Here is a 128,608-nt window from a genome sequence, read left to right as displayed (position 1 = left end):
GGTAAATATTTTTGTAAATTTCGTTACATTATACATATTCATTGTAATATAATAATTGTAAAATAATCGTTAACACACTGTAAATATGTTCCACAGCCCTGAAGATGGCCTAATCCGTAAATCGAAAGCTCGGCATAATAAAGTTTGTCATGACTGAAAATGGCATTAATTTTTCATCCTATATAATCGAATTGGTTTTATCTTGTTCTCCATTGGGTTAGAGTTTATTTACAATGAATCTATTAAAAAAAAAAAAAAATGTGGCTATGTCATGGACACGGCCGTGTTTTATACGTGAATACGTTTACGTAACGGGTTATATTTTTTACATAAAATATTTTTATTTATGTATTTAAGATGAAACAATGTGTCTTCATAATCGAACACAATCTATGCCTACACAGTCCGTTGACGATGTAGAAGCGATTTCATCATCCACTTGCATAATTTCAACCGCCCCAGCTGCAGATGTACTCACACCGTCGTTGATCCGCTCGGCCGCATTCATTCTTTTACGTTCCCGGCACAGCTTGACTCGGTCATATGGTGTTTTATTATTACCATTTGATTGTTCTTGAGAAGCCCTTTCCAAACGTATACGATCTCTTATTTGGTTTTGGCTTTTCGACGCGAATAGGCCGACATTATATATTTTTGATAATATTTTTTTATTCTAACATCATATTATATTCACTGTAACTATTTTACACTAATGTTTTATATCCAATCGATAGATTGTGACGACAGCTGACGATTAAAACTTAAACGAACATCGTAGCTTCTCCGAGTTAAAAGTTATACCATTTGCAAATCTCGATAAGCAGCAAAATGATCTCAAAATGGCGGCGCTTCCCCCTCCACCACGCGCGATGCGTCACAGTCCTCGCTTATCGTAATGAATTCTTTGATCCTTTAGCTATCCAGTGGTCTAATTTAATTTTGTATGTAGACGATAGATTCGAAACTATAATGCCAAACTGTATCCCCCGATTTTATTATCATTAGGTTTTTTGGATTGCCTCCATATGATACCAAATTTAAAGACGTATTCACGTCAAAAAAAGCAAATGTATTATTTTAGAAATAAAACATTTTGAAATTTTATGCAATACTTTTGCCCAGCAGTTTATTTCCATCATAACTCCTCTTCCATATAATAATAATAATAATAATAAGTTTATTTAAACAAATAATAATTGTACAAGTACATAAGAATATCTTATCTAAAAAAAAAAAAGCCAGAAAACTTAATTCGGCAAGGTATCCGTCTGCCGGGGTTTGGTAAATATAAACATTTCTTCATATCAAGTGAAAAAATATGATAAAATAGATAAATAAAAAATAAAAATATATCTTTAGAACCAAATTACAAAAATATTTTCCAACAAAAGAAAAGTTAATTAAAGAAAATTGAATTTTTATAATAAAACAAAGTAATAGACAGCTGTTAGTGAAGTAGCTGAATAAATTGCAGGCATGCAGCTAAGTAAAACTCCATAGAAATACATTAATGAGTAAGCTAAGAGACAAAATAGATAATTCTAGCCAAAGAATAAGCATAATAATAATAAGAATCACTTTTCAAATTTAATAACTAATTGTAGTTCTGTAATTAAAAATGTAGGAGAGAAATATATATATATTTATATTTTTTTAATATACTTCATTAGATGAATTCATTATTTATTAGTTTTCTATATTCCCATGCTGCTGTCACATATCTGATTAAGTGAGACCATTCTGGACCATTCAGTACATTGAGAAAGAAATCATATGACAGAAATCTGTCCCCAAATACCGACAGTCTGTATGGGGCCAAAATAGGGCATTGTGCGACGAAGTGGAACGTATCTTCCTTTACTCTGTAATTGCAGAGAGTACATTCTTCCTGGACATCCAGGCTATAAGGCTTGTGGTTGAGGTTCAGCAGTTCCCCCCTTAACTTAAAGACCCAACGTATGTCCGATATACGATTTTCCGTTTCAGTTTTATCAACCAAATTTGCACATTTAACCTGATGATTGAGTAGCTTATAAATAGTATATCGGCGCGATGCCTGAGCTCTTTCTCTCTGCTTCAAAGCAAAAGTTTCCTTCAGCCTGGAGATAATAGATTGAAATTTTAAATGGAGGGCTCCTCTTTCCAAATTGCCAAAACTCAAAGAAGTTGCGGTCTTCCTCTTCCATATATTTTATATAATTTAGAGCATCGAGAACCTCAAAAGGCACATCTACATAAAATTCCGAATCAAATGTCACCTCATTCATGAAAATCGGTTCACGCGTTTAGGCGGTACGTTGTTTACAAAAAAAAAAAGCATTTAAAAATGCCGTTTTTGCTCAATTTCAACTTTTTTTCGAAATCTATTGGATCAGGTTAGTGCGAAATCAGAAAGATCAATTGGTTTATATCCATTTTGTTGTCTTCAAGCAATTATTCCTCTTGAAACGGAATACAATGTACTCTATTATTAGAATGTTAATTGAAATCATCTCGCATTGCCCGTTAATAAAATCAGTTTGTCAGTTTAGTGTTGCATAATTCTAAATAAATTTTTTTCTCGAAATATTTTTAATATAAGAGCTACGAATTCCAATTATAAGAAATATTTCAAGTCCAGAGAAAATTGTTGAATGGAAATAACAATTATGAGAAAAACATTTTTAAAAGGACGAATTGACAGATAGAAAAAAGTAAGACGTTTTCTTACGTTAACCCGATGGATCTCAATTTATGACTGCAAACGAATTATCACCAAAGACGAATATTGCTTGGCTTGAACAATTCGCCTGGTCGGATCTAGAATCATTAACTGTCAATGTAAAAGATAATTTACAATGTTAAAACAATTTTTCTTAAATTGTGTTATGACTTCAAAGAATGTGTTTCTGTACTGTTTTAAATGAACTTGTTTAACAACCAACTTTTTTTTTAAATGTACTCAAAAATTGGAATGTACATAATATGTATATCGTAAGTTATTCTAGGTAATTTTATGTTACGATGGAAATATGTGGCAGAATTTTTGTTTATTTAGTCATAATTTAGTATATAAACGCTGTCAGCAGCGCTAAATGTTCAGTACCGCTAGAGCAAAAGATTTTTGAATAGTTTAAAGGCCTGCAAGATAAGCCATTAATCAGATTGCCTCCTTCATATTTTGAATTGCCAAAAAAAAAGATTAAAAATGCAAATTTGGTATTTGTCAGTTATAATTATTGCTTTGTTTCTGTGGACTACATTTCGGTTTACTGAAAGTAGGGCTTTTCCAAATAAACCTGACAATGAAGTACTTAAACCTAATGTTGGAAGTGATGTTTTAAAAAAATTAGTGTTAAAAAAATCAGTTTACAATTCAACTTATCCCATAACTAAATCTGAAGCCGTCGGTGATGAAATTGTCTTCAAAATTGCAATTATATCTGATATGGATAAATTGAGTAAATTGAGTAAATCTGACACATGGAAGAGTCTGTATAAGACAGGCACCTTAACCTGGGATAAGGATAAAAAGGTTACTATTAACTGGGATAAAGAAGAAAGAACATTAGAATCTAAATATAGTTACTCTGGAAGAGGTATGGAGCTTTCTGAATTGGTTACTTTCAATGGAAAATTATTTTCTCCCGATGATCGAACAGGAATAGTTTATTTAATTGAGAATGACAATTTCTATCCATGGGTGGTGCTGTTGGATGGCCCCGGAAAAATCAATAAAGGTAATCGATAAAATTATTTCTTTAAGATTTTTCTTCGTTACCTGGTTTTTCCCATTTCTTTTCTTTGGAATTGCGGATCAAGTTAAAAGATTATTGATGATTTTTTTAAATAAATATAATGAAAAGGCTGACTAAAGTGATAATGACATTTTTTTCCAAATTGCAAGTATTAGATTTTTTTATTTATTAATTTAAGGTTTCAAATCAGAGTGGGCTACCGTGAAAGAGGAACATCTTTATGTTGGTAGTTCAGGAATGGAGTGGATAACATCAGATGGGAAAATTGACAATCTCAATGCGATGTGGGTGAAAAAAGTTAACAGATACGGAAAAATATCAAATATAAACTGGGAAAAAAATTATGAAGCCTTAAGAGAGGCTCTAAATGCTCCTTACCCAGGTATTTTTTCCATGATTTTAAAATATTGCATATTTTTTGCTTTATATTTTACAAACAAATGTTTTGTTTTACTTTAGGATATATTTGGAATGAGGCTGCAGCTTGGAGTGATATTCACGGTAAGTGGTTTTTTCTGCCAAGAAAGATGTCTCAATCTGCTTATAACTCCTCAGCCGATGAAAAAATGGGAACCAATAAACTTTTGTCCACAAAGGACTTCAAAGAAATCACGGTATTATTAATAATATATTGTATTATGAAATCTTTTCACAGATTCAAGTAGGTAATAATTTTTTTTTTTTTTTGTATGTGTATATCTCAAATTAATTTGTAAACTTGGATTATAATTTTTTCAATCATAACAAAAAAAACAGTTCTTAATGATCGTGCAATATTAATTTGTAATAATTAATATTAATTTAATTACTATTGTATGGAACTTAAGCAACAGGATCTTAGGTCATTAAGAAGAAATGAATCTTTAATAAGATTTTTTATTTTTTATAATGATGAAATGAATAGTTTTTTTTTTTTTTTGTTAGAAGAATTGATTACAGAGTGGAATAAATAGTTAAGGTTATTAATTTTAATGGTGTAAATAAACTGTTGCAGGTAATTGACGTCGGACAGAAGAACCCAGAACGTGGTTTTAGCAGTTTCAAGTTTTTACCAACGTCGGAAGATAAAATTATAGTTGCATTAAAATCAGTTGAAGTTGGTAAAACAACTCAAACTTTTATCCTCGCATTTACAATCAAAGGCGACATTTTACTAGAAGAAACAAAAATTGGAGACGAAAAATATGAAGGTTTTGAATTTATATAAAATTGTTTTAGAGTTTGAACTTGATTGATACATACAAAATAGTAATGAACTATAGTCAAAAGTTTTTAATTCTCACTTATTCAAAATGTCTGAGACAGAATTACAGAATCGTAAGAATAGAAAAATTATAAATCAAAAATTTTTAATGTTATAATAAAAGAAATACTGATACCATTGCTATGAAACTTACGACCAGCAGTAAAATGACGCTGTACTTTGTCGGACCAGATGCAGGTTTCAAGGGGATATATCTTATAATATCCTCTGATTTTAGGTTTTTGAGATATTTTGTTCTTATCTAGCCTGCATTGTCGTACATTTCAGAAGTTAAAGAGAAAATCATAAAAACCGTTGTTAAAAAAAATCCCTGAAAAGTGAGAAATCCATTTAGTTGAGTACTTTCACTTTCGGAATTTGCAGCAAAATCGTAAATTAGCAATTATTTTACTCCTCCTTAATAATAAGTAATAAGACATATACTTAAGACTTTTAACCCAGGATAGCTCTCCATCAGTTTTCCCGAACAAGTGTAATTTCCGAATTTTCCAGGAAAAAAAATGTAAGACATATGAGTTAATGTACATTCAAAGTTTTAAGATAATTGCTTCCGCCATTTCCGAGAAAATCTCGAAAAAGGAAAACCATTTCTGCATTGTATTTTTTCCGCTAATATATCGCTAAGTTACAGTCGGTTCCCTATGGGACTCATCAATGTATCAAGTATCCAAAGGATTTTTGTTTATTGAGATATTACGTACACATACCTACATATAGATCTTTTTTTTTATAACAACTTTTTTGGGCTCAAAACTAATATTACTTGTAAAAACTGAAAAAGCGAAAATTTGACATGGTCACAATAATTACCTTACCTAGGAGTTAATAACAAAACAGTCATTGATAGAGTAAAATGTTCTAAAAATCAACCAGTTTTGTTTCAAGGATTTATAATTATGCCATTCAGAATCAAAAATTTTTGAAATTTACTTATAATCACACGAAGCAAATAAATTAACATAAGCAAATAAAAGTTAAATAGTAAACAGATTTCTTTCAAAAACCAAATAAATGATTTATTTTTCCTATTTTTGTAAAAATTACTTATTATACTATATATTTGCAAATAATGTTTGTACATATGTTTGAGCAAATTGTAAATTTACATAGAATGTCGGGATATATTTACCTATACAGTAATCTATAAAAGTTTTAATTATGTATGTATATTGACTTTTGTTAAACAGCTATTTGTGTTTAAAATTATATGAAAAAAAAAACTATTATTCTATAAAAATTTTTTAGAGGAATACTTTACAGCTCCGCAGTATGTGCCCAATCCCACCTAAAAGCACTAAAGGAAATTATTAGTAATAAATTATTATTAATCTAACTTATCTGAATTAGCTCTGCGTCCTAGACATATCAGGCGACATATTGCCTGATGAGCCTCTTTTATCTCCTACCAGATTTCTTTTTATTTTTTAAGCGCAGGTTCTTCAGATGCCACGTAAGCAACTGGCAGTAAAGACGACAATCAATTTTGTTTTAAACAGTGGCATTTCTTAGTTTAGTGGTTTCCAAACTTTATGTAACGGCGTTCCACTTCTTATTAACATGAGAGAAATCTACCCCATTGGAACAAACCAGAACTGTCCCAAAACTATTTCTACTCAAAATATTATTTTTATGTAAGTTAAAGATTCACGTGCATAAACTGGAAATTGAAATTTAAATAAAAAAAATCTCAAAATATAAAAAACGTGAAGCACAATAAATATACCGAGTGTAAAGAAAATTGTTGGGAGCCTTTTAGGATAAAATTTCCCCTCAAAGCTAAACTGTTGATAGATTTTTAGTTATGCTATTAAAAGCTTAAATGTTAAAATAATGTTCAAATTATTTAAAACACAATGGGCAATTAATTTAATCAGAATAAGTCATGAAGATGTGAACGTTAGGGTCGCTATAGAGTAGTAGGCATTCTAGCCAACACTCTTAGAGGCCCTGAAATGACTAAACCGAAAGAGGGCGAAATCAAAAACAAAATAAGGCTGAAATTGGCAATAATTTCTCTAATTAATTTTAATCATCACAAGTGTTTAATGATAACTTTTATTTCCTTTTCTCTCTCAACGTTCCTTGTTTATTTTGTGGCCTAACGGGACCATCTATGTAATACTTAGTTTTTTCCCGAAATCTATTAGATCTGGGTTGTTGCAAAAAAAAATACAGTTATAAAGGAGGATTTTCCCTATATTTTAAAGAAAATTTGGGAATGTTACCTTTTACAGAAAAAAAGAAAAGAATTATCAAATTTGGGTGTTTTTCAACGTTATGTTTTTTCGTGCACTTTTTGATGATCAACCCTTAGACAACTGTCCTACCGGATAGTTTTAATAATTTTGAAACTTGTTTTTACTTGAATAAGATATCGCTGATAAAAGCTTCACGCTATTCTTGCAACTTCAACGCACACTCCACAGTTGTATCCCTCATTACCGGGCATCAGTTTCAGACAAGAATTGGTTTGCCTCATCTGTTTTGGAGGAGAACCATACAGCAATGCTTCTGGGCTACCAGTTCTTTTTTCATCTCAACTAGAGACTAGCCGCTTATCCTTCCCCAAAAATTAGCAGTGTACATTTTTAAATGAGGTAAGTGTACTTAGAGTGAAATAAAAACTACTTTATTCTGCTACAAGCCCAAATAGGAATAATAAACAACTAAAAAAATTATGAAACGAACAAAATTCAAGACACTTTTTAAAACCAATTCATCAAACATAAATACATCAAACTTACTGTTGACTGTGCGAATGTTTGATAATTATTCAGAATAGAGAGCATAATAAAGATAAATAAAAATTTAAAGTTTTATTACACATTTCATCATTATAAAATTTCAATTAATACATGCTCTTTCGAACGTTTCTTTAAGGCTGTACGAGCTAATGTATGAATGAAATGTACAAACGAATAAAGCACGACAAAGAATAGCCTAATGAATAGCTAATAGAATAGCCTAATATTTTGCGAGTGATACCACTGGGTAACTTCTCTCGTATACTTCATTGTTTCTGTTATTACTGTTATTCAAAGCGCCAACGCGCAGATTGTAGCAAAAATAAACGCAAAAAAAAAATTATTTCATTGAATAATATTTTTTCAGATTGAAAAAGCCGATACTGGAGCACTGCCGCAAAACTGTGTCATCAAATTACAAATAAATAAGATTAAATAAATTAAGATTAGAAACATCTATCAAAAGGATTTCATTATAATTCAATTAGAATTGTACAGTATTAAAATAGAATAAAGAATTTATAACACTTATCTAATACCATTTCTATAAACATAACCATAAAACATTTGGTCATACATTTGTAAATAATAAAAAATTGGAAAAAATAAGAAGCATAGTTTTTGTATGAAAAGTAACCAGAAATAGCATGCCAGTGCATTCTAGCGGCAATCAGTTAAACTAAGTTACAATATTAGCTTAAGCTTTCGCCGCTAGAATGCATGGGAATGCACTTTTTTAACTATTCGAAGACATCAATCAGATAGCATTCCATTACATCTGCCAAAAAATAAATTCTATTCAGTATCATCTCAGTGACATAGCAGGAGGGAAGGTCGCTCTTGTCGTCCGTCTCACCAAAAATAAATATGCCTGCCATCTCTCTTAAAGTGTCTCGGGAATGTGTTAAGTACAGTTGACGTTAAGAAGGGTAAGGCTAAATAGATACATGCAAACTATTCATTTTACTTGCAAAAATTTATGTATTTTATTATAAAAATATAACTTTTTCATGGTAAACTTTCCTTTTAATATCGCTCAATCTAAGTTGTGCAGTTATATTGCACCTAAATATTTTACGCCTCTAAACAAGAGAACTTTCTTTTAAATCATTAAAATACACTATGAGTCGCTTAGAAAAGTTCAGAAAGGAATGAAAAAAGTTTTTTTTTTATGCAATTACATTTATTTATTTATTTATTTTACAATTACATACATACAAATTATCTTTACAAAATGTATAAAGTATAGAAAGAAATGAAGTATTTACATTGAAATACCTTTACAGAAGGTATAGTAAGTGCCTAAACATTTAGCTATCTACCCTCAGGTAAGTTTGCTCCAAGGTTTTTAACTTCTCCAACTGTATCGTTACTAATGACTTTACTTTCTTCTGGAAAATCTTCTCTTAAAATTTCCAATTCTTCGGTTGTTATATGAAGTCCAAATTCTTTTTCAACTAATAGATCTTGAAATTGTGACAGATCTTCTGGCAGCATTTTAGCAGTTTCAAGTACATATATCTTTAAAAAACAAAACAAAAAAAAAAGATTAAAGATTGATCCTTTTTATTTTTATTTTTTTGCATAAAAATTAATTATATGCAATAAAATTTTGTTTATATTATTACCTCCATTACAAATTGATTTTTCCTCCTAACAGATTTTTTAATAAGTAATAACATACCTACAACATCCCGTCAGCAGCTAAGGTGGCCTATTTCAGCGAATATGTAGGTGGTACGTTTCAAATTTCAAGTAGAGTATTTGAAAACCTTATACTTCACTAAGGAGCGATTTCATATTCCGCCTTTCTCCTCCACCTGTGAATTGGATCTATCTAAAAAAAAAAAGAAAGCACCACTTTAATGATTTTCAACGAAATCTCTGAGATAAAGTGATAGTAAACAGAGTGAGAAAGAAATAAGAAAACTGAACTATATTTCTCGAAAGGTTTGCACACTTGTTTTTGTCGCTTAGGTTATGGAATAATTTATAAATTGTAAGATTACATTTAAATTAATATTAGTTGTTACGTAGTTGATAAAACATATTTTCTGTAAGATAGGGTCTTGAAAATTCTCTTGTACATACCACAAGAACCTATCACTTTTAATCATTATGTAACTATTCTTTAGGAAAGGATCAGAATAAAGTATTTCCAGTTTGATTTTCTTTAGTACCATTTCCCAGTTACCCAAAGTGAACTGAGTTCTCATGAAAAATATGAAGCAATAACCATATCTTTTCTGTCGTTAAAAGTTGTGATCACTAATTATTTATATAGTACATTTTTTACTGAGCGCATTTATATTTTTAAAATTAAAAGTAAAAACAAGGTAACAAGAGAATTACTTTGTGTCGTAAAGTTGGTAAATTGTACGTTTACTCTGCTCTCTGCACTTTATCATTCACTTTTAAATTCTTCATAAAATTTATTATATCCAAGAAGTATTTAAGACAATTTTGGCCTGCAACAGGAACATACGAGTATTACGTTTTTTTTTCATAGGAACAGATAAAAACAAAAAAAGGAGCAGTACTCTTTCTAACCTTTAGCCTAGAAATTGATTTAAATTCACTTTTTAATTAATAAACAGCATTAAAAAAATCCTACAGTTAAAGAGCAATAAATTTGTTTAATATAAATTTATTAAATGAATAAACAAAATTATCAAAAACAAATAATTATGTGTTAAATATTTAAATAAAATTAAATTAAAATCTAATGCAATCTGATTAGAGCTCCTACGCTGGTTTGTATCCTGATACAAAACTTGAAATTTTAACATTATTTAAGCGGTTTTGATTCAAAAAAGTATTTTTTCAGTTAGCAGAGCGCTCTGGTGGCGATTTGTGTAAACCTAAAACAATAACCTTCCCTTTTGATAATATTTAGTTGGTTCTTCATTTTTTGGAGTTGACTTTATTAGTTTTATTTTTTGAATAGGAAGCTTGGAAACAAACTTTAATTTTATACGTCAGGCGGATATTTTGGTCAAAAAGCTGCGACAATGACCAATTCTGTTAACACTGAAGAATAATATTTAATTATTATATAAATGGAAATTCTGGGACTGTCTTTAACTTAGCAGTTTTTTGGTGTCATCATGTAACAATGAAAATAGTGCAACACTACTCACTCACTTACAGAGGGGAGAAGTTTTCAATTGGCAACACTTCCTTAATCATATCCAGGATTATTTACTCCTCGCAGAAGAGAGAAAATTCACTGGCGTTTTAATCGCAAAGACAGGGCTTTCTCGAAAACATTATAAATGAAATTCATCAGGGAAAGATACGTCAACAATTTTTTATTATACATAGTCATGAAGAATCTCTTTTAAATACCCAGCAGAATATGACAGATGAAGCAAAAATTTCAAATTTAATTCCTTTTCACATTAACGTGAGTGATTCTTGTGGCTTTTACAAGAGAGTTTTCAAGAACCTGTCAAAGGGTAAGTATGTTTTTTCAAGTAAGCTATCAGGCTAGGAAAAAATATTAATCCAACTGAAGCCTGACCAGTTAAAATTATTACCGGTAGTGATGAAGATGGAATAATGCTGCTAAATGGTTTAATTATCGCAGTTATGTGGGGAAATTTATTCATATCCGTATCAAGAGACAGAACCCAAGCTCAAGAGAAGAGAGCCGAACTAAAATAATAGTTGCTTCTGGTGACTGTAATCAGGATTCGTTATATTTTGCGATATACCAACAGTTGTTAGTTAACTGCCGAACAACATCTGAAAGACAGATCATTTCATACTTTATCGCTTTATTATCAAAAACACATCACAGTTATCCCCACACTCATTAACTGATTCAGATTTCAAAATCTTTTTAGAAGAAGGGAATAAATTATTAATATCCTTACTAGTTCTATGAAAAAAAGAGAAGAAATTAAACGGTGAAATGTTTTGGGGTTCTTGTGGCTTTTTACAACAGGGATTTCAAGTACTGTCAAAGAGGAAATATGTTTTTTCAAGAAAGTATATAAAGTCAGAACTGCTCAATTTATATGTTTAAAATATGATTAAAAGAATGAATTCACTTTATTATTTATGTAATTAGATAGAAATGTTTTTCCAAAAATAGTTACAATTTGTCTAGGTTCTGTCATTCCATGTAAAACAAGTTGAGAAACATTACCTCATTTATTCTTTACCAGCAGCTAATTAGTGTAGTTACTAATATTTTGCATGTTAAAGATTCTAATTCTTAATTTTTAGAAAATAATGTCAAAATTTGGTGACCAAGTAAAATTTGCAGACTCTATTGCCATATTTTACTTGAAATGAACTACTACATTCCTACTGTACACGATATACTACCTTCCTCAAAAATGTTGAACAGTTTTCTTTTCACTCTTTTTTCTATTTTTTTTTTCTAGTTTTTGAACTAAATCAACTAAACGCGAGTGCCCATTTTCTGTACAGATTTTTCAATTTTCGGAGAATTTTCTCATTTTTTTTAAATTTGGTACTCTCATTAATACATGTAGAACAGTTACCAAGGAAAAAATCATTTAAAGGCATTTTTGGGATGGTGGTAAACAGACTTTCCACTTAAATGCAATATTCGTAATCTACAGACTACTTAGATTTACTAGGAATACAATTTAAAACAAAAATTCAAGGCTATTGCACTGGTCCGTTCTGTTGCTGCATTCGTAAGAGCTAAAAGAAAATAGTAGATGCTAACCCAGCAGTATTAGCTATTATTGTTTGGATTTTGTAGACTTTGTTGTTTTTACTGAAAGTAGGGATTTAAAAGAAAAATGTGAAAAAGAGGTTCAGTGATTGGGGGACTCTAGTGAAAAGAAGAACCAGTTATATCTATCTACCAGATTATGTTCTACACATCCTTTAACTCAGCTGAAGTTAGTAGCTATAAAATTGTTTTCAATTTTTTAATAAAATATTTGTAGCGAAAAATACAGATTTCTATCACGGCTTATAAGGTTGGATAGTTCAGGAGAAAAACAAATGAATAGTTCACTTCTATTCATAAATGTTTTCTATCTCTTCTAGCTTTGCCGATTTCATTCATGGAATAAATAGATGTATTCCGAAATTCTTGTTAAAGGGCTTATTCATTATTTCTTTATGAATCAGGTAAATAAGAGAACGAAATTAAAGCACCTTTTAACCTTTTTGTAATCTAAATATTTTAAGGTTTTTTAGGAAAGCGGAATTGGCTACGGTGAAAGTGATGTAATTGTAGGAAGGTTGGGAAATAAGTGGACATCACAAGAAAAGAAAAAGAAAAATTATTGTCTGATGTGAGTGAAAAAAAATGAGATTCGTTAAAATAAATTTAAATTGGATACTTTGAGCTGTAAGGAGGTACGTTTTTATAATCTTTATTAGCATTAATATTTTTATAATCTTTATTAGCATTAATATTTTTATAATCTTTATTAGCATGCAGATAGTTTACTTTTTAATGCAGATTTTTTTTTTTAATTAAGGTAAATAAACATTAAATAAAAAAGAATTATTGTTTAGACTTTAGGATACGTACCCCCCAAATCTAAAACGATTGTCTGGAATTGCTCACAATGTCATATCTAATTAACAATGGAAACATCTGCCGCTAGTCAATACTTTAAAACCCACCCAGGTTTTATACAATAATAGTTAAATTCTGGGATATCTTACTGTAGAAGAACACTATTGGTCTGAGAGTTTCGTTAGCTACTTTTCCATACCGGCGTCAGTCGCAGCATCGAAAGCGACGACGAAAAGTGCTAGGTGCTCCTGGATAGTACAGCAAAAGAGAGGTCGTTACGTCGAAATCGCATTTTGTATAATATAAATTCTAGGTCCTAAGAATGCCATCGGTAAATCATTGGAATATTTGTTCTCGTTGCCCAATCTGATTATATTTTCATAGTTTCCATTTCCATTTTATTAACTCTTGTAATTGTTTAAACTTTATTTAACGAGAAATTATCTGCATAAAATTGTCTCTAACGCTTCTATATAGTAATCATTAGATATTCGCTTTGTAATTAATGTTCTGTCCCTCTTAATGAATTAATATATACTGTTGCAGAAATCGTGAATTTATCGAATATTTTCATGGTCAATCGGAGAAATTTTGTGATGAAAGTATTCAGAATTATTAGAAAATTTGGTTTAGAATACGTCTTTCTAATTCTATGTGGGGTTACATTTTAGTAGATAGCACGTAATCAAAAGATCGTTACCCAGAATGGTGGTAGGTTTTTATACTTATATAATTATTCTAAAGCAATACATTCATGTCTTGCGTGAATAGTAGAAATAGATTAGAACAGGGAGTCGGTTCTTGATTTCGATGAAAAGTTGAATTACATAGTGCATTACAATGGAACTCTCATTAAACATTGAATGTTCTTTTTACCGAATGGATGGGGTTCTCTTCTCACTTTATAAAATAAAACGATTATGTATGATTAGGTACAAAAAAGTTATTTATGATTATAAATGATACCCCGATACTAAAGAATATTTAAAAAAAACAAAACCTCGTAGCACTTTTTAATTGTGTTTGGTGTATCTTGACGTCGAATTCCTTTTTTCAATTTAATAAACAAGAGGAAAGAAGGCCTCACCGATCCTGGTTGTACAAACGTTAAGGAAAAAAACTTACAGAACCCTTAGTCAGTCTTTTAATAGGGTAGTAATAGTAATTATCTCGCATTGCATGTTACTAAAATTAGTTGAATCAGTTTAGTTTTGCATAATGCAAAATAGTAATAAATATTTTTGCATAATTTTTATTATAAGATGTGTGAATTCGGAGGTGCAATATTAGTATTTCAAGTCCAGAGAAAATTGGTGAAGCTTCGATAAAATTAACAATTATGAAAAAAAACAACAAATTTTTCAAAGGACAAACAAACAAAACAAAGAACCTAATACCTTTTCTTAATGAGCCCGAAGGATCTCAATTTATAACTGCTCACACATTAATACCAAGGAAGAATATTGCTTGACTTGTTAATCCTGCTTGGTCGGACCTAAAATCAGTAGCTGTCAATACATCGTAAAAGGTTTAATAATAGCTTATATAAAATAATACAATTTTTCTATAATTGACTGCATCGTTTTAAATGTAGTTTTTAAACAACCAACAACTTTTTCGTTTTTATAACCACTCAAAAATAAGAGTTTTTTAAACATATAGTAATTCTAAATAATTTTATGTTATGATGGAAATGTACAGCACTATATTTTTGTTTGTTTAGTCATAATTTAGTATATAAACGCTACCAGCAGCACAAAATGTTCAGTATTTCAAGAGCAGGGAATTAGTGAATGGTTTAAAAACCTGTAGGAAAGTCATAATCAGATTGCGTACATTTTTTTGGTTGCAAAAAAAAAAAACGTTAAAAATGCAAACTTGGTACTTATCAGCTATAACTATTACTGCTTTGTTTCTGTGGACAACATTTCGATTTGTTGAAAGGGCTTTTAAAGATAACTCTGGAAATACACTACTTGAATCTGAAGTTGGTGATAACAGTTTGGAAAAAACATCAGTTTACAATTCAACTTATCCCATAACTAAATCTGAAGCCGACGGTGACAAAATTGTTTTCAAAATAGCAATTATATCTGATATGGATAAATTGAGTGCTACTGTATCTAACACATGGCGGAGTCTGTATAAGAAAGGCACCTTAACTTGGGATAAGACATCAGAAAAGGTTGATGTTGTCTGGGATGAAGAAGATAGAGACTTAAAATCTAAATATAGTTACTCTGGAAGAGGTATGGAGCTTTCTGAATTGGTTACTTTCAATGGAAAATTATTTTCTCCCGATGATCGAACAGGAATAGTTTATTTAATTGAGAATGGCAATTTCTATCCATGGGTGATGCTGTTGGATGGCCCCGGGAATATCAATAAAGGTAGTCGATAAAATTATTTCATTAAATATTTTTCTTTTTCTTTCTAGTTATTCCAATTTCTTTTGTTTGGAATTGCAGATAGGGTTAAAAGATTATTAATGAGTTTTTATTGTACATACAAATTAATGAAAATGGCTGACTATGAAATTTTTGCCAGAATGCAAGTATTAGATTTTTTATTTACTAATTTAAGGATTCAAATCAGAATGGGCTACCGTGAAAGATGAACATCTTTATGTTGGTAGTTCAGGAATGGAGTGGGTAACAAATGGGACTATTGACAATTACAATGCTATGTGGGTGAAAAGAGTTAACAGATACGGAAATAAAACAAATATAAACTGGCAAAATAATTATGAAGCCTTAAGAAAGAAACTAAAAGTTACTTACCCAGGTATTTTTCTGTTATCTTTAAATATTACAGATATTGTGTTTTATCTTGAGTTGGAATATTTTAAAGCTAATCAACAAAACAGCAAAACCCTTTGTTTTACTTTAGGATACATGTGGCATGAGGCAGTAGTTTGGAGTGATATTCATAAAAAATGGTTTTTTCTGCCAAGAAAAATGTCTCGAAAAGCTTACGATTCCAAAAAAGATGAAAAAAAGGGAACCAATAAACTTTTGATCACAAGTGACTTTAAAGATATAAAGGTATTAATAATACACTATATTATGTGATCTTTTCACAAATTGAAGTATTAATTTTCTTTATATATATATCTCAAAAATAATTATAAACTTGGAGTATAATTGTTTCAGTCATAACAAAAACTAGTTCTTAACAATATCTATTTAGGTAAATGTCCGCATCACATCACTCTCCGTCAGATAATTGTAATCTGTATCTCATTAATTAGTTTCAAATCATCAGGAATGTGCATCAGACCGAAGGCCTTATTATATTCGCTAGAACTTTTTATTATTTAGTAGTAGTAGACTTTATTTTAAAAATTCATTACAACAATAAAAATAAATATGCATTTTACAATTTAATAATAAAGTCTTTTTATTATTTAATATAATTGTTTAACAATTCTGAAATCAATTTTTACTACGAAATTTTACAATTCATAATTGTAATTGATTTTTTCTTCAAAATTAGCTTTTTATTAAGAACAATGAAATGAATAGATTTTTTGTTAGAAGAATTAATTACAGAGTGGAATAAATAGTTGAGGTTATTAATTTTAATGGTGTAAATAAACTGTTGCAGGTAATTATCGTCGGAGAGAAGAACCCAGAACATGGTTTTAGCAGTTTCAAGTTTATACCAAACACCGAGGATAAAGTTATAGTAGCATTAAAATCAGTTGAAGTTGGAAACTTAGCTGAAACTTACATACTCGCATTTACAATCGATGGCAAAACATTATTAGATGAAATGAAAGTTGGAGACATAAAATATGAAGGTATTGAATTTATATAATGAAATAGAGTTCGAACTTGATTCTTACATACACAAGAGTTATGATCTCAAAAGATTTTTTGTTTTTTGAGATATTTCGCTCACAGACATACACACAGATCCGTACACATCCATTCCACATACAGATCATTTTCTAATAACTACTTTTTCTAACTCAAAACTAATATTTCTTGTAAAAACTGAAAAAGCGAAAATTTGATATGGTCTCAATAATTTCCTCACCTAGGAGTTAATAATGAAACTAATTGATAAATTAAAAAGTTCTAAAATCAATCAGTTTTGTTTCAAGGTGCGATTCAGTATCAAAAATTTTTGAAATTTACTTATAATCACACGAAGCAAATAAATTAACATAAGCAAATAAAAGGTAAATAGTAAACAGATTTCTATCAAAAATCAAATAAATTATTTAAATTCCCATTTTTGTAAAAATTATTTATTATATTATATACCTACTATATATTTGGAAATGTCTGTACATATGTTTGAATTAATTGTAAATTTACATAGAATGTCGGGATTTATTTACCTACACAGTAATCTATAAAAGTTTTAATTATGTATGTATATCTACTTAACAAAAACTTACAGTTTAAAATGTTAAGTATAAGGATTGATTAAACGCCAAAATGCACACAAATCAGCAGGTAACCAACATTTCATTCATACTTCATTGATATTATTTAAGTAATTTTACTGCATTAACTTTTTATTAAATTTTTTAGAATTTATTAGATTTCACAGACCCTTATGCTGGCCATTTCATTCATTATATTTTTTTGATATAATAATAAAAGGTGAGTAATATCAACATAATTAGTTATAAAAATTTAAGTAATTTTACTGCATTAACTTTTCCTTCACATTTTTAGAATTTAATAAAAAGTTAATGCAGTAAAATTACTTAAATAATATCAATGAAGTATGAATGAAATGTTGGTTACCTGCTGATTTGTGTGCATTTTGGCGTTTAATCAACCCATATACTTAACATTTTAAACTGTAAGTTTTTGTTAAGGAGATTTTTGTACCTTTTGGATAGATTTTTCTTTTTGTCTATTATTTGGGTGGGGCAAACTCCCCTCCTTATGAGGCATAGCGTCGAAACTTTTAAAGTACAAGTCTGAACAAAATTTCGATTCGAATGACACTTCATTCATGAAAATCGGTTCACGTCTCGATAATTTGAAACGATTGCTATACTTCCTCTTAACAAGTGTAAGAGCAGAATGTCGTTTTAATGTTACGTAGGGAAGCCATAACCCTATGATCCTACCAAATTTTATCAAAATCGGGCCAAGATTTACAGAGAAATTAGAAATAATAATTTTGGAGGGGGCCAAACTTCGGAATTCGATTCGGAATTTTATGTAGATGTGCCTTTTGGGGGTCTCGACGCTGTACATCGAATGGGAGAGGAGTTAGCCCCCTTTATAGAAAGTTATTTGTGTTTAAAATTATATGAAAAAAAACGATTATTCTATAAAAATGTTTTAGAGGAATACTTTACAGCTCCGCAGTCTGTGCCCAAATTCCACCTAAAAGTACTAAAGGAAATTATTAGTATTAGTATTAATCTAACTTTATCTGAATTAGCTCTGCGTCCTAGACATATCAGGCGACATATTGCCTGATATGTCTCTTTTATCTCCTACCAGATTTATTTTTATTTTTTAAGAGCAGGTTCTTCAGATGCCACGTAAGCAACTGGCAGTAAAGACGCCAGTCAATTTTGTTTTAAACAGTGGCATTTCTTAGTTTAGTGGTTTCCAAACTATAAGTAACGGCGTCCCACTTCTTATTAAACATGATAGAAATCTACCCCATTGGAACAAACCAGAACTCTCCCAAAACTATTTCTACTAAAAATATTATTTTAGTGTAAGTTAAAGATATACGTGCATAAGCTGGGAATAAAAATTTAAATACAAAAAAATCCAAAATGTGAAAAACATGAAGCACAATGAAGCTAGTGTAAAGAAAATTGTTGGGAGCCTTTAAAATCTCAACAAATTATTTTCCTCAAAGATTAACTGTTGTTAGATTTTTAGTTATGCTATTTAAAGCTTAAATGTTAAAATAATGTTCAAATTATTTAAAACACAATGGGCAATTAATTTAATCAGAATAAGTCATGAAGATGTGAACGTTATGGTCGCTATAGAGTAGTAGGCATTCTAGCCAACACTCTTAGAGGCCCTGAAATGACTAAACCGAAAGAGGGCAAAACCAAAAACAAAATAAGGCTGAAATTGGCAATAATTTCTCTAATTAATTTTAATCATCACAAGTGTTTAATGATAACTTTTATTTCCTTCTCTCTCTCAACGTTCCTTGTTTATTTTGTGGCCTAACGAGGCATCTATGTAATGATGCCTTTTCCTTTCTTAGATTGTTACTTGTACAAACTGACAATGATACTATCATCATTGTCTGGTACACCAAACCTTGCAGATCTGACAGATACACTACCATTCCAAACAACGTTTTCACCAAAAATTTAACAAAAAAGTTATGACAATCAGTAATACATTCAAAGAAAGGAATAAAAAGATAATCACAACTACCTTAACCAGCAATGGTTATCCCAAAAGCCTTATCTATAGCCTCCCTAAATTAATAAATAGAAGACCGAACGCTAACTTATAAACAACGCTTCCCTCCGACTGTCAGGAATCTTCTTCGAAACATTACATTGTTTTCCCTTACATTAACACCTTGTCTGAAAAAATTAACAAACTACTTCACAGCTATAACATAATCCCTGCATGGAAATCGGGGAACACCATTAAACAATTTTTCACCAAAACAAAGAGCAAAATTCAAACAGACAAACTATCCAATATCATTTACAAAATAAATTGCCAAGACTTTCACAGTTGCTATGTAGGCCAGACTAGTCAGTATCTTAAGGAAAAGTTGTACCAGCATCAGTATGATTGCAAGACGAAAAAAGACGACAATTCTACCGCGCTACTAAGACACCGCATTGACAAACACAATTTTGACTTCCAGAATGTGACAGTACTCGATAAGGAGAAAAAAAACAATACAAACGAAATTTTCTAGGAAAAATGTGCCACATAGTGAAGCAAAACAACACTGTAAACTTTAGAACAGACACGTCGAATTTAGCCAACTTCTACAATTTGATCATTAAAAAATAAAAAGATATCCAACTTCTGTCCATAATTATTGCTGTGTTTTTAAATTTACTTCTAATCATTTGGTTCATTTGTTATTTAGTTCATAAGAGTTTTTGGTTTTTCATGTTTTGTTTTTAACGTTTTTGTATAAAAAGAAATTTCCCAATGTCTATTTTATTTACTCTTTTGTTGTATTTAGTCTATTGCATCCGTCCCATTGTCATTACCAAAATTCTCGTGTAAGTCCCGCTATATCTGTGTATATATACCTGTTCTCCAGTTCTGGCTCTTAGTTTCTGTAACTCAACCAACCCGCATAGCCACGTAAGTTTCAATAATTATAAAAAAAAATTATTGTATTTTATTTATTATTTTTTAATTTTTATATTACTGATTTTCTATATTTCTGATTCTCTAAAGTATTTTTGTATTTGTAATATCCAAGTCCTAAAGAAGACAATATATTTGTCGAAACGTTGGCAAAAAGACGAGTTGTTTTTATTTGACCGATTCCTCGCCAATCTTGAATCCTTAGTCATTTATGTAATACTTTTTTCCTATTAGATATGGGTTGTTGCAAAAAAATACACTTATAAACGAAAATTTTCCCTATATTTTAAAGAAAATTCGGGAATTTTATCTTTTACAGGAAAAGAGAAAAAAATTGTCAAAGTTGGGGATTTCGGGCATTTTTTGAGGATCAACCCTTATACAACTGTCCTACCGGACAGTAATAATAATTATTAATAATGTTGAAACTTGTTTTTACTTGATTAAGATATCGCTGATAAAAGCTTCTGGCTATTCTTGCAACTTCATCGCACACCCCACAGTTGTATCCACTATTACCTGTCATCAATTTCAGACAAGAATTGGCTTGCCTCATCTTTTTTGGAGGAGAACCATACAGCAATGCTTCTGGGCTACCAGTTCTTTTTTCATCTCAACTAGTTAGTAGCCGCTTATCCTTCCCCCAAAATTAGCAGTGTTGATTTTTAAATGAGGTAAGTGTACTTAGAGTGAAATAAAAAACTACTTTATTCTGCTACAAGCCCAAATAGGAATAATAAAAACACTTAATAAACAACTAAAAAAATTATGAAACGAACAAAATTTAAGACACTTTTTAAAACAAATTCATCAAACATACATACATCAAACTTACAGTTGACTGTGCGAATGTTTGATAATTATTCAGACTAGAGAGCATAATAAAGATTAATAAAAATTTAAAGTTTTACTACACATTTCATCATTAATTTAACAAAACAAAACTTGTGATAAATGAAAGGGCCATCATAAGGGTCTCTGACATCTAATAAATTCTAAACGATATTAATGAAAAACTGATGCTGCAAAAATACTGAAAATGATATCAATGGTTATAAAATTTCAATTAATACATGCTCTTTGGAACGTTTCTTTAAGGCTGTACGAGCTAATGTATGAATGAAATGTACAAACGAATAAAGCACGACAAAGAATAGCCTAATAAATAGCTAATAGAATAGCCTAATATTTTGCGAGTGTTACCACTGGGTAACTTCTCTCGTATGCTTCATTGTTTCTGTTATTACTGTTATTCATAGCGCCAACGCGCAGATTGTAGCAAAAATAAACGCCAAAAAAAATTATTTCATTGAATAATATTTTTTCAGATTGAAAAAGCCGATACTGGAGCACTGCCGCGAAACTGTGTCATCAAATTACAAATAAATAAGATTAAATAAATTAAGATTAGAAACATCTATCAAAATAATTTCGTTATAATTCAATTATAATTGTACAGTATTAAAATAGAATAAAGAATTTATAACACTAATCTAATACCACTTCTATAAACATAACCATAAAACCTTTGGTCATAGATTTGTAAATAATAAAAAATTGGAAAAAATAAAAAGCATACTTTTTTTTTGAAAAGTAACCAGAAATAACATGCCAATGCATTCTAGCGGCAATCAGTTGAACTACGGTACAATATTAGTTTATGCGTTCGCCGCTAGAAAGCATGAGAATGTACTTTTCTAACTGGTCGAAACCATCACAGGACTGCTAACGAATAAAATTTTCTCTATTCAGTACCATCTCAGTTACGAAGGAGGGAAGGTCGCTTTGTTGCTCGTCTCACCAAAAATATCTATTTTAATCTTCAATATGTCTGACTTCAATCTTGAATAAATCATTTAAAAAAACTAATTTTTTCATTGAAAAATAACGAGAAACACATTCCAGTGCATTCTAGCGGTGAACAGTTAAACTGCAATTAAAAGATTAGTTTAAGCTTTCGCCGCTAGAAAGCATGAGATTGTACTTTTCTCACTGATGGAAGCCATCAGAAATAATATAATTTAGCATATACGTTCAGCATACAAAAATAAATTCTATTCAGTACCATCTTAGTGACAGCGAAGGGAAGGTCGCCCTGCTGTCTCACCAAATATGTCTGCCATCGGTCTTAAAGTGTCATGGAAATGTATTAAGCACAGTTGACTGCAAGGGTAGATGAGCTTGGTTGTTGATCAATGGCAGAAAGGGTAACTTTAAAGGTGCTAATCATTAGCCCCACCCTCCGCGCCCAGCGGACCTAACTTTCTCATATAGAAGCCATGTCAAAATGTCCGCTATCGAAGCAACATTCATTTATTGCCTTTTTTTAATCAAATACAACCTATTTAAGCTTAATTCTTTTACCATTACTTAAAAACAACATAATACCACCTAGTTATGAATTTTGCTGATTAAAAAAATGTCATACAATCTAAATAAATTAAAAAAATATATGACTTTTAGACAAACTTTAGTTTGTAGAATGACTGCCATAGGGCAGCACCTGCTACTCCACAAGAACTTACTTTCGAGCTTACTATTTATAGTTAATTAATTAAATGTTATTCTACACATAGGAAGGCCAAAAGTAAAAATGAATGTTCCATTTATTAGTTACGCTTGAGAAATAAAAAATTATTGTAAATAAAATTGAAAATTAATGAATTATAAGAAGCAGTAAATAACATGCCAAGTAAAACACATACTGAAAATTTATGTATTTTATTATAAAGATTTAACTTTTTCACGGTAAACTGTCCTTTTAATATCGCCCAATCTAAGTTGAGCAGTTATATTGCACCTAAGTATTTTACGCCTCTAAACAAGAGAACTTTCTTTTAAATTATTAAAATATTCTATGAATCACTTAGAAAAGTTCAGAAAGCAATGAAAAATTTTGTTTTATATGCAATTACATTTATTTATTTTACAATTACATACATACAAATAAATAATATGTAAATGTTTTTCCAAAAATAGTTACAATTTGTCTGGGTTCTGTCATTCCATGTAAAACAAGTTGAGAAACATTACCTCATTTACTCTTTACCAGCAGCTAATTAGTGTAGTTACTAATATTTTGCATGTTAAAGATTCTAATTCTTAATTTTTAGAAAATAATGTGAATATTTGGTGACAAAATAACATTTGCAGATTCTATTACCATATTTTACTTGAAAAGAACTGTATCATATTTATATAAAATATATACTATATTAATTCCTCGAAAATGTTGAACAGTTTTCTTTTCTCTTTCTTTCTCTATTCTCCTAATCACCTCATGTATTCCAAGAATATCGTTAGAAATCATTAAACTTGTGCTTTCTTCTTTAGGTTGATCCAATCCACTGATAGAGAAGAAAGGAGGAGATGGGATCGCTCCTTAAGATTTCCAAATATTTCAACAATCTCTGGTAGCAAGATATCCATCTGGTGTTTTAAATTCTTCTTAAAATACATAGTTTAGCATAATCTATAAACTAGGGACGGTATGTTTCTTATCACAAGTATTGGTATGTCAAGATTAATGAGCCAACATAAGCTGTGCTGTTTAAGTAGAATAGAATAGATGAAAAAAGCGATGAATTATGTACGCTATGTAATAAGTTAAATAATTTATTAATTCCAAATTCCGGTTTATTGCAGTTTATCTTAAATGAACAATATCTGATCAAATTTTGCCATGTAATCTGGCAGCCTTACTACGCTATCTAATATATTACATGTTGTTCTATGAGTTGTTCTATAAATAATATTTTGTGACCATTTAGTGTTCTTAAGAGTTAATGTTATATCTCTTGATGAAATTAACTTTTTAATGCCGATAAATTTATACATTTAAATTGTAATTAACTACTTCAACAAATAAAAAAATTATTGTTAATCATACAAACAAAATAAAGACTAATTTAATTTTAGAGTTTTGTTCCAATTGTCATCCCACTTCATTTAAACTAATGTGAATCTGCTCCAATGTGGTGTCTGCTCTAGTGCTAGAATATTTGCAGTCCTCAGATGTGAGTACGTCGTCGTGAGTGTTTCAGTTTTTGAAAAAGCTAATATTTAGAATTTGTGATTGATTTGAATAAAGTACCTCGTGAATCACGGGAAACCGCGCGGGTTTTAATTATAATGTTGCTTAGCCCTACTGGTTGCTGTTTTACGTTTAAAAATAAAAAACTTTTATGCCTGACAAAATTTATCGTTATATCTAAATGGTACACCAAGGTACCACATACCTTGTGGTACATAACACAAGGTATGTTACATTATTTTACCCCTAGACTAAATCATTACGCCTGAGCCTAAAAATGGTCAGTGTACACTGACCAAAATAGTCAGAAACTGATCTACCATTCAAGATACAAAATCCTGTATTTTCTAAGAGTTCAGTGAATTTTTTGCTTCTTTTATTGACAAGTAAGTCAAGAGAATTCCTAGTTGGAGAAGTTATTAAAGTAGATAGTAAACAAAGAAATAATTTTATTTTGGCGATTTAAGCAATGCAAGAGAAATCAAATTATCATAAAAAGAGCATACAGATATTATGTTATAATTACAAACTTCGTCACCATTTTCAATATTAAAAAAACTGAAAATTGTTTCCTCCGAAATAAAACTCCAATCAATTCCGTAATTAATACTAGCATGCTCTTTATAAGTTGCAATTATTTTTTCATCGACTGCATCAACTACAACAGATCCGGAGTACATGCAGGAAGCACTTATTTTTAGGCACAACTTTGGTTCCCATTTCAATCTCCAAACCCCGCCACCTGTACTTATCTGGTTTCTGTGCTTTTTCATGTTTCTTACATCCCAAAATCGAATGTTTTCATCGTAACTGAAATGTAAATATGAAAATTAAACGCAAAATTAATAATACTTATTTAGATATAATACAAATAAATATATTTTTACCTTCCAGATATTAAACTATTCTCCTTTTTAAAATTCATATGCAAACTTGTGACGCCGGCTTCGTGTGATGTATTTGTAGACACAACCTGGCCTACACGAGTATCAAAACATTTTAATTTGCAGTCATCCCCACCTGAAATGAAAAATATTTTATTAAAAAAAACAACTTTTAGCGGCCACAGACCATCACGAATTTTTTATTTTACTTTTAGTGAGTTTTCGTATCATTATTATTAATACTCTTTTTCAGAAAAAAAATAATAAAGACAATATTAATTGAATGAAGTCTAGTATGTGAGGAGTTAAGTTCAATCAGATCCACCGCATCCATTTTAAGACGCTGTTTACAAAATTATGATTTATGATGGGCCTTCGTTTTAAGAGAAATATTGACTTCCGATTGGTCGTGGTTATTACGTAGTTTCCATTTATTGCATTATACTAACAAACCGTTTCTAGGCTTTGTCTAGTCTGCTAGTACTATTGAGACGATTCTTCCAAGATTGATGTACCTAGTACACTTTCACAAACAAATAAGTTAACTGTCTGAAATATTTTCTACGCAAATAGTTCTGCTAACAAGATAAATTGCAAATGCAGTTAAAATTGTATTACTCACTTTTGAAATGCTAATAACGGAAAATTTTTTCTCACTCAAAGAGCCAAAAATTGATGATTTTTGTACAATCTAATCACTTTTAGTAAATTTTATTACCTGAGAAAAACAAATTAACATTCCAATAATTAAATGCTACTATCCAAGCTTCAAAATCATGCAATTTCCAAGAATCATGTTTGTAAAATGATCCATCACTAAAAGAAACCATGGTCACATGACCTGAAGAGCTGCTCACGACTACTTTCACGACAGAATCTGTAATCCCCGTAGACCAATCAAGGGAAAGAAGTAATGTATCTTCATTAGATGTCAATTTAACTTTATGTACTTCTTGTAGAAGAGTTTCATCGCCATTTCCTGCAATAATTATGAATTTCTAAATACTAATTTGACAATAACGTTCAAATAAAATAAAGGGGAAAAATACTACTTACCGTCCAAGAGCAATATTCTAAGTTCACCAACAGCATTTACCAAAGCTAAGAAAACATTATTTTGTAATTTAACATGACACCATTTACAGTCTAAAATACCTGGCATTGACAACTTTTGTAGCACTTTTAAAAAACCATTAAATTTGTTGGAAAATTTAAATAAATATAAATACCCCACCCTCTTCTTCTCTGAAGTCATAACATTTTCTTCATTTTCAGAGAGCTGATAAGTTCCACATACAAATAAATCGTGAAAATTATTAATTGGGCACCACTCAATGCAATCAGCGTTCAATTCAGTTTTAAAAGTAGTTTTCTTCATTAAAGTTGCCATTTTCTGATGTCTCTAAAAAATATTCTACATTAGAAAAATATTTCTCAAAATGGTTTATATAATCATACAAATGTAAAGATTAATTACCGATTAATTAAATTATTAGATTCCAAAAGTCTATAGTAAATTAATCGCCTACTTTTTCAGGTAGCACTAACGTCCAACTACCAAATTAGGTGTCGTGGAAGAGGGCAGAAGTATATATTTTATTATTAACTTTTTACTGACCAATAAAAAGTACCTACACAGAAGATTCGAACAGAGGATCGCCACTTACAGATTCACGCTTCAAACGTTCACACCTGCCTCTTCCCAACAACGCGCAATGGCAATCCAATGAAAGACTCCTGTTGTAATTTTATAGGTAGTTGAAACTTTTCCAAAAGTCCATATAGAATTTTTTTGTCAATTACTTTTACTTCCTCTTATCTCTTAAAAAGAAGTATTGAGGTAAGCAGATTTTTGAATGAGTGTTTTCACAAGTACTCAAGTTCGAAATTTTGATTTTTAATAATTGGAGTAAATGTGTATGCGTATGGATGTCTCTGGTAACTCAAAACTGTAAGCCTCAAGAGTGTTCGACAATAAGTTTTTGAACTAGATCAACTAAACGCGAGTGCCCATTTACTGTACAGATTTTTCAATTTTCGGAGAATTTTCTCTTTTTTTTTAAATTTGGTACACTCATTAGTACATGTAGAACAGTTTCCAAGGAAAAATCATTTAAAGGCCTTTTTGGGATGGTGGTAAACAGACTTTCCACTTAAATGCAATATTCGTAAACTAGACTACTTAGAATTACTAGGAATAAAATTTAAAACAAAAATTCAAGGCTATTGCTATGGTACGTCCTTAATGCGAATGCGGCCGTCTTTTTCCATGTCGGGCTTTTTGTGGAATATTAAGCGAGAACGCACAGATGTCGTATTTATATGTAAAAGAGGCATGGTTGCAAAATCAATGGACCCTACTGAACCGATAAGGCCGCTATGAGTTAGTACGATAGAGAGAACTGATTATTTTAAACATAAGCAACAAACATTAATAAATCAGGCGACCAAGACGCTACTAGGAAGTAGCCGTCAAACCCAAATTAAACGATGGTTTAGGTATTTTAGAATACTCACTGCCCTGCTTGTTATAGTGGCTGTATTCAGAATTCAGAATTTTTAGTGATACCAGAAACACTTAATTTCCTAACTGAGGGCCAATAGCCCACTTGCTCTTTGTCTGCATTAAGATGCGAACATTCAGCACCTGAAACGCCGATTTTAGACAAAATTATACTGGATAAGAATCGAGAAACTAAGATTTTTCCCAATTAGTAAAGGAATTACTGAAATAAAATTTATAGAAAATATCATGGTTAACCACCATAATTTAGAAGATGCTCTTTTATTATCTCAAATACAAAAAATGCTAATTATTCACCTTTACAAAAATAATTTCACTCTATAGATAGTCTAAATAAGAGTTTAATGTAGATAAAAGAAAGATTTTCAAATATATTTTTTGATGGATTTCAAAAAAATTATATACTGCAATATCCGTAACCAGTATTTTTATTGCAGCACCTTAATTGCAGAGACAGCTTAATACTTTACACTGACACGAATGTACATTTGATTTTAATTCTACTTTAATACTACTTTCTCAAAGTTTCAAATTAAACTATTTTGTGCATGTAAAAACAAAACATGCCAATACCCTTATTTACAGCAAAAAAAAAAGAAAAGAAAAAAAAGAGAAATTGAATTAAAAACTCAAAATTACTAAATTCACACATCCAAAACAACAAACCAATAAACCATGACTAGAGCCCAATTTAAATTCCAGCAGAAATGTTACTTAAAACAAATAGACTTGATGAGCAACTTTTGTTTTCAATATTTATAACTTGAAGTGCGATACGATCAAATCAACCATCAAAATAATAAAAAGATATTTGCAAAAATCATGTAAAATAATTATTCCATTACCTAATATGCAAAGCGGATAACGTATACTTAGATATTTATTATTTTAGTAAAAAAAAACTGTATATTGAAGGAATACATTGTAAGATCTCAAGGTTGTTGGTCTTTTTTTTTTTTTTTTTGAGACCATAATACTAGCATTCAAATTTTGCCTACGAAAAAATAATAAAAAATAAAAAAAATCTTATTACTTTTGAGAGGAATTTAGGCTAAGCAATAACTGATAAATACAATTTATCAATTATGTTGATAAGAGTGACTTAAAAAGTTGTGCCCCTCAGCTATTGTATTTACTAAATATAATTATTTTTGCCATTTTTAATGCAAAATGATTAAATTAATAATTAATAATCCTGAAAGAAAGAGGATTTCAAATTGAAATCAGAAAAATGAAAAAAATTAACAGCGTTTAAAAATAATGTTTAAAATCTAAGGTAGATTTGATTACAAAATGTAACGTCAATTGCATCACGTTACGCTCGCATAATACTTGGAACGGAAGACTGAATAAATCACAACCTGGTATTAATTTGTATAAAAATAATTTTAATATGTACAGAAATCCTACTTTAATTAGATGACCAGTGCTTATCTGAAAAAGAGGTTTGAAACCTAGAAAATTCAAACGCATCCTATCACTCGGGCAACTATAATACACAATCTTATGAATTAAACTGCGTTAGAACGCAGCTACATTGAAAGAAAAAAATGTTAAAATACTTTGTCTTAAAAAATGCAATACGTAAAAATAAGTAATTTTTGTATTAAACAATAGGAACTTTTTGTTTATTTATTTTTTTCAATTTTTTCCTGAGCTTGTAAATGACTATTATATTATATAAATAATTCGCAATAAATTGACAGTGAATTGACTGGGGATGAGTTACTGGTCTGGACGACAACAATAACGGTTCACATATATACATTAATAATGTAAGCGCTTTACAATTAAATTAAAAAAAGACTATCACTGCCTCGCACTTTTCTCTGTTTCCATTAAACACTCGCGGACAAGTATTCTCGCGTGCACAATTCCACGTTTCAATCTTTCAGCTGAAGATTTACTACCAGCATACGTTGGTCTTATATCTTTACCCATTTCTTCTATCACAGCTAGTAATTGAGCGTATTTAGATTGACCTGGAGCAAATTGCGGACGTAGCGATGCCGGACTGCCATTTAACTCCGCTAAACCACCTACAGAATTATCTAAATTTGAGCATTCTTCTTCCATCATTATTTTGCTTAATCAAACTTCCGAGATGTTACTTAATTTTGGCATAAAGTCTTCAGGACATAATGAACACATTGAAACGAACCTTTCTTTAGTGACTAGAAAATGTTATTCATCCAGTGTTGACTTCTCCGGAAACATCGTTAAAAACAAGAAACATTTAACTTTACCATACTGTTTGTAATCAACGTACGTTAATCATAACCTCATTTCAGTAGTGATAAGGTGTCTCCAACAAAGAGTTAAAAAATGTACTAAAAAACGCAGTGTTGCCCACAACTTACCTTTTTTGCAAAACTTTCATGAAACAAATATTTCGAAATTCCAAATTTTGGCTTCAATAAAGCGCAACCAAAAACTACTTCATTTTCAAAAGGAGGCTGAGACAAAGACTAGAGAAGTTATTAAAATTGCAATAGCAAACATTCTTTTCATTAAACAAATTATAAATAAAACCAAACTTTTTTTACATAAACGATTATAAATCCAATGAAGTTCAAAACAACAAGGGAATTATTTATATATCATTTTCGTAACGTAACAATAATAATTTTACCTAAAATAAAGAACTGAAGGTTCAGTTAAACTTCCTTTCCATGAAAAAGACAGGTATAATTATATTCGCAAAGGTTTCAATCCTTCGTAAAATAAAATTGTTTGACTTAAAGAATTTTAAATAAAATTAACCTCTAATAATGAAAAATTGATACTTAACCTAGACCTTAATTACATGAAATTTCGAAATTTTAATAACATATTTAATTAAAAATTCGGAGTAAATACGTTTAATATTATCATTGACATTTAAGTATTCATTTTAAAGTAGAAGAAGCATTACTTAAAATATATCTCATAAATAAATTCTTACAATTTTGCACTGAAATAATTGCCTCATTTTCAAAATATAAGAACTACGGTTGATAGGAAATTCATTCAAGCCACTGTGAACTTCTTAATGAATATTTGGACTCGTGGACGGGGGCGACTATAACGTATTTAATCATGGAATAAAATCCAAGACATAGACCGGGAATCGGACCTACCACCACAATTCATAATGGATTTGTTTTTTCTAATAGCAAACTACTGATAGTTTTTGATGAAAGTGCCAATTAACAGTTTCTGGCCTATCGGACGTTATATCCTGAATTTTGACCAAAGCATGCACTAGGATACTTCAGATTTTTTTCACTTTCGCAGTATTAAGCCTTACAGTTTGAATACAATTAATAGAAGAATTCAAGTTCACATTTATTATCATTACTGGATAATCTTCTATGAGCCCAAACGTTAGTGGAAAACAGATCACTGCTACAAGTTCTTTAAAAAAATTCACCTCTACCGATAACCACCCGATTGAAATTTTAGATTTCCCTGAAAATACAGAAAAACAATGAGTGATAAACTCATCTGAGATAAAAGATAAATTATAGCCGATTTCAGTATTTTTTGTTTTTTCCTTCGTCCTAGAGGTTGGTTCACTTTTAGGGCTTGTGCAGTCTAATTAACATTGCACATTATGTTTATTATATGCTTTAATTTAACTTTATTTACAAGGCGTTATCCTGTAAAGGCCCATTGTTTTAAAGATGACATAGCACATAGGTCAAAACAAATAAAAATCTCAGAAATTGGGAAGAATTCTTTTCCTTGAGAAAAAGATCTCTACAAGAACGCAGTATGAATTTATATTAAAAAGAAAGACGTTTCACGATTACATAACCCCAGATGAAATATGATATTACAAAAACAAACCTTTGAAAAGGCATGAGTGAATTGGTTAGTAAAACGTAATTGATATCAACAAAAACGAAAAAATTACTATTTACAGTGATCCTTTATTTCTTTTTTCAGTTCTTAGTTCTCAAATAATTTTATTAACTCGGTAAGTAGGATAATTTGAGCAGATCTTCCCTTCTTTTGATTATAAGTTCTATCCTCTAAATAGAACACAAATAAAAAGTTAATTAATTAAATTCGTTCTTTTCCTCTCATCAGTTTAATATTCTTCAAGAAATACTAGCATATGTCAAATAAAAAGTACCATACTTTGTTGGATCTGCAATAAATGTTGCAATAATGTTGATCAGCAATAATATTGGATTATATACGTCGAGCATGCTTGTTTCTTTTGATTCAGATAGGTTTGCATTATCTTTCTAAACAAACCTAAAACCTAAACTCTAACGAATTATATATGTATGAAAATACAATTTTGGCCTAAACTAAAAGAAAAAAAAAGCATGTTACAAGATAAAAATCTTGGATATTTATTTCCATTAATATTGTTACTGGAGTGACATGAGCACGGATCTAAGCTCTCCTGAACCACATCCCAGCAACAAAAGACCCTGATGAACCTCCTAAATTAGATAATTGAATCATTAATCCTAGTATTGCAAAAGAGCACACCTACCAAAACACTTAATTGAAGTGAAAGAACACTTATGGGAGCCGTCAGCAAAGAGAGGCCATGTAGGGTTCTTAGATAATTATCCTCACTTATTAAGCTGCAATGAACAACCAAAATGGCTTATATTTTAGAAAACAAGATGACATAAAAGAATTCTTTAAAATATTTGTAATTTTGAAAAAACTTCTGGTAGTCTGATTTCGCTGAAAAGCTTATTTGGTATCCGTAAAGGGTTCCAAGTATCAAATTTAGATTCGGCTGCTTTTATTTTAGACTTGTTCATCACACAACTCATTCACACACATACAGAGACACAAAAGAGAGAGTGAGAGATCATTCGTAGAAACTACTGCACGATCGAGTACCTTCTCTTTCTAGAAGTGAATTTTAACTAATACTGTTGCCTTTATTCATTGTAGAATGTTTTTGGTATGCCTGATCGGTTTTGTTTACATCCGTCAACAGAAGCAATCATTGGTGTAGAGAATTTGACTTCTGTCTCATTTACTTATTTACTTCTGATTCATGTACTCGTTTACTTCTGACTCATTTACACTTACGAACATAACCCATACACAGTACAAGAGAGAGGAGCATCAACTGAAAACCATTTTTTGGACTTAAGGACGTCAAAACGGCTAAATGAAATTTGACACTTCGCAAGATTTCCTCCAATATTTCTAAGGATAAGGGAGCAAGAGAGAGAAAAATCAGAAATCAGGATAAAAATCAGCACTTCAGGTCTGTGAAATAGGTTTTAAATTTAATAAAATATCAAAAGAAAGTAGTAGGAAATTGAAAAACATTAAAATAAAAAGAAAACTGTTAATTCACACTTCAGAATTTCAAAATCACAGCTGTTAAAATTTACAATTAAACAATAACATTATAGGTACTAACAATCTATAAAAAAAATTTTTATACTCTATGAAAAAAAATGTTTACATCTAAACCATGATAAAAACTTAAAACAGTAGTAGGTACTTACCACAATAACCAAAATAATAAAATTAAATGCATTTTTTGAAATCTACAAAGCTTATGAATTCAATTATCACAATACTCTGGTAAGGAAATCAGATTGTAATAATAAAACGCTACAGCATCATCAAAAACTACAGCGTAAAGAAAGGGAATTCCATCTTGATAAGTTGATTTTAACAAATCTATTTCCATAATAGAAGGCAGGGCATCTGTTGAACTAAAACAAAAATAATATTTCATAAATAAGGTAAAGATATTTTAGATATTTAATTTATAAGCCAAATTAAATTGTTGCCAACTAAACTAGGTAATTGATAAAATTAATCACACTAAAGGTTAATCTTTCGATTAAAATATTTATAAATGAAACTGCGCGTCATTTAGTAGAGGATTGTTGCGCTTCTACTTGTACCAGATCCCTAGTCATCGATGAAGTGAAGATTTCTATTCCTGAGACTGTCGCGTTTGGTAAATTAAACGAACTCTCCTATGATCGTTCAATGCACGGAGATACTGAACCGCCTTGTCTCCTAGTTTACCCGCCCATAGGATCGCTAGCTCACGGTCGTATGTTATCATCCAGCTACTCTTGGTTGCATTTTCAATTTTTGAGGGGAGGATTAGCTAGAGAATAGCGGGTGGTATCAGCCCATGTTCCTTTCGTAGATTTGCACTATTGTATATAGATCTATATCTATCTAAGGGAACACGTTCTAGTATAATATCCATGTTTACGTTAGCTACAAATAAGAGGAAAGAGATTTGGCATTTCTTAGTAAAAACTAGAGTTTGTCAATCTAAGAGGTGATATGAATGCGAGCAAGCTCTTCAGCATATTACTACAATGAAAAAGTAGTGTTAATTTACGAGAGGAGATTACATGTTAAGTAGTATAGCAAGTGAAATAATAAAGCCAAATACAGGGTCATAGTCCACCTGCTGAACCCTTAGGTTCTTGGTTTTTCGTTCATTAGCTCTGGTATTGAATAGGGTTGATGATAAAAAGGGAACGTTCTTCAGTGCACTGAAGAAGTCCCTGGACGCCTATGACCTCAGTTGTTGTGGCATCTTAATTAAAAAAAGAAGAAGAATCTGAGTTCTTTATAATTGACATAGCGATGAAACATTAGGTATCACCTGAAAGTAAATCTTGCAAACATTTTCTGAAATTGGTCTAAGAGAGAGCATGAAAGTATTTTGAGTATTCATGTTAAAGTAGAGTCTCCATTTGAGTAGTAATCTCAAAATGTGGTAACATTGAATCCAATATTCTCCAGAAAGACTATGAAGAACGTGCTGCTGTTTAAGTAGTTATAGTTATGTAAACCAACTCTTATTTGAATAATTTACGGTCACGAAGCCTATATATTCATCGTTATGTAAACCTTTTAAAAACTAAGCGACCTAAATATTATCATAAAAATTATGTGAAAGCTACTGAAACCGTAGTTAGTTTCTGAATAAAAGTAATATTTATTAAGATTAAACATAAATAAATAAATGTATGCATATAAACTTACTTAACGACAATAATTCTAAATTTCGGAAGCATTTTCAATGACTTTTTGAAATGATCAGTTGGCAAATAAGCATCAAAGGAAATTTTCAAGTTTTGTTTTTTTTCTTTTTGTTCATCAAATTCAATGGATTCAAATATTTGCAAACTCTTCAAAAGTGACGCTGAAAAAAAAAAAAAATACAGAAAAAAACTGAAGAATTTATTTGTTAGGAAAAATCTGCAATTATCTATTCTATTGTGATGCCGGATGTAATTTTTATTTTTTAAAAAAAAAAATGGTGAAAATAAAAACTTTCTATTTTAGAAATAGAATAATTAGTCACCATAAGAAATATTAGATATCAAGTTAAATACTGAATTTTATATTATTATGCCTTTCAATATTTTAATAAACTAAAGAAGCTGAATCAGGATCTAAGAAATTACTAAAAAGCAAATTAACTCCAATTTTTACCTATATCCTTGCTATGATCCGGTTTGGTGAGGGCAACAATATTTTCACCATTTCTCATTTCCTCATCCAAGGACATTCCTCCCTGATCGGATATTTCTTTGTATTGTTGCCAACTTGTAGGTTGCTCAATATCTTTTAGCTTATTTTCTGGAACATACGCTTGAAATTCAGCAACAGTCGATTCTACTATTACATCAACTGTTTCACTATCATTGGATTCTTCAATAATTCGTGGTGATTCACTAGAAATAATATCCATACAGCTTTGAGGTGATTCACAAGTCTGGGTTTCTAATTTTTCACTATTTATATTTAGCAATTCAATATCTTTTACTTCAGATTCAACTATTTTCTCATTTTTTATTTCTGATTCTTCTACATTTCGTAAATCAGTTTGTTCTTTTTTAAGTTCCACATCTGCTGAAAATCTTCTCTGAGGATTCTCTACAACATCGAATAGTGATGACTCTTGTTTGCACTCTATTAAAATGTCTGGCTTTTGTTCAATGTCGTTTTGTTCACTATCGTAATCGTGTTCTATAATATCGGAACTTTCCTTTCCTGATATTTTGCTAGGTACGCCAGGTTCATTTTTAATAACTTTCTCTTCACATAAATCAATGATTTCAATAGAATTGCTGAATTTACCTTTTTTTACAGGAGTTTCATGATGTTTTACACCTCTTTTTCCTCTCTGCTCTCCAACGGCTTCGTCTTCTGAATCAATCAAAACCACTTCATGAACATTATTCGAATTACTGGCCTTATTATTATTATATCTAGACAAATGTTTATGATGCGATGAAAACGACCTATTATTCCTGTTTCCTCGAAACCTAAAATTTCTTCTTCCATAAGGATTTCTAGCTAAGTATTGATTTCTTGGATTGTTATAGAAACTGTTACTAAAAAAATTATTACTATTAAACAAGTTATTACTGAAAAATCGTGGCTGATAACTTGGATTAGAAAATTGTGCAGAATTATTAAAAGATGGAGTATGAGTATCGTTAACTAGAGGCGGACTTGGTTGCGCTTGAGTACCATTTACGACAGACATTAAAGATGAAGCAGCTTGTATCATACTAAGAGCCATTGCCCTCATTTCACATGCCTGCATAAGTACATTATCTCCGAAAAATGTGTTGTTTGTTTGATTTAACGAAAAATTCGGGTTATAAAACTGCTGAGACCGACGATTTGGTGCGTAAAAATATTCATTATGCTGTATTGTTTGTTCTTGTCTCATATTTAAATTTACTCTATATTGTGAATGTCTTGGTACAATCCCTTTTGGTAAACAAATTGCTTTGGGCGTTTTAATAAAAGATATTCCACTTTCTGCGTTTGGCATTTCATCTAAAATATCTTTTCTAGATTTCTGTTCAACAATTCGTAAACTTTCATTTTGTCCGTTGCCATTTTCCAATTTTACTTCAACAGACTGATCTTCACTTAAATCCACAAAAACTGGTTCCGTTGGCAACATACACCTACCAAGAGCTTTATACCATTTTCGTGATTCTAAACGTACCGATTTCACTAAAATAACATCATCGTCTGATTCACTATCCAAAGAATCACTCTTTTCCATTTTAATATCTTTTTGTACATTTTTATCCTCTAACTCTTCATCAATTATGATCAAACATTCTGAGATCTTACTTTTACATTGTTTTTTATTTTTAGCCTGCTTTGCTGGAGTGCAGCTTTCTTCTCGTTTATTCTGAGGTACAATCTTATGAGCAATATCTTCAATCTCAATAACTTCTATATTATCTTCAATTATGCATACATCCTCAGAATCACTGATACGTTTTGAACGACAGGACTCAATTGGAATGGCATCTTTGTTAATGCTAGTTTTTTGGATAGGTTTCCCTGAAATTCCTGCAGTAACATTGGGGGTTCCTGCTAAGATTTCTGGATTGCTAACATCTACCGGAAATTGTTTTTCGGTATTTGTACGTTCACCAGGAATACTGCGCTTGTGGGTTTCTAAAACTTGATCTAAATGAACTTGTTTTTCATATCTTGTTACTGTGATATCTTCAGCGTGCCGAATTAGTTTATAACCTCTTCTGCTCAGATAAGAATACACTCTATATTCTGATAAGGTAACATTATTTGATTCATTCAAGAGAAGAGCATACGCATGTTCAACACTTACAGGTACTCCATCGTGAAACAACTCTAAAACATTCTACGAAAGTACATACGATTATTATAAATTTAACGTCAGAATTTAAAAAAAAAATAATTTAACTAAAATAACTGCCAGATAATTTAAACAGACTTGCAAGATTGAATCTAAAAATTGGAAATTTAAAACTTTAACTAGTAACCTACTATTTCCAACAGATACAATGCTTCTTCTGGAAGTAGCCAAAGTTCATTATCTTGATGATGTCCCACGACTTCCCAGTGTTTTCCAATTTGTTTTAAAACTTTAGCTTTCTTTCGATCTACATGCCATTCCGCTTTTGCCAAATTGCTCCTAAAACAATACAAAATAAGAGAAGACTATTTATGTGGGTGGTACAGATTACTGATAGTTAGTTAAATATGATAAAATATTTAAAAATTAATTTAATGCATTTTTAAAATAAATTTTCAAAATTTAAGTGTAGTTTAGTTTTTGTAATTAATTAGAAAGTCACTAAGTTAGTTGATTCTCTCCGTCATGGCAATTCGTCAATTTTTCAATTTAACCGCTTACGGATTTTCACAAATATTCGTTATCAAAAGCGAACAGAATTTTCACTTAGATCATTGTATTGGGCTATATTTTTGTTAATTCATTTTTGACTCAGAAAAGTAATGGATTTATTATGGGATATCTGAAAATTTCAAGCTGACAAAACAATAATCTGTTCAACTCAAGAAGTTACAATTTTCCCTATTTGAGAACGATTCCTTTAGATATTATTAGAAAACTAATTAATGCAATGTCTTACTTACTGCTTTTCAATTCTTTCTACCCCAATCATCAAATATTTATCTTCTAGAGAAACCTGAATTTGTTTTTGTTCTAACCAAGAGTTATTTGGGCAATACTCCTTCCATCCTGAAGTAGGTAATTCCTTAGGACCATTTAACTTTTGATGTATTAAGTCGCTTCCGCTAATCAAAAAATCTTAATATAACGATAGCAAGGCAAACTCAAAAAACTACACGTTAAGTTACATACCATAAAAGTTTCGTTACGCAATCCATTTTCTTAGTGATTTAATTCAAAATTCTATCATTATGGATTGTTAAGGCAGATGAAATGAGAAGTTGTATCAGAACTATCAGTTTTCACTTTACTGTTCGTATATAACCAACACCAAAACATGAAACCTCCCAGAACCTAAAGTTGTTTTAAAAATATCAATACAAATTGTTTCAACAGAAATTATTCTTTAAAAATATGAGACATAATCAGTTGGAATTAATTCATAATTTAAAACTTATATTAGCTCGTTTCTATAGTTACCATGGTTACTTGTTGAAATATTGGCTTTTTTGGCCTATTTAACTTTTAAAGCATTAAGTATGCATTGAGATTAATCTGTTTTGTTTTTCAAAATTATTTTTTGGATAGCCAAATTCTATTTGCAGAATTGTGATGATAATCCAATCCCCCGAAAGTAGTGTTACGTAAGCTTCATAATAGTCAGGATGACCTTGGTCAGATCATCTATCTATATTCTTCAAATAGCAGATAAAAAGAAGACATTCAGAGTTTCTGTTTCAGTACTTATTACTTGTGGCATTTCAGTGTGTAAAGTCTCTTAGCATAAGCAAAATTTTATGCGTAAAAAAAGCGATTTACTAAGACGCTTATGACTATGGTGGCGGTCTTCGTTGGGATAATCATTAGTAATGATGGGGATCTTAACCTATGCTCAATATTCATTAAGTAAAAGATAAATTAAGCTATTGAGAAGAAAGTGATGTATGATAAGGAGAATCTAAAATCAAATCCTGAACACTTCATTTTGCCTCAAATATTTTTCTAGATAAACTCCGCAATGAGACATTGATTGTCCGGAGTTGTTGCCCAGCCTGCCATTTCACATACTTTTCACCATCTCAGTATCAATTTGCATTACCTTCAACACACTTTGAAGGGAAAGGTGACTCACATTTACAGCGCTAAGATTAATGCAATTCCAGCGGAAGAAATTGTATTCACCAAGAAATTATTACAAAAACTAGATAAAAAATCTAAAATTATAATTCGCCTTTATTTTATTGGATTCTTTGCATGTTTAACCTGTAAAAAGGCTTGTAATTCTTTTATAGTTAAGTTGATTGTAACTTTTTTTTCTTACTTGGCCGTTGTCAATTCAACTTATCAATAAATAAATACAAGAAAACAACAAATAAATATTTACATATATATAAAAAAAAACTGATTTATTTGGACATTATTTTCACTTATTTCTCTACAGTAGCTGGATCGAGCAGCTATAAATTTACTCTATAAAATATAGAATTGATATGTCAGGATCCAACTTCTAAAATTCATCTTACACGTAATGCAATGGTCAATGTTGTACACAATTTAAAAGAGAGATTCTGAGATCACTTCAGCTTTAAGCACTAAGTAAAAAATTATTAATTAAAAAAATAAAATACAATTTTTAAAACAAAGAAAAGATAAAAGATTCAAAGCAAAATTAATCTTTTTGTTTGATTTTTAAAGCTACAAATCGCAGAAGAATAAAAGTAACTAAATTGTTTTGCCTTAATTAAATATAAATTGTACTATAAAAAGTTAAAAGTAGCTTTTTTTCTTCAATCACTAGTTATAGAACTCCAAAATTACTTTTAAACAATAATAATAAAAGTGTTGAGCATTTAATTTTCTGGGTATCTAAACTCGATTATTACTCCCGATAGGACGGTATCACAAGAAATATATATATTATTTATATATACATATATACTTCACCATTTGTACTATGGCCAACCAAAATTTATTCCAGTCAACTGGTAAAACTTTATATTGAACGGTCGATAGAACTCACGAAGCCTTTCAATTACTTCTGGTTTTATATAAGGATGATTTCTTCCTTTTGTTTTGCCTAAACAGTGCGGCGTTGAACGTCCTTCAGATTTCATTAAACATGGAAAACCTTTTGTTGCATTAAAATAAAAATGTTTTTCCGTTATTACACGTTTCAATCCAAGAAAATCCTGTAACAAAACACTCATTCAGAGAGAAAAAAAAACATATTTCTTAAAAGTAAAACAAAACTTACTTGTACTTTGGCCATTTCAGACGCTGGATCAGCAATTAACCGTTCTCCACTAACGAAGTGCATCTGAGCAAGAGGAAATTGTCTAAGCCACTTAGAGAGGTGGCGAGCATAAACACCAATACGAACTGGTCCCCAAGTTGTATCAACAACGTTATATCCTGTTCCTCCTACAAATGCTAAGCATTCAAAATTTTGCAATCCATTTCTATTTTTCTTTTTGCTGTAAATAAAAAAGGGCAATGATGCATCCGTAAGCAAAAATCTGGTATTTGAGTTTTCAATTTTCTCATTCTAAAGGTCTCTAGATTTAAACATTTTCCTTCAAATATAAGTCTTCCTTATATGGTAGATTTGGTACATAAAACATACATGATAAAACGTTCTAATGAGAATGCTGAATTCCCTAAATTATTATTACTTTTATTGTTAAAACAAGCACACCAAAAAAAAAAAAGAGAAAGACCTACAAAAACTATTCAAAATATACAACTTACTAAAAAAATTAATTCAAATTAGTGTTCTCAAATCAAATTTTTTTCACAATTACAATTAAAACAAAGAAAGAATAAGTCCATGTCTGTACACAAATAAAAATCTTACATTCCATAGTTACTGCTAAAACCAATTAAATGACAAAAAAATCCAATATATCCTCTTAAATAAACCTTAAACCACTTGAATAAATTTTGCCCAAAATAGTTTCAAACTCAAGTAAAACCCCTTTGGCGAATGCCTGGTAACTTTACCAGAAAAAAAAATTATTTCTGTAGAATTAAGTTTCGGAATTTCAATCTATTTGCGGTTAACAAATTCTCTTTCGAATAGGAATTGAATACATTTCACATAAATATCATTGCGTACGGAACCATAGAATACAGAACGGCATTTTATAAAAGTGTCTTTCACCTCTCAATAAGCACCTTGCTTAATCAAGTTTCCTAGAAAACAATTCAAACAAAAATAGTAGACCTCGATGGCAGTAGTCTGCAAACAAATGAAATGAAAATCTTTAGAATAAAAAAAATAAATAAAAAATGGAATGCTATCCTATTCCCACTACCCCTCTTCCAAAGTTCACTTTAAAATAATTTTCTTAGGAAATATGTTTCAAAAATTGAAGACTTCCATGTGCGCAATAAGCACAAGTGTAAACCATTTTCTGAAAATCGCAAACAAACTGAAATATCGATTAAGTGAAGTGGCTTTTCCGGTTATCTGATTCTGATTTTGTAATTGATTATTCTAGGAAAATTCATTTTAGGTCTTCTGCTATGAAACAAGGTATCGTTTCGGTATAATGTGCCTAGTAAAACCTAGTTACTGTTAGTGAGAATTAAATGTTCCTGAATTCGGAATTTGAAAAACTCAGAATTTTAGGATGAGAAAAAGCGTGAGTTTCCACACTAGATTTTTTATTTATGGAGCACATTAGAAAAATTTTAAAGAATAACTTTTTGGCTCTTAAGCGCGCTCAAACCGATTAGAAAACTCAAAACAGAAATTGTGCACTTCTGGAATACTATCTCTTCAAAAGCTAAAACACAGTAAAAAGACTACACAGATGTCCAAAGCATAATGAAAGAAATAAGCGAAACACACCTTGCTGCTTGAGTATAATCTGAAATAGCCCTTGTAACAGGATCTCTAACTACAACTAGTAATTTGGTTTTTGGATTCATTTGCTTAACTCTTGAAGGTACTTCTTTAGTTACAAAATAACTTGGAGTCTTTTCCATTGTAACTTGACCTTCCAAAGTAGGTGGCATTTTTTTTCTAAAAAAAAATATAGTATATATTAAAACCAGTGAAAAATACGTGAAGTAAAATAATTAAAAAGTAAAGAACATATAAAATCGATAGGTAATGCAGCTATAAACCTGAAATATAATTTATACCTACCTGTAACACTCTCCAACTTATTTGATTAATGAATAAAGTTAAGGAAAATTTATGACAGAGAAAACAGTGCTGCAACAGTTTACATCAACGAATCCAGGATCTTAATCGGGCTCAAGCCCTACAAGTGTACAGATGAAGTGTGATGGCAGACTCCCAAAAGGATAGCAGTTAATATTAAAATTAAAATGTGAAAAAGCAAAGCCAAAAATGTATGAAAAGATATACAACCAAGTATGTATATGAATAAGAAGGGAGTGAGAATTTATCAGGATAAGTACGGTCAAGGAGACGTTTCATAATTTACAATAGGGTTAAATTATCTGGCAAGATAATTTTAAAAGAAAGAAAAGTTTAAAGTTTATAAGAAAAATTAAAAATAATTTCCAACATTAACGCAAGAAAGCCTTCGTATTTTCCATTCGATATCAACAATGACAAGAAACTAGCAGTAAGAAAGCAAAACAACTAATGTGTTGTTTGAAAGCAAAAAAACTTGTTCTTTCAGTATACATATCTACACTGAGCAGTGTGTACAATTCAAGAAAAAGCAAAGTGTATAGTTAACGGCATTTGAGTTGCAGCACCTAATAAGAATCAGGAGAGCAAGATAAGAATAAAACGGTACGGTCAATTAAAAAAAAAAAGAAGCTCGAATCTAAACGGCTGCCAGAAACTAGGAATCATAGGCTTCAGAGAAAGCGATAAAGAAACGTCTTAATTATACATGGGGTCACTTGAAAAAAACAGTAGTAACACAATAAAAATATTAATATAGAAATAAATTACAACCCAGAAATAACCTGCGAGAATTCAATTATTTTACTGTTAACTGCACAAAGGTGGTAGCGGAAAAAGAAGACAAATTAAATAATACTTCTCAATTTATAATACTATTTTAAAGTACTAACCTGTACCAATTAAATCCTTTTGTATAATACCTATCAAAAAAATGCACTTCAGATCCAGCAGCTCTAACGTCTGGATGTAATCGTAGAAATTCTAAAAGGGCTCTGGTCCCAGACTTTTTAACCCCTATAACGAGGGCATCAGGGAGTCTTCTTACTGGTTTTAAGCTGTGCTTTCCGAGAAGCAGATATTTAGAACTCGTGTCCTATCGGAAAGAAGGTAAAATGAAGAAAATACAATAATAACCAATACCTTATTGCATTCCGAATTTAAAAGGCAAGAATATTAATATAAAAAGTTTATATACAGATAGGTAGATTACAATTACCTCATATGTTTCTACCTTACTTTGTTCTATTCCTACCCAACTAATAAGAGGTATTAATCTGACAAGAGGATCATAATGCTTAGAGGTAACGTTATCGACAATTTCTTTGGTTTCACTGTGATATATTTCTTCCTGAAAATTTAGAAAAAAGGAATTTTTTTTTTTTACTTAATTTTGTTACATTATTAGAAAATTTTAGTACGTACTTTGCTCAAAACACCATGTACTTTCAAAATAAGACATTTGTTTGACAAAACAGAATATAGCATTAATGAACAGGCCACAATTACAACTGCACAACATTTTTTATTTGTAAAACGTGGAAAAAACTTTCCACCCCACAGCATTGCCCATGAAGCATATTATAAATCCCAAAACATACGTAGTAAACTAAACTTTTGCAATAAAATCAACCTCATTCCAATCTTAAATACTTCCGCATAAAATACTACTTTCAACATTTTCCCATTTGGCAATAACGTTCGGACCTATACTATCTTTCAGTTTTTATTTAAGTACTTATATCAGCTTCATACAACTCCGCAATATTCATAACCCTCTCATTACTGAATAATGAATACTGATATGCATGTAATCATAATAAAGAGTTGATACAATCGAATGTCTTAACATCGATTTTATCTGTAATATGACTCAGTAATTTTACCTTTTGCTTTGAGTAACTAAAAAAAGTTTCATTTTTAAGAACTTTCAGTTTCAATATGTGCAAAAAAAAATAAATAAACATCTCGTATTATTTTTCAGTGGTTGTTCCGTTTAAGGATTTTGAAAGTGTTAGGTACCACCTTGCGTAGTAATTACAAAGTTCAATTCCCACTAGTTTCATTCTAACTCGATCTTCTTGCTTCCTTTACGAAAAATCGATACTCATCAAATGTAATGTGTTGGTGCTGCTGTACCACATAAGAAGTTGAGTTGATTTGTTGCGCTTACTCAAGTAGATACCGCTGAAGCTTCATACCGTGGTAATGGTGAGTGATTTCAGTGGGCTCAACAAGAAACAGGCAAGAGAAGGTGCCATCTTAATTCTTGCGCCCAATCATAGAGATTTATAAAGAATGCTTATCCTAAAGACTCTTTCGAGAACAACAAAAATTTTTAGCGCCATTTCTGGACCCAATCTAAAGCTGTTGACAAGTTGATTCAGCATGTCCAATGTCTGTAAAGAAACGGTAATTTACAAAGGAAAACACAAGTAATATAATGCTCCGTTTTCCAGTAGTTTTAGACAATCTTGGATTCTCAGACGAGGAAGAGACGAAACCTTCCAACACAGGCTTATAGGACCCACAACATTGTGGTAAAAAGACCAACGATCACTTTATCAGGGATAGTTGTTTGTTGATACATGCAATATAAGAATATTGCCCCTGTGGGGGAGGTCGTGGTCCTAATCACAAACTCTGCAGCCCAAAATCAGCCCATTATAGTTCTATTAGGAGGCATCTTTTTTATTTCGAAGTCAAGAAATTTCTCACTGACCAAATTGGACCATTCTATGAAAGTAAATTAAGATTAATATTGTTCATTCGTTAACTTTCACTAAGATCTCGCAATCTGAACTTGTAAAATAAAGAAAGATTTTGTTACTCTGAAGTTAGAGGCAGCTACAAATAGGTGTCAGAGAGGAAAAGAGACTTCTGTTTTCATTCCTTCAGCTTCAATCGAGGTATTCTAGAAAAGATTTCAGCTGACGAATTTCAATTGGATACTGAATGAATGCTGGTTCACTTTACCCGAACGCGTTCACACATCACGTACTGTGCAGACTTGTATATGCGAATTTTGTTAAATAGGAATATCTTCAGAAACGCCAAGATCCCTGAAGAAGCCGCAATCTACTACGAAAATTGAAAAAATCTAAAAATAATATTTTCTTTTGTAGTACCAAAAATAAAATAGAAATGTATTCATGTGAATTCTGAAATTAGATGTTAATTCAAACATGGGCCCAGATAACAACTCCTATTTTTAAATATAAATTAAAAAATATAAACCCCTTTTTTTCCACTGAAACTTGTTTGCAAAAACACGGTAAGTTAAAACGATTGAAGAGACCAAGAGAGCTAAGCTTTTGATGTTAACTACTTTAATTCATTGATTGGAGGAAGTTGAGTTTTGCACCATTAACGAATGACGGATCTCTAGTGAATTATAAGCATTTGATATCAACACAATGTGACAGGGAAAAAATACTTTTACTTTGCTGTTATAAGTTCAGCGTTTACAAAAGATTATATATTTCCACTTATTATAACAAAATTTTAATATAACACAAGTATGTTCTTATTATTCAACTGAATGAAACTATATTATCTTACATTGATAACAAGAAAAACCTACTTCCAATGTGCTAAGAAGTTGTAACTTGCGCCAAAGGTCCTTCCAAGTATAAAGCAAGGGCACTGGCTTTCTCTTTGAGCATTCCAAATCCTACGTTGCTTTTCGCACATAAACAAAGAAGAATGTTTGATACTTGAATTATTACAACCTTTCCTTCCTAAAAAGGGAGTAAAAACTTGAAAAATAAAAAGAAAACAAATAAACGAGTACATGAAAGAAACTTACCGAACACTCCATTAATACCATTTGCAATTTATCTTCTTTTAGGGCAGTTCTTCCAGTTCTTTCATAGGCTGACCAAATGTTACTAGCGATAGCAGCAGTAACTGTTGCATCTCTATTTCCATAACCACTATAGGCCAAAAGTGCTCCTTCCTGATTTAACAATCTTGAAATAAAATATATTTTTCTTTAAATCTTAAAACTTATAGTTTAAAGACAGAAAATTAATACAAACTAATTTTCTTACAACGTATTTTCCACATTAGCAGTATTTGCTTGACTAAGAATTTCGGCCAGAATTCTTGGTCTCAACATTATTTTTGTTTTATTTTAACTTTAATGTTTGCTTGCCAACTTTCTTTTATATTACAGCTCTTCAACACACGTAAAAAATCCTAACATTTTTTTACTAATTAAATAACAAAAACACTAGACTAAAAATAATAAACTACAGGAAAATTACCTTCCTTCAGATAACCTGCCTCATACTCTATTCCAAAAATAAACCAGATTGTTTTGGAGATATTAGTTGAAACCGAAACGATTTTAAAGTCGTGGTTTTTTGAACTGTGGTTCCGAAATTCTAAATGAAACAAAATACATATAGGTATAGTTCGTTTTTTTTTTAAAGTTACCATTACTTATTAAAGCTAATATTACTTTCATTTTACTCGAATTTTCTTTTTTAAAGTTTAAAAATGGACTTGAAGAATTCTTAAAAAAATAAGTCATGGATCAATACTTTTTATAAGCAATCATAATTAAGTATTTATTAAACGTATTATGCGCGTCTTAATGCAAATCTTAGGCATATATTTCTATTTTATTTTTATTTATTTTGATTTTCTTATCTTAAAGTAACTGCTAGGATTAATGGGGTTACTCAGATTTGTATTTAGTAAATAACCTACATAGTTAATTTTTCTATATTGTGCCTAACTCATGTTATGAGCTGTGTTACTCAAAAAATATAAAATTTGATTTTGATTAATGGGGTTACACTGGGCTAGTATATAATCAAATGTTGATAAGACATTCGAAAATACGCATGAAACTTGCCAGGATGCTCCCGAAATTGATGGTACAAGTGATGAAATTCACCAAGTTCATTTCTAGACTTATTTATGTCATGTACACTGCAGCTCCTACTACTAAGCTGCTGCAAATACCAAAGTTTCAACGAAGAATTTTCATATAAAAATAGTTCCTCCATCTTGTTTTGTCAAAAGGAGAACGCGACTAAGCTCGTCACTATGTGCATGCGAATCTTTGCTCGCTGCTCGTCGCTCTCTTTGATTTGAAGCAGCTATCATCGCCGCTCCACTATGTTTCAAGCCTAGGTGGGAATAATTTCGTTGCTCTGCTTCCTTCCATGATAACTGACTTGTTGAAATGAACCGAGCTTATAACCATAAGCAGAGAAAAAACATTTCATTTGTTTTTAAAATTTCACTTTTTGGATAAGAAACAAAAACCATTCCTATTTGTTTTGCGCAACAACGGTGAAACAGTCCCGCGTCAAACCAGAACATTGAAATGATGGGCAAACACATCACAAACATTGCTTACCAATCTGGACTAGCCTTAAATGAATTTTTAATTTGATGAAAAATCGATCAGGAAATTTTAATACCTCTTAATTCTAAAAAGAAATTAAGAAAAACACTTAATGTAGCTGGAAATCGTCCACGAACTCAACTAAATATTTTAAATCGGTTCTGAAAATTGAAAGTAAATATTACTTTGTTGTAGTTTCAGCGCACTTTTTATAAGGATCGGCCATCATGTCAAGATGAGATTTATTTCAATGTGCCTGAATTAAGCTGGCTCGTTAGTGGTTTTGCAGTATCCATTTTTTATTTTTACAGCTGATAAAATTAAGGTTTCCGGCTCGTTCTTATTACTCATTAAATAATGACCTTTGGGTTTGATTGTATAAATTACATTATTGATTTTAAATTTAATAACATAAGGGCCACCCAATTTAAGAATTATTTCAGAAATAATTCTTATAACGTGAAAAGAAATGAATTTATCTAAATATTGTTGAAAAACATTTTGTAAATTCCAAAATATATTTACAATAATGTTACTTTATTTAAATCATTTAAGTGCAAATGTTCCTTGTTTAATTATAGAAATATTAGGTTTGTGATATAAGCATTCTAAATTTAGGAATGGGTATGAAATCCAATTATCATTTGTGTTTTCTGGTTTTTGGAAAATATTCCATGAAAGACAATTTTAATCCTGTTAAATCAGCTATTATATTTTCTCGCACAGACAGATAATCTTATTACTTTACTTATCAACTTTATTGTATATTATTAATTAATATAATTTTTATACATTGTAGGAAAAAAGTTTCTATATTTTTATGATTTTTTTATGTCCGCCATTATTGATTATTTTTTGTATGCCACCAACCAGCAACTCGCGTACCACAGGTTGGGAAACGCTGATTTAAATAAATCAGCTTACGTATTTATTTCATTAAAACTTTTTATTTTTGTACATCTAAGCTTATTGGCGTCCAGACCTTTTCTCAGTGCCCTGCCCATTTCCGGACAGTCGCCAGACAGTGAGCTGTAAGAAGCTCCTAGGAAGAAAAAATCTAAGGGCCAGCAATTGGATTTGGACCAATGATCTCCGCGTCGGAATCCAGTATTCGCCATCCACTCAGTTAATCCCTTCCCCGAATATTATTACTATTGTTTTTAGTACTACATTCCGACTTATTAGTTTAGTTATTAATAAGCCAGTCTAAATTTATACATTATCATTTTATTTATTTTTTACTAAATACCTTATATAATACCAAACTACTGTACTGTTAACATTTTCTTTTTTTTATTCCATTAAATAAAAATAATGGAATAATTTTAAATACTTTATCTAATATTTTGTAAACCACCACATCTTGCCTTTTCTAGTATACTGTACACTTACATACTCAGATCCTAACATAAATCACATCAGAAAAACCACCATAATAAAGATTAAAATAACTAAAGTAGGTGAAAGAAAATGTTTTATTTCAATACCCATACATTAAAAACAAATTTTTGTAGGATACATAATACTATCCTCAATCAGTTGAAAAGAAAAGAAGTAAAAATAATGCACAATAATCAAGAAAAAGAAATATTTACATCCTCGCATTCGTTTCACTCAGTAGAAAGAAATCTAAAGACTCCAAAGATTGACTTTCTTCAAGACTGTTACCATATATAATGTTTAAAGAAAAATGATTAGAATTAATGTTTGTATTTCTCTAGCAAATGTTGAGTTTTTTTTTCTTTTTTTTACATTCATTTAATAATTTTGTGTACTAAATGTACACCACTTTTTTCTCTTTTTTTTTGTTAAAAAAAAGAAAATAACAAAAGCCTTATTAAAATTCTCGTCTATGGTATTTGTCAGGATCGAAATACGAGGTTACCACCACTCTGTTATTGAACTTTCTTCCGGTAAGTGCTTGCTGTGCTTTTTGGCAGTCAATTATCGAATTGAACTCTACAAACACCTGTAAATTCAAAATAAGTGTTATATGTGGATCTAGCTATAGTAAAGTAAGTAAAGTAACAGCCCATTTATTCAGGCGGTGCTTAACGACCAACCAACTACCAATTAGGAATAGTAAGTAAAGTAATTGCCTATTTTTTCAAGGCGGGCTTTTCGTCCAACTACCAATTAGGTGTCGTGGACGGAGGCGACTAGTAAACATACTTTACTGTAAAATTCTTTTATTAACCATTAAATAAAATCCAAGGCCTAAGACCGGGAATCGAACCCAGTACCACAATACATATTAGCTTTACAGGTCTCGCCTCTAACCCCTCAGCTACCGTGGCGTCTCAATTAGGAATAGTACATTATCAGTTGTTCCTTTAGAAGAAAATCCCAATACTTTACTCCCTCTCAAAGAAACTCTACTAAAATCGATTATCTTGAAATAAATTAGTATTTACTAAATCTCAGTTGGAACCCGATGGAAGTATCCAATCGAAATATGAAGTTTGGTCTACCTGCATTTTGAAACTAACAAAAAGATTTTTTTGGGAGGTGGGAATCTGGGACTTTTAAAACTCTATTTGAAAAAATTATTTTTTATTCAAGGAATGTGAGAAAGCATAAAAAAATGTAAATAATAAAAAGGATTCTTTTGGAACCTATGCTAGGAGGCAAAGTCTAATGATCTTAAAGTTTCATAATGGCAATATGGAAGTATCTACTAAAACCACCAAATCAGAAAAAAAAAAAAAAATCCTGAATTAAATTTAAAACAATAAAATGTATTTAAGTATACCTTTCCACAACCTGGCACTTCAACTCCTTCTATTGGCCTAGGTATTTCTAGAGATCTTACAATTCCATACTTGTTACATTCTTCCCTGATATCCTCCAAAATATCTTCATATTCTTCCTCATCCCTCAGTTCTTCAGGTGTAACCATATTTAACAAACACAATACCTAACAAGGTAAACGGAGAATTATTAAAAAATACTTTTAATATATTTTTTAAAAAATATACAAATAAGACTAACTACGAAAAAAGATATATTAAAAGAGATCAACAAAGCAAATAAAAATTAGTTTACCTCAGTGGCAGGCCCGGAAACAGACACAAGATTAAGTCCAGGAACTTGTATGGTGACGGGTAATTGCTGTCCAAGAATAGTGTTTTTAGCACCAACACTGGCTCTTTGAACAATTAATTTTTTATCGCCCAGCTGCATACCATTTAAGCCTGCTATTGCCTGAAAAGAATAAACAATATTTTTTAAGGAAATCAATATTCGCACCAAATCTGTTTGTACAGTAAACACTCATGAGGCAGATATGAGGTTTTTCTCAGAGAATAAAAATAAAGGCTAAACCTTTGAACGATTTGGATCTTAAAATGCCTTTTCTGTACTCATTTGTTGTATACAAGAAAGAATTAATGAGTAAAAATTGGTCAGCGGGAAGATTTTAAAACAAAATGCCTAAATGCGATTTCTAGAATATAGAATTTTATTTTATTTAAGTGCGTAATCAGGAAGAATAGCAAATTTGCGTGATTGTACGTACATTCACTTTGAAGTACTCAAAATGTCCACAACTTTAGAAAATAAATTTTAAAAAAACCGTATGAGTGAGAGTATCACATAAACTTACATATAATAGTAATAATCTAGGTGAGCTCAGCTTTTTACTTTCTCTTAACAATAATGACAGACATGGTCAAAAAAGATCGATAGTTTCAGTTACTGAAACTACAAGTACATCGATGTCTCAATTTTTAGCTGACTACTATCTATCACGACTACGATTGTAGTCTGGCTGTAAATGACTGTCACAATGAGGATCTGCAAAAGCTGCAATAGAGGATGTTAGGTGCGAAGATCGTGTTCTCGAAACTCATGGATGAATTTAAAATCAACTTCCAGGCGAAAATTCAACAGGAAAATTCGTTTTGAATTAGGAGATCGTCACCTCCTAACTGACAGTAATGTCATCATTCAAGAAAGTCTTAGGACATGGAAAGCTACAAAGTATTGAAAGATGCACCCCATTAGAAACCACTCATGCTCTAAGATTTTTCAAATATAATTTCGGGAGCACGCTTTTTCAGGAATCAGTAAGTGGGCGCAGTATATCAACAGTGCGTTGTACCTTTCATAAAAACCTATTTCACATTCTTATCATCCCATCGATTGGGATCTGTCAAAGTGATGCAGTACTTTAATGATAAGCTCTTGCTAAAATGTTCCCCACTTTTACAGAAAAAGACTCCTACGATATTATTAACATTCATTAATTTAAACATCTGTTTCAAGATATTTACTTTATTTTAAAATATTTTTCAGAAAATTGGAATAGTCATTCAAGGCATTCCTCGAGGATATGAATCAATCAATCAATCAAAGAAACTATTGGTAAAAATTCCAAGCTATAAGAAAATTTTCGACTGGGCGCTGTTTAACAAAGAAAGCTCTTTGGTTGCATCATATATCTTGCTGCTTCTTCCTTCTAAATTTAGTTCAAAAATGTTTAGCCTTAACCTTCAACTAACAATTATTCGGTTTAGATTTTTTTTTTTTTACTTTGGGCTCGTTAATTCTGATATAACAGTGCATCCCCGTATTTAAAGAGTGTTCTCTCATTATAGACAACTGGCCATCACCGGGCCGTGAACTACGCTTAGAATATTATTTTTGTGGAAGTTAACAATTAAAAATTACTAAAATTATATGTAACTTAATAACACACAAAAATTAATTTCAAAATCATTTTTCGTTTTACTGCGGTAAGTGGTTGGGAAATAATTTTTTTAGAGCAAAAAAAGTGTTCACTGAGAAATTAATAAAAAAGTTTTGTGATTGTCACCTTTTAAGGAGTTTTACTTTCATGAATAATAATTCATTTTATTTTTCAAAATCCCTTTTCTGGTTCAAATACATTTGCTCTTATTTTAATTTAAACTAAACATATATATAAAACTCACATTTCACAGAATCCATGTACGAACAGGATATTTGTAAAAATAGGACTTTTTGAAAAGTATTAAATATATCTGAATACGTACTAAAAATCAGTTGGGATTTCCTGCCAAAAAGGAAGTCATTGAGGAGCGGGAACGAAGGATTCAGGTAAATGAAGAGTTTTAGTAGGATCCTTTTGATGTTAGTTACTTGTAAATTTTATTGTACACTTTTTTTTTTGCTTACCTGATCAGTCATGATTATGTCAGCGTACTCGCAGAAAGCGTATCCTTTACTTAAACCTGTAGCAGAATCCTTCACCAAATTGAATGCTCGTAATTGACCAAAGGACATCAATAGCTCCTTGACCTAACGAAATGCTGCCTTTAGCATGTTTTATTATTTAAGGCTTAAAAAAGCCAAACTTTTTTTAAAAATAATTATAAGAAAAATGATTTATTACTTTTTTATTAAAATAAAAACTGATTCATTTATTTTTATTTAGTTTTGAAATTTTGAAAATTAAATTTTAATGTCTTTTTATGGTTTTTTGATTAACTCACCCATCTTTTACTCCTTGAAGGACTTAGAAAAATGAAATAAAATTTTAAAAAGATGCAAACATATACTTACCTTAATTAGATGGCAGCCAATTTTGCTACTCAGTCGCTTCTCAATATGGTAAGGATAAATACTGCAAGGTGCGATTATTAAACCTTAAACAACTGGTTGCAATCCGATGAATTTGTGTGAATGAAATTGGATGGGAAAATATAAACAAGAAATCAGTTTTTAAAGATCAGTTCACATAGTTTCAAAGGAATGGGTAACACGTTTTTTGCCCCCATAAATTATATTCAAGTGTGAATGAAAAATAGAGTTAGGTTTACGAATCTCAGCGATAAGAGGAACAGCTAAATACAAGATATGGATAGTGTACTTAACTTTAAAATTCAAAAGTAAATTTTTATACTTTAAATCTATCTTCAATGAATAAATGAATAATAAATCAATTTCCTGTCTAATGCCTTAAGATAGGGTCTCTTACAGAAAAATATCTCAAAAATTTCTTGCTGAATGACGCAAAACTATATTACTTCTCTTCTCAGTGAGATGTCTAGAGCAATCTGGATACAAAGAATGAAGATATATAACCGAAAAAAATAACAACAGCAGTTAAATAAAAATAAAAAGTAATGTAATTGAGGCCTATCCCAAATATTAAAAAGATTCAACAGACTTATATGTTACTTGCACAGAATTTAATCTTTTTTTTTTTTTTTTTTTTTTAAAAAAATCCTGTCGGCATGAGCTAGATGAAAACCGAAAATTTTTCTACAATTTTTAAACTATTTTATGATGTGTATTCTTAGTTTGACTGCTCTTTCCCCAGAAACCATTAATTTTGATAAACATAACATTAACAACTATCACATTGAAGCAACGTCACAACCAATCATTCTTGGAAAAGTCTGCAACTCAATCAAAACTAAACCAATTTTAAGGAAAACATTTCAACATAATTTGATCAATCAAATCAACCAGTTAACGTACAAAGTTTAGTGAAATTCGAGTAAATCAAGATTCCGGATTACCCTTATATATTTGTCTATGTAGTAAATAACAGCCGAAAAAATATTGTATTTTTAATCAGCGTGTGCAGGATCAAATCGCTTGAAAAATAGAATACTGAATGGAACGTTTAAAAAAACGATTTTATTTGAAATTAGTTTAAAAGCTCAAATATTCAAATATTGATGCACGATGTGCTTTTTGCCCAAACCAACATAAACCTTCAGAAAGTCACCAAATAGCAAGAAAAAACAGCTAAAAAAATATAAAAACCAACTATTTTTAACAACGAAATTTTGTAAAAATAAATAAATAAAAACAAAAAACACAATCATCGGTTGCACACAATTGGTAAAATGTTTTATAAAACGAAAAAATAAAAAATAAAAAAGTTAAAATGAAAAATAAAAACAAAGAATGCAGACTGAATAGCAAATGTATGGTCCCTGTAAATGAGGATAGACTCAATGTAAAATTGCATGAGACTTGCCTCGTGTTGGCTTCTGCTGTACTACACAGTGGACCCCATATATTACCCACGAAACCTTGCTATAACGCAAAAATACACGTAAGTCAGTCAACTTTTTATAACATAATAATTACTTTGTTAATTTATTTAAACTAAATCATTAAAAAAAAATTGTATATTTAAGAAATCAATGGGATTTTTTTAATTTGCAATCTTTTTGAATAAAAATAAAACATGCATTTTTTTTTTTTTAAATAGCAATTTGCGGGCCAATTTTAAATAAGCCACTGATATTTAAAAATTATTATACTATTCTTTTGCAATAATAAATATATTTTAAAAAAAATTATAACAATTAAATTGGATTATTCCTGAAACAAAAATATATTTTTTTTTCTAAATTGTATAAGCAGGCACCTGCTCCTTCAAGTTGACTGCACCTAATCTGAAATAAAGAGAACCCTGGAAAGAAAAACAAACTGCACGGTTTCCGGGAAGCTTGTTATGATGGAGCTAAATAGGGGGAATAAGAAAAAAAAAATAAAAAAAAAGGTTCTAAGGGGAGGAAATCCTACACTTGAAAAAGAAATAAATAAACTTCAATGATCAACAAAACGTCAAGACGGAGCGAAGACCGGAAATAAATGAAAATGATGGCACTTATCCTTCAGCAAACCTGTAAACCTGTGGAAAAAATGTGCGATGTTTTCTTCTCCTCAACTGTCAGCTACGATCTTTCGGTTCACTTGTCTTTCTGGATGTTTTCCTTTTGGAATCACTAAAATTTGTTCTGCTTCTTCATCTTCTTCATCATTCAAAAAGACTAATATTTTCTTTGTTGGAAAACATACCTTGAAGAGATATTCAGTGGACAAATGTACGTTTTATCGTTTATTGTTTTAACCACTAATTAATAATTTTTTTTATTTAATCTTACTAAAAATGGCCACTGTATGTCTCTCTTTTGTTTACAAAATATTTGTATGCATATAATTATAAAATATATAGGTATAAAAACAACTTACCTGGTCTTCGTTCAAATAATTTGGAAGTCCTCCAATAAAAATTTTGTGAGGTGAATCGGGTACTACAGTGCTTATCACACCTGAAAAATAATATCTGTATTTAAATATACTAAAATTGAAAAACAGATTTAATAAAATCACATCAAGTAAAATATTAAACAACTGAATAAAAAGACATCTAATACTTGTAAATATTATACAGGTGATGAATTTTTTTTTTTTTTTTGGGTATGTTCGACAGTGATGGTATTAGCCCCAACCGTCACTATTACAGCAAAACAATAAAATATCACTTTTAGAAGAGTACTTAACTTCACCCTTCCCTATCAACCACGCTTAAATGCACTTTCCTGGAAAAATTATTCAAATAATAGTAAAAGACCATACCTAGATAGTGTGAACACAAATTTTAAAGAAAATCATTGCATCTTTTACAAAAAACTAAAAATATTTAGTACAAAGGAACTTCCGATTGGTAAGATATCTTAAGATAAAGGAAGTATAAAGGTTTACATTCTATCGCACTATCTCCGTTACCATTCACGGGGGGAGGGGGGAGCAGAACGATAAATAAAACCTACTTACTATCAGCATCATTAATTACTTTAAATGATAACTTGAAGGCAAATTATTACATCCAATTTTAACAGTAGCAAACACGACATTTGCTAACTTATTTATGGTAAAATTTTATACACACATTACAGTACCAACGAAAATAGTGCGACCTGAAATTTCTTACTTTTAATCTGAAACTGACTCAAAAACACAAATTGCTTCTTTTATTTACATTTATATGATAAAGCAAATAGAATCACTTTCCTAACATTGTCATTGCGAACCTTAACCATCTTTCCTATGCTCGTGAACATAAGGAGCAGAACTCCCATTCGGATACTTCAAGAACCCGTTGAACCATTTCTTAACGACAACATGCAGTAGAAACTGCATACTTTCCACGCCATCCTGAAGTCGGCTGGGACATGACGAAACTAAGGAGGCGATTGGTTAATCACAAGAGGGCGTATCTGCGGACACGTAGTATCTGCGGAGCAGGGATATTCCTCATTGCAATTTTCTCAAGTAATAAATAATTTAAGTTAAAATTTCTACTAAACGTAAGAAAGAGTACTTTCTTTTTTTACTTTTCTTTATTTCATACTTGAATTTTTAAAATAGATCTATGAAGATCGCAGTGCACCTTTGGAGATATACCAAATATGCATTTATATAATATATCGAAATATACATTTCGATAATATATTTTAGATTTGAGTTTCTTCAGAATAAATGTTTGTGGTCCCATGCATGGAAAAGATGAAATTAACCAATGGGTATATGAGGGGTTACTTGCACTAAATGTAGTAGTTCAAACATGATATTTGGTTTATGTGCCATCAGGGGAGATGTGATAAGGTTTTGGAAAATATCTGCCAAAAGTAATGTGAATTATTAATAATAATAAAGTAAGAGAATGCCACGTGAATCCACGCTTCTTGAAAAATTTCTAGATTCAAATTCATTTATCGGTGAATAATATTCAGAATTAATTAACTCAAAGCAACAATGCAGCACTGTATTTTGTTTCTAAACATAAAATAGTAATACCTATTTCCAAAAGCTACTTTTTAAAAAAACATAATAATCTAGTATGAATCAACAATACGTATGTATTAGCGTTTGAAATAAAGATAGGAAAATTTCTTTTGTCTTGTAATAGAACTCAAGATTTGACCCCACTACACATCGCAGATGTCATTAAGTGTGGGTTGCTTAAAGCTTATCATAGATCGGTCATAATTTTTAATACTTTCTACTCGGCTTACATATTAGTCTACTAAGGTAAATAATCCAACGTACTTTTACACCTTAATGAATTTGTATAATCTAATAAAAGCAGTTTAAAATTAATGAAATGTACACATTACCTAGATCTTATGGCGTAAAGGTATTTTTTTTTTTTTTTTTTTTAAGTTGCGGTGTATGTTGACATATCTGAGGTCATAGACGCTAGGAGATTCATTTCAGGGCACTATCACCTAACCGTTAATGTTCTCTCGTCCCCACTTCCATCGCCGGATTTTGAACTGAAAGAAGCTCTTAGGAAGAGAAAATCTAAGGATAGGAGGCTAAATTCGAACCCGAGAACTTCGCGTTGGGATATAGTGCTTTAACCACAAAGTTCATCCCTTCCCTTCCTATACAATATTAATAATGATAAGATATTAAGAATATATAAACATTTCTTTATACATTTCAGACCTGGAACGTTGAGTGCACCGCCATCTGCTATGCCTGGAGTGGGTTGGTAATCGTGTGGTCTCCTTATTTTCAAACTCTGTCCTTTAAAATTAATGCCATCAAAAGCCATGGCTTGGGTTGTCTCATCTATTGAACGAAACTGGATCGAAAGAAAAATTCACATTAATAAAACTGGTTTGCCAAATAAGCTGCACCCAACTAAGTTCAAAATTACCTCCAAAAAGGCAAAGTTCTTGTCCAAATTTATCTGGCAAGCTAGTACAGGATTGCCAGCAGCCTGTGCTAATCCAGACAAATGCATTTGCTGGTTAAAAAACTCCATCATTTCATCCTTAAAAAGAAATGCATTTTCATAAAATTGTACAAAACCGATAAAAAATATCAAACCTAATTTAAAAAATAAAACTCCGATTAAAAAACATTCTAAGCAGATAGATTCTTACTTCAGTGACACCGAATGGTATGTTTCCAACGTATAGTCTTCTAGCTTGTCTTGTGATCGTAGAACCAACCACAGGTACCGCAGCTTGTGGCGTATCTGCCACAATATTAGCAGGGATTTGCCCAGCAGCTACAAAAAAAAAAAAAAATGTACGATTGTTAAATTAATAAAATGTAACGATTTGAAGTAGCAATGAATCTAGGAAAATTGCTCTTAAAACATAGTTTACCTTGCATTGCTTTATATTGCAATGGACTTATATGTTCAAAACCCGGGGGTGGAACATCCCAATACAATGAAGGCCTTCTTCTTCTACCTTTACTCTTCTTCGGCGATCTAGAACGACTTCTTTTTCTATCATGTTTATCCCTACTTCTGCTTCGCCTCTCTCTTGATCTAGATCTACTCCTTTTCCTGTGATCTCTATCCCTCTCTCGAGATCTTGATCTGCGACGCCTTTCCTTATCTCGATCTTTGTCACGGTCTGAAGCACACAACATATTATGAATTACTATAAACATAAAATTTTTCTTGAATATATTGATCCTTTAAGAGATTTATTCGTGTCATTTTTTTAAATTTTCCTGAGTACTTCTTGGAACAAACTATTGATGGAAACAGACACTAATTTACTTTCACTTTTTAAAGCTTTGAACATTACTCGTGATCTAACAATATTGATTTAATTTTATAAATTCGTCGTAGCACAAATTTAGGAAATAAAATGCATGCTACGACGAATAAAATCAAATATCCACCACTGCGGACCTAACCACATTTTCAACATTGTCATAAAACTGGCGAGATTATTGATGTGACTGTTATCAAGCCGGTGTCTTGATAACTATATTAAATAGGTGATTTTACATTAACTTTATTAGTTGAGAAAATAAAATGTCAATTTGGAAATGAAATATAAATATTGCTATATTCAAAATGGTATGTTCTCACCAAATTGATGAGTCTGAAGAATAACAGGGAATTATTCTCTTATTCTCACAATATGTATATTTCTTTCTATCATATTTTTGCGAAATATTGCATTTAATAAAAATGGCAAGATGCCTGACTTATGTCAGTATGAGTGATAATGGATGTAAGAACAAAAAGGAGAAATAAACCAACAAATGTATAATTATCTTAAAAAAATAAAAATATATTTATATTCAAGTGTGAGAACATACTTAGACAAACTAAAATGTGTTGCCCCAAAAATTAGCAAAACTAGTAATGTCCGACATTATGTTACTAAACTTTGAAATAAATATTTACCTTTCTGATCTTCACCCATTGCTGTTATTTCCTTAAAATGATATCAACACATTAAACAATAATCCTGCAAAAAAATTCAAAAGTTAGGAAAATAAATATATGCAGCTGTTCAAACTCTAACCACAAAATACTTAGACAGACGCCGAATGCTGCATCGTGAAAGCTTCATGAGTATCAAAGTCGGATATTATCACATGTGATATAGTTAGTACGAAGAAAAAAAAAATCAATTATTATTTTTCTTAAAACTTATGAATCTAATAATGTTTATTATCTCAAAATTTTATTTATACCTTTGAAAAAGAAAATTTCTAAAAAATATACAAATCTAACGCGAATATTAAATTTATTTTATTTGTCCATTGATTAAAAATTGTATTTACATTTCAGATTCGATTATGAGTTTTTGTTTTTATTTTATAGTAAGGAACTGGCAATTAGAAAATAATGCTTTAAAAAAAACTAGAGCTTAAGTAATATGACCAAAGAATGCTTGGCGTTTGGTAGTTAATTTATTTAAATTTTACACTGACACCAACCTTTCTGTGGATATTCACTCTTTTAAGACCAAGGACAAAAAATGTTGAGAATTAAAATTGCATTAATACCTAACAACTTGTTTTTTACCGAAAAAAAAATCTAAATTTGAATCGATTCCAGTCTGTTAGCCTAGTCCTTTTTAGTTCATGGTTGGGGGGTTATTGATTCTATTTTCGCTATTACACGCCTATCTCACTTCTGTACTTAATAGGAAATTTGAAAGAATTGTGATTGTAATTTCATTCGTTTTGATGCATTTTCAAGAATTCATTAATTCTTTCTTACATATTTATCGAGTTTACTTACATCAACCTAGAGTTCAACCTACGTACATAAGGTCCGGGACAAAAACATAGCCCATCCACATCTTTTCCATTTAAACATTTAAACCATTGATATTATTATGATTTTTTCAATCAAGGCTTATTTTGCTGTGGTTTGAACATATTTTCTTCATTAGATGTTGTAAATAATAATAATTTGTATGAATCAATAAATAATACTTGATTTTGGGTGGGACTAAATGATAGCACAGTTATTGTTTATTTACAAATAAAAACAAATCCCTTCAATTAAACAAGACTTAGCCAGTTGTGTTTCTACTTTCTTGTCGATAACTATTTACCTTTGTAATGGGACCTGCATAAACTTTGAAATCAGAAAAAAAAAATACCATTCTCCGAATGAAAAATCGAGGGTTTTGCATTTCGGAGATTTCAAAAAATACTGGTAGGAGTAGAAAAGTGATCTTAAACTTTTTGAAAGCTCCAGAAAGCTATGGGACGAAAAAATCTCCTGGAAGACCGCCTGCCCTAACATCACGGCAAAAACGGGCAATTCTAAGGGTAGCTTCCAACTCTACTTTAACGGACCGTCAAATTGCCGCAAGAGCTGGTGTAGACACAAGTTTGAAAAACGTTCAAAAAGTCATTCGCGCAGCACTTCACATTCAAAGGAAAAAAATGAAAGGGATACCGCCCCTAAGTACGGCGCATAAAGAAGGAAGGGAGAATTTGCCCGTGAGCATATCCAATGGAAAGAGCAATGGAAAGCAGTGCTGTTCGCCGATGGAAAAACACTTTTTCTTCTTTCCGCAGGTTGTGATAGTAGTGAGCCTAACCATCAGGACCGTCGAGATTGAATTTTTTTCCATCGGCGAACAGCATTGGACATGCTCACGGGCAAACTTCTTCCTTCCTTCTTTATGCGCCGTACTTAGGGGCGGTATCCCTTTCATTTTTTTATGGTTTCATTTCCAATTTGAGAAGCTTTAATCGCGCTTTACAGTACCACAATTTTGACACTTTTTCTCTCTTATCTAGATCGAAGCCTAATTTGGAGAATTGAAGGATTTGACTGCTATGTTAAGGGTCCATTGAGTTTTAAACGTTGTTAGGCTACTAATAATTCGACCAGACCGTCCATGTTTTTAGAACGCGTACATATAGAACTAATGTGTTTCACTTTTTTCTGTTTCTAAATGAATCTATGTCAACCTAGAGCTCTTCGGAGGCTACAGGCGATGAATGTGATAAACGTATTTATTTTCACTCAAGTTTTGAAAGCACTGCATGTCAAGATTCATAGCCTTGCAATTTTTTAATTGCATTAAATATCTTATACCCTATTCTTATCGCATCCAAATTGGCTCCCCATTTTACTGATGGCGATACATTCTTAGATATAATCTGGAACTCAAATTACTTTTACATTTTTATTTATTACATCTTTATATTTGGGTCTTGCAGATTTAGGATTTTACATTCTTTGATATTCTGGGGATTGGTGTTAATTCTTGCCTTGTTAGTTGCACAATATCAGGGGAGGAGACCACACAAAAATAACTAATACAGACAAATAATTATTGTTAATTAGTTTACTTCCTTTGTTCTTAGTGCATTCTTTTTAAACAAAACTAGCTTCGTTGTTTTACAAAAACTATTCTAACAACCATAGATGCTTATAAAAAGGTTCAGTAACAATATATATATATAATCTTACAAAAATTTTCATTTATTTCTTAGAAACAGTTATTGGTTTAATAAATATTTTTTTTAAAAATACTAATATGCACTTTCAAAAACGATGTCATCTAATTTTACCACTGATGGTTTGTATGTTATTGATTCCACTTTGCAAAGATTTCCTGAAAAAAAGAAGAAAATAGAAGAGAAATATGTGCGCACGTATAAAAGAAACTAATTCCTTTAATTTCGAAATATTCGTACTTACATGTGATCAGCTAATAAATTATCCAATTCATGTTCATTGTAATATGTAATAAAATCTTTTGGCTGAACTCCTTCAAATACTGCCACCACCGAAGACTTTACATTAAAAAAGAACAAGGGTTGATGCCTTCTTGAAAAGTCTAAGGTTAGCATTTCAATTACCTATCACGAATTAAATAACTGTTAATAAATAAAATATTACTTCTCACACGTCTCATACTCTTACTACTATTTTTAAAAATTTATTACAGGATATTTACCTTGGCTGCAGTAAAATCAGCGCCGTAAATATGTGAACAATCAATAACTACTGGAATATTTTGTTTAATACTCTGTTTAGTAACAAGTCCACTGACATAGTCGACGGAAGGGAATATCAGACAACGGTCTGGCGTTAATAAAAGATATTCCACTCCTGCTCTACTCTAAAACGATAAATTATTTTTAAGTATGTATTATATAAAATAATTGAGGTATACATGTTTGAACTGAAAATAAAATACATATTTATAATAATATGTTAAATGTTTACATTTCAATATTTTTTAGTTCAATTCTATTTTTAGTGGGAAAGCTTTATACACATCAGGGAGTACAAAAACCAAATTCATTATAGCTCTCGTGAAATTGTGTACTTAAGCTTAATAATATTATCATTTCTAAATTATACCTTATTATTTTAAACCTTATTACCTTAAATTATAAAGTTTCAAACATACACTCATAGATATCTTTGTGTGAGTGTTTTGTTACCTTTGGGTCGCACGCTGTTAATCTGTTACTTTTTTGAGATGCTAGACGTAAATAGATGACCACATAGCCATGCCAAAATGAAGTCTAAGCACTGTCGGGATCTTAAGCCGGACGTTGACTTAAAGTACCCTATTCTTGCAACTATCAACAGTGGTTAGGATAGCAGTAACAAAAAATTCTGTAAATGTTAAGTTTCCTCGAATAAGTAGGGGCAAAAATTTAGATTCAACTGGAAGGGGGTTCTCTCTTCTTCAGACCTGGAGTAATCAAATAACGTTACGAAAAAGCGTAACGTTGACAAATACTAAACTTTGACAATTTTTTTCTCTTTTTCTAAAAAAGACGAAATTCCCAAATTTTCACCGAAGATTTTGGTGCCCAGATAGTTACACGGTGTTGGAGAATGATATTACTTCCCAAGAATTCAAAATATCAGTTTCTGACATTCTCAGTTACTTTTGGTGAATTTGCTCTAGGTTGATCAGTTTAATTTGGCAACAATTTGGATACATGATGATGGTCAAAGTGCTATATAAATTAATGACATAAAAATGAAAGTTAGGGAACGTACAAGCAATGCCAACTCAGGAAAGGTAATAATATTATTAAAAGTATGATTTTACCAAGAAGAGATGTGGTAAAAATTTTCTTTGAAATCAAAGCTCTTCGTAAGTTTACAAAAGGAAAACTATTCAGAAATTATCAACTCTATTACTAACCTTCTTAATTTCCATTGATATCTTTGGTCGAGCAGCATGGTACAGAATTGAAATTAGATTTAATCCTATACCGATGAGGATTCCAATTTCTAATCGAAGAACTAAGCAAGCTATAAAAGTTGCTACTCCTGGTATTAAATCACTTTCTGCAAAACATTTGTCAGCTTTTTACAATGTGCATAAACAAGTATAAAGATCTGCATTAAAATTAGGTAAATTTTCAATTAACTAATACATTCTATTAATTAATTTTGATTAAAAAATAAAAAAAAATAGCTAAAATAAAAAAATTGCTCAGTACAAGATTTGAAAATTTTGAAAAAAGGTATTTCCCTAGTAAAGTATTTAAAAAAATCACTTTTTGATCTCCAAATTGGTTTCACAACTCGAACTTCCACCATGAATACTACTGCAGCTACTATGACAGCAGCTAATGCTGCTTTGGGAATATAATAAAAGTAAGGCGTGAAAAATAAAAGGGCGACAATCACCAAAATTCCTGAAATAAATAATTAATTAGTAGAAATATTAATTAATAAAACAGTGAATACATAAAGAGATTCTGTTAGGTTTATACCAGTGTAGAGACCACCGAGAGGTGTACGAACTCCACTTGAATTATTGACCGCGCTCCTTGATAACGAACCACTTCCAGGAAAGCCATGGACCATAGAATTGCCAATATTGCATAATCCTATTGCGATTAATTCTTGCGTGGCGTCGGTAGTTTTGCCATTTGCTAAATATAAATATAAATTGGTACATATTGACTACATTCAAAAAGATTTTATGTTCAAGAAACACGTCGTTCTACACTTTTTTTTCTGTCTACAATTGTATTCAATGCTTCCACCAATCCACCGGATGAAGCATATTGGGCTCTATTTAAAATATTATATAAAATTGTATTATATTTATTATTATCAGATATAGCATTTAATATGTTTATTAAATATGAAGTAAATTTGTCAATTAGCAGTAAAACGCGCAACTAAGCTATCAGTTATGCCCCAGGTTAAGAAAAAAAATTTTTAAATAAAAGTATCTTACCAAAAGCTTTACAAATAGCAATATTTTCAAGCAAAGCAATCAATGGTAGAACAAAAATGCCTGATCCCATTTCTGAACACATTTGTAAAAAACCAATCGTTTCATTTCCTCTTTCAATGCTGAATTTTGGAAATTCAAAAGGAGGCAGTCCTGGTGGTATGTGACCTAAAATTTTGAGATTATGTCGTTCTTTTAATTCCATTAGCAATACATTATAGGAGCATAATAAAATTAGATTATCTTTGATAAAATTGGTAGTTGAACTGAAAAATAGGCGATTAATTTACTATATCTTTGATAAAATCATTTGATTTAATAAAATAATAATTTATTACAATAAAATAAAAGTTATTTTTACCAATTATTTTAAACGGAACATCAGTCATTACAGTTGCAAAATAGAATCCTATTAATCCGCTTATCACTACAATTATGGCATTTCTAGATACTGATATAATCCAAATTGTTTTATTCAAAATATTGTTAAATGTGTTAAATCTGTGTGAACCAAGAGAACCAATACGAACGTCTGACAATAACTAAAAATGTAAATACATTTATGTTCAATAGTTTTCATAAGTATTATACATTTAATCTTTATAAAAATCTTTAAGTAGTAACATACCCTCATCAATAAGAGTACAATTATACAAGCAATTCCCATTATAGTGTCCCATAAACTGCTATTAACAATGTCTTTACTTATACTTATCCACATTTCTACAAACGTTGCCCCTCCAGCTTTTATACCCAATATATCTTTCACTTGCGATGATAGGATCAATAGAGCTACGGCCGAAGTAAAGCCGGATGATACTGGGCCAGATATAAAATCTATCATAATACCTGTAATTTAATTTTTTTTTTAAATTATTTATTTAATATACATATAAGAGTGGCATCAAGAGCCTTTTCCAGTGTATTACTGGCCTCCGAACAGTGTTCTTTTGTTACAACTGTCCAACCAATAGTGATAAGTAAGCATCTCCTAGAAAGAAAAAAAGTATAATATAAATTCTCCGCGTGGGAGTTCATGTACTAGCTACTTAGCCTAATCCTTGCTCTATTATACATATTATTGTAAGTTTTTAAAAGAAATTATACGAAATAAAAATGTCTTTTAAAATTAATATTTACTGCTTTAGAGCTAACTAACAAAAGTGAAAATTTAGTAAAGTGAATTTTTTTGCAAACTGTGCATTCTTAAAAATTAATGTTACTTTTTTGAAGATGTACTCGTATACATTAGATTAAGATTATTTACACCATTAGATTTTTAGCTTTATTTATTTTGAAAATTTACAATATAGTCAAATGTTTCACCGATGATTAATTTTATTATATCAAAATGGATATTTTTTTTTTTTTTAACGAATACCTAAAGTGAAAAATGGTAAATTCAACAAGAAATTCCCAATAGCAGCCAATTTTCACGCACAACAAATTTTCGGCGACCTTTACTGTACGAGACAGAAACGTAGATAGTGAAAAAAAACAGTGTTTGGAGACGACATCTGATATTGAAGATAAATTTGCGGAGAATAGCAAAGGGTAGGATTGGAAAGAATATCTTATAGCCCATATTCTAAAATACATCAGAAACTTCGTGTATGAAGAGAAACTTCGCTTAAAATATTTCTCTAATAAGAGATATCTAGAGGGAAAGTAAGGCATTTTCTAGGAGATTCTTTCTGCGGTTATGTTTAATACTTTCTTACTCAAATCCTGTTACTACCTTGGTGCCTAAACAAATGTTTAAGAAAAAAAGGAAGATTCCTTAGTAACTCAAAAAAAAAAAGATAAAGTTTTTCAAATGTTAAAACCCACTCTTGAGTACAATAAAACTTAATTAAAGAATTTATAAAGCCTACAGTACTATGTATATATATATATATATATATACTATATATATAATATATATATAAACTATGAAACCTAGAAGGGGCGTTTTCTCTTTTTACTGATATTGCCCGATTTGAGTAATTAATTTATGTGGATCAATGTTTCCACTTTACAAAAAACGTTTTCAATTCAAAATCACAAAATATCGAAATTTTACGGCAATTTAATTTTGTTGGAAAATAAAATTAACGGAAGGTGTAGAGTGAGGAAAAAAATACCTCTCCATTTCGGCCACATATAATAATTTGAGATGCTTAATTTTATTGAATCCTCTTTTTAGCACTCAAAAAGGTGATATTTGCAAATTAATAAGACTTAATACCTACATTCACTTACCTAATCCCATTATCCCTATCACGAGTTGTATGACTCCGCTTAAAAAACATAATAATGTTGCATAGACAGGCCCTAGGCCTTGAACAGTTTGATATGTGAGAAGTGAGCATATTGCAGTAGGTCCCATCGGTACATCTTTACAGCTTCCCAAAAATATGTACATTAAAGCTCCGAGAAATGAGCCGTAAAGACCATACTGAAATATATTTTTAATAAATAAAAACAAAAAATATCACAACTCACTTATTAAATCATATTGTACGGATTATAGCACACATTCTATAGCAATATTTCTTAAAAATTTACGTTAATTCTATACTTGGACAATAAAAATTTTACTTCTTTAGTTTTATAGTATTTGAATTAGTTTTAATGAATATAATATAATTTCCTCAACAAGAATAAATCAGTGTTATTAAGGGCGATTTGTTTTTTATATATATATATATATAAAGACACGTTTAATACCTAGATATTAAGTACTTGGAATGTGTTCAAAGCCAAACCATAGCAAATTAACATGTTTAGGTCCCTTTGTATATGTTTGTGTAAATCAGCAAGGAGTTGAACAGCAATTTCAGCAAATCTTAAGTTTATTAAATGAGGTAATAATAAATTGAGATGACTGTGGGACAATATTTTTTTGGTAATTCATTAAAAATGAGACTAATTTGAGGACATTGGCACCAAAGCCTCCTTAGTACACTGCCTTTCTCCAAACCATGTTCTTTCTATTGCAAAATAAATTTTTATCACAAAGCAGTGAGCTGCTGAGCCTTCGAGGAGAACAAAATCTAAGGCACCCACAAATCGACTTTCATGTGAATATTTAGAGCAATAACCAAATTTAGTTGATTTCTTCCCTACGTATTTTTTTTTTTGCATTGACTGCTAGAATGTTGTTTTTATTGCTAAGTAGAACAATTTCCAAACCATAGAAGAGCTTTGTGATTCCCAACCCTGCCCCAAAAAATTTTCAAACAAAGAATACCTTAGCAATTAAGAATTAAATTACGTTTTTAGGTATAATTCCATTTTTTCGTTCTTTTCTAAATGATCTCTTGTTCTCATATAAAATAAAATTCAAATTTCTACGAGCAGTAGCTGAAAATCTAGACTTTAATGTGCAACAAACCAAAGTTTTAAGAAATTTAACAACAATAGTTTCTTTATTTATTTGATCCTAAAAAATTAAGATGGAATATGTATAGGGATAACCTGTGGTGGTAACCTGGCTATATTAGAATAGGCCAGAGACTGAGGAATTACAGTCAGGCCAACGGTGACTCCGGCTATTAAATCTCCAACAGCGTCCGTTGAATTATACAGCTTAATCCATGAAAGAAATGGAATCCTTCTAGTGATAGTTTTATATGTCCAAGCTTTCTTGACTTTTTTTTCAACCCAGGGCACTACGGAATCAACTTTTTCTTTTACGCTGATTTTTCTTCTAGGGCCGAGATCTTCTACCACTTGAACAAAGGAAAAGTTAATGTAAACATACATAGGATTCTTTTGATATGACTAAGTTTAAATATGAAAAAAAACTTAAAACAGCACTTGCAAAATGTAATAACATTTTACATAATAATAAAGTAAATTAAAGCTACATTCACTTAGGTCGTAAAATGTATCATGTTAATTTGTCTAAACAAATGCATACATTGTGAATTTTAATGATAATAATCTTTAATATTTATATATAGCAGAAGTAAGATGCTCCTTTGAGAAATAAAAGAAGAATTGTGCATAACAAATAAATTACTTACAAATAAAATCATTACTTCCAACATTAATCGTTTCAGTTCCATGTGGAAACTTCTCTTCAGGATACGGAGTTGTATTTGTTGCATCGTCTACCATCTTCCCAGGAAATGTCATTTTTGCTTGTCCTTTTATTAATTCTTTAAATCACACGAAAAATTTTCTGAAATTAGATTTAAAAAATGTTCAAGCAAATTAAAGAACTGTGCTTACGAAAGGACAGAAATAAAATTTTTGAAATGTAAAACTGATTTCTTTAAATATTCTAAAAACAGTTAGAAAACTCTTCTAGTCAAACTGCTAATACATTTATTACATAGATTTTGTTTAAAAGCGACATATTAATAAATACTCATGCAAATAAATTAGGTCAATAAGTGTGATAGCAGACTCTTATTAATTATGTCATCGCAATACAATTGGTACGACAAATAAAAAATAAATTAGAATAAGAATAGTGCTGTTGCAAAAAAAAAAGAAAAAAAAATTGAAACACTGTTTACTTAGTTTGTCCCTTTATTAAAGTTGTAAATTATCTTATTTGTTCGTATTTTCCATAGTCAGTGACTATTACTATTAAACCTTGATAATTCAAATAGTATTTATCTCCTTAATCTAGCTTTATTGTGAGAGAGCTTAAATACAGAGATAAATAACATCTTGTCCTCGGGGTCGCTGTTTGCATATGCGAGGCCCAAGGCAGTTCCTAACATGGGCCTCTTAACTAAAAAAAGTAATAACTGATTTGATTAGAATAAAAGAGTATTAGCTTAAACAATATCAGTTACCAGATTTAATTTTTTTACAAATAAAAACTTGAAAAAAAAAAAAAAATTAAAATAAAAAATTATAACGTAAACAATTAAACTAATATCGACGATTTTATTCTTATAGCTCACATGCATTTCTTATTTCTACCGGTTTCGGTCTATCGTCCATCATAATTTGAATCATCAGTTCGGTTTTATTTAATTGTATTACAGAAAGAAACAATCTCACCGAAATTTATGTAAGTAGGTCCCAGAACATGGTTACTACATTTTTTCTATCCGTTCGCAATCATAATTGATATTTGCCAATGATTCAAATAATTTTTTTAAATATTATTCAATAATTAACAGAAAAATGTTAACCCGAGTACAGGTCCACTGAAGCGCTAGGCCTAGGGGCCTGTGCCTCGCCTGCCCAGCCCATCTGTAATCAAGTTTCAGGGTTTAGGAAAATTAAACAATGAATGATTAATTAATTACCTCTACACCGCAAGATAGAGACCAAGCATTATTTAATCTCTTAAAAATTAATAAATAAAATAAATTATTCAACTTTTTTGAGAAAAGGAAAATTCTCTTTATAATTTAATTACTTTACTGAATATCATTTCTTAAAAAGTAAGTGACGTTTTTTGTCTATCAAAATACACTTATTATGACATTTGGTTAATAATCGAATTCCTTAAACTCAAGTACTTGGAATATTATAATTATATTTAATATTATTTTAGTATGCATTTTGTATAGCAAAGGCCAATGACCATTAAATTTTTATTTTTTAATTTTCTATTTCAGGTAGGAAGAGCAAATATAAAAATCGTTTCAAATGTTTTGTATTAACTTTTAATCAGAAATGTATGATTTGGGAACTGTTAAGTCCGAAATACGGTTTTTAGAAAATGGTACGAGATTGTGTATGAAAACATTATAACCCATTTGAGAACCATCACAAGACCAGACCGAATCTTTCCGACAAATTCTATATTGACAATATTTACTTTAATCTTTTTCTTTTTTTTTAAGAAAACTCCAATAAAAGCACTTCTAGAAGTGTAAGGAGGTTCCCCTACCTTTATTTTTAATGCAATGTACGGCCTGGCCACTTTCTAATAATTTAATAAGAAAAGTAAATGTGGTGCTAAAATTCATAATACTTTTTTATGTCCTTTTATTGAGATTATTACTGTAAGATTTCTCTCAACAACTTGTACATAAAAGAGGCTTCCTCTAATGGCATTTTAGTATAGTAAAAGAAAAAATGAATGAATCCATGAATCTTCACACAAGTTTTTTCCTTGTTTAACGTTAACATTATTTTTTTAAAGAGAGAGTGGGAGAAAAGCAAATTAATATTTAAATTGTTTTCATGCGTAAAAATGTTATTGAGGGAAAACAAGGAGTATAATGATTTTATTGTCACAGTAAAATTTACAACCAAAGATTTACAACCGTTGTAAATTGCACAATTGTGGTTTTTTTTAATCATAAACGTTTTTTTTTCTTTTTTTTAAGAAGTACCTTAACAACGCAGAATTAAGTTATTTAAAAAAGAATAAGGAGAGTATTTGGGTTTTATCACAGATTTAATTAAGTAATTTCTTTATTTTGTTCTCTAAATGTAAAAAGCTTGTTAATACAAACGCAAAGAATAATAAAGTGGTATTCCAAAAATCAATGTAATAAATTCAAGTAATACAGAATTGCACTTTGCGGTCTTTAACGGTTCTCTGTTAGAATAACATATTTCTATATTGAAACATTTCACTTTCTATCATTAGCTACAGTACAAGAGGGTACAAACTCACATCTAAATTCTTGTTTACTACGAATCATATTAACTCACAGATTTAATTTTATAAAGTCCAAAATTTGCACAGAAAGAAATGATATTATCCATTATATGTGCTTGTTTTCGGTATTCGAAATATAGCAATTGGTCTTTATTCAGGTTTTTAATCAGCTTCGAAGATTAGTTCATTAGTTTCGTGTTGAGAATTTGTCTTAAACTTTTTTCACACTACTAATTCAAATCGAAAAATCTTCATATTAAGTAAAAGTAAGTAAAGTAAAGTAATGCCTATTTTTTCAGGCGGGCTTTTCGTCCATCTACCAATTAGGTGTCGTGGACGGAGGTGACTAGCAAAACATACTTTACTATAAATTTCTTTTATTAATCATTAAATAAAATCCAAGGCCTAAGACAGGGAATCTGACCCAGTAGCGCAATACATACTAGCTTTATAGGTCTCGCCTCTAACCTCTCGGCTACCGTGGCGCCTAATTTTCATATTATCTGAAAGAGAATACCTTTCTTATTGACAAAAATGCGAATTAAACGTGTTTTAGAAAGAAGTTTGGCATAAGTTATAAGGTTAATTTGAGAAAATTTGGGGAAGCTTTCTCCTCTTGCTGAAGTGCACTATTGCGATTATAAAGTAAATTTTCACAATTAGCGCAATTTGTATGAAAGTTTTGAAAAAAAAAAAAATCTTTGATTCCATCAATTAAACTCTAGTATGTTCAAATAGCTCATAAAATAAATATCAAGGAGCCAAACATGTATTCTCACACCAGCAAGGAATACGTTCCCGACGAAAAGTTCGATCGGATGTATTTTTTTTTTTTTTATGAGGAATACAGGGTGTAGACATTTCTCTTCGGATCCAAGAGTCGTTACGGGCACCTCAGATTAACAACATTCTAGGCCTGGGCGCCAGGACCTATAGGGAAAGTAGATGTGTAAACCTACTTGGACTGAGGTACTCTGGGCAAACATAGTCATTATAATTTTACGCATAGTACATCTCCATCAGACGTAAGAATGAAAAAATACTAGGAAAGAGTGTAGCTTGAACCACCCAACAGATAAATAATTCTATATATGTATATACATATATATATGTTGTACACAAATATGACACTTAAAAAGTTTTTTTTCTAGGAATTTGATGTTAAGGTTGTAAATAAATAAAATACTGCACGGTTTTTGGAACGCCTTCAATCAACACTAAATAAAGTTCCAATATTTGCACTTTTAACCACCAAAACGTTTTTAAAAAATTGTAAAATTGAAAACAAAACGAAAAAAATGCACATATTCCAGCAACTGATTTAGAATATTCTAGCAACTGATTGAGAAAACGAAATCACGAAAGGCTCATATGCTTACAATTTATTTGTTTTTTCCATTAACACGATGCTTTAAAATAATGCAAAAAAGAAAGATTTGTTTAAATAATATATTATAAATAAAATACTTTTATAAATCAGCGTTAACTACCACCGACGATGCAACTTTAAAGGGAAAAATACAAAAATAAAAATAGATAATAGTTAGAGAAAGAATGTAATCGACAAATATTTAGTAGAAAAAATAATACTTAAAGTAATTATCATGCTTCTATAAATTAAGTAAAACATAAGAACCACTAATAACATTACCTCACACAGCTATCTTCCACAATCACGATAAACATAGTGCCGATTTTTCACCTCTAATAATAGGATAATGTAAGCAAAAAAAAAAATTATATAGACTACGTTAATTAGTTTTAACTAAAATAAGGTACTGAATTGTTGGAGACACAATATCATACTAATCACGTATCTTCATAAATGACCCACCACTCTTTTTCATAGCTTTTTGAAAATCTTTCTTTACCCCACCCTGTCAGCATAGAATAACTAAGTGCAGATTAAATATAAGAGTGTTTGTTTTTACAAATGATACAAAAAAATATTAATAATTTCTGAAAATGAATTCTATTAATTAGTAAAAAATAATATATTAACAGGGATTACAAATAAATGTTATAATAAAAAACTTATTTTGCAGTTCTTGTAAACTACTTTACCAATGAAGAGAAGGATCTATTTCAACTATGTGTAGAGGATGTCTTTTGAAAAACTATCCTATAAACTATATATTGGTACCGTTTTCTCATCTTCTTTAGAGGATGGAGTGTTTTACAACATAAAGATATAATATGCAAATTTTTCAGCTTTTGGCGCACAAAAAAGGTATGGTGTAAAGAGCAGCCAAAGCTATGTACTAATGAAGACAAAGGCAGTACATTGGGTGATCAAACAAAAAGCTACTAAAACTATTGATAATTCTTCCATCTCCTCAACAATGAAGGATTCTCGCCAAACAACCATGCAATTGAATACGTTTGCGAACTCTCGCAAACCTGCAATGTACGCATTTCTCAGCCAATGAAAAAGAAGTTATTTATTGTTTCTGCTAATACGGTCAGATCATTATTAAAGGTGATTTATTTTTAAAGGCTCTTTAAACTGAGGCTCTTATAATTTCTGTACATCCCCTTATGGATCAACACAAAGGCCAACGATTACAAACTGCAGTTATTCTGTAGCATTCTTAAAAAAATATACGGCACAGAACATGAAGACACTACCACCTATCGGCGAAGAATACCATATAGGTAAATGCTAAACAATGTACTTCAAATAGTAGTTTTGCTTAAATTGCACAGACGAGATTCTCTTTAAACGTATGCGCGATTCACTAGGTCGGAAACGAAGAATTGGAAGGTCTTTGTTGCATGACAGGACAGGTAACTCAGGATAAAAAGCACTATCCTAATCCGTACTTAAAGGCGGTTGCTAAAAGTAGGGAAGAAACATACAGAGCAGAACATAACCAAAACCTAAGTTTGTATCAAGAAGAAAAATGTACGTGTGAAATTTTCAATTCAAAAATTTTAGTGATGAAGAACCCCAATAAACCCATTTGTAGAAGAACAATATTTTCCAAAAGTATTTTATGGCCATTGGTGAATAATCTACCTTCTACAAGCAAAGAAAATAAAAACAAGGAAATTATTAGTAATCATGTGGTACAAATATATATATATATATATATATAATAGCATATTAAACTTAATTAGAATAGATGTGTTTAGCAACAAAAATAAAAAGCTCAAGAAATATGATAAGAAAATGGAGTTATTCAACAAAGTATTTACCTATACAGTCCTAGAACTCTAAAACTTCTTATTGCTAACGATGTAAAAGAAAAGATAAATCTTATTCTGTTATGAATATATAAATTCAAAACTAAAAAATTTGAATAAACAGCCCCAGTCCTGATTTATAACTAACTAACCAGAAAAACAATCGGCTCCTACTAATGGACAGAAAGAATGAAGCTGAAATTTATTTTACTCACACCATTCACGAGGAAGTATGCAATATTTAGTGCCTTCATACAATTAGCCTTAATTGTATGGCTACTTTTAATCTGTTTATGATACCTTGCATTTTCAAATAAGACTCATATAACCGAAAGAAAGGAAGAAATATTTCTATAAAAAGGATTGTAAGAAGAATTTAAATCTGTACAGAATAAAAATACATCTAAAAGATTAACAACCTAGTAACCATTAAACCAATTTCAAAACTCAATTGCTAACAGCGGGAGAAGAAAATCCAGAAGGGGAAAGTGGCTTAGTCACTTCTTAAAGAAACTTAGCGTTCCTGTGGGTATCCCAGTCTATTATGAGTAACTATTACTCTAATTTATTACACTAAAAAGAAACAGGCATCACATATTTTGAGCAGAAGAAACCTCAAAATCTGTGTTCCCTGGGTTAGAAAATAGGAATGAAGAGTGAATATTCAAAGTTCAAGAAGATTATACACAATACAATACTTTTTTTTTATGAGGAGTCTAGGAAATAATAAGTAAAATGTAAACAAAGACGCATCTTTATTTCAAACAAAAACTTGATAAAGATTCCAATATATTTTGTACTGAACATAAAAACAAAGTTTATAATACATTTTCTTTATTTTTAAGTAAAGAAAATTATGTTGAAACGTCCTAACCTGATTACATGTAATTATTTATTATATTATTATTTAGTGTGGGTAATATGTGATTTTCTTTTTTTGGTTTGGATAAGGTATTCAGTTTTTCTTTATTATTTAGAACGATTAATGATTGCTTTTAATAAAAGATTTCTATGTCCAGGCTGAAAAAAAAAAATAATAATAAAATAATTATGATCCATCTCTGTCTTTAAGATCCTGCATAAAGTATTGAGTAATTTAATTCAAATGGAACGAAAAGCGTTATTAGATATTATAGATAATAATTATTATTAGATAAAAAATACACAAAATGAATGAATTACATTGGAATTATTCTTTCATATAAATACTGATTAAAGTGAAAATAAATTGTTTTTAAATGATCCAACGAGAACCACTTGATAGATAAGATACATACATCGCTCAAAAGTCTTAGAAATAATTAATTTATAAAAAATGTGCCAGGCGTTTTCTTTTACAGGAAAGAATTAATGTGGGTCAATAGCAGTAATATATGTTTTCATAAAAAAAAAAACCACCCAATTTACTAGTAATTGTTTTTAAACTCTTTTAATTGTCCTTGATTATTATTTTAGTACCCTAAGTATTACATAATGTTGTCTGACTTTAGAAGAAAAAACAAAAGTTGCAGTTCCCCAGATTGTGGCTTCAATACGTTCTTCAGAACTTCACACTTAAAAGAGAAATCTATCTCCTAATTTTCTTTTTAAAAAAAATTAAAAAAATCATTTCTTTAATATGCAAATTTATTCAATCCACCTGTTTCATATTGCAGGAATTTAAAATAAATAAGGATAAATCAAAAAATACATTAAAAAAAAGAAACGTAGAAAAATAATAATTTTGACTGAGGAAGCATTTCAGACAAGAAATTTTTAATCAACCATACATAACGTGGCTACGACCTTCTTATTTGCTCTTAGTTATAGGAAGGGAACTACTGTAAATAGAATCATTACTTCAATACTCTAGCACTTCATTTCCATTAAATGAAAGAAGTAAAGACCCATAACTTTTATTTATCTTTTGTATCCAGAATTCCTTAGTACTATCTAAATCAGTAGGTGGGAATACCACTTCTATTAATCACTTCTTCAGTGAAATTTACTACAGGAAATAATATTCTCTCCACTCACGGACTTCATAAAGGCTTGAATTTGCTATAAGTTGTGTTTACCGAATCCTTTGAAAAACTCAGATCAGAGGTCAGCAACCCGAAGTGTGGACACTTTCAACTTAATTTAAGACAAGCCTGCTGCTTTCCACCACTAAAAGTTCTCCTTTTTTGATCGGTATTTATAAATCTCAATCACTCAACTTAGTCAACAACATTACAAATAAATTTGGTTTAACAACAAAATAACTAAACAGTCAATATTCACTTATTTAAGAACACTAAATTTGTTTATAGAAAGAGATAATGTTTGTTTTAATGTTCAAACTAAACACATATAAAAGCAATTAATAAATGATTAAGAATACAAAATTTTCAAAGTTCAGATGTTTAAAAACTTAAAATTTTCTACTTGATGCACATCTCTGAACTTTTTTCTGTTAAACGATTAATAGTTTATAACATATTTTACGATTAAGAATGTTTTCTTTTAATATTGTAGAACGAACCTCGTAAACTGTTCCGAAAACAAACGAGCAGACTTTTTTATTATCTACACTCACTGTAGCATTTAACTTTATTATTGAGATCCTAACATTACTACAATTAATTCTATTCTTAAAAAAATTGGTCCAAAAACAATTGCTTTTGTTTGGATCCATTAAAAAAATGCATCTTGAGCACATGAATGTCTGAACAATGTAACGCAACTACGACTTACCCGATTTTTTACTGCCACTAATATTAAATCAACTCCTAACTGGCTCAAAAAAGCCATAAACATAAAGGAAACATGTTTATTATCAAATTAGATTTGATAAATACGAAGGATCTAAAATATAGAAAATGTGAATTTAGTCGTGGTATTCTTGACGTGCCAATTCTTAATGTGCACTTGCATGTACTTGTGTTGTCAGTTGTGGATCACTGACCGTAGTTCGCCACCTAGTACTCACATTTGAAACAATTTACACTTAACATTCTATAAAAAACTCTTCAGGGATTTTTTAAATCACTGTTGAATTTTTTCCTAGGTTTCTCTTATTTTCTTATTCATATACACTCTCTCTTCCTCAATTTGCTGAGATATTTTTCGGTCAAAGAAAGAATGGAGTTTCAAATGTATTTGCAGATTCGATTATGAAAATATAGGATTCTACCGTTCGAAAGTTATTACTAAAAGATAAGGGCAATGGAGAACACTTACTTTTTTAATAGCTAAATAAACTAGAGGTATCCCAGATCCAGTTTGACCACATTGTTTCACATTTTTAAGAAATTAAATATTTATTAACCATCCTATCACAACGTAACCATTCATTATTAGAATTATTTTAATTAAAAGATATTTATAATCATAAATATAGGAATTTTAATACTGAAGAGTAATTGTACTGATTTGTAACCAATGAAATGACACACTTTATGTTAAAAACCCTTCATTAACTCCTAAGTAATTAAGAGGACACGGAAAATCCATACCAAATCGGCAGTTCGACGTAAAACCTGTCTGAAAATCAAAACTGAGAGGAGCCATGCACTTTTAAGAATGAACATGAAAAAATGTATATACAAAAAAGTGCAAGTATTAAGTATTAAACGAACGATTATTCCTGACACAAGCGTTTACCGAAAACGAATTATACTTAAAACTTTTGATTTTAACATTGCTTATCGTATGTACAATAATTATTCCTACGGAAAAAAATTTTGTGTGGACGCTAACACTCCCACTATTTAGGTAACAACCATTTCCCCAGGTAGCTCTAATCTAATTATAAAGAATCAGCTTCCTGCTGTCTTTTGTTTTTGAGTTATTTTTTTCGAACATTCAGTAATATACTTGCCCATAGAAAAAGAAACAATATTCAGATCATACCTAAATCAATATTCAAGACAATTATTTAAAAAAAAAAAGTGTACAAAATGCAAATATTAAGAATGGAGATAATCGCAGTAGCCATTTTCAGAAAAAGAATGTAATCAATGAGAAACGCTTGTCATTAGATTTTACATTATGTAAAATTAGAGCACTGCAAAACAAAAATCTGTTTCAAATAATAGTGATAAAAACGAAAAGGAACTTACTTTGTCAAATTCCTGATCACATAAACCTTTCGGTTTAAATCGCAGGGTTGGCGGAGCATGGGCAACCTCTCCAAATTTAACATGGTCAGTTTTAAATTCAAATGCAGATTCTACTGCTTCATTTTTCTTCTCCCGTTTTTTCAGCTTTAATCTTTTCTTCCTGCTTAATTTCACAGGTTTTTCTTCTATAACAGCAACAATCATGATAAAAAATTACTAAAAAAAAATTAACATTTGATGATTACTATTATAACAGAACAATATAGGGCGCGGATTTGCTCAGTAAATTATACTAGTTAATTGAAGATACCGAGTTTACAACCAAGGATGTTGCCCTTGTATTTCGTGGAGCTAAAAGCCCTTACGTCATTGATCCTTTAGGAGCAATATTATCCACAGCTAAGAATACCCGTTTTTAACAAGTACTGATGCTACCAAACTCCTGGGAATATTAGGCATAAAATGTTATTGCATTGATGAAATGATTAAAAATAAAGATAATAATAAGAATAGTATCCTAGTACGTACTTATGTATTTGCTACCAATTAATGACAGATAAAAAATGCGATATATTATATTTCATTTAAAAGTTTTACAAATAACTCATTTATAAGCACTAAATTTGAATATGAATTGGTTTCATGTCCGTAAATTATTAAATTAAGGATTCAAAATTGGCGAGGAATCGGTCAAATAAAAACAACTCGTCTTCCTGCCACATTTTATCAAAATTTGTCGAAGGTTATTGATTATTAGGAAGGGCCTTACTTAAATGGGGCAAACTCCGTTTCTAATGTAGACGTCGAGATCCACAAAAAATTCCGAATCGAATGACAATGCATTGACGTAAATCGGTTCACGCGCCGATAATTTTAAGACTGCAGTCTTCCTCTTAGTAGATGTAAGAGCATATGGCACTTTAAAGTCACGTAAGGAAGCTTTAACCAGTTCTTCTTGCTAAATTTTATTGAAATCGGAGTGACCGTTATAGATATATTAGTAATAATTATTTTATAGAGGGCCTTTACTGGCGTGGGGCAAACTCCCCTCTTTAAGAGGCACAATTACAATGGAAATCTGTACAAAATTTCAATTCGAATGACACTTAATTCATGAAAATCTGTCACGCGTCGATAATTTGAAACGATTGCCATACTTTCCCTTAATAGGTGTAAGAAGAGAACGTCGCTTTAATGCTATGTATAGGAGCCTTATCCCTTACATCCTGCCAAATTTTCTCAAAATCGGGCTAAAATTTACAGAGTTATTAGTAATAATAACTTTGGAGGGGGCCTCACATGCATGGGGCTAACTCCTCTCCCATTTGATGTACAGTGACGAGACCCCCGAAAGGCACATCTACATAAAATTCCGAATTCATGAAAATAAACATCGTGTAACGATGTTCACAAAAAAGGTAACAACAATTTTTGCTCATTTTCAGCAACCTTTTTAGAAATCTCCTTAACAAAAACTTACAGTTTAAAATGTTAAGTATAAGGGTTGATTAAACGCCAAAAGGTACACAAATCAGCGAGTACCCAACATTTCATTAATACTTCATTAATATTTAAGTAATTCTACTGCATTAATTTTCATTAATAAGTTATTTTTTAGAATTTATTAGATATCACAGACCCTTATGCTGGCCATTTTCGTCTACAAAATATATGTTCAAGTAGCACTGTAGATTGACTGTAATATCTAGTTATTTATAATAATCAAACTATTAATTACAGGTTAAAAAGAAAAACGTTATAAAAAATAATAAAAATATGAGGCTAAAAAATTCACAACCTTGTTTAAAAAAATGCTTACACCAACTTACATCAATGATTTTGTTTATTTTATTTATTTACTTTTATTTCTTAAATAAAAATCGTCGGTTTAAGTTCATTCTTCGATTAAAGTAATTGTTATTGTATGAAGTAGTCAAACGTTTATAATAATAGGTAATAATTATCTGGCTTTATCGCAAATAACATAGTTTTCTTCAATTACATTCTCCATCTAGGTGTTCTTCCCACAATGTTGTATATATGTAATATAAAGTAAATAAGATATGCATATATTTAGGACAGCTAATTATTCCAGTATTTTACTATAAGTAAAATTAGGGGGACTAAATTAAATTACACTAGAGAAATGAATAATTATTTTTTAATAATCTACTTGTTATTAACTGTGTGTTAATTGTGCTCACGAATATTTCGGTAAGACGAATTCAAGACAGTAGCCTACTCTAACTTTATCTTTACTTTAACATGCATGTACGTATATGTGATTTATCATAATTATAACAAAAAAATAATATAAATGAAGTGGCCAGCATAAGGGTCTGTGATATCTAATAAATTCTAAAAAATAACTTATTAATGAAAATTAATGCAGTAGAATTACTTAAATATTAATGAAGTATTAATGAAATGTTGGGTACTCGCTGATTTGTGTACCTTTTGGCGTTTAATCAACCCTTATACTTAACATTTTAAACTGTAAGTTTTTGTTAAGGAGATTTTTGTACCTTTTGGATAGATTTTCCTTTTTGTCTATTTTACAAAGTTACATATCTGCTTTACAGATTTTTTTAAAATTTGGAATAAGCAATTCTATCATTATAACCTGATAAGGTGTTAACTACCACTGGAGAGATCTTTTTAAAGAATGATTGTAGTTGCGGCTCCCAAACCATCCTCAATAACAATTTTTTTGAGAAAGCGTTTTGAATAACATAGGAAGGTATTTGTACGTAAATAGCAAAATTAAACTGCGATTTCAGTACTTCCTTTTAAGAGGAGTAAGAAAAATAAACTAGGATTGCAGTACTTCTCCCTAAAAGGCAAAGAGGCAAAGATTTTTTAATCGAACAATTCATTGATTTAAATCGGTTCACTCATTGATAATTTAAACGATTGCAGTACTTCCTCTTAGTAGGAGCAAGAGAATCAGCAACGTAGAGGAGCTTTAACCACTTATTCGAGCTGAATTTTATCAAAATCGGACTAAGCGTTATAGAAATATTGGTAATAATAGTTTTAGAAAGGGCCTTATTTGGGTGGGGCAAACTCCCCTCCTTATGAGGCACGGTGCCGAGACTTTTAAAGTGCAAATCTGTATAAAATTTCGATTCGAATGACACTTCATTCATAAAAATCGGTTCACGTGTCGATAATTTGAAACGATTGCTGTACTTCCCCTTAACAAGTGTAAGAGCTGATCGCCGCTTTAATGTTACGTAGGGGAGCCCTAACCCTATCATCCTACCAAATTCTATCAAAATCGGGCCAAGATTTACAGAGTAATTAGTAATAATAATTTTGGAGGGGGCCTTACATAAAGGGGGCTAACTCCTCTCCCATTCGATGTACAGCGTCGGGACCCCCAAAAGGCACATCTACATAAAATATTGAATCGAATGACACCTCATTCATGAAAATCGGTTCACGCGTTTAGGCGCTACGTTGTTTACAAAAAAGGTAACAACAAGAAGAACAAGAACATTTTTTGAAAAAGCCGTTTTTGCTCATTTTCGGAAACTTTTTTCTCGAAACCTATTAGATCTGGGTGGTTACAAAAAAATTACAGTTATAAAAGAGGGTTTGGAGTAAGATTTAAAGAAAATTTGGGAATTTTATCTTTTGTAGAAAAAGAGAAAAAAATTGTCAAAGTTGGGTGTTTTTCAACGTTACGCTTTTTCGTGCAGTTTTTGATGGTCAACCCTTATACAACTGTCCTACCGGACAGTTTTAATCTATAAGATCTGGGTTGTTGCAAAAAATTAGAGTTGTAAGCGAGGATTTGCCCTACAATTTAAAGAAAATCTGAGAAATTTATCTTTTATAGAAAAAAAAAATTGTCAAAGTTGGGTGTATTTCAACGTTACGCTTTTTCGTGCAGTTTTTGACGATCAACTCTTATAGAACTGTCGCACCGGAAAGTTTTAATTTTAGATCTGATTTACTTGTAAAGGCAGGAAGGATCTTCGTAAAGGATCTAAAAAATAGGCTTCTTTAAAAACCCATATTAATAAAATTAACTTAGAAGTTAATAAACAAGAATATACTACGGAAAAAAAATGTCGGTTTTTTTTTATATTATTTAATTCTTACCACTAATTAGAGCGTTAGTTGTATTTTTACTGTTCTTCTTTTTCCCCATGTTTGAAGGTTTACTAATTTTATCATTAATTTCATTACAATTGATCTCCTCAACGGATCCATCAGAATTCCTATTTATCGTTACATTATACTTCCTTTCAATTTTTGCCTAAACATAATTTAAAATATATATTTTTAGAAATAACCTTTTTTCATTTAAAGTAAGGAATATTGGGATATATTTTATTTCAATTAACCAATAATTAGAATCACTTCACTCTTTTATAAACAGATTTAACCAAAAGAGGCTGTTGTTCTTTGTAATACATGCAAATGTAAAACATACAAATCTAATTTGTATTATGTATGTTATTACTCTTAGGATTCATGCAATACGTAGCTAATTTTTCTTGAAACTGATAATTTGCTAATCGCATAACTGATCAATGAAATCTGTTTGGTAGTTCATTTGAACGAAGAAGCATCACTTTTCGACGTTCTTCAGCTCAGTGAAATTGATGCAAAAAAAAAAAACAACTCTTTACATTCTAGGCGAATCTCACTCGCCACACAATCAACCGGAAACGATCAACAGTTAGTTTCACTTTGTGGAACCGATTTTGCAGTTGTTGAGATTGACCGGATAACATTTCCTACGTCCTTATTTAAACTTATTACAGATGTTCAAGTAATTCAATAACCTTTTTTTTAAACATTTTTCTTGGAAACTTCTCTAAAGGGCTCTTCCAGACAAGGAAGTATTTCAGCATTTTTTTAAAGAGCTATTTCAGGATAATTTATAGATTTATTTCAAAATATAAAACATTAATAAAAATTATATGTAACCAGGATTCCGATTTTGAAAATATTTTCTGGCTGGCCGAAAGTTTCTTTATTGAAGTTTAGTAAAGTTTTGAGCGATTCTTCAAAAATGATTTCATAAAAATGGGTAAGTAATGTGTAAAAAAAAAAGAGAGAGAAAAAAAACGTAAACTTAGGTAATAGAAAGTGTGTTTTTCTAAATTGAATCTTTGGGAGAAATGGGAAAGATACTTTTGCTTTATCTTTGTTAATATTTGACCAATAATTATACTTCTTTTATGAGGTCCTCCGCTGCTGAGTTAACCCTATATAGAAAATGTGCTTCTGATTCCCCTACCATTTGTTGAAGTTTAGGCAGCATTTTATCTCTCTGTGTCATTCCTGCAAACAAAGTAGAAAGAAATATTAAAATAAAGCATTGAGTATTCCTAGATAATCACTTCACGAATGTCCACTTGTTATAATCATAACATAATAATTTCTTTAAAAATTGTAAGGCATCGGCCGTTTGATTCGTTTAATTACAGAAAACACTAATATTCCTTTATATATGATTTTAATTTCCCGACAAACTTCGACTGTAGGTTCGGAAAAAAAACTACCTTCGCATGAAATAAGTGCCAATTCTAAGCTGACTTTAGGAGAATACGAAAAAAACCGTAGCTATGAACGCATGGTGGTTCCTGTGACTTTAGGCCTCTAATTAGGAGACATCCTTGCTACAAAATGAATTGAAGAAAAAGAAAGTTTATATATAAGAAAGTATATATACGAAGAAAAAGAAGAAAATTTATATAAATGAATAAAACAGTAAACTAAAATAATAAGTGTTTATTTTAAATATGTAATAATTACCTGGAAGTTTTGGTCCAGGGTTAAAAAAGTTGGAAGTATTGATCAAATTCTTGCAAACTTTTTTTTTCTTCTTGTGTTTCTTCAATTTTCCATCTTTAACTAACTGCCTGAGGCGATTCAATTCAATAACACTTTTAGGAATTTCCTGATCATCGGGATCTATAGGCGGAGCATTTATTATCTTTTTTAATCTATAACAATAAAGGCATTGTTGAACAACGCACACATCTGTACCTATAAACGAAGTAACAAAGAATTTTTTTTTGGCCTTATTGTACAACGCAAATTAGCCATTGGTAACGTGTACTTGCGATTAATTTAAAGTTGAACAGTCGGATTTAATATGAGTAAAAAATAATTAATGCACGTGAAAAATTTAGGTTAAAATCTACTTTAGTTGGCCCTTTCTTTGTAATTTCGTCTTAGAGCAATGTATCATGAAATGCATCATACTTATTATAGTAATTAAGGAGAACTGTAGCAGGGCGAAATACAACTCTGTGAAGGACTGTAATCAACTTATTTTCGAGTATGACTGGCTAGAAAAAGTAGTCCTATAGATGAGAAGTCAGTTACAAACGCACAGAAAACTAAGTAATAACGCAGTATTACTCTGTAATATAGTACTAGGTTCAGCTTTGCGTTTTATTTAAAGGTGTTTCATAAAACTTATTGCAAAGGTGTTTGCACCACCTTCTGTCTACAATTCCTGATCTATATAGATGTTCTTCAAATTAAGTAGGAAAAATAGGAGGCGTGGGAGATTTCCTGATATCTTCAAAATTTTCAGCTATAATCAATCTATTTTCTGAGGCAAATTTATTTAAGATTCAGCAGCCTGTAATAATAATATATGTGGATTTGTGATGGCATACTATACAAATAAGAGAGTGAGTTTAAGTAAAAGGATTTCTTTTTCGCTACAGAGTGGTGGACCAACTTGTCTAGGAGTGATTTTATTTTGTAAATACTTATGAAGCACTCGCAATTCACTTTGAAACAATAGACCTTCTTTCTAAAAGCGACATAAGCTTTTAAATAAAACTTTGACAAAGCATACAAATGCAACTTGTACTCACATTTTTTTCAAAAGTTGACACACTATATTAAAAAAATACCTTTCATTTCTCTTTGCCTGTTGTTCCAGAGGATCTTTAACGCCTCTATGTTTTTTACCTGGAATCCTCCTACCCATTAAATTGCTAATAAATGTAAAAAATGAATGTTATGTCACACTTTCAACTACGTTAAGTAAAAGGCTATGTAACAGCTAGTAGGTTCTATCTTGGTATATTTACATTAGGTTGTTATTCACATTGATTTAATTTTACTTGCCTTTACTACCTAACTATTGTGGTTCGTATCCTAAGTTTAATATCGTAATGGCCTTACTCCGCAATTATGGACTAACTTTTGGAATTTTAAAAAAAGTAAATCCTAATAACTGGTAAGTTTTATATTTCTGTTACAGCAATGTTTCATACCTGTATTTTCATATTTTTATTCTTTCAGGGTTTACCAGCAAAGAACTCAAAGATATTCAGATGCACCTGTAAAATATTCTGTAAGCAAAGCTGCGGAATGGAAAGCTGAATTCACTCGGCGCGGCATGCCAGAAGATGAATCACCATGGTTCCAACCTTATGTAGTTATTGGAAGTATAGCAATATTTTTATTATACTTCTGTGTTTTAAGAGAAGAGAATGATCTCGACGAACTCTTAGGTACTTCGTTATATGATCGAATTGAAGGTCTTGAACAGAGTCAACTCCGAACCTCTCTTAAGTATTATGAGGAAAGTGGGAAGGATGTCAGTAAGATTAAAGAAAGACTGCAAGAGCTTGAAGGAGAAGATAAGTAAGAAATTTATCTTATAATCACAGTAATCCTCATTAAAAAACTTTCATTAATACTTGTTTTATTTCACCACCTTTATAATTTGATTTTGTGGCTAGTCTTTTAATTGAAGATCTAAGGAAGAAAAAGAATACGTTTTCTTAACACTACTTTATTTGCAATTACTTAAGAATAATAAAATGTTATCAAGTAACTAGCTAAATATAAATAAAATTAACACAATAAAATTGCAAACTTCTTGCTTTATAGAAAAAAAAGGCATACAAAAAAGTCTCCCACTTTCAATCAACTCATTACAATTGGTCACTTTTACAAAGGTACTTTTACAGATCAATAAAAATAGGAAATAACTAATGAAAAACACGACAGTGAATTAATTCTACATTTTTAATTTGATATCCGAGACACAGGCTAAACCTAAGAACATTCAGTCTAACCTGATTCCAGGCTGATAGGTACATTACAAATTAATATAAAATTAATAAACCATAACCACTTGTCCGGTAGGATCTTCATAGTAGAATTATACTTCCAGACGGCAGTGAAGATGAAATACCTTGACCTAGTGAAGGCTTACGCTCTCTCACCACGGATTCGTCGGGCTAACTGAATGTCTTTAGGCATAATAGTGACTCTCTTGGCGTGAATAGCACATAAATTTGTATCTTCAAACAGACCAACCAGATATGCTTCGCTGGCTTCCTATTGGTGAAAGTTTTAGGAAATTAGAGGCAAAATACAGAAAACAACATTGTAATATAGAAGATAATTAAGTTATTTACTTACCTGAAGTGCTCCAATGGCTGCACTCTGGAAACGAAGATCCGTTTTGAAATCCTGAGCGATTTCACGAACCAAGCGTTGGAAAGGTAATTTACGAATGAGTAACTCTGTAGACTTTTGGTAACGTCTAATTTCTCGAAGGGCGACCGTACCAGGCCTGAGGGAAAAAATGTTATTAACCCCATTCTAACAAAATTACAATGTAATAACACTTAGGATATTAGAATATAAAATCTTGAAAGTATAACAAACGAAATCATGTATTTAACGAAGAAATACCTGTAACGATGGGGCTTCTTTACTCCCCCTGTGGATGGAGCACTCTTACGGGCTGCTTTGGTTGCAAGCTGCTTACGGGGAGCTTTACCTCCCGTTGATTTACGTGCTGTCTGCTTCGTACGCGCCATGTTTTAAGCCACAACTAGAATAAAGCACAATAATTAAACCGGAGAACTTTAGACACAAAAAATAACATATTGAATTTACAAATGTTTTGTGATTAAACATCACTAGACCTAAGCTGGAATACATGTTTCATTCTTATAAATATGATATAGATATAATTTATTTACAATAATAAACCTTTTACGAAAAAAATATTTAGGAGAGAATACTACTAAGTTACCTTTGGAAACAAAAAAAAAACTCACAAAGTACTATTATAAACCAGAACTCAACACTAGACTAGACGCTTTCTATCCTCTCCTTCAACAGGATTATGGGTAGCCAAGACTCTAACTGGATTGGCAAACTACTGAATACAAGCGCCACGTGATTGGCCAAAATAACAACTGATCCAATTGGTTCATCAAAGTTATTGTTGGCATGTTATTGGTGAAAATAACGAACTATTTGATTGGCTCAGCGTCATTTCCATGAGCTCTGTCATATTTGAAGCTAATGATTCAAAATGTGATTGCGATTCAAATTCGTTTCAGTCAGCGCTAAAAAATATTCACTAAATTTTGTCTAAACAACAATTTATTTCTATTAAAATCACTTGGTATTCTTTCATTTAGTCAAAAAATTTTGTACTTATATTGGAAACCTTAAATACTTGTGTATGATAAGTTATAAGGTAATTTTTGATTAATGTGTTTATAAATACGATAAATTACTATTTTATAAGAAATCGAATGCATTTAATGAAATCTCAAAATTAATTTTTTTTATTTTGTAAGGTGAGAATGACAAAAAGGACACATTGTAAATATAGATATTTATTTCTACATGAAAGTTACTTGTTCACTAAACAAATATCCTCGCCATGAACATTTATGAAGTTTAAAAACTACATGTTTGTAGCCTTTGTAATTGTGCAAGTGAAATTCATTTAGTTACCAAAGTCACTTTTTAAAAAAGAAAATAAACCTCATTAACAAGAGGTTGAAGGCTTCACATTCACTAACCATTAGAGATCTGATTTCTTGCAGTATTGAAAATATGCTTCTTTAATTACCATTTGTAATGTGCAGTCTGACTTAAGTAGACCACATATGTTTAACGATAGAGATGATCAATAGTAATTAAAAATTAACAGTTTTAATTTCCAAAGTCTTTCTTCCTTAGATTATAAATGTGGCATAAAATAAAGTTTTTATGTTATTTAATAAAGCACTTAATGAATGTTTCTTGCACCATTCCAAACACCACAGTAAGTAGTCTGCTCCAAATAATGCTTTTACTTGTAATACCTAACGACTTAACTGGGAAATCATGGAACAGGATCAGTGGATTTCAGTGATTTTCTAAGGGTTATAATACAATAGACAAAAAACCGTTTAAAGAATTGTATTGTAAAAACTTCTTTGGGTAGAATAATATAAAAAGCTTTGGGATACCGCGGAGCAATTTATAAACACTTTTGTACTGCGGCGAGGATTGATCTCTTAACAACTAACATTTCAGATGGATTAGGATGTATTGAACATTTTTTCCTGTTAGCCAATGCGAACGACGTGGATTCGCAGGACATGTACTTTCTGCTTTGAATAATGCCTCTATGCCCCTTATTGTTTCAAATCTGCATGTATATTCTCCTTATCAGCACCTTCTGCGTAACTGAACTTAACCATTATTTATATCAATTTCTTCTCAGCAAGCAAGTTCTTAACGTTTTTGTTGAGGATCTTACTAATTTAGCATTATCCTGCATTAATAAATATCGACTTTATTTGCTTAAATTTATGCAGTTACGTTTAACGTAACTGGGATATTTCACTTCAATGTATAAAATGCGCTTCAATAAAAAAGTGTAATTTTAGATTGTTTTGGAGTGTTATCCCTACCAGCTTTGCATATTATCAACTAGTAAGTAATGGTAGAAGAATACAACAAATTCTTAGGGTAGAATAATAAATAAAAGCTTTGGGATATCTACTTTATATTACATAAATATCATTTTTATTATAATTCATATAAACTTGGTTTCAATGAAAAATATAAAGTAGTTCCTACGTTATTCATTCAAGTAACTTAATTATATTCTCCTTGTAAAAACGGCTTCACATCATTAAAAACGAGAACAAATAATTTCTCTCAATATAAAGATATTAAATTATAATTTTTATATGCCTAATTTTACAATTCTTATGCAAATCCCACATACTTTTTTTTAAACTGATTTCATTTTATTTTACTTCATTATGTACTAATTATACTGTTGTATTTTTGTAATCGCTTTAGATAATAGAAACTAGGTATATTGCTTGTCTACATTTTTTTTTTTATTTTTTTTTAAATATGTCATTTAAAACCTAGTTTAATCAAGACACAATATATTTTCAAATTTGTTATTTTAAATGCATATAAAAATTACATTTATACAATTTCAAAATATATTTTTCAACTGCCCATTAACTAAAACATTGCACTCTTCTTTCGAACAGTTCAATTGAGAATCGTTTGCTTGATTTGTAAAGCATTCAATCATTTTATTTTATTTTTTAATGGAATATCCACGTTTGGTGATGCTTAGTGTAATATATAAGTTCTATTTTCATTATGAAGTAGAAAGAAAAAGTAATATGTAACTCATTCAAAAAAGAAAAAATAAGTCAAAAGATTCTGCAAATAAACAATTTTTTTTAATTATTCAAAGTTTTGGTTTAAATGATTAAGTACAAAAAACTTCCAGATAATGAGTTTTTTTAAAATTAAATTATTAACCAATTGCATATATTTTATACGAAAAATTTTTTAGGAATGATTAAGAATAAGATATTAAATAAAAACTTTTTTTTAAAATAATGAAATAAGAAAAAATAAAATAGCTAACTTCTATATTAAGTTAATGCTGTAATAAAACTTTAAAAATCTGTTTCATTTAAAATCATTCGTTTTTACCGAATCGTTCGGAAATTAATTAGCCACCGAAAACTATTGTTTAATTTATTACACTTAACGATTATTATAAAAAAAAGTTTTCATTTTTTAGTTGGTGAAATATTTAGAAGCCGCTAATTTGTGAAAATGATATGTTGGAAGACAATCTTAGAAACAAAAAAATTAACTATCATCAAATTAAAAAAATTGTTACACATTTTTTGATCATTAATTTCTTTAATATTCTAAAAACAAAGTTAAAAAAGCGATAAAAATTATAAAATCTCTAGGGCAGAAAAATAATGGAATTCACAATAAAAAAAATTCAGCTAAGTAAAGAAAAAATATATGTATATCAGTACCTCGTAGGTATACAACACTGTCACATTTTTAATTTTTTACAGGAGAGTAATTGAAGATTTTTTCGAGGTTTTTTCTTACTTATAAGTCCACGGGAGTTATTTAGCTTAAATCTTTGGTGGATAGTAAGTAACGTAGATACATATTAACAGATGGTTGACTAATTTTAAAAAAAATTTTTATTAGAAACATTAAAAAGAAGAAATTTTGAAAAAAAAATTGACTTAGTGTTGTCATCTCCGAGGTTCTGATATTAACCCATCCTAATTTTTTTGATTTATTTTTAAAAATTAATTTTAATGTTTATACAACATATTGTTGGATTCAAAAACATGCAATATATTTGACTTTTTTTTATTACACCTAACTTTTTTTTGTGAAAAAAAAAACAAAAGTAATTCGAACAATAAATAAATAAATCATATCAAATCAGAAGAGGGTTCATTTTTTTAAATAGCATTATGTACGAATTTCAGTTGTTGAAAAACAATGGTTATTGATGAACTGGTTTAAAGTAACATAAAAAAGAAGGATATATTAAGGACTTTTATTGGCGGGGATACTATTTTAATGTTAATGTTATGTACAGACTAATTTTAGAATATAAAGGGATGTATACTCCTTCATTTCCACCATTGAAAACTTATTTTCCCATCAACTCTTTTAAGTTCCAATTAAACCTAATAGTAAAATACTATTAAAAATGCATACTCTGAAAACAGATGTAGATATTCTTTTAAAATACATAAAACAAAAATCAGAAGAAGAAAAAAGCTTATTAAAAATAAAAACATAAATTAAAAAAAAAAATTGAAAAAAAGAATCGATCACTCTAGGTATACTCATTTCATTTAATTGTTACTATGTATACACATATATATTAAATAAAATGAGAACATTTTCGTATTGCAACATTTTATTAACGAAATAAATAAATAAAAATAGATACATTATTGAGATATGTTCTACGAAGAAAACGAAAGTACATAAATTCAAGCGATTTTATAAAATTTTATTATTTGTTAATTGTCCAAGTTTTAAAAAACTTTTTAAGTTTGTTTAACACATTGTACAGAAAGAGGGAGAAAATCGTTATAATACAGGAAGGAATAAAGTTCGAAGGAACTAGTCCGATTTTCAAATTTCTCAAATTAAAAGAAAAGAGCGAACTCCTATAATCAAGAAAAAATAGATTATAATTATATATTAAAAAGGTTTAATTTATATTGTTAATCAAAAAAATAAAATGCAGCATCTGCTTTTAGGGGACTGGATAAAAAATAACGACCCAGAAAGAAAAACAGCAATTGAAAAAATTGTGAAATCCGGACCCTTACACCTTACTAATAGTATGAGTTTTTCTTCATTACTTATTACTTTCTCTTATTTCTTATTTTTTAAAAATAATTAATTCTCTTATAAATAACACCTAAAATAATAATAATAATAAAAAAATTTCCTTTTAAATCTTATGAATTAATATTTTTTATTATTTCATATAAAATTCCTGATTATATTAAGAGAAAAACTAATATTAAAAATTAGTTATTATTATTATTATTATTTTTAATTAAGATATCAATATTTAAATATATAACTATAACTTTTTATTCATTTTCCATTCGTTATCTGATAATGTAATAAAATTCTTAATTACTACCTATTTCATTTTTTTGTGTTATAATATTATTAATAATCAACAATGAAACATAAAAAACGACAGAATTATTATCATCATTCAAATTTAGACAAGTTTTCATCAAATTCCATTATTTTATTTCTTATATTTTTTAAAGTTTCATTAAATAGTCCTATTTACAATCGATAAATCACTGGGGATTAATTAATTTTTTTTTTAATTTAAGAATTATTTTTGCAGGTAATTTTGTAGCACAAAAAAAGAACAATGATGGGGATGGATTAAATATAAAAGTTACGCAAATTGCATTTTGTAAAATATAAAACAGGATAATCATTCTTTTTATTTTTTTAATCTTTACATAAAATAATATTTGATTTTATTCCCAATTAAATTATAAAATAAATTAAAAAGAATTACACATACATTTTATAACTTTATTATTTTAAATATATAAGACATTTGTTATTTTGTTTCTTTTGTTTATACGAAAAACAATAGAAAACTTGTCTAGCTATTTTTAATTTTATTTTGTTTTTTCTTTATAATGTATATATTATGAATATATATTATATATTTTTATAAATCGGTAACACTGTAATTTGTTACGCTAAGCACACGCGGTCACACAAAAATACACACAATTTGAAAATAAGTCCTCATTCACTGCAGCAGGCCTTTTTTCCAATTTCTTCTTATAAAAGTATTAGGCCAAAATACTTCCATAAAAGTTATGTTTATTTATCTTTGTTTTGGTTAATAGATTTTTTTTTTAACACATGGTTATTTTATTATTTATATAAAATTCAAATATATTTCCAACTTTTTTTCTTTCCAAAGTATTTCTTTTTATTTAAATAAGTCTTCTTATATAGCAACAATTGGCTTTGTAATTTAAATTTTTTGAATCGTCTCAAAAGAGTATTAACATTCGATTTTAGTATGCTATATTATTTGCTTTAATTCGTACTTGAAAACAAAATTCATATTTTATTGACATAATTTTTATCTCTGGGAAAAATCTCCTCCACAAATTGCTGAAGATATTGTTTTATTATGTGCGCTAAGAGATGGGAGCCAGATAGAAGAAGAAGAAAACAATATTATGAGAGAATAATGATGGTACAAAAGTGGGTGAGACTACTGTGAATTATCAAAATCATCCAAAAGACTAGAGAGATGATGCATACGGAGATGTTGACGTCGATGAACAGAAGAAGGAGAAGAATAAAGTGGCTATGCGTGTAATGCTGTAGTCGTTGGCGTTGAATGAGCTATTATTGGTGTCTGACAATATGGACAATCCTTTTGTGATGGTGCACAAGTGCTGCACAATACATAATGATTGCATGGACCAAGTGTTACTGTCCGATTTCTCTCTTCGCATACCATGCATTTTGTAGCTGTTTGTAAATATAACTCCTGCAATTAGAAAAAAAGTAACTGTAATAGTTGAATTGGCAATAATATTCTATATACTCTAAATCAATGCTAAAAATATCGATGTTCAATATTAAGAATCCAAAAATAAAAGTTAGACATATGTGTATTGTCAATCGCTGCACTAGAGACTTAATCATTTTGAACACAATTCACGAGCACTAATCCCAAATGATGTCATGATAAGTAACAGCATCATAAGTAACAGAAGTAGTAGGGAAATTTTAAATATTTGAACAATTTAGTTTTTGGTGATACTTCTTTATTCTTTAACTACATGCAAACCGAAATAATGAACAAATGACAAAATTACTCAAGATAATTATTAATAAATAACACATCACAATCTATAATTCTGTAAGTCAAATATAGCTCAGGTATGCACTTTAAGATTAAAATTCTCACTAAGCAACCCTAAATGCTCATCAATCCGTTTCATTCACTTTTTTACTCAGCCAGCGGTAGGAAAAAAAAGAAAAGGCAAAGCCCTTTAAAGGTGTACAAAATTTCCTTCAATCTTTCTATTGATTAATAAAGGAAGAAAGTAATCTCTTTAATCTTTGGGCATTGACGCTGGTAGCCATTTCGGTAGGAACTTTACTAGTTGAACTATAAATGTGCCAATTTGCTCTGGTACTGCACGATCTGTGATTAATTTACTATTTACTAAGTGTAAGATAATTAAAAAACGAAAGTAAAACCAATACAAAATGGGCATTAGATGATATAAACATCCTTCGCAGAAATGACGTGTTTTTCTATTGTAACTTTATTTTCATATTAATTGTACATTGTATAAAGAATGGTGCAAATTACATATTATTTGAACATTGTACAAACAAGGTGCAAATTGATTTTTTAATTTTCAAAAATAACTGTCCTTTTTCCTATAAAATATATAATGTCTTTACAACGTACCATTGAAGTAAACAAAAGATAAATAGCATAAAGAGTACGACTTGTACTAGTAATAAGTCTAATGGAGAAATTATTGGTTGTCCAAATTTTTTTTTAACAAAATAACTCCGAATTCAACCTTAGCACGCCATCATTGAAACAAATTTCCAAGTGTACACTGCTCCCTATTTTCTATTGTAACTTTAATTGCATACAATGTACAAACGTAGTCTCATGTTTTTTTTATTTTATTTTTTATAGATCCTTATAAAATTTCACAGAAGACTGTTAAAATAAAATTTTACCTTGTCAACTTGTTCTAAATCACTTCTCAATTGTGCTTGAATTGATTTCAATGTAGTTAACGGCAATGATTTTAATTCTGATACTCTTCGAAGTCCATGTAAATATGGTGATCCTTGCAGTAAATCAACCTCTTTTTGTAATGCTTTAGCTTGACTCATTGCCTGTAAATTTAATTATGGCATAATCATACAATAAAAATGTTTATAAAATTTAGGGCGAAAAAAATAAAAAGGTAGCACGACTTTCTCCAACTTTAATTCACAAAATTTTCTTACTTCTAACTTCGGATTTTTACAAAATAGTAGCTGGCTAATAAAATTTAATTAGCTCCGTAAAGAAAGGACTTTTATGACTGCGTGACTTCGAGGGAGAATTTTTGTCGCCCAGTTTTTCAGTTCATTGCTGGCCTCCGTATAATGTTCTCGACTCACATCAAACGTGGCCATCAACACACATTTAGCTGTAGAAGCATTTAGTGAGGAAAAAACCCGGGATTTCCACGTGGGAGTCCATGGTATTAACTACTGCGCTAAGCACTTCCCCCATTTCTCATCTTTATTTTCATTACAAGCATTTGAAACAAAAATGACGGGTTTGTAACTAAGACGACGATTATTAGTTGATACAAGACGATATAAGAAACTTAAAAAAATGTCGACCAAGTAAACGATTCACGTCTCTATCACGTGATTTTCTACAAACTAGGAATTTTAGTAACAAGTGTCCTACAAATTTAAAAAGGTGGTAACTAAAACATACCAAACCATTCATTGAAAAGACGCTTTAGAGAATTGAAAAATTCTCCAGAACTACTATAAAATAAAAAATAAATATTTGTATTTCCGTGAAATTGAGTGAAATATGATTCTGAATCAAAGATTATATTACAGGTGCTTCTTGATAGTAGCTAAAACGAAATATCAAATTTAAACTGCAATTTTCTGTTTTTGAGTAATGCTAACTTAGGACAGAGGGGCCCTGACCAATTAATAAAAACCAGCCTAAAATTTATTGAGAAACCTCAAAACGTGTGTCCGGAGATAACTCAAAGTTAGACAATGTAAAAATGTCACTGTACATAATTTGCAACTAACCTCATCTCTCTGTTGTTCAGCAATGGTTGCCTTACGATTAGCTTCTTCTGCTTCTCTCTGCCAAGCTTCACATGCTCCTCTAGCTTGGCTGAATCTTTCTTCACAAGTTGCTAATTTGTTTCTATTTCCAGCTACTTCTTCTCTCAACCTTGCTACCTACAATTACCCTAGGCCATTAATTTTTTTACTACTACTTATATTTCAAAATGTAATGCTGGGGTGGATTCATAATTTGTCATGACTGCTATTATACACAGATTAGTAGACAAAACATTAAATAAGAACACTTAAAAGTAAGAAAAAATTCTCTATATAGAGCCCCGCAGTAGTTAATCAATAATCTCTACTACAACCTAGATCGAAATATTTGAAGCTAAGATGATTGGAAAAAAATAGTTCGAAGAGAAGCAACCTTCCTCTATTCGGAAAAAAGAAAAAGAAATAGAACGAATTTTTGAACATTTTCAAAGCAGCTTTGCAACTTAATTAACAATTTATAATCACAATTTGTTTTTAGTTGCAACACTAATTTAAAAAGCATCTTTTTTTTCTTGTCTCTAGTCAAAATGCAACAACAAACAATATAATATAAAACTTAGGTATAGAACATCTTCTCTCACGACTTTCTTTTATCCTGTAATGTGTTTATTTCGAACATTAAAGCCTTGGTTTCTTAAACATTATTCACAAAGGAATCACATAAATAACATTATACATCAATATATAATTTTGCTACATATTTATTTTCTCTCAAATGTTCATAGAAATTGCAAAAATCGCGAAAAACCACTTCAGTAAATTCCCTCTTCGTGTCAAATAATTTTTTTAGGTTTGGAATTTTAAACAACTCATTTAGTCCTCATTTGTTAGATGTTATTCAATAAAATTTCACTTTGGTGGAAAGCCTTACCTCCTCTGAAAAACTACCATAAAATTAATTTTCGAGGGAAAAAGTTAAATAAAAGTTATTGCATATATATAGGTAAGATTAAAGGTATCCACACAATTGGTGGTCCACAACAAAATTGCTTCAATCCCTTCCACTTTTCAACATGTTATCTTCTTATACAGCCGATCATGAAATAAGAGTAATACAAGTAGTAGGCTATATTGTCGAAACAATTATTTCTGTACGCTGGTAATGTTATGCATTTAAAAAACCGAGTTATATTTTTACATTTATTTGACAATTATTTTTCCCCCGATAAAATACATATATACGAATGTTCTTCTGCGATTTTCGCTGTTAAATTATGAGTATACTTCCAAATTGTCAGACGGATCCAAAATCAATATGTACAAAAATAATAATTTAAAAAGAAGTAGCCTTAAAATGGAATGATGAAGTAAAATCACACACTTCCCAGCCAAATTTAATTTGTTTTTGTTTTTTCTTTCAGCGCCAAGTTGACTATTTTAGAAAAAACAATAGCTAATGATAATATTGTGAATACAATATTGAAGCTTAAAAGAGATCTGTACCAAGAAAAAGTTCTATTTTTTTAATATTTAAAAAACAAAACAATAAATTTACCTCAGAAGCTGTGCTGTTATTTATTGATGGACTAATAGAAAAGCTACTGACCAACGGAGAATTCCCTAAAGGGTTACGATTACTTGGCGAAATTCCATAATCATATAAACTGTTATTAGTTAAGCTTCCTAATTTTGTTGTTCCGCTATTAGCGTGATTACTTCCGCCATGATTGAGTAAACTCTGAAAATTATAAATTTTATTTTTTATTTCACTAGAAAAACATTAGATCACATCCTAGGGAAAAGACTATAAACACAAAGTTATAAAGCTATGAACACATTTTTAAAAATCTGGTGTAAACACCCACACTAAATACACTTTACAAGAAAGGTATAAGGCTACAAACACATTTTAAAAAATATGGTGCAAACATCCACACAAATTTCTCTAATACTGGTTATAAATTGTAAATCTGTCTTTCAACTCTGTGGATGAATTTCAAATACTAGAAATAAACTCTGTGTTAACGGTACTAAAATAATATAATAATATATCTTTAATATATGTAGTTGTGAAAAATATAGAACCTTTCAATCCACTTCAATATCAGTTTAGGGAATCCTGAATCACTCCTTACCCAAAATTGCCGTAAAATAAATTTATAAAATATTAATGTAAAGAAATTAATGATTTTAAGAAAATCATTGGAATAGTTTTTGAGAAAATCTTAAAAATCCATTCCGTCAAGGTCTTCCGGATTTTTCTGTATCATTATTGTCCTGTTCTAAATAATTAACAAAAATGAAGAGAAGTTACTTTCTGTGACTCGTTTTTAAACTACTGTTCACCGCTCATACACATACAGAATACCATTAGGCAAAACGCAATAATTCCTTTTACTTGTAAAGTCTTAATAAAAAACTTCACTGAGCGGCAAGTGACTGAAATGATAACAGAAACTACATTTTGTATTATCTATTAAACGCATAATGGGGAAAGAGAAAAAAATTTCGTGTTCCGGTTCCTTTTTACCGTAAAACAAAACGTTTTAAATTTATATTTGTTCATAAGATTCTAAATAAGTGTTTTACTATTAAATTGCTATAAATTCAAACATTCGCGGCGATAATGGAAAAACAATACTTGTAAGAAGCTACTGAAGAATCGACGAATTCATCATTACTGTGTCTATACTTACAGAATCAAGCGCATCAGGATGTGAAAAACGTGATGCTGAAAGAAAACCAGACTGTAAATGATGCAAAGGACTTGCTCTTGTTGGTGAAAAACTTCCTAAGCAACTATTATGTCCACTTCTAGGAATATTTACTGGAGCAGATGTTCCTAACATCCCTGCAGTCACATAAAGTGGAAAATATATTATAATTTTTGTCATTAACATTATCGTTAGTACTGTGAATGAAAAACAGACGAAAAAAAAATGAACGTAGGAAGTTAAAGGAAGGATGGTAGAGAAACAGCAGATAATTTTTGTTGCGCAATAAAATGTGCAATTTAAATACTTTTAAATAATTTGTCCCAGCATTTTACCAACTTTTTTCATTAACTTAAGCAATATCTGTTTCAAATTCAATCTGTATAAATCAATTTATTTCTTTTATTGAAGATTTTGAAAAAAAAAAATTAACAATCTGATCAAGATTTTTTTCTTAAAAAAATAAGTAATGATTTTTTCTCAGGCGGGCCAAATTATGTGTTCTGGAGGGAGGCAAACATCACACTTGTACTACTAATTTCTCATGTTAACCAATAAATAAAATTCAAGGCCTAGACCGGGAATCCAACCTACCAAAAAGATAGATCTTATTTTGCAAGCCTCGCCTTTAACCGCCCAGCTGACGAGGCTCACCAATAAAACAATTATATAACAACAAAATCCACCTCACCTGAACTAGCTAAACCAGCCGATATTGTGCTAGATATTGTAGGTGAATCACTTTCAAAGTCTCTATCAATTCCTACAAGTCCTAATGATTCTTCAAGATCTTCTAAAGCATTTCCTAAAAATTAATGCATTTTTGATTTCAGTAAGTATAAAAACTAAAACTTAGATATAAAAAAAAAGGAAAGCATCCACAATAACAATATTAATAATACGTGTAAGTCGATGCGCCCAAACAAAAAATAAAACAAAAACAAAACAAAAAACAGGAAGGGACTAGCTCAAGTGGCATAACGTTGGGTAAGTAAACCTGAGGTTCCCGTCCAAATAAACACGTGCTGCCTTTAGATTTTTTTTTTTTTTTATAGACACCTCTAAACTCACTAACTGGAGGCCGGCAGTGCTATGAAAGGCTCCGAATGACGCTAATGACCTGAGATCATTAACTTAAATTAAAATAATTTATTTAAAAATGGCGCCAGTGACCTCAGAAGTTAATGCACCTTTGTTAAAAACATCCAAGTATTGTCAGTCATATGTTACGAAATCTATTACATAGCTGTGAGATGCATTTGTAATCCATGGGAACCGTTATGTGATTAGATAAGTGTATTCGTTGACATAATATCTAATTTCCAAACTCTCCATGATAATATATGGGTAAAGGGACCTCTGACGAAAAAAGAGCGTTAAAATGGTGTGCTTTCTCAGTGATTTGTGCTAGCTGTGATTTTTTTTTTTTGCAAGAAAATCAGAAGTTTGATGCCATTTAATCCCAAATTTCCTGACAGAACAAGGTTGTTCTGAAAGCTGGAATGAGCGTTATACGAGTAACGATTAAAGTTTTACTCGCACTTTAATTGAATTAATGAAAACATTAGTATTTTGCATTCAAGGTGCAATGTTAACTAGTAAAAAACAATCCTTATTGAATCCTTTGTACAATGTATACGAAGTAAAATTGTAAGTATTGAGTATTGTTGCAGAAAAAGTAACAGGACATTTCCGAGGGAAATAAGAGAGACTTTTTTTTGTGTATGAGTGCATACATTTCTGAAGAGTAAGAGTTAGTTTTCTGATGTCCAACTCGGCTAAAAATAAAGGAAAACTAAATTCTTTACAAGACAATCCATTTTTGATTTGAGTGGAGTCGTGAAGTGAAAGAAACCAACACTTTGACGCAGAAATGACTGTGAATTATTATTTTGAATAAAAGAATAAACTTACCCATTACATCAAGAGAATCATAATGTAATGATGATACAGCTGGCATTAAAGAGTTACTATGTTGGCTTGACATGCTAAGAGCCATAAATAAATTTTGTTTGTCCTGTGACTTTTCATTATCTGATAGCAATGAATTATTTTCTATTGTTAACAATTGATCTCTTAATAAGTCCTAGATTAAAAACAAACAAGAAGCAAATTATTAATTGAAATAAATGTTGATTTGGTAGTTTTTTTTTTTTTTTTAAATAACTTTAGAACCTTTTTATAATATAAAAACCTGCTTACAATAACCTATTAACAGTAACTAGTTAATAATAAATAAAAGTAATAAAACTTCGTATTTACCTGAAGCTGAGTATCTGATTGAGAAGTATGATTAAAGGAATTTATGTGATTTTCATTTCTAGAATGGGATAATTGAGCTCCCGGAGCACGACTGTGGGAGCCATTAGATCCAATACTACTAGTTGAAGCACATTCGGATAAGTCACCACTTCCGTTCTTTCAATGAAAAATTGAAAATTAGGAGTTATTTAAAAAATAAAATCATTATTCAGCTAAAGTAATAAGAGTGGAATAATAGCACTAACAGATGATTCACTGCTTTTCTTATTCCTTTTTCTTGGGAGTACACTTGATACTAAATCTGCCAAATTAGTTGTTCCTAATTCTAGAGGCGCCGCCAGTTCTCTAGCAATACTCATCTCCTCTGCGAAAAAAGATAAAGAAAAAGTGAAAGAAAAATAACATTTTTACTCAGGCATGATAAGTGTTTGAAGTCAGTTCTTTCGATAAATGATACCTTACAGCCAAGGCTAATGTTTCAACATAATTCTGTTCTTATTATCTGCTTCTCAATTGGTGATTTATTATTACTGAGCTTCCTGTACGGCAAAAGACAAAAGTCTATTGTGGATCTTACTCCCACTCCCCCCCCCCAATACACGGGCTTTTAAGAACAAACAAAACGAAGGGCTCTTAGTTTACATTATTTAGTTTAACTAAACCTTATTCACTCAAATTCAATGAACCTAGTTTTGGCGAAATGGTCACACTGGTCTAAATAGATGAACATCGAATTCCCAACCCTATCATTAGAATTCATACTCGTATACTCAGGACGATCTTGTCTAGCTTGAGTAAATAAGTCTAAAACTCAGATTTGCACCCAACTTAAGAGGTGAGAAACTATAAATTTTAATATATTTTATATTATTTCTTTACTTTCATCACTTAATTTTATGATTGTTTTTCTTTTTTTTAACGTATTTATCTTTTTATTTGATATTTTCAGGGTGTGTGAACCCCAACGACAAGAGAGGAACCCATCCCTCTCACTCTAAGCAAACTGAAGGATAGTATCAATTGTACATATTTTTGGGGACACGGTAGTTCAATACTATATGGCGCACAAGTATTTTGTTTACCGTTCTTCCGGACGTGTCACAATATACAGAAAATTTGGTTAAAATTCATTAAACAGTTGTCTGAAAAAACAGAATGGTAAAATGGATGTGACTACTTTCTTTTTTTGTCTGACTGTTTTGTTTGTGTGACTATTTAGTTTTCTCAGAAGTATGTTATTACCCACTACAGCAAGATGTGTGACACATATTAACTACCCTGCTCTATATGACGAATGGGGATTTGACTCAGTTCTCTATTCAGGGATCTTGTGTACGAGATAAGTAGCTGGTATTCTTTTTCAACCAGAAGTTCGCAAGTATATTCAATACTTATTTCCTTCTTAAAATGAAGAAATAAAAAGCAAAACATACGGTCAATATGGGCGAATGCACAGAAAACACCACGTGGGCAATAGCCAGCTGTTTGAACATCATTACATTTAGTGGATTTATAAATTTCTGGATGAAATTGTTGTTCAGTTCTAGTATGACAATATCCACAATTATCTCCATTTTCACAGTTACTAGGTTCGCCCCATTCGTCTCCATGTTTAACATTTGGACAAGGTGTTGATCTGAAAATAAAAGAGAACATAAATGTAGAAACTAATCGCTTACAAAAGTGAAATCTTAAGAAAATGAAGAAGAATTATTACATAAAATGAATAAATAAGCCACTAGAAAAAAATAATTTCATTTTAGCATACACACCAACAGATCTTCATGGCTCATTACTCTCCCACTCTCATGTGTCCGCTTTATAACCAACACATTCATAATTGGGAAACTATGACCCTCTCACCATACACGATTAATTATATTATAATATACAACTTTTAACTCAGTATTTAAAAAAAAAAAATCTCTCAGTATTTTGTAGAAAACTCACTAATTCTCATCATTCATCTAACCATCCCCTAATCTGCTACTGGTTGTCCTTTTTTTGTAAACTTTAAAAATAAATTTAATTAAATAACATTTTAAGGTATAATTTGACTTCTAATATATTTAAACAACTTGGGTTTTATGTACTGTTTTTATTTGTTCTTGATTGTTTATTTAATAATGTAATGTATATTTTTATTTGGCCACTCAACACATTATTAAGACCACTGTTGAAGATATATGGTTTGAAATGTTTAATTTATTAATCTTTATCGATCACATTTTTAATAATAAGGTTGCTACTTACAGCATTCAAATGTCATCATCATCCATTAGTGCTACCAATCCACTTGAACGAACTTAATAAACACAAATAGAATTTAGAACTGCAGTGGATTGTTTAATTAAGCCGCACTTTCGAATACAATAACGATCTAACCATAGCCTAATAATAACCATGTAAAAATATCATATAGACAATAAGCCCTGAAGAAGACCTAGTTCCTAGGACTAAAGCTCGGCTAAATAATTAAATATCATGACTGAAATTGATGTTTCTTTTTTCATCCTTTTAAAACAATCAGTTCGACAGTCTTTTAAAGCAAAAAATAGTCTGTTCGCAGAGTAATAAGTATTTCTTCTCCATCTCGTAAACTATACAATAAAATAATATGGTAATTTAGTTTCATAACGTAAATAGTAATAACATATTATTTTCTCCATAGCGCTCCACCCAGAAGTGTAAGAGACATCCATGAATCTGCCCGTTGGAACTCCTAATCAGCATTTTAGATATCATCTCCTAACTAAGGAATAACGTCCATTACTACTATCTACTTTGTCGTCTGACTGCAAAGATTTAGTAATTTAGTGTTTGAGGAATAGTTATAATTAATTTTTATTTATTATTATTTCGACTCAACCTTACAATGTTTTCAATTGCTTTTTACGTTACTATTGCTGCAGTAGTTTTCATTAATTTTTAAAAACCTTTAACAATGTTCCTTTCTTTATCATTTAGAATTATAATTATAACCTGTAGTGATACAAATAAAGCGATCAAACTACAGATCTATAGTTCAATTAAGCCTTATTACATTTTAAACAACGCTTACACTCCCACGCCTCAGAAAAGAGATGACAGAACTCATTCTCCAGGGCTCAAAAAACGTGCTAGCCACCATGGAAAAGCTCAAGATGAAACTGCACTTACGGCTAACCTAGTTTTAATTGTAAAATCTCTCTCGTAATAATTTCAGTTCATTCTAGTTTTATTTTAATGCATAACTTTTGATTTTTTTTATTTTTATTTTAAGAGGTTACTTAGAAATAAGGGTGATAATATTTGTTACATTTTAACTGAATGCAAAGTTCTAAACGATAAGGTAAATTGTAAAATTAAAATATTAATTACTTTCTTAGATAAAGTATTAAAAATAAAGCAGTGAAAAATAAAGATGCCTTAGCAAGCTAAATATTTTAATCAGAATGATCTATTAGTTATTTTGTATCCTTTGGTATCTACAGAATACAGCTAATAATCCAAAATCATAACAAATAAAACAAAATATGCCATACACCTATTGTTTCGGTACTCAGTGATACAAATATGCAGTGATATAATGGCCATAGAAAATAAATAAATAAATACAACTCGCTGAATTTTATTACACCCAGCAACAAATATTAAAAGCTGTCTCCGACGTCTTCAGGAATTCTGCCACATAAAAACAAACTTATTTAACTTGTATTTCCATTCCTATACGTGATTCTATTCTGTCAAATTAATAATGCTAAAATTGTCAACCTTTCTACAAATGCCTACAATACCATTACAATATTTATCGTAATACAGATCCTCGTCCACAATTTTGTATTCTAATGTGGTCGTATTTATTTGCTAGGAGCCATTGTGGTCTAACATTTCTTTTATTCCACACTTCAACACCTTTGCAATTATTTAGGACCAATTCTTATTGGTCCCCCAATCTTTTGGGGAATTTGAATCAGTAATTGGTTTTAGTTCCATGTCTAAAGAAAACTGAAAAATCATGTAAATAACTTCAAATCAACTGAGAATATATACTGTTAATCTGTAATCTCAGTTAACCAAACTTCTTCAAACTCCAAATTTTAGCAATATTTTAATGTTAGTAACGTACATGCAATTAAATGGTATTTCAGATAAAATCATAACGCTTTGCAAATTACTGCACCTAAAAATAAATAGATAAAAAAAATAAAAATAAACAAACTAATAATTGATAAATTCGACTTAGATGATAAAAATATGGATTTGACAAGAACCTGCGTGAATGATACGATTGTTTTCTCTCTTAGAACATTCGACTATTCGCTAATTATTTTTTTAAAAGGAACAAAAACAAGTGTTCTCGTTAAAATTCAATTTCTCGAACTTTGATACGTATGCAAAACTAACTATTACATAATCAACAGTAAAAAGAACAAAAAAGAAGTTTTGAAAGAATCTGAACTTTCAACTTGACTTTCACATCACGCTTTTAAAATGAATACATCTTAAACATATGACATTCCAGCTCTTACTTCAACATTTATAAAGCAAGTAGTAATACAGCTTACCTATATTTATATTTTCTTGGGCTCCTTCTTTTATCTCTGCTATTATGATATTGAGGGCATGCATACCCTTGCCTACATAGCCTAGGAGGTCTTTTGCACTGCTCAGTTTTATAGCTAGATAGTACGTAATTCGTATCTAAAAAATTCAATTGTTTATTATAAATAATCCAACGAATAAATATTTAAGGAAATACTTAAAACTATTAAGAACAAATAAACAAAAAAAGAAGAAAACTATTATAAATAGTAAATAAGAAAACGGGAGATTACCTTGCCACTTAGGATCTTCATTCATTAAATTTCGTTCTTTGTCTAATACGTTCGGGCCGTTTGGAGCATTATCTCCATCTGGATTTTCTAATGCCTAAAGTATACAAACAGGTTATTTTATCAAGCAAATGCTTCAAATGCAACATACCCAAAAGAATACAATATTAACTCACTTGAATTTCTTTGATATCATATACTGGCGGCCGTAAATCATGACCTCCATGTGCAAAAGCACAGTGAGCTCCATTTTTTACACAAAAGCCTCTAGCATCAGTATCATGAACACACATACAAGTTTTATAATATCTTAAGTGATACCTCCGTTCAGTATCTCCAGCTGTTCTATGTAAAAATGGGCATCTATAACAAGCAGAAAATACTATAAAACCAGTAAAGTCCCTTATCCTCAATAAAATTAGTAACTTAAACGGATAATGAAGTGGTGCGTTAATTTAATAAGTTAATGAACACATTGTACTGAAGATGAGGTCCATCGCTCATTTCTTGAGCACCAAAAAATATTTTTCAATATCAAGGGGAAAAATAATTTAAAAACTATATAATTCGTTCACTTAAATGTTATAGCCTATACTCACTCGTCCCCATCAGGGCAAATGCCACTAGTCTCATCATACTTTGTACAGTAATTATCTGGGCTATAATTGAATGATCCATCTCTTTTTCTGACAGGCCTTCTTCTTCTCTGATTCATAAAATGCCAATGAAAGCAAGTGAAAGGTCTATGTTGAGTACATTTATGCTGTAAAAACAGGGAACACTGTTCCACACGAAATTCCTTGAGATATCTGAAAACCGCAAAGCATTCAATTAAATACTAGTATACAAAATTAAATACAGAATTTTTAAGCTATCACTGAAACTGAATGCTCACGAATAATGATTAGGTTTTTCTGTTTGAGCTGTCAATAAAGGTTTAGACTCCGACGGCATTTTGTCAAGTTGCATTTTGAGGTGCGCACTGATGCAGCGCAGGAAGACGCTGCAGTACGTGACGTAACAGACGCGCCACTTATTTAAATTAAATTTCAGCTAAAGCACTGTTCTTCAGCAGTACAATTATTTTAAGAATAGAATAGTTACGTACATTTCCATTTCTTCTAGTGACCGAAGAGGATGTTTATGAATTACAATTTTATGGCTAATTTATTAAACAACTTGAGAAGGCAATCTTTGAATACATTTGAATTAAAATCAGAAGAAAATAATTGAGGGTTTCAATTTTTAAGGCAACCAAAATTTTATTTTAAAATAAGATACTTAAGAGAGTTAATTATGAAGAATCCTTTGTTACCACTGAAATTCTTTTTTGTATTAAAAATAAAATTTGAATGTTTCATCTTATATTACAGTAAGTGGCCACATACCTAGTTAGTAATAATAATCTGATATATTAGAAAAAAAAATTATATTAAATGTTTTTTGAAGTGTAATTTATGATTAAATTAAAAAGAAAAACTATTAAACCGGATTTATTTTTTAATTTCATTTTATTTTTAGACTCTAAGCAATATTTACATAAAATTCAAACTTTTTTTTTTATATTCTTGGTATTAGCGTCAAAGAATGTTACTAATATAATAATATTCAGATCAGGACAAATATACTTACTATAATATGAATATTTTAAATTTCTGAGTGGATTACAATGCTCAAAATTTGTGAACGTTTTGAAGAAAATGGTACGTTAGATCCTATTACATCAACTTTAATAGAACAGCAATTTATAAAAATGCTTTTTAAAGCTTTCGTTATCTATTTTTTTTTTTTTTTTTTTTTTTTTTTTTTTTTTTTTGGCGCATCAACAGCTGAGGTCATTAGCGCCCGGAGCTTTTTCCAGTGCACTGCCGGCCTCCGGACAGTGTTCTCTCGTTACAGACAACACTGTCCATCACCGGACAGTGAGCTGTAAGAAGCTCCTAGGAAGAGAAAATCTAAGGGTCAGCTGCTGGATTCGAACCCGGGACCTCCGCGTGGGAGTCCAGTATGCTAACCTCATAGCTAATCCCTTCCCTCCGTTATCTATTATTTTTAAAGAACGGTTGCTCTGTTGTGACGTGACCATTTAAAGTGTAATGCACGTATACAAAATGGTAGTAGCCCCCACCAAAACATTATTTAATTGAAAAGTACCAGGTGACATAACCAAGTGTTTCTAATCCCAAATTATAGTTCCTAATTTAATATTATAATTTTATAGTTTAGTGTATAAAGACTGGTGCTTCCAATCAGCGTTGTTAAAAAACAGAAGATTTAGCAATACTTCAAGCCTCGCCTGAGTATTAATCTTGCTTTCAATTTCTAAGATTTACATATATTATTAGCTTGTTTATAGCTATTGACTTTTTTTCCCAGTTTTAGTGAATGATTTTATTTTCGTTAAATATTTTAATGCAGCCTATCTCCAGTAGAATGTTAGAACATTTTGAGAAATAATTCTAAACTAGTGGATTGAAATGGAGATCTGTAACACTAGTATTCCTTTTAATTTTGTAGAATTCTCTAATGGGCTGATACTGAAGAAACTATTGGATGTATAATTGCGCAATGTCATTTACTCATCTTGGATGTTGAAGTAAATAGATATTCGTTCCTTAGAATTTTTCACTTTCAAGTATTTATTTATTCAGAAACATGTGTTCAAACCTATTCTGTAAGCCCATTCCAGTCACTCGGTTTGGCAATCTCTTTGGCAAGACTATTTCTTTCTTTAATTTTTAGTTTCATTCAAGCTATTGACTTTGTTCACTCGTATTATAAACTAAATGCATTTTTTTTAATTTGGTATCGGTGACATCCGATTTTCGCTATCAATGATGTTTAAGAACTTGCATTCTGCAATAAGGGTCCTAGATTATAGAGTTAGAAATAGTATTTAATTGTACAAGTTATTGTAGAATTCTGAACGTAGCAATTCAAAATTTAAGCGGTATGTGAGGTTCCATGTATTTTGGCACATCGTTGGTGTTTCTCTGTATTGTAGAACCAGAAGCAGTAAATCCACGCGAGCTCTTGTAAACTTCAAATGCTATATCTCCTCCATTGTTGTATTTGTAAAGTTGACATTTCTTTCATTTATGGAGTTACTAAGGAATTGGAAGGCTGAAGTAAAATACAGTATACTTTAACGTGCCATAGAATGTATAATTTGCTTGTGGTTTAATGACTGCCATGTATAAATATTTCTGTACTTTGAAAACATTGTTTTCTGAAAAGATTTTGAAAAAATCAAACATTATTTGTTCAAACATCAAATTAGATGTAATCGTGTTCGAAATCGGTGTGTGAAAAACCGTGGGTATTAATGATTTCTGGAAATATGTTTCTTGTGTACTTAAAAACGAAATTCAAGCAAGTTTTGGTGTTGAAAACCCAGAAATGACAAAGTGACCAAAATGTTAAGGTGGGTCTTTCCACCAAATACAATCCACCCAACTTTCGACGGTTCCAAATTCAGCCGTCTATAATCTGTGAACAAGTATTAACATCCTAGATACTTCAGATAGATTTTTCAGATCCCATGTGGTTTTGGCGTGAAATTTTCACATAAATTTTACTCATTTTATGAGCACACCACTGTGCTTTAGTGACTACTGTTGAGGAAAAACAGGTAATTTTTCTATCTACACCAACAAACCACTCATTCATTTTCTGCGCATATCCTCCAGTTACACAGGATATCTTGAACCACAGGTTACGTGGGACTATTTTTGAATCTGTGTGATTTAGAGGTTTCTGCAGCAAGTTTCGGGCCAGTAATTAACCTAAAAGAAGCAGCAGGTTTAAATATATTTGAATATGCAGTTGCACTGGTTTTTTAAAATCTTCATCGCAACCTATCAATGACTAATTTTGTTTTTCAATTTTTAACTGCGTAAGCTGTGGCATATGTTTATGTCCCTTTTTTCCAAGAGATTAATCGTTAATCACTGCAACCTGGTATTCTTTGGAGAACGACTTTTGTGTCCTCATTTTCATCGACCATTACTCATTTACTTTTGACTTCAGCAGGGTAGTAATGGCATTGGTGAGAATGTTTAAAAAATAATTTTTCCATAATTCCAGATGAAGCAGCGATTTCGATCGCTGTACTTTCGCCACCAAAATAAGGGGCGATTTTACTCACCAGAGTTGACAACAGCTAATAAAGAAAAATAGACTCCATTACTTTCATTTATCGCAATATTTTTAGCCAATCATGAAAACTCATAAAAATATGAGTACGGTGGAGACGGGGATTTTGCAAGAGTCTGCAGAGTTGTGATCTAAAGTTCGGGATGTGGCGATCCTGCTTTTCTATAAGTTCCTCTAGGTCAAAAATGTCAGCTGCAGTAGAATTCCGAGGTCAAGTTTAGATAAATATCGTCTGGGTTTTTAAAGTACGCTCATTAAAACCAAATCAAGATTTTAAATAAAAATCATTTAATGATTACACTGTGAAACAAGGCTTAAACTGAAAAAAAGAATTTAAAAATTTGTTTTCAAAATAAAAAGAAAAAAGAGAGCCTAGAAAAGAGAAGTTTTATATCACATATAAATAAAATAAATAGTACTTTATAATAATAATATATTTACTATTACTTCAATAAAACAATTATTAATAACTTAGTAAAGCGACACAAATAAGTAAAATTAAGGACAGACATCAAAAAAGTAATGTATTTTTTTGTTTTTAATTGAACATCAGCGATCATTAGATGAAAATAATCTAAGTTTTCGATTTCTACAATTATTTTATTTTTATTATTATTTTTTTTAATGAGCACTTTTTTTTAAACAAAAAATTGTATTAGAATTACAAATTGGATAAATAATTTAATTATAATTTCTTTAAAATTAATAATTAGGAGACGTAATAAAGTGGGAAAACAAACTTATCAATAACTTTGGTTCCATAAAATGCATAACTTTTCTCAAGTTGTTCTTTTTGTACAAGATAAAAGTTAAAATTATTTGAGAGTAAGACAAATTGAAAAAACTTTAACACATAATAAAAACTATTAAGTATTCAGAAAAAAATTATATATATATATAATATTGCATTGCCATTAATTAGGATATTTAATCGGCAAATTTGGGAAAAATTTTAATTTTATATATTTTATATATCAGGTTCATATTTATTTTTAAAACATTGATTATTTTTAAAGAAGTTTTAAAATCTATTTTTTCAAAATAAGATTTTTGTGAATTTTTCGTTTATTTTTTATTTTTTTTGGATGGTAGATTCATTTAACAAATAAGAGATGGCTACAATTTAAATTACTATTATTTTTGTTTATTAATAATTTGTAAATGATGATATGACATCTTTTTACTTATTTATTTTTATTAAATATATCACATTCTATATTATATATAAATATTTATTAATCTTAATATCGGCTGTCAGAAGAAACTTTGCAATATTCAATAGTTTTTTATTTCATTTTTCTCATCTAGATTGTTAAAAAAATATTATCTTCACTAAACTGAAGTGAAGTAAATTGAATGTTTCTTAAGGGAGTGAACATATACAGAATAAATTCTATTAAATCAAATATTAATTATAAAATTTATATCTTTAAAACTAGTCAAAATATATATATATACGAGTATGTATATTATACATGGGTGTACCAAATTTAATTAGTGCGGTGGGTTCTACTCTTCATTTGCAAAAAGCTTCATATAACCCTGTACTCAACCAATTTTCGAGAAAAGGAGTTATTTATAAGTATTTTATATTTTTAGATGCAATTTTTAATGGAAACTCGTTTTAACCCTGGAGAGACTTCAAATTCTAAAGCCTACGACTAAACCTCATTTAATCAACTCCCATCGAAATAACATTCAATTTTCCTTGGAGTGCTAGTAAGATTTTCGAAAATGTTTACAAGATATAGCATTATAAATTAAACAAATGTAATAATTTTCTAAATTAGAAGTAACTTCATCTCCCACTAGTGCACTACCCTAAGGGTCTTGTTTTATTTAAATTTGGCAATTTTGAAAGAAAACAAATGTGAAAATGACAAATTGAAATAAATAAAAAGATAAAACATTTTATTCTAATTACTTCTCCACTTGCACCTCTTTAATATTTATATTTTTACTACTTTCAATTTGTAAAAATATACCAAAGTATAATTGTAAATTTGAGAATTTGGATTTGACGCACATTAGAATATTTATTTATTAATTTTGAGTTCTAAAATGACACGGTTCTCTTATAACATTTGAGAAAATCACATAATCATCTTTTATGCCCATTATAATGTGAAAAAAATGATATAAAATTAAAATTCCGTTTTTTTTTTTCGAAAACAGAGAAGAGACCATGGTTTAATATGAACTATTCTTATAGGAATGAAGTGTAGAATTACCTCATATGTCGACCATTCTAGAAGGTACACTCTGCATATAAGGAGTTAATTATTGAATTATGAATTAACCTTAAAGCGTTAAATATTAAATATTTATTTTTACAACCGTTAATTTTTTAAAAATTAAAATACAAAAAATTAATTTCACAAAACGTTTATACAATCAATTCACTATTTGTTACCTATTAGTGAATTTTTATTGGTAAAGTAGAAACGCAAAACATAAAAAGAAAGAGTCAATTTAAAATATGACTTCTTTTGTATTATAAGGATATCTAATGCGAGATTTATCTAGAATTTATCAAGTCCATCTTAAGTGGGTAAAATTTAATCAAGTTTATTTTTAATTTATGGAAGGGAAACAATAAAATGCTAAATAAAAAAATAAATTACAACAATCAGAGTCATGTCATATCGTATGTTTTGTGAGGATTGTTATTTTAAAATAATCGGCTAAAAAGCAAATTTTATTATAATTTTATAAAATATGTTCACTTTTGTTTTAAATTTATAAATTTATTTTTTAGATATAATATATTTATGCGTTTGTATTTAACTGAAGCACTTTATTAGTGTAGAAGTGCAAAATTTTATTTGAAATGTGCTTTACAATTTTTCAGCAAAAATTCGTTTAGAATTACTCTCAAGTTAAAATTTATTTAGATTTTTTAAAAATTATTATTGAGGCGAAATTTTGTATTTATTGCTTTTATTATTATTTTTTGTTGAAATTTCATGTATGTATTGTTATATATAAAAAAGTTATTTCTATTCACAAATGAATGTGTAAGTTTGGTACGAATACTCCTTGTTTAATTTTTTTTTTTTTTTTTTTTTTTTAACTTTGTAATTAGGGAGAGAAGAATAAAGCTTATCGTAATTATAAGAAAATGAAATCAATTGAGGCACATTAAAAATTAATATAAAATTTGCGATTTTTTTAAGAGAGAAGAAAATTTTATCGCTTAAATCAAGTTAAAGATTAACATGACTTTTGATTATTTTGAACCTTTATCAAAATATTTTTGATTTTTGTTGTACTGAATGCGGAATGATAAAACAAAATGCAATAGCTTCTGAATAAGTAAAGAATTGTAGGTGTTCTTTTCGGTCTCTGTCCCTGAAAGCGAAGACTAGTTCACGCTAAACGTACAAGTAATCTGAATCCGCTTCAATTTTGAGCGGCAAAACTGCTCCTGACGCGGACGTCGAGACGATAAGTGACTGAGCTACATGGAATTGGATTTATTACCGTTCGAGAAGCCAGAATTGTCCAGTCCACACGGCTATCTCACAGATGATTTGCGAATATTTTCCCACCAGCAGAAGCAAATACAACTGCCCATGCGCAAAATGTATGCTGCATAAAAGTTGTTCGTGATAACCTAAACAAATTTTTTGTTAAGTACCCACATTAATGAATGAAAATAAAAGTCATTAACTATTTATACTGTTTAAACAATATAGAATTATGGCATTTAATTTTTTTGTATAAAGTAAGAACATTGAGATTCAAGTGGTTTCTCAAATGCAGCTATGCATTCATTAGCAAAAAATGGCACGTAAATAAAAAATACAATAAACCTGAAAGAAGATAAATAAAAAGTGAATATAATAAATACATAATCATTTTTTTTTTTTGTTAAATTTGAAACTATTAAGTTGAAATTGTTTAAAATTTGCCCACAGACATTTCTTTTTATCCAGACCTAAATGGACGGAAACAAGAATGGTTGAAAATTTTAAAAAATAATAAATTAATAAGTGTTCTACCTTATAGCAAAAAAGGACAAAAACTCAACAATTACAAATAAACACTTGTATCTACGTAAAATCAAAATAAGGAAGTACTTTTTTTTTTGTATCCTTTTGCATAAACATCAATTATAATTTGTTAACGTTTTTTTGTAAACAAAAATTTCATTTTTTTTAACGAATATGTTAAACAGCAGAAATAATTAACACGAATATTTTAAAGAGATATTACAAACGAAAATACGTTGGTTTCAGAATACAACTATTAGATTAACAATTAAATAATAATTAGGCAACCCACAAAAGAAAAAAATGATTTTAAATACGTCTGTTTATTTTTTAAAAGGGTTAAAAATGGTCACGATAGATACATAAAATAAAAAAAGTTAATTTTTTTAATAGAACAATTTTTCTCTCAATCGAAAAGACAGAATTTTGTTTTTTTGCTTTTGTTTTTAAACAATTTCTGCTTTTTGTGATGTAATAATATTAAACTACCAATTTTATTTCTATAATTTAAGTAAAAAATAAAAATAAAATAAATAAAATAAAAAATAAATAAATATTGATACTAGTCACTACCCGGTGACGGATAATATCTAGCGAGGGAATACTTGCGGAGGCCGGATGTGCACTAAGAAAGCTCTGGATGCGAATGATCTTAGATATTGACGCGCCTTAAATTACAACAATAAATAATAATAAAATATATAAGGATTTAAACAGCAAAAGAAAAAGAACTTAAGATTTAATTTCAACTTTTTAACCCATTATAAAATAATTTTAAAAAGATACGAGTGAGAGAGAGCAATTAATTAAGTTATAATTCTATTTCCGCATATTAGTATAATAAATTTTTCATTCTTTAATACTAACGGTGTTTTATTTACAAATTCAAGAATAGATAGTCTGGAGGAGTAAACTGCTTCTTAGACTGTTGTTCCATACGCTGAGAAGACAACTCTCGTTGAATCTGAATCTAGAGTAATATCCTCTGGCGAAGCTAGATCAACTCTAACTGATGTTCGCTTTCCAGTAGTCCATTCTGCCCAAGGCTCAGAAACTCCTACTGCGGCACTTGTTCCACCCTTGCCAGCCGCCGCCGCCGATGATGGTGCACTACATGATGATACTGACGATCGTAGACTGTCTGAAGATTCCCCTTCACCACCCCCACGATAACGTGCAACTCCGCCACTGTCTTCACTACCTTCTTCAAGAGCCCTATTATAAAAATTAAAGTTATTAAGTATAAATGAATTAATGTAAAAGTTATTAAGAAGACGAATGGTATCATTATTTTCACAATTTTAATATCAATTTACTTTATATCAATTTTTAGATCTTTGGTGTCTAGAACCTCCTAAAGTGCGATGCCCATCTCCGGTCAGATTTTCACACGGTCAACACTGACCATTACCAGAATATTGCCCATCCAATCAGAAGTATTGGTCCCTAACAATAAATTCAATCAACTAATATTTTTTCCATCATGAAATCTAAATTTTTATCAAAGTATTCATCATAATTTGGTAATCGCCCAAATCAATAATGGAATGCATTTTAAATTAATGCAAACGTTCACAAATAAAACTCGAACACCTGTATTCGTTCATTAAGTAAATAAACAATAAAAATAACCATTTCTGCGTGCATATGCACTCTTACACACGTATATGTAATAAACCAACACCCTCTTAACTACTAGCCATACACACCAATTTTGTTCAGACTTCACGTTATTCCTCTTAGTGTAATAGTAGCTTAAAGAACAAAGTTATGGAGCTGGACAGATTCAAAAAGTAACTGTTACAGTACTTATATACTGCCAAGAAAAGTTTACCAACTCTAATTCACTAATTACTATCAAGTTTTCTGGGTTTATAATAACTACGACGGATGAATATTAAATGTAAAATGAATAATTAAAATAAAATTACCTCAGTATATGTCTGCAGATTTCCGAATCACAAGGAATCGGAGAATCTGAATCCCTATTGTGAATGATGATAGCAATCTGAGCAGGGTGTGGTAGTGGTAACGGTATAACTAGTTTCTCGGCACTATAACTATGATCAGGTCTTTTCCAAGGGCATCTGTTTTGCCAACCGTGACTTCCAAGAGTCGTTTGTAAAGTTGACAAACCACTATTTGTGTCTCTATAACGATAGAAACGTAATTTATTGGGAAGTGGGGATGAAAAGAATCGAAGAAAACAAAATTGTATAAAAACCGCTTCAACAATTTTCATTTTTTATAAAATATAATAAAATAAAAATACCTTGCTTTGGTATGCGGCGGTCTATAACGTGGATTAAACGAAGACACGTCAAGAAAAGGAGAATGCACTTGAATATTTGCGCGAGGTGCATACACTGGTCCCAACAGATCAAGTCCAGCAGCACCTCTTACCAATTCACTGTATCTACCGAGGTCAACTTGGGGGGATGCCTATAATATATTTATATTAATACATGTAGTACGTAAAAAAAAGTAAAAATTGCGAAGAAAAAAAAAGAACAAACCTCAAGCCGGAAACTAGTATCATTGTCACTTAATGGCGTCAGAAAGTCAAGGCTGAATACATCCGAATATAAAAGTGCTGCAAGTCCTGGCCAATCATTCATTGTTAAAGCTTTGCTCTCCCAAAATTCCTGCTCGCTAATGGATAGTCTCCACAGCACATGAGCTGGATAGAATCTCTCCAGCATAAGTGCACCTTGCTGTATGGCGATCTATTTAAAAATAAATAATTAATTTATTACCGAGACATTATCCGCTCCAAATGTAATATGTTGTTATGATAGATTTCTGACATTTTACTTTAGTTCATGTATTCCTTTTCTAATAACTTTTAAGAAAAAACTTAACCTTTAGATCAATTGTATTCAGCTTGAGTTTAGATCTAAGTGAAGTTGACAGACCAGTGTGTAAATCTCTTCTTCTTCTTTCTAACTTCTCTTGAAGACTTGTAAGTAAATCATGGCCTTCTCTCTCTAATGATTTATAAGCGCCCACTCTAGCCAGAGTTGCAGAAAATGGTCCAAAACAAGCTGAGACAAACTGACTAAAAAATATATAAATGAAATAATAATTATAAACTGAAAACCTTCACTTACTAGTTAAGATAATTTTGAAGTTTTATTATATTTATTAAAAGTGGGGCACTAAGTTTGCCTAGATTTTTATTTTTTTTAAGGCCTCTTTTTAAATTTATATAAGTTTCAAGTATTTTTATTATTAAAAATTAGGGTTGTACATTACAATCCATTGGCACAACTTCATTATTACAATTTGCAAAACAATAAACAGACACAACTGAGTTTCAACTTTACACATTTCATATTAAATAATAGGAATAGAACGTCTAACAAGTTATGGATCATATTATCGTAGTTTATACGAAGGTCTGCCTAACCCAACTGTGCTGACTACTGATGAGTAGCTGGGATTAGTTTTAAGAGATAGGTTTCTAGTGTGCTATTCAGGATTTTACAGATTTGAAGGGCCTCAAGGAGTGTCGTGAAACATCCTGCACTGGACGAATAACTGCACTCGTACTCAAAAGAGGCGCTTTTGAGTTGAGAGACCTCTTATGTCTTGGCACTTGTGGAGAGAGAATACAACGGGTAAAAACGAATGATTGGCTATTAGGGAAACCCTTGACCTTCTAAAAATACAGAGTTTTACTTCTTCTTCTTCCCATGGTGCTACAGTCCTATAGTAGGACCTGGGCATCATTCAAGAGAGAGTACCACTCATCCCTGTCTTCTGCTTTTTGGCACCATCTTCTGACACCCGTCTTTCACAGATCAATTTTTGCGACATCCAACCATCTTATCCTAGGACGACCTCTACGTCTAGCACCCCCTGGGTTTCTAGGAACTCGTTGATGGGGCATCAGTTCAACATGGCCGAGCCACCACCTCAGCCTGCCTTTTTTGATTCAAGAAACTATGTCGGGTTCTCCGTATAGTCTCTAGATATCTTCGTTCTTTCGAATCCTCCATTCACCGTTAATGTACACCGGGCCCCGTAGATTTTTCGCAACACTTTTCGCTTCCTCGTAATGCCCCGTGGAAACATATTTTAATGGCAAAATAATCTACAAACTATGTTGATTGCAGCGGGTTACATAGTCAGGGTGGTGGCGGAAGAACTATATTTTCAGTCAACTATCCATAAGTCGACTCAGTTGGCTTACCGCAAATGGGTAGAAGAGACTCATTAGCCAACGTGACGGCAACTCTTCTAGGAGTGAGCTCTCCGAAATAATGCTCCTGGTCCTCCAGGTTAGGAACTGAGCGCAGGGCCAACCACCCTGCCTCGGAAAAAACAATTATCACGAATCAAGAAAGATAAAATAGCCGGATGGTCCAAAAGTTACGAACTAGACAGAGTTTTACTGCCAGATCTTACGGGGGTCGGCACAGTATGCCTCTTTTGTCTCCAGTCTCGGGAGAAGAGAACGATTTGTAATCTCCCCTATACTTTGTTTTGCTTCTCCAAAGAAAGGTCATTAACGCCGATACTAATCTGGTTAATCTGAATCTTGAGACAGAAATAGAAGTCGACTTTGGCTTACTCCCAAATAAAATGAATTTTGCAAAAAAGGAAAAAGGTAACTAAAACATTTAGCAGCATTATATTGCTTCGTCTATACACATAAATTATTTACTTACAAATACTTGCAACTATGATCACATTCAGAAATAAATTCATTTGCCTGTCCATGTCTATGATGAAACTCTTTATGTAAGCTCTAAACAATGTTTAGGGGATAAAATATGTCGGCACACACTCACACAAGTGCAGGATTTTTATTCGGTTATGTGAAAAGGAAAATAAGTCTTGAGTGTACGCACAACATTTTTGACATAGTAAATACCTAAAATCTTTTTGTGGTTGCATGATTTTCAATTCCATTTGGTGCTGAAATGCAGTAAGTTCATCCAATTCCAGTTTCGCTTCAAACGCTGCTAAAGCTTGCTCTGGTCTTATCTAAATACAAAAATATTGTTTCAGTATTGGCCAGCTGAAGTTCTTTATTACTCAGACTTCAATTTTTAATGAATTTAACAAATTTCAATAATTACATACTTGATAAAAGTAATTATTATTGAGGCCAGGACCCTCAATGCGTTTAACGATGACACTGTCAGATGCGGGTATTCTACCACGTTTTTTAATTACCACTTGGAAGACAAAAGAATCCCAAGCCAATCTCAATATGTATCTTAGAGCGCCAACTAAACCATAAAAGATACTATGTTCAATTAAAAATTAATAAATTAATTTAAATAGAAAAACGTTAAAATTGAAAGTTGGTTAGATAGTTTACAAAACTTTTACCTTTTTGCTCTTGTCCCAAAAATACATATTTCTTTCGGTCAAATGCGGGAAATCTGTTTTAAAATTTCTGAATACAAACACACAAAATGTTAGCACATGGTTGTGAGACTGTGAACGCAACGGAACATATAATTAGAATGTTTGTTTTTTTCTTATTGTCTCTTCCGATATTAAGATACATTGTTAGAACTCGGACAACCAGAAATGCGAATTTATCCTCAACCGATTTTTAGTTATTCAAAAATTGTCTCGAATATGGTTCTTATATTCTTCAAACCCGGTGGAACTAGCCACCTTTTCTCATGCTAATGTAATTTATAGCAAACCAATCCAACTCTTTAATAAACAAACATATTCAATAAAATTTGTACTTATAACACATTAGTACTGCGATAAGAAATAAATGTGGAATTAGCCCAACCTAACATCGTTGGTTTGCTATTTCATTTGATATAAACCTAATGGAAGAAATAAATTATTTCCGAGACTTTGGCAAAATGTAAAGACCTTCAATCAAATTTTAACACAGATATAATGACATTTTCGACACTATAATAATATAAAATACTAACAAGTAATAATTATTAAAGAAAGCAAGGGGCATACTGCACAGCTTATAAAAACTGCTGCGACTGGCTGCAAAAGCCCCTGTATGATGATATCCCAAATTAATGCTTCAAGTATAATAATATATTTGTTTCGTTCTTGTACAGGACTATCAATATCCCAGATTAGACCCATGCCAATCTGAAGACCAAGTGTGATCGCTGGCATCCTAAAAAAAACAAAAAAAAACGACAATAACTAAATTTCTTATAACAATATTTATCAAGATAAATAATTTATTTACAATTAAATAAGAGGCTATTTACCATAAAAATGCTGTACACGCTATTGCTAAACTCAGTATTGTTGTCAATAAGCATAACGTCGGAAAAATAAAAACAATTCCTAAAGTACCTAAAACACCTTTACCGATGTAATTCCAGGTTTTGTTCATCTGCCTAGTCATCCCCTTTCCAATAAATCCTGAATAAAGAAAAACATAAATACGTGTTAAGCCAAATACAAAATCAAATTTACAAGCATAGTAAAACATCATTTGAATGTTCCGAGTTTGCTTAGGAAAATTTAATGAGATCAACATTTGCATACAGAGAGAACGAGATTTTCATCATTTGGGCAGGAAACAAATAAGGGCTGAAACTTTTAGAGGTTTAAATGACAAAATACAAAAAAAAATGAACATTACCGAGTTTTTTTTTTAAATAGGCGCTTAAGTTTTCAGTTAAAATGAGCAGAAACTTGTTCTCAATACTTGCTTTTTGTTTTCAAGATAATATGTTCTTAAAACATAGTTAATTTAATGGAATAATTGCTGATTAGAAGACCTTTCGGCCTTTTTTTTAGCAGTACCCAAAATATTTGTCAGATTAAATTTTTTATCATTAAACTCAGTAAAGCAAGGCAGAGGTCTTCTTTCTCTCTCTTCTCTTCTTTGTCAAGTTACAAAGCAAACAGTGCACGGAAGCAGCTATCTAAAGTACAAGGTAACCCACTTCTAGAGAAAATCATGCCCAGTTAAAGCCTGAAATAGAACGTTTTTCTAAAAATTCTCATGGAGCAGAAGCTGACAATGAGCTTCTAGAATACCCACACGTAAATTGGGGATGTAAAGTAAAGTAAATTAATCGCTTATTTTTTCAGGCGGGGCTTAACGTCCAACTACAATTAGGTGTCGTGGACGGAGGCGACTAGCAATCATACTTTACTGTAAATTTCTTTTATTAACTATTAAATAAAATCCAAGGCCTAAGACCGGGAATCGAACCCAGTATCACAAAAATTGGGGATGTAAGTTGGTAAACTACTCATAACTGCATTCCTGTCATCTCGGGTACATTGAAATGTTTTTCTGCGATAACAGAAATCTATTATAATTATTGTCTAATTATAAAATAAATTAAGTTTTAATGCAAAAACTAAAACTACAAAATTTGTGAGTATGAAATCTTACTAAGCAGCGATCAAAGAAGCCCGTCTTAATATTTATTTAATTTAATTTAATTTTATCACAAATATACTTACCTGTATCAGGTTTGGATTCAAACTGTGTAGTTGCTTTAGATATATGTCTAGCAAGCGAGCGTAACGTTGATACCATGGTAGGAGTGGAAGAACTTTGTCTAGGAAACAATGTACCATTTACCTGCGACAATTCTAGATCAGGAGTGAATGGATTAACACACAACAATGCTCGTATACTAACAGGACTGCACCACGGTATAACAACCTGGAAGATATTCAGATTAAACAAACACAAAATGTACCTCGTAATGTACCTGATTACAGCATGATTTTTAAAATGAAAAAAAAAAAAAAAAATTGTTTCTAGCACTCACTCCAAAAAAGAACATTGCATTCCATGTCCAACTCCACGTACGATGACAATAGTTAATCCAACGCCAAAATGGCCATCTGGTCGTAGTAGTACGTATTATTTCTTTCTCGACTAAAAATACAGGCTGCAAAACATAAGAATTATTTTATAAATATAATATTATGACTATCCAAGAAATACAGTTTTCGTTTGGAACCACTGAAAGCAATCTCTTGTAAATTGATGCAGCAATTATATTATACCTTACCTGGCTAGGATCGGATCGAGGTGTTGTAATGGAAGTGGCTGTGGAACTAAGGACGGTAGGAATAATCTCAGAATGTCCCTGGAAGCTTCGTCGCACCACCCAGTTACGTGGAAACCAGATATGTGTCTTCCACTGGAAAATTCTGGTAGGTGTTTTATCATTTCTTAATTCTTTTTTTAAAACTGGCTCCCTCTAGGAAAACATAAATCACGTTGCTACATTAAAAGAATGTAGAATATGTGTATACATTAGTAGAATGAAGAATATGTGTGTGCATTAACGGTCCAACTTGGCCAAATGCTTTCCCTCACCTCTTTCATAAAAGTAAGATCACGATTAAGGAAATAGACAGTTTGACTTAAGTGCTGATTGTTACATAAAATCAAAGCTTCTTCATGAGCGCTCCACTTACATTCTTCAATAAAGGATTCCTATAATAAATACATTTTTATAATTATTTTTTAAAAAAGGTGTTTATTTTTTATGTACTTATGTTGTATTACAAAAACAATAATAAATATAAATGGTAAACATAAATAAACGATACAAAATTGGAAATAAATAATCTTATTAACCTCTGCGCTTCTTAAACGATCTCTAAGCCAAGGACCAATTCGTGATCGTATCGGATGGGTCTTCTTTAATCGCTGCTTCAAAGATTCTTTTGCTTTAGTTAATTTTTGCTGGACATTTTCTACAGCCCTGTTTTTTAAACACAACAAAAATGGCAGCTTATAAAATGGAAATTTAAGACTGAATTTTAAAAAGTTTCCACACTTACCTATGCATAAGAACCACCGCTTGTGCTTGTTCTACTAAAAGCTGAGAAATACCTTCGCCTAAATCTTTTAGTTCTGCATTTGACAAAATACCTGAATATACTCTTTCTAAATATTCTTTCATAACTGCCTCATTAACTTCCTTTATTAAACAAATAAATAAATAAATAAAATTTATTAACCATAAAACCTTTATCATAAGCCTTTTATCAAAATTGGATAACCAGAAAATAAAAATGGCATTAAAATTTCCTTATCAATATAGAAAAACGCTAACCTTTTCGATTTCATCATCGGGGAGTTTTTTTTGTCGTAAATCAGAAATTAATCTCTCCCGAAAATGAAGGAACCAGCCTCTAGTTTCTCTTTCTAAGATATTCATCAGGATTGGCAGTGCTTTTCTCATAATATCCTTACTGAATAATCTTAAATCGACTTCACAGCCCTAACATAAAAAATATTTTTAAAAAATGAACTACAGCTTACTAACCGAATTTGAATACCTTACAAGGATATAAGAGTAATTTACTTTTGGCGTATAAAAAAGGTATGGTACTGGAACGGGGGGATGTGAAGCTTCCCTTTCTACTTCGAATTTCTCAGTGGCCGCTCTTCGAAGTTGCCTTCGTACAAATAAACACAATACTTCCAACGAGTCTTCATATTCAGGCTGTAACAAATATAAGTTATTTATAACTTTTCTTAATTGCTAAATTCTTTTCTTTAGAACTTGTGAAATCACCAGAAGTAATTGTAAATACAAATTGGAACCAACCCTGCACACTAATTCTGCAACAAGATATCTGCTTCTTTCTTCCCTAAGTTTACCTTCTAGATTGTGCGCTTGAACACTAGGCACTCCCAAAATTATATCTGAAATAATGAACAATAATCCAGTTTTTTATGTTCACTATTTTCAAATCATCATTTAAAATACTGGCTTAAGTGTCTCAAACAATTTCTTTAAGTTCAGACTAAATTCCAAATAATTCATACTATCAGACTTTTCCATTTCTTAGATGTCTGGGGGAAAAACAATATTGCATTAAATAGCCCACACGAAAACTATCATTAATTGACAATATTCGATAAAATAAATGACCAAAAAAGTAAATCGACTTGTAATCAGATTCAATCAAAACATCTTACCTAATAACTTAATAAATCCAGTGATTAATGATGATGCAGCTTTAGTTACGCTAAAAAAATGGGAAACTAGCCTTGCTTTTGCTGTGACAATAATAAACCTGAAATATAAAAATAAATAGTTATTAAAAATAATGAAACAACTATATAAAAATATCAACCTTAATCGATAAATAAATAAAAATAATTATTATACCTTAAAGCTAGAGCAAGATCACTAAGTAATGTGTCATGGGTATTTAAAGCTCCTCTTTGTAGTAGCGCACTCAGTCTCCATCGATGTACCTGACCTGGAAAGTTTAAACTTGGCACCTCAAACTCCCTGAAAATAAATTATCATTTCTTTTTACATTTTTCCACTTTTACACTATTTTAATAAAATAAAACAAATTGAAGATCAAATACTTAACATGCTTATTAAAATTTTAACACAGAAAATTTATCTACGCTGAAATACGCCTCTCAACTTAAAATTTCTGTAACACAACTCCCTATTTATAAAAGAACAAGTACTTTTTTTTAGTTCAGTCACTAAGCATTTAGCAATAAATTTAATAATTTCTACGAATATAACAATGTTAATTTAGGATAAAAAATTTCCTTTCGATATTGAAAGTTATTATGCTTGATATAAAATTTAAATTATGTTTGATCATAGTATCCGAGCCATGGTAAACACAATCACAAACTTATTACATTTTCACGTCTCAGGGATTAAACGCAGAGTTAAAAGCTGACCATAAGAGTTCTAAGACCTGGACATCCTTTTTTAACTTATCTAATAAGGCTTTATCTTTATCTTTAATCATCGATTTATTTATTGCACAAACTGCACCTAATTTTCTTTAACAAATTATATATCATATAAAAAAAGAACTTGTCATTACTTTAAATGTAAGCATTGAATGTAAACTCTCATCAATATCTAACATATCTATAAAAATTCACGTTTAAGACGTTTAAAGAAAAAATTGTTAAAACTTACAATACATATACAAAATTGTTACTTTCATTTAAAATTAGTATTTTGAATATATAATTCTTGCTAAAAAAAAAAAAATACTTTTACAAAAATCACAGCAAATGTGTTGCGACTGACTGAGGAGAGTACAACATATTTTAATTTAAAGAAATGCCACATTATACAAGTCTATGTACTAAAATATAACGAAATAATGAACCTTCTAAAATGTACTATAATCTTTCCAAGATTACACATTATTTAATTATCCGATTCTATGCATATAGACCAACAATTAATTTTCTGTATGACAATTTGATCTATGAAAAGCAATTTCGAAAATTAGGCTATCTCTTGCAACTGAGTATTAATTGGACAGGCTAATGACAGCCTTGACTATCCCCTTTCCTTGGTCATCTAACTATCTATCTAACTACGTTGCTGGGTTATCTATTTTTACACCGCCTAGGAGAAAAAAAAGAAGTCTTACTAAGGTGAAAATATTAATTTTATTAATACAATTTCAGAAATACTGATAGTAGAAATCGTAGCAAAAGTTTAAATTAACCTTTTTATTTTTATTTTTCCTTATACTAATTATTCCAAACAATTTTTATTAGAAAAAAAATATTACTGAGAAATTACAATAGATAAAAGTTGCCACAAAAATTCTTGAAATATTGATATTCTTTGAAAAGCACTGAACTAACCATTTCTAAAACACTGGGAATCGTAGCATTGCGAATGTACCTACTTTCATATTGAAAAAAAAGGCGATATTTTAAGACTGCAATATGGATTTGTTAGTGAGGGTTGCTTTCGGGAGGAGTTTTCAAGTGAGTAAGAAAATGTTGAACGAATTTCACCGAACAAAGATTTAATAAATTCTAACTTTGTGACTGATCTATTTGGAAGTGCATTAATCCTATGAATTCTATAAACCTTCCATCTCACAATTAGTATTTTATCTCCAAAGCAAGAGAAGAGGCATAATGTGAATTTTTATTAAAAAAAAAAGGAAGTACTTTTGTTACATGCAATAAAATAGAATATTAAATAATCGCCTTAGCAAACTATGAAAATACAATACATTTATCATCTGTACACTAATTTAACCCTCAAGCACATAAGTCTGTTGTATTTTTGCGATCATTCTTTTTGACTATTTCCATTCGCTTAAATCAGTTGAAAGTTGTTACAAGTAATTTTTTGTATTTTACGTTAACATATGTTCACAATGCTTTTCCAGACCTTCATAAGATTTATTTTTGAGAAATCTTGAGTTTTGATGTTTATAAGTAAAAAATATTTACGTTTTATTATCTTAATAATCTTAACTATATTAGTTCGAAACGTTGACGTAAAGACTTTTTATTTATAAACTGAACAAAACTCAAAACTCCTCAAAAATATTATTTAACGTTTAGAATGGAGGTAAAACAACATATTTTAATCTCAAACATCACTGTTGACCCGCAGTTTTTCTAGTAAAAATTCTTTTAGCCTTTGGTGTGAAAGGTGAATCAGTTAGATTTCAGACTGAATAAATAATTTTGGTAAAATAATTAGATGTCATAATTACATTTATTTACAATAATTTCTTTTTTACTTTTGTTATCTAAATTGAAATTCCTCTATTCACAAGAAGCCTGAACATTAGCTCATCAGTTTCTTGCTTATGGCCAGGATTTTGCTGGCCACAATGCAGTGAACAGCAAATTATAGGCTTCTTTATCAAGAGAGGTTTAAATCAGGAGCCAGAATAACTGCTATCTGTTAAAAACTGCCATTTATGTGCAAGCAATGGGCAAGAATTGCAAGCAGTTTTTGTTGAGCAGAGCTATCTATAACGCTATCTATAATAAGTAACAATTGAATGAACAACAAAACATTTATGTATTTTCAAAAAGAGCAAATTGACTCACCTTATGTAAGTTTTTTAGAGACTTTAACTAACTTATGTACTTAAGGGAAACTGAAATAACTTAAAACGTATTAACAATTTCTGTTTAAGATTCAGAAACAATTTCTAAACTTTTAATAATAATTTACACTTTTTGGAAGTTCTATCACACTTTTTTTTTTTTTTTTATAAAATTACAGGTCAATAAAAAAATAAAATCAAATGTTCCTTTAAATAGGAGTGATTTGGACAAAAGAAAATTATTGTGCTGTGCGTGAAAGTCAGGCTTTAAAACGGCAAATAAAAGAGGCAATTAAAAAAGTGGTCTTTACTAAATATTTTCTGTTGGATGGTGGGAAGGGAAATTGGAACATACCCACATTGTTTGATGGATTCAAGTTGCGTATTATTGAGCCTCTTCTGTTTCCCACGGTTGTCCTTATGCAAGCTGAACAATATACACACTGCCTAACTGCCAATATCATTTTCAATTCCAACATGCATTTAGGATAATTAAAAAACAAAAACAATCATTGATATGCAATTTAGTCAATATTTTTTATATCTTTCTTTACTATTGTCATTTAAAGAAAATCAGAAAACTTAAGAGAAATACCTCAAATAGAGGTAGTGGCATAATTAAAATTTTCTTAATAAGAATTTTTTTAAAGAAAAGAGAATTATAGAACTGGCTGAACCAAACCCATGATGTTTTGGATTAGGCAAATATAAATTATAAGCAAACCAAACAGTAGTGTTATTTTATTAACTTTTATGTTATTATTATTTTTTTTTATGGCGCTTTGATACCTGAGGCCATTGGCGCTCGGAATATTTTTCAAAGTACTGCACTGCGACTTTCAGGCTTCTTAGATTCTTAGAAGGTCAATTAGAGCAGAGCGTTTAAAGAACATCATTATGATATATTTTTATAGTGAGAGATTCATTCAACTTTCTTCTGAACCACTTACTCTATTTTTTTTTTTTTAGCGCATCAACAGCTGAGGTTATTAGCGCTCGGAGCTTTTTTCAGTGCACTGCCGGCCTCCGCACAGTGTTCTCTCGTTACAGACAACACTGTCCATCACCGGTCAGTGAGCTGTAAGAAGCTCCTAGGAAGCTGCTGGATTCGAACCCGGGACCCCCGCGTGGGAGTCCAGTATGCTAACCTCATAGCTAATCCCTTCCCTCACTTACTCTATTATCATTAGTTTTAAATATTAAAACCAAATAAAAGGTAATTAATTTATTTAGAAAAATAAAAAAAAAATCGTTATGAGGATGAAAGATTTTAAACAAGGATGTGTTAGCAGGGGAAGGTTCAGTCCAAAAATACTTATAGATCATTTTTATAAAGTTAAGTAAACTTGAAAATTAGATGAAAAAAG

The 128,608-nt window shown here is 30.4% G+C and overlaps 14 protein-coding genes and 4 long non-coding RNA genes across 46 annotated transcripts in view; 6 read left to right on the top strand and 12 right to left on the bottom strand.

Moving 5' to 3' along the window:
* Positions 1–3,071: 3,071 nt before the first annotated feature.
* LOC141460898 (apyrase-like) lies at positions 3,072–5,973 on the top strand. The gene is made up of 4 exons (XM_074141327.1): positions 3,072–3,719; positions 3,916–4,119; positions 4,197–4,351; positions 4,732–5,973. The coding sequence occupies exons 1-4, from the start codon at positions 3,188–3,190 to the stop codon at positions 4,942–4,944; spliced, it is 1,104 nt and encodes a 367-aa protein (XP_073997428.1). The 5' UTR covers positions 3,072–3,187; the 3' UTR covers positions 4,945–5,973.
* A 2,581-nt stretch (positions 5,974–8,554) lies between these two features.
* LOC141460064 (uncharacterized) lies at positions 8,555–9,912 on the top strand. The gene is made up of 2 exons (XR_012461708.1): positions 8,555–8,674; positions 9,406–9,912. It is a non-coding gene; the product is annotated as an uncharacterized lncRNA (long non-coding RNA).
* On the bottom strand, positions 8,924–16,179 carry LOC141460062 (uncharacterized). Of its 2 annotated transcripts, XR_012461706.1 has the most exons (5): positions 16,041–16,179; positions 14,658–14,755; positions 10,098–10,213; positions 9,430–9,582; positions 8,924–9,266 (listed from the first exon to the last, which is right to left on the bottom strand). It is a non-coding gene; the product is annotated as an uncharacterized lncRNA (long non-coding RNA). The 2 variants fall into 2 exon arrangements; XR_012461707.1 differs by lacking the exon at positions 14,658–14,755 and having other exon boundaries at positions 16,041–16,177.
* Positions 15,131–22,047, top strand: LOC141460061 (apyrase-like). 5 transcript variants are annotated; one of them, XR_012461705.1, is made up of 6 exons: positions 15,131–15,650; positions 15,844–16,044; positions 16,150–16,304; positions 16,867–17,062; positions 21,091–21,229; positions 21,884–22,047. XR_012461705.1 is itself a non-coding variant. In XM_074139701.1 (5 exons), exons 1-5 carry the CDS (start codon positions 15,131–15,133, stop codon positions 21,886–21,888), a joined length of 1,077 nt encoding a protein of 358 aa, XP_073995802.1. In that variant the 3' UTR covers positions 21,889–22,047. The 5 variants fall into 5 exon arrangements, 3 of the variants coding, with proteins under 3 accessions (XP_073995802.1, XP_073995800.1, XP_073995801.1); XR_012461704.1 differs by having other exon boundaries at positions 21,004–21,229; XM_074139701.1 differs by lacking the exon at positions 21,091–21,229.
* Positions 22,048–25,017: 2,970 nt separating this feature from the next.
* LOC141460678 (diphthine methyltransferase) lies at positions 25,018–32,016 on the bottom strand. 5 transcript variants are annotated; one of them, XM_074140936.1, is made up of 5 exons: positions 31,902–32,016; positions 26,529–26,874; positions 26,191–26,451; positions 25,476–25,608; positions 25,018–25,398 (listed from the first exon to the last, which is right to left on the bottom strand). In XM_074140936.1, the coding sequence occupies exons 2-5, from the start codon at positions 26,860–26,862 to the stop codon at positions 25,038–25,040; spliced, it is 1,089 nt and encodes a 362-aa protein (XP_073997037.1). In that variant the 5' UTR covers positions 26,863–26,874; positions 31,902–32,016; the 3' UTR covers positions 25,018–25,037. The 5 variants fall into 5 exon arrangements, with proteins under 5 accessions (XP_073997037.1, XP_073997033.1, XP_073997036.1 ...); XM_074140932.1 differs by lacking the exon at positions 31,902–32,016 and adding an exon at positions 30,941–31,109; XM_074140935.1 differs by lacking the exon at positions 31,902–32,016 and adding an exon at positions 30,629–30,774.
* Positions 27,992–39,501, bottom strand: Tsen54 (tRNA splicing endonuclease subunit 54). Of its 4 annotated transcripts, none has more exons than XR_012462277.1 (8): positions 38,921–39,501; positions 38,633–38,794; positions 38,404–38,565; positions 37,792–37,939; positions 35,443–37,645; positions 34,990–35,149; positions 33,474–33,686; positions 27,992–28,119 (listed from the first exon to the last, which is right to left on the bottom strand). XR_012462277.1 is itself a non-coding variant. In XM_074140893.1 (7 exons), the coding sequence occupies exons 2-7, from the start codon at positions 38,656–38,658 to the stop codon at positions 33,533–33,535; spliced, it is 2,853 nt and encodes a 950-aa protein (XP_073996994.1). In that variant the 5' UTR covers positions 38,659–38,794; positions 38,921–39,501; the 3' UTR covers positions 33,230–33,532. The 4 variants fall into 4 exon arrangements, 1 of the variants encoding a protein (XP_073996994.1); XR_012462276.1 differs by lacking the exon at positions 27,992–28,119 and adding an exon at positions 31,992–32,131; XR_012462278.1 differs by lacking the exon at positions 27,992–28,119 and adding an exon at positions 32,506–32,582.
* Positions 28,223–30,160, bottom strand: LOC141460697 (cyclin-dependent kinase 2-associated protein 1-like). Its single transcript, XM_074140963.1, has one exon. It carries the CDS (start codon positions 30,073–30,075, stop codon positions 29,806–29,808), a length of 270 nt encoding a protein of 89 aa, XP_073997064.1. The 5' UTR covers positions 30,076–30,160; the 3' UTR covers positions 28,223–29,805.
* Positions 39,502–39,829: 328 nt separating the features above from the next.
* On the bottom strand, positions 39,830–44,416 carry Hs3st-B (Heparan sulfate 3-O sulfotransferase-B). 2 transcript variants are annotated; one of them, XM_074140938.1, is made up of 7 exons: positions 44,034–44,416; positions 43,828–43,959; positions 43,502–43,704; positions 42,294–42,467; positions 40,695–40,914; positions 40,385–40,629; positions 39,830–40,032 (listed from the first exon to the last, which is right to left on the bottom strand). In XM_074140938.1, exons 1-6 carry the CDS (start codon positions 44,172–44,174, stop codon positions 40,393–40,395), a joined length of 1,107 nt encoding a protein of 368 aa, XP_073997039.1. In that variant the 5' UTR covers positions 44,175–44,416; the 3' UTR covers positions 39,830–40,032; positions 40,385–40,392. The 2 variants fall into 2 exon arrangements, with proteins under 2 accessions (XP_073997039.1, XP_073997038.1); XM_074140937.1 differs by having other exon boundaries at positions 39,830–40,629.
* Positions 44,417–46,027: 1,611 nt separating this feature from the next.
* Lamtor2 (Late endosomal/lysosomal adaptor, MAPK and MTOR activator 2) lies at positions 46,028–46,913 on the bottom strand. Of its 2 annotated transcripts, none has more exons than XM_074140955.1 (3): positions 46,661–46,913; positions 46,417–46,579; positions 46,028–46,348 (listed from the first exon to the last, which is right to left on the bottom strand). In XM_074140955.1, the coding sequence occupies exons 1-3, from the start codon at positions 46,726–46,728 to the stop codon at positions 46,202–46,204; spliced, it is 378 nt and encodes a 125-aa protein (XP_073997056.1). In that variant the 5' UTR covers positions 46,729–46,913; the 3' UTR covers positions 46,028–46,201. The 2 variants fall into 2 exon arrangements, with proteins under 2 accessions (XP_073997056.1, XP_073997057.1); XM_074140956.1 differs by having other exon boundaries at positions 46,028–46,289.
* On the top strand, positions 46,892–55,854 carry LOC141460703 (uncharacterized). Its single transcript, XR_012462304.1, has 2 exons — positions 46,892–47,020; positions 48,166–55,854. It is a non-coding gene; the product is annotated as an uncharacterized lncRNA (long non-coding RNA).
* On the bottom strand, positions 49,428–60,126 carry U2af50 (U2 small nuclear riboprotein auxiliary factor 50). 5 transcript variants are annotated; one of them, XM_074140919.1, is made up of 11 exons: positions 60,065–60,126; positions 59,924–59,987; positions 58,881–59,135; positions 58,653–58,780; positions 58,424–58,540; positions 58,201–58,348; positions 55,948–56,027; positions 53,128–53,250; positions 51,016–51,174; positions 50,723–50,887; positions 49,428–49,939 (listed from the first exon to the last, which is right to left on the bottom strand). In XM_074140919.1, the coding sequence occupies exons 2-11, from the start codon at positions 59,940–59,942 to the stop codon at positions 49,808–49,810; spliced, it is 1,326 nt and encodes a 441-aa protein (XP_073997020.1). In that variant the 5' UTR covers positions 59,943–59,987; positions 60,065–60,126; the 3' UTR covers positions 49,428–49,807. The 5 variants fall into 5 exon arrangements, with proteins under 5 accessions (XP_073997020.1, XP_073997019.1, XP_073997021.1 ...); XM_074140918.1 differs by having other exon boundaries at positions 59,924–60,103; XM_074140920.1 differs by having other exon boundaries at positions 58,210–58,348; positions 59,924–60,103.
* Positions 60,127–62,455: 2,329 nt separating this feature from the next.
* Esp (Epidermal stripes and patches) lies at positions 62,456–79,186 on the bottom strand. 2 transcript variants are annotated; one of them, XM_074140902.1, is made up of 13 exons: positions 79,047–79,186; positions 69,224–69,381; positions 68,673–68,926; positions 67,455–67,650; positions 65,842–66,062; positions 65,575–65,755; positions 65,217–65,381; positions 64,744–64,905; positions 64,525–64,665; positions 64,167–64,312; positions 62,955–63,119; positions 62,696–62,856; positions 62,456–62,609 (listed from the first exon to the last, which is right to left on the bottom strand). In XM_074140902.1, exons 2-13 carry the CDS (start codon positions 69,333–69,335, stop codon positions 62,552–62,554), a joined length of 1,962 nt encoding a protein of 653 aa, XP_073997003.1. In that variant the 5' UTR covers positions 69,336–69,381; positions 79,047–79,186; the 3' UTR covers positions 62,456–62,551. The 2 variants fall into 2 exon arrangements, with proteins under 2 accessions (XP_073997003.1, XP_073997002.1); XM_074140901.1 differs by lacking the exon at positions 79,047–79,186 and adding an exon at positions 73,430–73,600.
* LOC141460455 (uncharacterized) lies at positions 70,347–86,016 on the bottom strand. The gene is made up of 7 exons (XM_074140452.1): positions 85,940–86,016; positions 84,822–85,012; positions 84,238–84,347; positions 83,157–83,313; positions 79,047–79,231; positions 70,469–70,507; positions 70,347–70,412 (listed from the first exon to the last, which is right to left on the bottom strand). Exons 1-7 carry the CDS (start codon positions 86,014–86,016, stop codon positions 70,347–70,349), a joined length of 825 nt encoding a protein of 274 aa, XP_073996553.1.
* On the top strand, positions 85,927–86,731 carry LOC141460689 (uncharacterized). The gene is made up of 2 exons (XM_074140951.1): positions 85,927–86,268; positions 86,334–86,731. Exons 1-2 carry the CDS (start codon positions 86,204–86,206, stop codon positions 86,680–86,682), a joined length of 414 nt encoding a protein of 137 aa, XP_073997052.1. The 5' UTR covers positions 85,927–86,203; the 3' UTR covers positions 86,683–86,731.
* Positions 86,732–86,813: 82 nt separating this feature from the next.
* On the bottom strand, positions 86,814–88,240 carry LOC141460690 (histone H3.3A). 2 transcript variants are annotated; one of them, XM_074140953.1, is made up of 4 exons: positions 88,112–88,240; positions 87,741–87,882; positions 87,465–87,618; positions 86,814–87,380 (listed from the first exon to the last, which is right to left on the bottom strand). In XM_074140953.1, exons 2-4 carry the CDS (start codon positions 87,866–87,868, stop codon positions 87,252–87,254), a joined length of 411 nt encoding a protein of 136 aa, XP_073997054.1. In that variant the 5' UTR covers positions 87,869–87,882; positions 88,112–88,240; the 3' UTR covers positions 86,814–87,251. The 2 variants fall into 2 exon arrangements, with proteins under 2 accessions (XP_073997054.1, XP_073997053.1); XM_074140952.1 differs by having other exon boundaries at positions 88,087–88,233.
* Positions 88,241–88,375: 135 nt separating this feature from the next.
* On the top strand, positions 88,376–91,968 carry LOC141460699 (uncharacterized). Its single transcript, XR_012462301.1, has 2 exons — positions 88,376–88,539; positions 88,643–91,968. It is a non-coding gene; the product is annotated as an uncharacterized lncRNA (long non-coding RNA).
* unk (RING finger protein unk) lies at positions 89,828–108,318 on the bottom strand. Of its 4 annotated transcripts, none has more exons than XM_074140900.1 (15): positions 107,923–108,318; positions 106,890–107,099; positions 106,467–106,653; positions 106,294–106,387; positions 106,024–106,159; positions 102,910–103,112; positions 101,722–101,840; positions 101,477–101,632; positions 101,129–101,300; positions 99,906–100,019; positions 99,197–99,351; positions 98,056–98,238; positions 96,522–96,677; positions 95,427–95,588; positions 89,828–94,206 (listed from the first exon to the last, which is right to left on the bottom strand). In XM_074140900.1, exons 2-15 carry the CDS (start codon positions 107,003–107,005, stop codon positions 94,021–94,023), a joined length of 2,139 nt encoding a protein of 712 aa, XP_073997001.1. In that variant the 5' UTR covers positions 107,006–107,099; positions 107,923–108,318; the 3' UTR covers positions 89,828–94,020. The 4 variants fall into 4 exon arrangements, with proteins under 4 accessions (XP_073997001.1, XP_073996997.1, XP_073996998.1 ...); XM_074140896.1 differs by lacking the exon at positions 107,923–108,318 and adding an exon at positions 107,186–107,601; XM_074140897.1 differs by lacking the exon at positions 107,923–108,318 and adding an exon at positions 107,186–107,601 and having other exon boundaries at positions 98,107–98,238.
* Positions 108,319–113,484: 5,166 nt separating this feature from the next.
* The window catches only part of LOC141460659 (uncharacterized), a 23,953-nt gene continuing 8,829 nt past the window's right edge, over positions 113,485–128,608 (bottom strand). For 3 of the 6 annotated variants that reach the window (XM_074140878.1, XM_074140879.1, XM_074140880.1), the window contains 21 exons: positions 127,597–127,668; positions 124,553–124,678; positions 124,360–124,457; positions 123,986–124,083; positions 123,740–123,880; positions 123,488–123,655; positions 123,213–123,352; positions 123,007–123,133; positions 122,743–122,862; positions 122,432–122,623; positions 122,186–122,308; positions 121,872–122,076; positions 120,656–120,812; positions 120,356–120,558; positions 119,532–119,680; positions 119,320–119,432; positions 117,303–117,498; positions 116,957–117,166; positions 116,713–116,882; positions 116,372–116,590; positions 113,485–115,655 (listed from right to left, as the gene is read on the bottom strand). In XM_074140878.1, coding sequence (XP_073996979.1) covers positions 115,361–115,655; positions 116,372–116,590; positions 116,713–116,882; positions 116,957–117,166; positions 117,303–117,498; positions 119,320–119,432; positions 119,532–119,680; positions 120,356–120,558; positions 120,656–120,812; positions 121,872–122,076; positions 122,186–122,308; positions 122,432–122,623; positions 122,743–122,862; positions 123,007–123,133; positions 123,213–123,352; positions 123,488–123,655; positions 123,740–123,880; positions 123,986–124,083; positions 124,360–124,457; positions 124,553–124,678; positions 127,597–127,668 — 3,322 coding nt within the window. In that variant the 3' untranslated portion in view covers positions 113,485–115,360. The remainder of the gene's footprint in view (positions 115,656–116,371; positions 116,591–116,712; positions 116,883–116,956; positions 117,167–117,302; positions 117,499–119,319; positions 119,433–119,531; positions 119,681–120,355; positions 120,559–120,655; positions 120,813–121,871; positions 122,077–122,185; positions 122,309–122,431; positions 122,624–122,742; positions 122,863–123,006; positions 123,134–123,212; positions 123,353–123,487; positions 123,656–123,739; positions 123,881–123,985; positions 124,084–124,359; positions 124,458–124,552; positions 124,679–127,596; positions 127,669–128,608) is intronic. The other 3 variants (XM_074140882.1, XM_074140883.1, XR_012462275.1) reach the window with 2 other exon arrangements.

Source organism: Rhodnius prolixus, unplaced genomic scaffold, assembly GCF_049639745.1.
Source record: "Rhodnius prolixus isolate KJV_2025 unplaced genomic scaffold, Rpr scaffold_6, whole genome shotgun sequence".
NCBI lineage: Eukaryota > Metazoa > Arthropoda > Insecta > Hemiptera > Reduviidae > Rhodnius > Rhodnius prolixus.
Note: the sequence above shows the minus strand (reverse complement) of the source record. Positions and strands in the feature narration are given on the sequence as shown.

Coding starts and splice junctions, on each gene's coding strand:
- LOC141460898 (XM_074141327.1), top strand. CDS start 3,188: ATGCAAATTTGGTATTTGTCAGTTATAATTATTGCTTTGTTTCTGTGG. Junction 4,120..4,196: donor TCTAAATGCTCCTTACCCAG/GTATTTTTTCCA, acceptor GTTTTACTTTAG/GATATATTTGGAATGAGGCT. Junction 4,352..4,731: donor AGGACTTCAAAGAAATCACG/GTATTATTAATA, acceptor AAACTGTTGCAG/GTAATTGACGTCGGACAGAA.
- LOC141460061 (XM_074139699.1), top strand. CDS start 15,131: ATGCAAACTTGGTACTTATCAGCTATAACTATTACTGCTTTGTTTCTG. Junction 15,651..15,843: donor CCCCGGGAATATCAATAAAG/GTAGTCGATAAA, acceptor TACTAATTTAAG/GATTCAAATCAGAATGGGCT. Junction 17,063..19,470: donor TGGAGACATAAAATATGAAG/GTATTGAATTTA, acceptor TTCCTTTCTTAG/ATTGTTACTTGTACAAACTG.
- LOC141460697 (XM_074140963.1), bottom strand. CDS start 30,075: ATGATGGAAGAAGAATGCTCAAATTTAGATAATTCTGTAGGTGGTTTA.
- LOC141460678 (XM_074140932.1), bottom strand. CDS start 30,967: ATGAGGCAATTATTTCAGTGCAAAATT. Junction 26,452..26,528: donor TAGAATATTGCTCTTGGACG/GTAAGTAGTATT, acceptor TAATTATTGCAG/GAAATGGCGATGAAACTCTT. Junction 25,399..25,475: donor AATAGTTTAATATCTGGAAG/GTAAAAATATAT, acceptor TTTACATTTCAG/TTACGATGAAAACATTCGAT.
- Tsen54 (XM_074140893.1), bottom strand. CDS start 38,658: ATGGATTGCGTAACGAAACTTTTATG. Junction 37,940..38,403: donor GTAGAAAGAATTGAAAAGCA/GTAAGTAAGACA, acceptor GTATTGTTTTAG/GAGCAATTTGGCAAAAGCGG. Junction 35,150..35,442: donor GGATCATAGCAAGGATATAG/GTAAAAATTGGA, acceptor TTTTTTTTTCAG/CGTCACTTTTGAAGAGTTTG.
- Hs3st-B (XM_074140937.1), bottom strand. CDS start 44,174: ATGCTGTGGGGTGGAAAGTTTTTTCCACGTTTTACAAATAAAAAATGT. Junction 40,915..42,293: donor GATTATACTCAAGCAGCAAG/GTGTGTTTCGCT, acceptor TTTTATTTACAG/CAAAAAGAAAAATAGAAATG. Junction 40,630..40,694: donor CTGAAATGGCCAAAGTACAA/GTAAGTTTTGTT, acceptor GTTTTGTTACAG/GATTTTCTTGGATTGAAACG.
- Lamtor2 (XM_074140955.1), bottom strand. CDS start 46,728: ATGTTGAGACCAAGAATTCTGGCCGAAATTCTTAGTCAAGCAAATACT. Junction 46,580..46,660: donor GCTAATGTGGAAAATACGTT/GTAAGAAAATTA, acceptor TTTTATTTCAAG/ATTGTTAAATCAGGAAGGAG. Junction 46,349..46,416: donor TGGTATTAATGGAGTGTTCG/GTAAGTTTCTTT, acceptor CTCCCTTTTTAG/GAAGGAAAGGTTGTAATAAT.
- U2af50 (XM_074140919.1), bottom strand. Junction 58,541..58,652: donor TACCATTCGGTGTCACTGAA/GTAAGAATCTAT, acceptor TTTCTTTTTAAG/GATGAAATGATGGAGTTTTT. Junction 51,175..53,127: donor ACATAATCATGACTGATCAG/GTAAGCAAAAAA, acceptor TATTCTTTTCAG/GCAATAGCAGGCTTAAATGG.
- Esp (XM_074140902.1), bottom strand. CDS start 69,335: ATGACATTTCCTGGGAAGATGGTAGACGATGCAACAAATACAACTCCG. Junction 65,756..65,841: donor TTGTACTCTTATTGATGAGG/GTATGTTACTAC, acceptor TTACATTTTTAG/TTATTGTCAGACGTTCGTAT. Junction 65,382..65,574: donor TGTTCCGTTTAAAATAATTG/GTAAAAATAACT, acceptor TCAAAATTTTAG/GTCACATACCACCAGGACTG.
- LOC141460455 (XM_074140452.1), bottom strand. CDS start 86,016: ATGGGTAGGAGGATTCCAGGTAAAAAACATAGAGGCGTTAAAGATCCT. Junction 79,232..83,156: donor AACTAACGCTCTAATTAGTG/GTAAGAATTAAA, acceptor TTGCTGTTATAG/AAGAAAAACCTGTGAAATTA. Junction 70,508..79,046: donor GTGATCAGGAATTTGACAAA/GTAAGTTCCTTT, acceptor TTAATTTTTAAG/AGATTAAATAATGCTTGGTC.
- LOC141460689 (XM_074140951.1), top strand. CDS start 86,204: ATGGCCTTACTCCGCAATTATGGACTAACTTTTGGAATTTTAAAAAAA. Junction 86,269..86,333: donor AAAGTAAATCCTAATAACTG/GTAAGTTTTATA, acceptor TTATTCTTTCAG/GGTTTACCAGCAAAGAACTC.
- LOC141460690 (XM_074140953.1), bottom strand. CDS start 87,868: ATGGCGCGTACGAAGCAGACAGCACGTAAATCAACGGGAGGTAAAGCT. Junction 87,619..87,740: donor AAGAAGCCCCATCGTTACAG/GTATTTCTTCGT, acceptor TTTTTCCCTCAG/GCCTGGTACGGTCGCCCTTC. Junction 87,381..87,464: donor CAGCCATTGGAGCACTTCAG/GTAAGTAAATAA, acceptor TTTCACCAATAG/GAAGCCAGCGAAGCATATCT.
- unk (XM_074140896.1), bottom strand. CDS start 107,259: ATGCAACTTGACAAAATGCCGTCGGAGTCTAAACCTTTATTGACAGCT. Junction 98,239..99,196: donor ATCCTGATGCGCTTGATTCT/GTAAGTATAGAC, acceptor TATAATTTTCAG/AGTTTACTCAATCATGGCGG. Junction 96,678..98,055: donor ATAACAGCACAGCTTCTGAG/GTAAATTTATTG, acceptor GGGTAATTGTAG/GTAGCAAGGTTGAGAGAAGA.